This window comes from Scyliorhinus torazame, chromosome 5 (genome assembly GCF_047496885.1).
Source record: "Scyliorhinus torazame isolate Kashiwa2021f chromosome 5, sScyTor2.1, whole genome shotgun sequence".
Classification (NCBI taxonomy): domain Eukaryota; kingdom Metazoa; phylum Chordata; class Chondrichthyes; order Carcharhiniformes; family Scyliorhinidae; genus Scyliorhinus; species Scyliorhinus torazame.
The window spans coordinates 131,644,586-131,785,699 of NC_092711.1; the positions used below are offsets into that span (position 1 = coordinate 131,644,586).

The following is a 141,114-nucleotide window of genomic DNA, read 5'->3' on the forward strand; positions in this document are numbered from 1 at the left end:
GAAGCAAACAAATGCCCCTGAAGCTGCAAACTCGGGACCTGAGGGTTCTTACTGGGTGGTCTTGGGGGCCTCCAGCGGTTTTCTCCCCGCCCACCTGTCAGGGTTTCCTTCCTTCCCAGAAATCAGAGTCCTCATTGATTTGAGTGCAAAGTGTAAGCTCTTATTTCTTGTGCCCCTCCATCCTCTGATGTGAACCATCCTCCAGTGTCTGAAGCAGGATGGTGCCCGTTAACCTGGGCCTGTTCCCGGGAGGGAGGGAGAAGCCCCGCAGCTGCAAACCAGGGAGCTGACAATGATGGTGAAGGGTTTGCTCCAGCTCACAATGCCCGGGGACTGATTGACGGCGGTTTCGGAACAGGAAGAGGGGCGGATCTGGAGGACCGAACAAGAGCGGCTGGTCCTCCAACCAATCAGAGAGAATGGGAGGCGGAGCAGAGCCTGAGGCTTTCTCTGAGCATGCGCCCGGCCGCATACTGCTCTTAACCGGGCCTGTCTCGGGGAAAAGTCCGAGCAGCGTTCGCCGGTTCAAATGCCGTATCTCAGCTTCGCATTCGTGGCTTGGGGCCTACACGGGGTGCTTATGAAGCCTCCCAACCCACCCGCTAGCTCCTTCCCTTACTCCTGATCGACCCGGTGGTATCTCACCGGTTGAGAATTTCTACACAACCGCCTCAAGCATTTACACTGCGCATGCCCCAGCTCACAATGACGGATATCCGGGCTCTACCCCGCCCCTCCTCCACTCCGATTGGTTGGAGGACCAGCAGATCCCGCTCGGTCCTCCAGACGCGCACCGCTCTTCCTATTGGTCTAGAGCGGCCGTCAATCACCCCCGGGCATTGTGAGGTGGAGCATGCGCAGTGCCGATGCTGGACTCGGCCCAGAGGTCTCAGTGAAATCCGGTGTAGGCCTCAAATCCCAGCAAGAAGTTTCCGGGCCCGGGTTTGCATGGAGAGGCGGGGCCGCTGCGGTCTGCTCCCGGTGACAGGCCTGAGTTACCGGCCGCCGTCTTTATAGAGGCTGCAAACCCGCAGGGGGCAAAACATCAGAGAGAGAGTTTGTTGTGAAACCAATGGGATTTTGTAAAACAGGAGGTCAGGGTTACAGTCAACAACAACAACTTCTATTTATATAACACCTTTAACATCAGAAATCATCCCAGTCAACTTCACAGGAACATTATAAAACAAAGTGAGACGCCCAGACACAAAAGGAGATATTAGGGCAGGTGACCAAAAACTTGGTCAAAGAGGTGAGTTTTAAAGAGAGTCTTAAAGGACAAAGGTGAGGTGGAGGCGGGGAATTCAGTCTTGGAAATGGAAAATATGGCCTCCAGTCGTGGAGTAAATAAAATTGACAATGTGTGTATAATAAATCACTTACAATGGCAAAATGACAAGATTGCAATTGTTTCCGGTTGAAAATCTGTGCACTCGTAACAATGCACAAGACATCAGAATTTGAGCAACACTGGTATCTTGGAGGGGTGTGGGCTACACGAGATTGCAGTGATAGGGTGGGACGAGGTTATGGAGGGATTTGGAAACATGGGCGAGAAGTTTAAAATCAAGACAGTCCTTGACCGGCAGCCAGACATAAGTGGCAGAATTTTGGATGGCCTCAAGGTAGGAGGGTAGAATGTGGGAGGCCAGCCAGGAGTGTATTGGAACAGAGAAACCACCTTCAAGATTGTTCATTAGCGGGGTGGCATGGTGACGCAGTGGTTAGCACTGCTGCCTCACGGCGCCCAGGACCTGGGTTTGATCTCGGCCCCGGGTCACTGTGTGGAGTTTGCACATTCTCCCTGTGTCTCACCCCCACAACCCAAAAATGTGCAGGTAGATGGATTAGCTATGCTAAATTGCCTCTTAATTGGAAAAAAAGAATTGGGTACTCTTAAATGTATTTTAAAAAACAATTGCTCATTAAATCACACAAGTTTTGGACAAAAGGTCTGTTATTCTGTATCAAAAACAGAAAACGCTGTACCATCTCAGCAGGTCTAGCAATATCTGTGGAGAGGGAATGAAGCTAACATTTCGCGTCTGGATGGCTCTTTGTCAAATTTTTGATAGAGAGCCATCCAGACTCGAAACATTAGCTCTGTTCTTTCTCCATAGATGCTGCAGAGCCTGCTGAGATGGTCCAGCATTTTTTGTTTTTGTTTCAGATTCCAACATCTGCAGTAATTTGCTTTCATCTTACTATTGTTCTGTATGGTTGTTTCAGATTAATGCTTATTTACAGGAGTCATGAATGAAGTGAATTAGCAAATATTGTTACCTCTAGTTATATAAATTTGTTAAAAGGATACAGAAAGAATTACCCAACACTTTATTAGGATTTCAGACCAGGGAGGAGTGTGTGGGAAGACAATTTACAACTTTGGGAGAACAGGAGAGAAAAGAATGTTCCAGATAAACTAGAATTGCCCATTCTGAATTTCTATCCTGGACTGTAGTGATGACTTCTGCAAATTCCTTTTACAGGATATTGGAAGGAGAAAATTTGGAAACTCGTGACTTGAACCAAACATTACATCAAGATTTTACAGTCACTTGATTCATCAGGACCTGAATATCATCAGCCCTTGAATGTGGAAGGAGAAATGTTTGTCTGTTGGAAAAGATTGCAAGCATCAATGTGACTGGAAAAGCACCGAAACACACAGACACCCAAGTGAGTGTGTTCCAGTGAACTGACTGGAAAAAGCTTTAACCAGTTACAGCCTGAATAAGACATTGCATCATTCACAGTGGGGAGGAACTGTTCTGTATGTGGATAAGGCTTCAGCTTATCAAATGCAGAAACCATGGGAATGTGGGGACTGTGGCCAGGCATTCACTTCCCCCTCCAAGCTAGAAACTCATTGGCGCACTCACACTGGGGAGAGACCATTCACCTGCTCTACGTGTGGGAAGGGATTCACTCAGTCATACAGCCTAGCATTACACCAGCGAGGTCACACCGGGGAGAGGCCATTCACATGCTCCACCTGTGGGAAGAAGTTCATTAATTCATCCAATCTTTTGAGACATCAGCACACTCACAGTGAAGAAAAACCATTCATTTGCTCCTATTGCGGAAAGAGCTTCAGCCTTTCAACTATCCTCATCTCACACCAGCGAGTTCACACCGGGGAGAGGCCATTCACCTGCTCCGTGTGTGGGAAGGGATTCACTGAGTCAGCCAACCTAGCATTGCACAAACGAGTTCACACTGGGGAGAGGCCATTCATCTGCCCCGTGTGTGGGAAGGGATTCATTAATTCATCCAACCTAGTGTCACACCAGCGAGTTCATACCGGGGAGAAACCATTCAGCTGCACCTCCTGTGGAAAGACTTTCAGGCATTCAGGCAACCTCAGTGTACACCTGCGGGTTCACACTGGGGAGAGGCCATTCACCTGCTCCCAGTGTGGGAAGGGATTCACTTGTTCATCTCACCTGGTGAGACACCAGCGAATTCACAAGCGATTGCAGGGAGTGGATTCTGCTGTTACTGCTGCTCTTAATCACATCCAAGGCTGAACAACATTCATTCTGACAGTTTTGGTTAGTTTCTTCTGATGTTAGATGTTATATATGTGGATTGATATTGTTGTTCTGTTGCATGGTCCCTTTAACAGTTGAGTCACATGATAGTCCGTGATGTCATCGGCTACTTCACGGGCTTAGAGTCAGTCCAGACCAAACCTTAGTACATCTAACAACCATCAAATAAGTTGATAATGTTCAACCCTTGTGCTTCTGCATTTCCATTCTTCTATCCTGAAAGTACGATACACAACAGGATCAATTAAACTGGCGACGAGGAACGGATTAGAAAAAAATCTTTCTTGAAGTGAAAAGGAAATCCAAGATTGTCGATGTTGAGGCAAATGAACAGTGGGTCAGCGATCACACCTGGCATCGGAACCGCTCAGGTTTTTTTGCACAAATTCCAAGGGAAAGCCCATTCCAAATTTAATCCACCACTCTGGAGAGTTCAGGCTGAAGAGCCTGCCACGTTCTGTAGAGTAAAAGATATGGAGGTAGAGGGGGCAAATAGGAAAAAATAAATTGGGTACGTTAGCTGATATAATTGGCTTATTCACCATATTTAAAATAGACCATTGATATCAGGGAAGTTGCGAGAGGATTCCAATATCGCTGAAAAATGGCGAGAAACTTTGGTGCCATGGACCCATTTGAGGAATACTCAGAATACGTGAAATCGAAAATGGAAATCAAATGCAGAAAGATTCCACTATTGTCCTGGCCAATAAAATTTCTGAACTTGTTCAGGTCCCTGCTTTTCTAGGTACAATTGGATGCAACATTTTTAATTTACTCAGAAGTTGGGTCCAACCTGAGAAACTTGGTGACAAAACGTATCACAAATTGGTTAAAATATTGGAAGACAATTATGGACCAAAGCCATTTATTATCGCGGAGAAGTTTCAATTTCACCGAAGGAATCAGCTAGAGGGAGGGGAAAAACATTGTGCAGTTCGTCACGACCCTCAAGTGCCCCACGGAGCTTTGTGAACTTGGTGACCTGCTTGATGATACCATTATAGATGGCTCAGTTTGTGGGTCAAAATGAGGCCATTCAGAGAAGATTATTGATGGATTGAAATTTAGATTTGAAAACAGCATTAGGTATTGCCATTTCAATGGAACCAACTGCTAAAGAGGCTTCTCAACTCGGAGCAGACACAAAGATCCATAAACTGGTTGAAGCCCAGAAAAGTCTATCCAGCCTTATACTGTCGACTCGGGTTTCCTGGAAATATGTGGCTTTGGGCCATTCAGAGGCTGATTGCTGTAGCAAAGATAGCCAATGCAAAAATTGTGGCAGAATTGGCCGCACATCAAAAGCTTGCTGGGATAAAACCATCTCTCCAGAGGGGAGGCAGTGGCGTAGTGGTATTGTCACTGGACTAGTAGTCCAGAGACCCAGGGTAATGCTCTGGGGACCTGGGTTCAAATCCCACCAGGGCAGTTGGTGAAATTTGAATTGAATAAAAATCTGTAATTAAAAGTCGAAAGGTGACCATGAAACCATTGTCGATTGTCGCAAAAACCAATCTGGTTCACTAATGAAGGAAATCTGCTGCCCTTACCTGGTCTGGCCTGCATGTGACGCCAGACCCACAACAATGTGGTTGACTCTTAAAATGCCCTTAGGGATGGGCAATAAATGCTGGCCCAGCAACGCCCAGATCCTATGAACGATTAAAAATAAAGTTCAAGGAAATATGCAGATCATTTATAAAAGAAGAAACAAACAATTTCAACCAATAAAGTAAGAATGACAACAAAGAAAATACAACACATGGTTCTGATGACCTGAAGTTGAATGTACTATTTGTACAAAGTGAATCACACCGGTTCTGGGTTAATCCAAACTGAATGGACAACCTGTAAAATTGGAGGTTGATACGGGGGCTGCCGTCTCATTAATTCCTGAGACCATCTATGAACAGAAACTGAATCATCTACAACTGAAGCTAACACTGAGGAAATAATGCCCTCTAAATAATGCATCAAGACATAGGTGTTTTTCCAGCTCTTTTTCTTGGCTGGAAAAGATCATATTAAACTGGAGTGCAGTAAATAGCTTAGTTGATTCAAAGTTGGATTTACAGACCATTGTATTTGGGGACATACTGGGATCCATGAAAGTGTTGTTAAAGATCAAGCTAGATAGCCAGCCAAAGTGCATCAAGGCTGGAGCAATACCCTGCACTATACGTCCAAAGGTAGAATCTGAACTAATGAGACTTGATGATACAGGAGTCTTAGAACCCTTTGCTACAAGTGACTGGGCAACCCCTATTGTGCCTGTAATGAAGCAAGATGGAACAATTTGCACCGTTAGAGATTTTAAAACTACCATCAATCTGGTTGTGTGCATAGATCAACACCCGCTACCATTGATTGAGGATTTGTTTGCCGGCCTAGCAGGAGGACACGGGTTCAGCAAGGTCGACCTATCGCAAGCCTACCTGTAAATTAATGTTGCAGCTGAATCTCAGTACCTGCTCACCATTATCTCACATAAAGGCCTTTTCTGTTATAAGAGTTTACCTTTTGAAATAACGTCAGCAACTGCTTTATTTCAATGGTCCATGGACCAGATCCTCTGTGGCTCACAGGGGATACAGTGTTACCTTGATGATATGTTAATTACTGTGACCAATGAATATACACAATTAAGATCATGCCTACGGTTAATTAACTACTGCAAGAAACTCATCCCGAATATAGGAACCCTACTCAAACTGTTACATACTTTATTGAGTGTGAAACAAGCTTGGCAATGGTAACCAGAATGTAAAAAAGCATTCCATCAACTAAAGAAGCACTGTAGAAATCAGAAGTGCTGGTACATTTCAACTCAAAGTTACCATTGCGACTTGCTTGTGATGCTGAGTCGGAAAAGGGAGCACTGAGTATTTTTGATATGAGAAAGTGTTACCAATACCTATATGTCATCACTTTACGCTGTTGACAGATCACAGGCCCTCAGCAGCTATTTTCGGACCTCATAAAGGTATTATTTCAATGGCAGCAAATAGACTCCAACAGTGGTCTTTGATTCTATCTGCACATTCATATGAGATCAAATACCGACAGTCAGAGAGCCGTGCCAATGTTGATGTGTTGTCACGTTTGCCTCTGCCCAATGGTCCAATAACACCCAGTAATGGAAATGTCTTCCATTGTGCGCAGATAGAACCTGTTCCAGTGATTGCAGCTCTAGTCCCAATGACTTACCAGAAATGATCCCGTGATGGGAAGGTACTGGACATGGTGTTAAAGGGGAGGATGAATTAAAGCTGCATATTTCCAGGAAACACGAGTTGACAGTACAACTGGCGGATGCTGTTGTGGGGGATAAGAGTAATAATTCCTCTAAATTTGCAACAAAGAGTATTGGAATAATTGGATAAAGGACACCCAGTTTTAGATCGAATGAAGGAATCGATGCTCAGATAGCGGAAAAAGCTGGACTGTGCCAGTCATGTGCATGGGTAAGGAACAAATCACCAATGCCCCATTGCATCCATGGGAGTGGTCTAAAATGCCTTGGCAACATCTAGACATTGACTTTGCTGGTCCATACAAGGGGCACATGTTCATGGTCGTAGTAGGCACACATTTCAAATGGCCTGAGATGGTCCTTAGGAAATCAACGACTGCAGAACAAACCATTGACAAACTTAATGAGATTTCCGCCAGATTTGGAAAACCCCGACAAATCGTGAGCGACAGCAGTCCACAATTTATTGGTCAGGAGCCGAGGAGAACTTCAAGATGAGTGGTATTCAACGTATAAAATCAGCACCTTACCACCCATCCACGAATGGTTTAGTGAAGGGTTTGTTCAGTCTTTGAAGCATGCACTGAAATCAAAAGTTCATTACATCGCCAATTAAACAATTTCTTGGCGACATATTGCAACAACACAGTTATGACTACTCAGAGTTTCCCAACTTTAGAGAACTACCTTTTATCTATTCTTACCACAGGGGACGACTGACATAGTAGAACACAATCAGCAGTCGCATGTACAGGTAATGAGGAAAGAAGTTAATTCGAGAAGGCGCTTGTTTAAACAAAGAGAGCATGTGTTGGCGCGCAGCTATACCACTGGTGAGAAGTGGGTTCCTGTAACTATTGGCTCAAACTGGTCCAATATCTCATACAGTACAAAGTGGAGATGAGTTAGTGTGGAGATAACATGCAGATCAGCTGTTATCTACACGTGTGGATGTGCCAGTGACATGTATGACAGAACTACCTTAAGTGGAAACAATATCCAAAAAGCCTAATTATGTGACTGTGAGTTTTGGTCACCACTGAAGTAGAGATTGCTGAAGAACCCGGCTACTACTTGTCTCCCTTCTGCAAAAGAGACTGACACCTTCCAGGCTAGAGACATCACAGAAGAACCTAAGAATACATTTAAGGTCAAGAACAGTCAAATCCTTGAAGCCCGCAGGCAACCAGTGCAGAATAGATGCCACCAGATCATCTTTCCTATTGACGAATACTATTGTGTAATAAATGAATGCCTGCCCTTGTATATACAGTTGAGCAATCCTTATCCAAAATGCTTGGGGCCGAGTGTGTATCGGATTTTGGAATATAATGTGTATCTGCGGCGTGTTGGGAACTGCGCATATGCGCTGTATTGGGAACCGCTTCTGCGGCACGTTGAGACCTGCGCATCGCACGGGGATTTGCGGTGTCACGTTGGCTGGCACTCAAAAAAAAAAGTGTGGATTTCAGAATCTCTTCAGTTTTCTGTTAAGGGATGCTCAACCTGTACTTGTAAATGACAATATAAAAATACTAGTTATTCGTTGTGTTGGTCGTTAGAAGTAAACAGGGAGGGATGTTATATATGTGGGTTGATATTGTTGTGCTGTTGCATGGTCCTTTTAAGAGTTGAGTCACGTGATAGTCCGTGACATTATTGGTTACTTAGCGGGCTTAGAATCAGTCCAGACCAAGCCTTTATACATTTTTTTTAAATTTTAAAAATAAATTTAGTGTACCCAATTCATTTTTTTCAATTAAGGGGCAATTTAGCGTGCCAATCCACCTAGCCCGCACATCTTTGGGTTGTGCGGGCGAAACCCACACAAACACAGGGAGAATGTGCAAACTCCACACAGACAGTGACCCAGAGCCAGGATCGAACCTGGGACCCTGGCGCTGTTAGGCAGCAGGGCTAACCCACTGCGCCACCCTGCTGCCCTAGCCTTTATACAGTTAACAACCATCTAATAAACTTCAGTTGATTTATTGTGTTCAACCCACGTGATTCTGCATTTCTATTCTTTTATCTTGCAAGTACAACACAAAACATTAATAATTCCTGGATCTGGGCTGGAGTTTAATATTCTGGATCTATAACTGATAGTGTTGATTTTCGATACGAACTCTATAACTTCAGTGTCTGAAAGGCCCCACTGATGAACATCTCCAATTAGAAAGTGCTGATTATAGACTATAGTTGATTGCTGGGAAGGATGTTCCCCGGGATGTTTATGTGTTGTAACCTGTTTTGATACATGTTGGTAATAAAATACATTTGAAAAAAAAAGAAAGTGCTGATTAATCCTTGCTTACAATTCTGACCGACTTGCACATTACGCACAGTGACCACCTCTATTATCCAGCAGGAATTGGCAGAGAATAGAGAGTCTCCAAATGTTACCCCTCCCGTCTGGTACAGAAATCCCCTCACCACAGGAACGGAGACACGTTCAATCCAAGTAACAGATCGTAGGAAATCACCACCGAATAACCTTATAAAATCTTCAGAGATTTATGGGATAATTATTGAAATATCTGCCTTTCTTCTTCGGGAGAAAGCTTCGGTAGCATCTTGCTGGGTGACAAACACAGGACAGATCTGTTGGATTGGATTGGATTTGTTTATTGTCACGTGTACCGAGGTACAGTGAAAAGTATTTTTCTGCGAGCAGCTCAACAGATCATTAAGTACATGAGAAGAAAAGGGAATAAAAGAAAATACATAATAGGGCAACACAACATATACAATGTAACTACAAATGCACCGGCACCGGATGAAGCATACAGGATGTAGTGTTAAAGAAATCAGTCCATAAGAGGGTCATTTAGGAGTCTGGTGACAGTGGGGAAGAAGCTGTTTTTGAGTCTGTTCGTGCATGTTCTCAGACTTCTGTATCTCCTGCCCGATGGAAGAAGTTGGAAGAGTGAGTAAGCCGGGTGGGAGGGATCTTTGATTATACTGCCCGCTTTCCCCAGGCAGCGGGAGGTGTAGATGGAGTCAGTGGATGGGAGGCAGGTTCGTGTGATTGGCCATGCTAAATTGCCCTTAGTGTCCAAAATCCCGTACCAGCCTCCCTGAACAGGCGCCGGAATGTGGCGACTAGGGGCTTTTCACAGTAACGTCATTTGAAGCCTACTTGTGACAATAAGCGATTTTCATTTTCATTCATTTCAAAATTGCCCTTAGTGTTGGGTGGGGTTACTGGGTTATGGGGATAGGGTGGAGGTGTGGGCTTCGGTAGGGTGCTCTTTCCAAGAGCCGGTGCAGACTCGACGGGCCGAATAGCCTCCTGCACTGTACATTCTATGATTCTATGACATACTCCCACTCGTGGTTGGATAGGTGGCAATGGGCCTGCCCACAATGCGCCACCGTCCTCCAGGAATATGACCCTCACCCATCAGAAGGGCATTAGTGCACAGGTGCCACAAGCCCCACCGTTGGAGGTTGCAGTGCAGATCCGAGATGAAGCGCAGGCGCAGTGGGGTCTAGTGCGGCTCCCAGGCCACAAGTTGGGGGAGGGGGTGATTTAGACAGCGGTTAGAGGGAAGGAGCTCATTACATACTGAGGGAGCTTCGACACCTTAAAAAACTACCTCTTGCCTCATTAAGAGGTAGCTCGCAAACCCCGAATGAGAACTTACATTTCCTGCTTCTGCTGGTCCAGGGTGAATGTTCCCTCATAACAGATCCCCAGGTTGACAGCCACCATCTTATTTCTACGAGGGGGGGGGGGGTGCGCATGTGTGGCCATCTCGGGGACGTAACAGAGAGGGCGGGGCTTCGGGATCCCAGTGACCAGGAGAGAAAATGATTGATTGATTCATTCATTTTATTCTCCCTCTGCACACATCACACATCGACTGAAGAACTCAATCCAGTCAGGACTGGAGAGAGGGTGAAAAATGGGTGTGGAGGTGGAGGAGATGTTGTCATGGGTTTCAGAAGAGGGAGCATGTGGGGCAGGGATTTACAGCATCGCGACAAGTAGAAAATAAGGGCGGCACGGTAACACAGTGGTTAGCACAGTTACTTCACAGCTCCAGGGTCCCAGGTTCGATTCCCGGCTTGGGTCACTGTGTGGAGCGTACACGTTCTCCCCTTGCGTGTGTGGGTTTCCTCCGGGTGCTCCGGTTTCCTCCCACAGTCCAAAGATGTGCAGGTTAGGTGGGATTGACCATGATAAATTGTCCTTAGTGTCCAAAAAGGTTGGGTGGGGTTACTGGGTTACAGAGAGGGTGGAGGAGTGGGCTTGGGTGGTCTGCTCTTTCCAAGGGCCGATGCAGACTCGATGGGCCAAATGGTCTCCTTCTGCACTGTCGATTCTATGATTCTGTCCCATAGAAATTAGAATAATCTGTTATGAATTTCTACACTGCATCCATTGAAAAGATACTTTTAAGGCTAATTAGAAGGGGAGGATTAACAAGCGGGAAGCGCAAATCAAAAATTATCTCAACATCTTCATTGATTTATCTGTTCAGATCTGATAAAGCATCATTGTCCCTTAAACGTGGAAGGAGAAATGTTTGTTCTCTCTGTGCGAGAAATTTCAAACTTCGGTGTGACTGGATAAACATTAGAGTGAGAGTGTTCCAGTGAACTGGCTGGAAAGAGCTTGAACCAGTTACACAGCCTGAAAAATCATCAGACCATTTACAGTGAGGAGAAACCTCATATGTTTTCTGTCAGTGGGCGGGACTTCAACAGATCATCGAAACCCAAGAACGGCACGGTAGCACAGTGGTTAGCACTATTGCTTCACAGTGCCAGGGCCTCAGGTTCGATTCCCGGCTTGGGTCACTGTCTGTGCAGAGTCTGCACATTCTCCCCGTGTCTGTGTGGGTTTCCTCCGGGTTCTCCGGTTTCCTCCCACAAGTCCCGAAAGACGTGCTGTTGGGTGAATTGGACATTCTGAATTCTCCCTCTGTGACCCGGACAGGCTCCGGAACGTGGCGACTGGGGGATTTTCACAGTAACTTCACTGCAGTGTTAATGTAAGCCTACTCGTGACAATAAAGATTATATTGTTATGAACTCCCATATCGGGGGCTGCCGCGGTTCCACGGAGTCGGGGCTTTTTCAGTGGGCCTCCGGATTTAAAGTTTTTTTTTTCGAGTTTCCCGCGAGATCGGGAGCAGGGGAACTGGGCCCCCAGGAGAGGAGACATCCGGCGGCACCCCCCCACCCCCACCCCCCACGCACGGCGGCAGAGCACAGGGCAGGACAAGCGGTGGCCAGGACCGAGGCGGGGGCCGAACCTGCAGGGAGGAAGGAACGGAGGAGCGACCGACAACCCCCCCCCCCCACAGCAGGAGAGCGCAGCGTGCGACGAGCGGCAGCCCGGGCCGAGCAGTGGGGACAGCGGTGGGGAACGAAGCGGGGACTGACCAACCCCCGACCCCCCCCCCCCGACGGCGATCACCACGAGGCAGGAACAAAGAGGGGCTCCGGACCAGAAGCCACTCTCTCTCTCTCTCTCTGTCGACCTGGGCGAGTGAGGGAAAAGGAAGGAAAAAAGAACTTTTGCAAAAACAAAACTCTGAAAAGAAAACTTTTAAAACTTCTTAAAAAATTATTTTTGCACTTTTTTTGTTCTCACCCAAAACAAGTTCACCTGAGAAGAATTTTATAAAAGAGGAAAAATAATGTGGTAAAGGAGAGAAGGGAGGGGAGAAGAAAAAGGGAAGGGGGGGGGGAGAAAATAAATAAATAAATAAAGGGGGGGGGTGGGAATGGAAAAAAGTGCCAGAAGGGAGCCAAAGCAGAGGGAGAAGGGGCACCAAAGGCAGACGGGGCAATGGGCGAGCCAATCAGCGAACAAAGTGGCAGAATGGAAGTATCGCCGCATCAAAAAGAGCTGGGCAGACAGGTATAGTCTCCCCCGGGGCCAGGGGGGAGCTGGAACTGGAAGGCAGCCTTTGCCGATGCGCTGAGGGAACATCAGCAGGTAAACAAGGCAGAGGCTAGGGCAGACATAGAGGCCGCAGTGCAGGCAGCAATGGCCAAGGCCCTGACGGAGGTGCAGCTAGCCCTGGGCAGAGCAGAGGAGAAATTGGACGCCCAAGGGAAGGAACTGGAAGCCCAAGAGGTGACCATTAAGGAGCTGGAGAAAGGAGCGACTGACGTGAGCGACCGAATCACGGCCCTGGAGAGGGAGGTGGCGAGACTGGGCACAACACAGGGGAGCCTGAAGGGCAGAGTGGGCGACCAGGAAAACCGCTCGAGGAGGCAAAATGTCAGGATAGTGGGCTTGCCAGAGGGGATCGAGGGTAGAAACCCCACGGAATACGGCATACGTGGCCGAGATGCTGGACAACTTAGTGGGGAAGAAAACCTTTCCCAGCCCACCAGAAATGGACAGAGCACACCGGTTGCTGCGCCCGAAGCCCAAAGCAAGGGGAACACCCGAGAGCAGTTATAGCTAAACTGCACCGGTACCAAGATCGGGAAACAATCTTGTACTGGGCCAGGAAAAACAGAACCTGCAAATGGGAAAGACATGCCATTAGAATTTACGAGGACATTGGGGCAGACCTAGCCAGGAGACGGGCTGAGTTTACTAGAGCGAAAGCAGCTCTTCACAAGAGTGACGTGCGTTTTGGTATGCTGTACCCAGCGAAACTCTGGGTCACATATCAAGAAAGAGAATACTCCGTTACAGCCCCTGCCCAAGCCAACAAGTTTGTTGAGGAACACGGGCTGGAAAACCACCAGCGAAGGTAGAAATGAGGGACCCCTGGCAAGGGGCAACAACACGCCAACGGGGGGGGGAGGGGAAGGGTGAGGCAACGCCAGGCCCCCCCACCCCCACCATGGCGAGCGCACCCTGAACAAAGAATAAACCACTGCCCGAGGGACCGCTTCAGGTGGGAGGCCAGGCCCCAGCACGAGGGAACGAGAGTAGCGGAGAAGGGAGAGCAAGCAAGAGGAGTGCAGGGTAGGATAGGGGAAGAGTGGGCAGAAAACCGTAGAGTTGAGGCCGGGCAGAGGAGAAGCGAGACAGTAACTCCCGAGAGGGGGGTCACCATACTAGCAGGAAAGCTAGCGCCGGGGGCATGCAACAAAGCAGGGCCGCAGCGCGCCCCCGAACAGGGGGTAAGGCGCCAGGCTGGAGGTGGGGGGGACCACTCAACAGAGATGGGAGAGCAAACTGGGATAGGAACAGGGGAAAAAGGGACAAAGGAGGGGTACAAGGAAGAGGGGGGAAAGGGGAGAGACCGGGAGGGGGGGGACACAGGGAGGGAGAGACCGGGGAGCGGCGACACAGGGAAGGAGGGACAAACAAGGCTAGAAAAGGAATAGGGCTACAAAGTGCCACAACCAAGGGCTCGAAACAAGGAATCGCTGCAAGCACCCACCCAGTACGGTCTCTGGGCGAAGGGAGACCCCAGAGTGCAGGGGATTACCCGCATGGTGGACGCACAGTGGGCGGCCATGTCGGGTGCCCCCGGGACAAAGGGAAAACCTGGAGCGCAGAGACCCGACCGCATGGAGAGAGCAGTGACAGCGGCCATCCTGAACGGCCCCCTAACAAAGGGAAACCCCGGAGGGCAGGGGCGCGTCCACCAGGTAAGTATGGTTAATCCCACAGGAGCGAGGGGGCAGAAGCCCCCCACCAGGATAGTCACCTGAAACTTAAGGGGACTCAACGGCCCAGTGAAGAGATCCAGAGTCCTCACCCACCTAAGAAATATGAGGGCCGAGATAGTCTTCTTCCAAGATACACACCTGAGAGAGCAGGACCGACTGCGGGTAAGAAAGAGCTGTGTGGGACAAACCTACCATTCCTGCTATGGGGCGAGGGCCAGGGGGGTGGCGATATTGATCGGCAAGAGGACGATGTTTAGGGCGACAAAGATGGTCACGGACCCAGGGGGATGGTATGTCATGGTCAGCGGGGCCCTGGATAGGGCACCGGTAGTACTAGTTAACGTGTATGCACCCAACTGGGATGACACGAGCTTCATCAAGAAGACCATGGCAGGAATCCCTGACATAGCGACGCACCGACTAATCATGGTTGGGGGGGGTTCAACTGTGTACAGGACCCAAAGACAGATCAAACCCCAAAATGGGGAAAACCTCAAGCATGGCAAGGGAACTCAGTCACTTTATGGAGCAGATGGGAGCGGTGGACCCCTGGAGGAGAAGGAATTCTCCTTCTTCTCCCCAGTACACAACGTATACACCAGAATTGACTTCTTTATGGTAGGGAAAACGGTGCTTCCGGGGATAGACAAGGTGGAATACTCCGCAATTGTGATATCAGACCACGCTCCACACTACATGGACGTGAGGCTGGAGACGGGCAGGGCCCAACGCCCCACATGGCGGTTGGACATTGCCCTACTAGCGGACAAGGCCTTCAACAAAAGGTTATCACGGGCCATTGCAGAGTACACAGAGAACAACCAGAATGGGGAGGTCTTACCCTCCACGTTCTGGGAAGCACTAAAGGCCGTACTAAGAGGGGAAATCATTGCTTTCAAAGCGCGAAGAGATTGGGAGGAAAGGGTGGCGAGGCAGCAGCTGGTCGGCTCCATACTGGAGGTAGACCGTAAATACTCCGAGGCCCCGACCGTAGAGCTGGCGGAGAGGAAAGAGCTACAAAGGAACTTTGACCTGCTCTCCACCAGGAAAGCAGTGCACCAACTCCGCCAGGCACGTGGGACCCTATACGAACACAGAGGCAAAGCCAGCCACCTGTTGGCACACCAGCTGAGAAAGCAGGCAGCCACCAGAGAAATTGCACAAATCAGGGATACCAGAGGCACGCTAGAAACAGAACCAGAAAAGATCAACAAAACCTTCAAGGGCTTCTACCAAGGGCTGTACACCTCAGAGCCCCCAATGGGGGAGTCTGGGATGAAATGGTTCCTTGATGGACTGGACATTCCAGTCGTAGGGGAGGGCAAAAAACAGGGCTTGGAAGCACCACTAGCACTGGGAGAGATCATGGACAGCATTAGCTCCATGCAGGCGGGGAAGGCGCCGGGACCCAACGGGTTCCCGGCGGACTTCTACAAAACATTTGCGACAGCACTGGCCCCGCACCTGCGGGAGATGTTCACAGACTCGCTGGCTAGGGGCACACTGCCACCCATGCTAGCACAGGCCTCAATCTCGCTGATACCTAAGAAAGACAAAGACCCAACGGAATGTGGGTCATACAGACCCATCTCACTGCTGAACGCAGATGCCAAAATACTGGCCAAAATCCTAGCCAAAAGGTTAGAAGACTGTGTACCAGAGGTGGTCGCAGAGGACCAGACGTGCTTTGTCAAAGGTAGTTAGCTTACCTCGAACATCAGGCGCCTGCTGGACGTGATAATGACCCCCTCCGGGGAGAGAACACCAGAAGTGATCGTCTCCCTAGACGCAGAAAAGGCCTTCGACAGAGTCAAATGGAAATACCTCATAGAGGCACTGGAGCGGTTCGGGCTTGGAACAGGGTTCACCTCCTGGGTAAAGCTCCTATACAACGCTCCCATGGCAAGCGATCGGACCAACAATACCAACTCCCGATACTTCCAACTGCACAGGGGCACCAGACAAGGATGCCCACTGCCCCCGCTGCTGTTCGCTCTAGCGATCGAACCACTAGCAATCGCGCTCAGAGCAGCAAAAAGCTGGAGGGGGATCCGAAGGGGAGGCAGAGAGCACAAGAGTCTCACTCTATGCAGATGACCTGCTCCTCTACATTTCGGATCCACAGAGCAGCATGACGGAATCATCGCGCTCCTGAAAGAGTTTGGCGCCTTCTCAGGCTACAAACTCAACATGAGCAAAAGCGAGATCTTCCCGGTACACCCACAAGTAGGTGGGGCAGCCCTAACGGGACTGCCGCTTAAACAGGCCCGACACAAATTCCGCTACCTGGGTATCCAAATAGCCCATGACTGGAAAGGGATCCACAAATGGAACCTCACCAGTTTGACAGAGGAAGTAAAAAAGGACCTGCAAAGATGGAACACACTGCGGGGGAGAGTCCAGACGATCAAAATGAACGTGCTGCCCAGGTACCTCTTCCTACTTGGATCCATCCCGATCTACATCCCCAAGGCCTTTTTCAAAGCATTAGACAAACTAATCATGGCGTTCGTATGGGGGGGGGGCTAGCCCTCCCAAACCTACAACTTTACCACTGGGCGGCGACGGCCGAGCGAATAAGGGGATGGATCAAGGAGCCAGAAGCCGAATGATGCGCGCAAAAGAGGCCTCCTGCATGGGGACCTCCCTCCAGGCCCTCGCCACGGTGGCACTCCCATCCCCACCCAAAAAACACTCCAGCAGCCCGTGGCGATAACCTCTTTCCAGTCCTGGAACTAACTACGGCAACAATTTGGCCTGACCAAAATGTCGGGTAATCTCCCATCTGCAACAACCACAGGTTCACACCAGCACTGACTGACGCCACCTTCAAAAGGTGGAGACAGGACAGAAGGACATTGACAGTCAGGGACCTATACACGGACGGCAGGATCGCAACACTGGGCGAACTGACAGAGAAATTCCAGCTAGCCAGGGGGAACGAGCTAAGGTACCTGCAACTAAAAAACGCCCTATGAAAAGAGACAGGGACATACCCACAACCACCACGACAGACATTAGTGGAAGAGTTACTGGACACAAGCATACTAGATAAAGGAAACTGTAGTGACATGTATGACCGACTGGTAGAAGGAGCCGACACCGTATTGGACGCAACAAGAATGAAGTGGGAGGAGGACCTGGGGATCGAAATAGGGTGGGGACTCTGGAGCGAAGCACTGTATAGGGTCAACTCCACCTCCACGTGCGCAAGGCTCAGCCTGACACAACTAAAAGTGGTACATAGAGCCCACTTAACAAGAACCCGTATGAGTAGGTTCTTCCCGGAGGTGGAGGACAGATGTGAGCGGTGCCAGGGAGGCCCGGCCAACCATACCCACATGTTCTGGTCCTGCCCCAGACTTGTGGAGCACTGGACAGCCTTCTTCGAGGCAATGTCCAAGGTGGTGGGGGTGAGGGTGGAGCCATGCCCGAAAGTGGCGGTCTTCGGGGTTTCAGACCAGCCAGATCTATTCTGGGGAGGAGGGCGGACGCCCTTTCCTTTGCCTCCCTGATCGGCCGCCGTAGAATCCTGTTCGGCTGGCGGTCAGCAGCACCACCCAAAGCTGCAGACTGGCTGTCCGACCTCTCGGAATCTCTCCAAATGGAGAAAATCAAATTCGCCATCCGAGGGTCAGACGACGGCTTCCACAGAACGTGGGAGCCATTTACCTAATTGTTCCAGGACCTGTTTGTGGCCAACAAACAAGCAGAAGAATAGCCAGGTAGCCAAGAAACAGGGGAGAGCAACCAAAGCATGAGAGGGAGAGATAGACCGGGAGAGGGCGGGGGGAGACAGCTAAATCTAAGAGGAAGGAAAGGCGAGCCATGGGAGGGGGGGGGTGCAGAAGCAGGGGGAGGGGGGTTGAGACATAACAATAGAGGAGAGTCAGGGAGGGGGAGAGGGGAGGCAGGGAAACGTTAACAAACTTAACGTCCACAGGAACAGAGTAAACAGGGAAGATGGGAGGGCCGCCGAAGCGGAAGTGCACAGAAGCGGAACGAGACGACAATGGCAGCGAACTCCGTCTGGGAGAAGCACGGGACGACAACACCACAAACAGATGCCTACTTATGTGTGTAAATAATTTTGCCAAGTGTACAGAGCTGCTGCTGTTGAGCGGGGGCACAATACCGTCCGATGGCTTCTCAGGGAAAATTAAAATGCCAGCAGCAGCAGCGACCCGTAGGGGAGTGGGGGTGAGTGCTCCGTTGGGAGGGTGTGGGAAGACTGAGGCGCGTGGGGTCACGTCTAGTCAATTGCTATTGTATATTCTCTTTTTGCACTATGTTAATGTTCACTCTATTTTGCTGTTAGGATTATTACTATTTATTAAGAAAAACTTTGCAAAACTTTAATTTAAAATTTTTTTTATTTTTTAAAAAGAACTCCCATATCATGGAGAAACCTTGGAAATGTGGGGACTGTGGGAAGGCATTCAGATCCCCCTCCCAGTTGGAGACTCATTAGCGAGTTCACACTGGGGAGAAGCCGTTCACCTGCTCTGTGTGTGGGAAGGGATTCAACCAGTCAACCAATCTGTGGAGATACCAGTGGGTTCACGCTGAGGAGAGACTATTCATCTGTTGTGTGTGGGAAGGGATTCAAACAGTTATTCAATCTGCTGATGCACCAGCGAATTCAGAATGGGGAGAGACCGTTCACCTGCTCCAAGTATGGGAAGGGATTCACTCGCTCATCCCACCTGCTGACACACCAGCGAATTCACACTGAGGAGGGCCCTTAATTTGCTCTGTTTGTGGGAAGGGATTTACTCAGTCATCCAACCTCATAGTACACTAGCGAATGGTGGAAAGAGGTTCAAGTCTGTCTGATCTTAGTGCACGCAAGTGAGTTCACACTTAAGAGAGATACATGGATAAAAGTCTCCTCTATGTCGGAGAGACCAAACGCAGACTGGGTGATCGTTTTGCTGAGCATCTTCGGTCTGGGCGCATTCAGGACTCTGACCTTCCCGCTCCATGCCATTTTAACAAAAGACCCTGCTCCCATGCCCACATGTCTGTTCTTGGCCTGCTGCAATGTTCCAGTGAAGCGCAACGCAAACTGGAGGAACAACATCTCATCTTCCGGTTAGGCACACTACAGCCTTCCGACCTGAACATCAAATTCAACAACTTCAGATGATCAGCTCTACCCCACCTCGACCCATTTGTTTTCATTTCATTTTAACTGTCTTTTACCATTTCTTTCTTTCTTAATATACATTTAATCCCCCCCCCCCCCCAACACACACACACAATCTTATCCACCTTTCCTGCACCTTTCTCCTCTTTGCTTCCCCCTTCCCCTTCCCCCACACCGACAGTTCACCCTTTGGTTAGTTTCCCTGCTGTTTGACCTTTCACATCTTTTGTCCTCTCTGGGGACTGCCAGACTCCCCTTGGTTTCTGTGGCCGGTTTCCCTGAGTTTCTGTGGCTGTGACTCATCTTTCATTCTCACTCCACAGTATAAATATTTCCCACTTTCTCTATCTGTTAGCTTTGACAAAGAGTCATCGGACTCGAAACGTTAGCTCTTTTCTCTCCCTACAGATGCTGCCAGACTTGCTGAGATTTTCCAGCATTTTCTCTTTTGAGAGATACATGGAAACATACATAGAAAATAGAAGCAGGAGGAGAGCCTGCTCCGCCAATCATTATCATCATGGCTGATCAAATTGCACAGATTCACCACTCTCTGGCTGAAGACATTTCACCTCAGTCCTAAAAGGTTTACCCCCTTATCCTCAAAGTATGACCCCCCTAGTTATGGACTCCCCCACCATCTGGAACATTCTTTCTGAATCTACCCTGTTGAATCCTATTGGAATATTGTACGTTTCTATGAGATAGGGAAAGGCCTTTGGTGCTCCGCCAGCTGGCGCGGAAATGACTTTGCCGTGCGGCGCATGCGCGGGAGCGTCAGCGGCCGCTCACGGCATCCCCGCGCATGCGCAGTGGAGGGGGTCTCTTCTGCCTCCGCCATAGTGGAGACCATGGCGAAGGCGGAAGGAAAAGAGTGCCCCCACGGCACAGGCCCGCCCGCGGATCGGTGGGCCCCGATCGCGGGCCAGGCCACCGTGGGGGCACTCTTTTCCTTCCGCCTTCGCCATGGTCCAGATCGCCCCCCCCCCCCCCCCAGGACCCCGGAGCCCGGCTTGTCCCGCCGGTAAGAGAGGTGGTTTGATTCTCGCCGTCGGGACAGGCATTCCAGCAGCGGAATTTCGGCCCATCGTGGGCGGGAGAATCGCCGGGGGGGGGTGCCGCCAACCGGCACGGCGCGATTCCCACCCCCGACGAATATCCGGTTCCGGAGAACTCGGCAACCGGCAGGGGCGGGATTCACGCCAGCCCCCGGCAATTCTCCGACCCGGCGGGGGGGTCGGAGAATCCCGCCCCAGATTTATAAGCAAAGCATGAACAGGGCAGCACAGTGACACAATGGTTAGCACTGCTGCCTCATGGCGCCATGGTCCTAGGTTCGATCCTGGCTCTGGGTCACTGTCCGTGTGGAGTTTGCACATTCTCCCCGTGTCTGCGTGGGTTTCATCCCCACAACCCAAAGATGTGCAGGGTAGGTGGATTGGCCACGCTAAATTGCCCCTTAATTGGAAAAAATGAATTGAGTACTCTAAATTTAAAAAACAAAATAAGTAAAGCATGAACAAACTGTGTATTTGTAACAAGAATAAAAAATGAACATATAGAAATAATTGAACGATGGTTGGTATGTTTAGGGAGCAGGTGGAAAAGGGGGAGTTGCCGGCTACGTTAGCGCAGGCATCGATTTTATTGATCCTGAAAAAGAGGAAGGACACACTGGACTGTGGGTCCCCCAGGCCCATTTTGTTGCTAAACAAGGATGGCAAAGATGTTGGCATGTAGGTTGGAGGGGTGCAACCCGGAGGTGGTGTCTGAAAACCAAACGGGCTTTGTGAAGGGGAAGCAACTCTCTAGTACCATTAGGCGATTGCTGAATGCAATTAGTACTGCGTCAGGGGGACGGGAGCCAGAGGTGATGGTATTCATGGATGCGGAGAAGGCATTTGACCAGGTAGACTGGAGGTACCCGTTTGAAGCTCCGGACCAGTAAACCATTCCAAAGAGACTGCCACCTCCAGCTACAAAAGAAGCATTGAGATCAGCAATTGAACCACATGCAAGGCTACGGACCAATTGCTGGAAAATTGGATTAGAATAGTTAGGTGCTTGATGGTTGATGTAGACACAAAGGCCCTCTTTCTATGCTGTAACACTCTACGACTATCAGAGTCCCCTGATCCAGGACCAATAAACTATTCCAAGGTGACTATCACCTCCAGCCATGGAGATGAGCATCCCCCTGAATCGGGAGCAGTAAACCATTCCGAGTATACTGTTACATCCAGTCCTGGAGATCAGCATTCTCCTGCTCCGGGACCAGTAAATCTTTCTGATGAGACTGCGATCTCCAGCTACAGAGATGCCCCCGTGATGAATCTCTGTGTCTATTCGGAACCCTGGATATCCGTTATCCCTTCTTAGTTCCCAAATAACAGAGGTCAAGTCTGTGCTTTTTGGCAAGTCCACTGGAGTTTATTAGTCAGCTGTAGTGCCCACTGGTAACTTTATTTTCTTTTTTTTAAATAACATTTTATTAAGGTATTTGAAAATTTTTATAACAGTAACATAAACAGTGACATCAACATGGTCAAATAAAAATGTCCATGTCAGCACGGTGGCACAGTGGTTAGCATTGCTGCCTCACGGCGCTGAAGACCCGGGTTTGAATCCCGGCCCTGGGTCACTGTCCGTGTGGAGTTTGCACATTCTCCCCGTGTCTGCGTGGGTTTCGCCCCCACAACCCAAAGATGTGCAGGGCAGGTGGATTGGCCACGCTAAATTGTCCCTTAATTGGTAAAAACAATTGGGTACTCTAAATTTAAAAAAAAAAAAATCCCCCCCCAGCCCAATCTTCACACACCTCAACCATACAACAACAATCCCCCCCCCCCGATTTGGAATACTGCATCTGCTGACATTTTAATTTTCCCCGAGAAAGTCGACGAACGGCTGCCACCTCCGAGAGAACCCCAGCGTAGACCCTCTTAAGGCAAAGTTTATTTTCTCGAGACTGAGAAACCCAGCCACGTCACTAACCCAGGACTCTGCACTCGGGCTTCGAGTCCCTCCACATTAACAAGATCCGTCTCCGGGCTACCAGGGAGGCAAAGGCCAAGGCGTCGGCCGCTTTCACCCCCTGAATTCCCGGATCTACTGACACTCCAAAGATCGCTACCTCTGAACTCGGCCCCATCCGTGTTTTTAGTACCGTGGACATTGCCTTAGCAAAATCCTGCCAAAACCCTCTAAGCTTCGGACATGCCCAAAACATGTGGACATGATTTGCTGGGCTTCCTGCACACCTCACACACCTATCCGCTACCTCGAAGAACTTACTCATCTTAGCCGCTGTCATGTGTGCCCGGTGGACTACCTTAAATTGTATCAGGCTAAGCCTGGCGCATGATGATGAGGTATTAACCCTGCTTAGGGCATCCGTGCATAGCCCCGCCTCTATCTCTCCTCCTAGCTCGTCCTCCCACTTGCCCTTAAGCTCCTCCACCGGAGTTTCCTCTGATGCCAAAAGTTCCTGGTAAATATCTGATACCTTCCCCTCTCCCACCCAGGTACCGGACACTACTCTATCCTGTATCCCCTGTGGCGGCAGCAGCGGAAAGGCGGCACTTCTTTTCTCAGGAAGTCTCGCACCTGCAAATACCTAAAACCATTCCCTGCCGGCAATTTAAATTTATCCTCCAAAACTTTCAAGCTGGGAAAGCTCCCGTCTATAAATAGATCCCCCATCCTTTCAATTCCTGCCCTCTGCCATCTCCGGAACCCGCCAACTAGCCTACGCGGTACAAACCTGTGGTTATTATAAATCGGGGTCTAAATCGATGCTCCCTCCACCCTCTTATAGCTCCTCCACTGCCCCCAGATCCTCAGAGCTGCCACTACCACCGGACTTGTGGAGTATCGGGCCGGCGAGAACGGCAGAGGTGCCGTTACCAATGCTCCCAGACTGGTGCCTTCACATGACGCTGTCTCCATCCACTCCATTGCCGACCCCTCCCCCACTACCCACTTCCTCATCATTTTTCTGTTAAATTTAGTGTATCCAATTCATTTTTCCCAATTAAGGGGCAATTTAGCGTGGCCAATCCGCCTACCCTGCACATTTTTGGGTTGTGGGGGCGAAACCCACGCAAACACGGGGAGAATGTGCAAACTCCACACGGACAGTGACCCAGAGCCGGGATCGAACCTGGGACCTCGGCGCTATGAGGCCGCAGCGCTAACCCACTGCGCCACTGTGCTGCCATCAATTCCTAATCATGGCTATATTAGCCGCCCAGTAGTAATTGCAGAAGTTCAGCAGCGCCAACCCACCCTCCCCTCGACTGTGCTCCAGCAACACTTTCTTCACTCTAGGGATTTTACTCGCCCACACAAAGCCCAAAATAATCTTATTCACCAGCTTGAAAAGGGCCTTAGGGATGAAGATGGGGAGGCACTGAAAGACAAACAGAAATCTGGGGAGGACCATCATTTTCACGGTCTGTACCCTCCCCGCCAGTGATAGCGGGAGCATGTCCCATGTCTTAAAGTCCCTTTTCATTTGTTCTACCAGCCGGGATAGGTGTAACTTGTGCAGTGCCTCCCATTCCCGGGCCACTTGGATTCCCAGATACCGAAAGCTCTTTCCTACCATTCTAAACGGCAGCTCTCCCAGTCTCTTCTCCCGTCCTCTTGCCTAGATCGCAAACATCTCGCTTTCCCCCCCCCCCCATGTTCAATATATACCCCAAAAAATTGCCAAATTCCCCCAGGATTTGCCAACGGGTCCGCAATGTACAAGAGCAGGTCACCTGCGTAGAGCGAGACCTGATGCTCCAACCCCCCAGAACCCACCCCTTTCCAGTTCCTAGAGGCTCTTAATGCCATGGCCAATGGTTCTATTGCCAGAGCAAACAGTAACGGTGAGAGGGGGCACCCTTGCCTCATCCCTCGGTGTAGTTTAAAATACCCCGACCTCAGCCGGTTCGTACCCACACTCGCTACTGGTGCCTGATAGAGCAACCACACCCAGTCAATAAAGTCCTCACCAAACCCAAACTTTCCCAGCGCCTCCCAAAGGTAATTCCACTCCACCCGATCAAAAGTCTTCTCCGCATCCACTCCACCCGATCAAAAGTCTTCTCCGCATCCATCGCTACCACCAGCTCCACCTCCTCTCCTTCTGAGGGCATCATAATAACATTTAGAAGCCTTCGAACATTGGCCTTGAGTTGCCTGCCCTTAACAAATCCTGTCTGGTCTTCCCCTATCACCCCCGGGACACAGTCCTCTATCCATGTGGCCAGTATCTTAGCCAGCAGTTTGGCTCCACATTCAGTAGAGAAATCGGCCTGTATGACCCGCATTGCTCCGGACCTTTCTCCCGTTTCAGGATCAATGAAATCGAGGCCTGCAACATTGTTGGGGGTAGGACTCCCTTCTCTCTTGCTTCGTTAAATGTCCTCACCAACAGTGGGCTCAATATCTCTGAAAACTTCTTATAGAATTCCACTGGGTAGCCTTCAGGCCCCGGGGCCTTGCCCGGCTGCATGTCCTCCAGCCCCTTGATTATTTCCTCAATCTCAATTGGGGCACCCAGCCCTTCCACCAGATCCTCATCTACCCTTGGGAACCTCAACTGATCCAGAAATTGCCTCATCCCCTCCATCCCAGACGGGGGTTCCGTCTCATATAATTTACTGCAAAAGTCCTTATACACCTCCTTCACCCCCACTGGGTCCAGGACAGTATTCCCATCTCTACTCTTTACTTTACCTATCTCCCTGGCCTCCTCTCTTTTCCTGAGCTGGTGCGCCAACATTCTGCTTGCCTTTTCCCCGTACTCATAGATCGCCCCCTTGCCTTCCTCAACTGTTCCACCGCTTTCCCTGTGGTCAATATCACAACCTCCACATGTAACCTCCGCCGCTCCCTCAGTAACCCCGCGTCCGGGGCCTCCGAGTATCTCCTGTCCACCTGGAGTATCTCCTCCACTAATCTATCCCTCTCAGCCCGTTCCACCTTTTCTCTGTGGGCCTGTATCGAGATTAATTCCCCTCTGACTGCTGCCTTCAAAGCTGCCCAAAACGTCGCTGCGGAGACTTCCCCGTATCATTTGTTTCCAGGTAGTTCTGGATGGACTTGTTCACCCGCCCACAGATCGCTTCGTCCGCTAGCAACCCCACATCCAGTCTCCACAGCAGGCATTGCCCTCTCTCCACACTAACCCGTAGATCCACCCAGTGCGGGGCATGATCCGACACTGCAATTGCTGAACACTCAGTATCCACCATCTTCGGTATTAGCGCCCTGCTCAGAACAATGACGTCGATGCGAGAGTATACCTTGTGGACATATGAAAAAAAGGAAAACTCCTTCCTCCTCGGCCGTGCAAACCTCCATGGGTCTACTCCCCCCAACTCTTCCATAAAACCCTTCAATTCCTTTGCTGCAGCCAGCCTTCTCCCTGTCCTGGATATTGACCGGTCCAATTCCGGATCAATGACTGTGTTGAAGTCCCCTCCCATGATCAGGTTATGTGACTCTAAGTCTGGGATCTTACTAACACCCACCACATAAATTCCACGTCGTCCCAATTTGGAGCATATATGTTCACAAGTACCACTCCAGCTTCCCACTCACCATTATGTCCCTACCCCCCTTGTCTGACACGATTCTCCCTGCCTCGAATGCCACTCGTTTGCTGATCAAGATCGCTACCCCCCCTGGTCTTTGAGTCCAGTCCTGAGTGGAACACTTGGCTAACCCACCCCTTCCTCAATCTCGTCTGGTCTGTCACCTTTAAGTATGTCTCTTATAGCATTGCCACGTCCACCTTCAGTCCCCTCAAATGCACGAGCACGCGAGCCCTCTTGACCGGCCCATTAAGTCCTCTCACGTTCCATGTGATCAGCCTGGACGGGGGGCTTCCAACCCCAACCTCCCTCCGACTAGCCATCACCCTTTTTAGGCCAGCCTTGAGCTCGCGCCCTCCGTTTCCTCGAGTCCCCCACTTGGGCTGTCGCCATTCCTGGCCTCCCATTTGTCCCCTAGTAACAGTTCCTCCCCTGTCAGCAAAGCAGCCCCCCCCCCAACTCCCTCCCCCCCCCTAGCAACAGCATGAGAAACCCAATCCCCCAAGTCAAGCTCCAGCTTAACACCTGCTCACCCCCCACTGCGCTTCCAAGAGTCAGCTGACCCATGCTGGCTCGATAGCTCCCACCCCTAGCACCAAGCAGTATGTTTCCCTATTGTACTCTCCTTTCTCTCTCCCCCCCCCACATGAATAAACATTTTTAAAAAGCACCACATTCCCAAGTAAACAAACAACAGAAAAAACAGTGAAGAAACAGTCACTTTAGAAAAAAAGTCACCCAAAAAGCAGAACTAAATTCAACCCCCCCCCTCCCCTCTTAACAAGGTCCCTGCAAGACAGATCAACCTTTAACCATCCACAAAGCCCATTATTTCACATAGAGCTACTTAAATTTTACAATCCAGCACCATGAATCGCTGCCACAGTACTTCTCCAAGCCTTAAGTGTCTTTTAATTCACCTCCAGCTTCATTTCTTTGATAAAGATCCATACTTTGTCTGGCGTTTCAAAGTAGAAGTCCCGTTCCTCATGTGTGACCCACAGACGGGCTGGGTACAGCATCCCGAACTTCACCCCCTTCTTAAAGGAGGGTCGTTTTTGCCCGATTGAACCCAGCTCGCCTCTTGGCCAAATCCGCGCCCAGGTCCTGAAAGATGCGCAACTCAGAGTTCTCCCACTTGCTGTTCTGTTCTTTCTTGGCCCACCGCAAAACGTGTTCCTTGTCCATGAAACGGTGAAAACGTACCACCATCGCCCTCGGCGGCTCGTTCGCTCTGGGCTTCCTCGCGAGGGCTCTGTGTGCTCTGTCCAATTCCAGGGGCCGAGGGAACGCCCCAGCCCCCATCAACTTCGCGAACATGTCTGTCACATAGGCCCTCGCATTCGATCCCTCAGTGCCTTCAGGGAGGCCAACAATTCTGAGATTCTGGACCCTGGCCTCCTGGACCTATTCTCCAGGTCCTCCAGCTTCTCCTTCATTCTTTTCTGGCGGCCGTTCATCATCCCCACCTTGCTTTCCAGCACGGTTATATACTCCTCGTGCTCGGACAACTTTTGTTCGGTCTCCTGGATCGCTCTCTCGTGAGTTTCCTGATTCTGAACCAGTTGATCAATCGAAGCCTTAATCGGGTCCAGCGTGTCCTCGTTCAGCTTGGCGAAGCAATCCTCGAAAAACTTCACCAGCTGCTCCGTCGACCACTGTGCCGTCTCCCCATGGACCTTGCTCTCCGAAATGCTGTCCTGTGTTACCAGTTCTGCTTGCGTCTCCCTTCTAGGACTTTGTCTTCTCACATGGCCACTTCTGGTCCAATTCGCCATATACCGGAGGGGGTTTTCTCCTCACTGTCTCACTCTTCACTGATTTATCCCATAAAATCCGAAAAAAATGGGGGAAAAAGGTCCAAAAGTCCGTTACAGGCGGGAGCCATCAAATGTGCGACCTATTCCACCATGGCCGCCACCGGAAGTCTCTGGTAACTTTATTTTCAATGCAGCATTCAGAGAATTCCAACTTGCCCTTTAGCAAGGTAGTCAGATTAATTGTCATTAGCGAACACAGTGGTTGAGTTTTAAAATACAGATCATGGTAATTCTTCAAACCATAATACACAGAATAACATAACTAAATAATTTAAACAAAAGAAAGATGGCGATAGCAAAAGCAAGCAGCAAAGAAATAGGTTTCAGAAATTTAGACAGGGTGATTCCGGAATGAGTTTTCCATCCCGGCTAAGTTATTCTTAAGGAGATAACTATCTTAAGGTCTCGCCTTCTTTTCACCCCTGATTGGCTTTAACTAATTTGTAATTCACTCAATTCGGCCAAACTGTCTATCAATTTTAAGAGATATATTTATTTAAATATCTTGTTACAAATTTTCCCATACCATCGCTTGCCAATTTTCGTTCAGAAAGTAAGTCTAGACTGGCTGTTTCCATAGAGACGGAACTACCAGTTCTTACTGAATAACAATGGGGTCTTTTAGCTAGTTGACGTCACTGTTCTTACAGTCTCAAGCAATTTGCAAAATGTTCCCAGCTATTCGGCTTCCCTTACTCTCATGGTTAATATGATTATAGTTAATTATTCTTAATGAGTTCTCATTTAAACCTCTTATATTGGACTAGAAAAGTCAATTTCTATCACCCCGCTTCTCCTTATCCATTTGTCCAATCTGGGACCAGTCATCTGCTTTTTGCTGTGTTACAATCACAGCTGATGTTATTCCACAGCTAACGTTATTCGCCGAGCAAGCCAAAATCCCAGACGGAAACTTGTCCAACCAATCATAACCCTTTTCATTGTGTTCTGAAAATGAGAGAAACCTACTGAACCCAGAAACATAGAATTCCAGTCACGCTTTGGAAATTTTGAAAAGTGAAGGATTTATTAACAAGATGTAAAGAAAACTGAAGCACAAAAGATTACAGATACACAGTAAAAAATACTCTTAACAAAACATTCCTCACCAAAAGAAACACTTGGTCAGACCCAAAAGTAAACATATTCCTGGCAACAGTTCAGTATATATTTGTAACTCTAAAAATTCTGCACATAGCAGATGATTTCTCACATTCTCCTACACTGCTCTGGAAATACAAGAATAGAAAGAAACAATAATGCTTTATACAACCAAGACTTTTCTGCCTCGACTGGATGGTCGATTCAAAATTTGTACCTTTTTGTAGCAGAGGACTTTTCCCAAAAGGTCTTCCCCACACAGCCAACACAACAATATTTCCTTAACTATCCCTTTTCTCTTTCATCTTCGATTGCATTGTCTTTAGTCCCGCTTTGAACTAAACATTTCCAAAATATAAATATCTCTTCTGTTTTTCCTATTGCCTCCCCATTTGGGTTAAATAAAAGTCTTCCCTTGTTTACTTTTGAAACCTTTGCAAACTGTAAGACTTTTACTCCCCTTTGAAATTGAGCAACAAAAAAGTCAAACCCCTGTCACTCTCCTACCGCAAAGTTCTAAACTCTACTTATTTACTTTTAACGCACTTTACTGCAGCTTCATTACAAATACATGCATTTACACCTACTACCTATTTTATCTCTCAACTCTCCCAGACAAGTTGTCTCCATTAATTATTCCCCAGTTTAATTAAATAATTTAGACACACACATATATATATATATATATATATATATATACAGCCTTCTTTTTAGAATAACACAATATTCCACCCCAATATAATAAAACATTAATCCTCACAACTGCTATGGTCATGGGCGTTAATCAATGAAAAAAGGTTAAAGTTCACTGTCGGGCGCTTTTGGTGGGGTGTTTCCCGATGGTGGCAGTGCTGAGAATAACCCTGCTATTCAATCGTATTTTGCTTTGGAGTTTCTCAACGTTGAGGCTACACTTAGGCAGGCATCCTGCACTGGCGAGCTGAACTCGCCAGCAGATCCGACTCCTTGAAGATCGCAGCACCATTTTGGAAGGCTGCCCCACGATCTCTAGACCCTCTCCTCCCCCCGCCCCTTTATCCCCCAACTTTCTTGAGGCCCTTGGAAACCTCCCCCACTAATGGGCAAGGTCATCCCTGGCCCGATCCTTGGCACCTGGACACTGACAGTGCTCCTGGCAATGCCACCCAGGCTGGCACAGCCAGGGTGCTTTGTTGGTGCGTCAGGTTGCTTGCGTCAAGGTGCCACCTGGGGTTCTCTAATGGCCTGCAAGTTTCTCCCGCCCCCCCACAACCCCAGGGTGCCATCACGCCTGGACCACGTTTGTAGAAACCAGTGTTAAACGGCCCCTTGGCAAGATCTCACCAGCATGGCCTTTGACTCCTGGGCGCTGGGTCTTGCCCAGCGAGGGAGTGATCCAGATCGCGTGGGGTGACTCGCAATCGGCCTGGCGCCAGGCACGGAGCCAAATTTGGGGCTCTCGCGGAATTCACCCGTCGCACCTGGAAGGTGCCCGGATCAGCGCTGGCCGTAAGGCAGTCGCTAAATCATGCCCTGTATGTCTTTTCTGCTTATTTAGCCCATGTTTCATATCAAAACTGTTCCTTCAGTCACCAATATCTTCAACCCTTTTTGGGTAATCTGTGACTGCCAGACTAAAACTTTACACTTGTCTATAAGAATAACGGAAGGTCTGAAAACTGAAATAATCCAGAGCAATGAGGTGTTAGTTGTGGCTCAGTGGTTACATTCTTATCTCTGAGTCAGGAGGTTGTGGGTTCAAATCCACCTCCAGAAACATGAGCATCAAATCCAGGTTGACATTCTGATGCAGTCCTGAGGGAGCACTGCACTGTCAGAGGTCCCGTCTTCCAGATCAGACTGTCAATTATGGCCACATCTACCCTCAGTTGGGGGTAAAGGTTCCCATGATGTTATTCCAAAGAGCAGGGGAGTTCTCCCAGGTTTACCGCTTAATATTTGTCCCTCAACAAACATCACTGAACAGATTCTCTGGTCACTATCACATTTCTGTTTGTGGGATCTTGCTGTGCACATTTGGTGACTGTATTTCCTACATTACAACAGTGACTACACTTCAAAAGAACCTCATTGTCTGTAAAATACTTTGGGACATCCTGAAGTTGTGAAAGGCGCTATATAAATACAAGTCTTCCATTAACAAAGGAAAAAAGACCCAACAATGGAACAGTCAGTAACAGGACATCAATCAGTCTCCTCTTATCTAACAGAAAATCAAGGACTCCAACACTGTGTGTTTCACACAAAGCTGATTTAATTCATCTATAATCAGGACATTAAACTCCAGTTACAGGGATTATCAACATCAACTGAAACAAACTGTAACTGTCAGAATGAACATGGTTCAGTCCTGGATGTGATTCACAGCAGCAAGAACAGCAGAATCCAACTCCTGTAACTTGTGACCTCGCTGGTGTGTCTGCAGGGTGGATGACCGAATGAATCCCTTCCCACATAGGGAACAAATGAACGGTCCCTCTCTGGTGTGGATGCGCTGGTGTTTCATCCGGAGACACTGCTGAATGAATCCCTTCCCACACACGGAGCAGGTGAACGGCCTCTCTCCAGTGTGACTGCGCTGGTGAATCAGCAGATCCATTTTGCCTTTGAAGCTTTTCCCGCAGTCGGAACATTTAAAAGGTCTTGTGTCTGAGTGAACACGCTGGTGTGAAGTGAGGTGGGCAGACTGAGTGAATCCCTTCCCACACTCAAGGCAGGTGAATGGTTTCACCCCACTGTGAATGCGCTTGTGTCTCAGCAGGGTGGATGACTGAGCGAATCCCTTCCCACACACAGAGCAGGTAAATGGTCTCTCCCCAGTGTGAACTCGCTGGTGATCCAAAAGGTTGCATAACTGAATGAATGCCATCCCACACTCAGGGCAGGTGAATGGTTTCTCCCCAGTGTGAACTCGCTGGTGGGTCAGCAGGCTGGATAACTGAGTGAATCTCTTCCCACACTGAGAGCAGGTGAACGGCCTCTCCCCAGTATGAACTCGCTGGTGTGCCAATAGATTTTTTTTGCTTTTAAAGCTCTTTTCGCAGTCGGAACATTTAAAAGGTCTCATGTCTGAGTGAACAAGTTGGTGTGCAGTGAGGTGTGTTAGTTGAGTGAATCCATTCCCACACTCGGAACAGGTGAAGAGTCTCACCCCAGTGTGAGTTGTCTGGTGTTTACGTAAGCTAGATGATTGTGTGAATCCCTTCCCACACTGAGAGCAGGTGAACGGCCTCTCCCCAGTGTGACTGCGTCGATGGGTTTCCAGCACAGACGGTGTTCTGAATCCCTTCCCACAGTCCCCACATTTCCACGGCTTCTCCATGGTACTGGTGTCCTCGTGTCTCTCCAGGTTGGACGATCAGTTGAAGCCTAGTCCACACACAGAACCCGTGCAGTTTCTCCCCGCTGTGAATGATGTGATGTTTTTTCAGGCTGTGTAACTGGTTAAAGCTCTTTCCACAGTCAGTTCACTGGAACACTCTCACTCGGGTGTGTGTTGTGTGGGTCTCGGTGCTTTTCCAGTCACACTGATGTTCCCACAGTCAGTTCACTGGAACTCTCTCACTCGGGTGTGCGTTGTGTGGGCCTCGGTGCTTTTCCAGTCACATTGATGTTTGAAATCTTTTCCCACAGACAGAACTAACAAACATTTCTCCTTCCGCTTTTAAAGGCCGATGATATTCAGGTCCTGATGAATCGAGTTTTGCAAATCCTAATTTAATACCTGTAAAAGCAGTTGACAGTGTTAGTGTCACATTCAATCCAGGACAGAAATTCAGAACAGGCGATTTCTAGTTTCCATGGGATATCATGCCTTCTCGTTTCCCCCAACATGTGATTCAAACAAATTACATTTAACAACAAGCTCCCAAAAAGAGTTAAGAGAACCGTTCCAACTCTATGACTCTATACCAAGTGGTGGTAAAAGGGATATGTATTAATTGGTATTTGATGGTCAGCATAGACATGGTGGGCCATGGTGGACTGATATGATCTCTTCACACATTTTCTCTACTGAGTAACACTACACTCCTGTATGCTTCACCCGATGCCTATGTATTTACATTCTGTATTTTATGTTTTCACTATATATTTTCTTTTCATGTACGGAATGATCTGTCTGAGCTGTACGCAGAATACTTTTCACCGTATCTCGGTACACGTAACAATAAGCCAATCCAAATGGCCTCTTTTTGGGCTGAATGACCAAATGACTCTAAAACAGAATGTTATTCCCAGCGTCAATGAAATACCCTGTACCCAGAGGTTCCCATCGGTTGTGGAAGGTATTGAGCATACCGGTAGACACGTATGCTGCTCTCCAGGGCCACTTGAGGGGAGGGCAAGACCACAGAAGAGAGGCCGCCAGCCAGAGCGACCCACAGCCCTCACTCATCGTGGAGATACAAATTGCTGTTTTGCCCAAGAGCAGCTCCAGGGGAAGATCGTCTCTGGCTTCAACAGCCTCCTCACACTGGGCAGCCAAAGATCAGCAGCTGAAGTGTAACCAAACATTGAGAAGCAGCTCCTTCAGAAAAGTGTACAGGAGCTATATCCTATCACACTGAATATATACACATAGCCCATATACTCATTGAGGCCGCAAATATCAGCAGCAGTATAAAGTATTGGCCGGTCACTAGGACCCGGCTGGAGGCAGAGACCACTGAGGCTCCGCCCATTGCACTACGTCATGAAACCGCTAGCGCATGCGCACCGCTACCCTCTGAACGAAGATGGCGGCCATTAGTCCGCGCCTGTCTCCGCAAAAAACACCCGGAGCTGCAAACGATAGACCCGCAGGTTCGTATTGGGATTTAAAGCCTTCACCAGCTGCTTAGAAAGCCTCCCCGACCAGCCGCCAGCTCCATCGCTCCTTCCGCGTTCCCTCATCCTCACCTGTTTGGAGATCCGATAGACAAGAGGCTCTCCATCGCTATCAGTGCGCATGCTCAAATACTGGGCGGTACTGCGCCTGCGCGCTGCTCTCCTGTGGTGTGAATAGAGGATAATCACCACCGCGCGGGATGATGGGTAACCTCCCCGCCATGGAACGTCGAAATCATGGAAAGTCTTTTGTTTGCTAAGGTCTGAAATGTGGGATGCGGTGCGGTGGAAATCAATAAAATTGCAAACGAAATGATTCAGAAATGCAAGTAAAACTCCCATTTCACCTTTTGTGCATAAACTAGCAGATTTTCCACAGGTGAGTATGCCCTGTCTCAACCAAAAGGCCGGTAATGTGCAGTGGGAAGGCACGGTCTCCCACTGTACAAATGTGTGGGTCTTCTTCAGCCTGCAAAATTTTAGCCAAAGAGGTTGCAGCACAAGACCATAAGATATAGGAGCAGCATTTGGCCCATCAAGTTTGCCCAGCCGTTCAATCATGGCTAATATGTTCCTCATCCCCATTTGCCTGCCTGCCTCCCCCCCCCCCCCATAAGGCCTGATATCCATATTAATTAAGAAATCCCCTTATTAATCAAGAACACCAGATTTGTGCTAGAGGTGCTGTTACCTACAAGGCTACAGACAAAGCTGTAATGTGATATCAGAAAGAATAGTTATTTCTTAGAACATCAGAGCCAGGAGCAGGTAATTTAGTCTCTTGAGCCTGCTCCACCGTTCAATACGATCATGGCTGATCTCATTATGGTCTCAACTCCACATTTAATCCCTCCTCATTAAACAATATTAAATCCAGAGTAGCCTGCTCCATGGTTGGTTCCACAACATATTTTCTTTCTTTTTATATCATATATTTTCTTTATATCATTTCATTTTATTATTTTATATCATATATCTTTGTAATCCCATAATCCATCTATTCTATCACATTGGGGACACTCCTTAAATTGACCCTGTACTTAATAATGTCACTGGGTGTGAAATGTGTAGAATTATTGGATCAAACTCTACCAGATACTCTGTGTGTTTAACTAACCAGTGAACACCTATCCGTTTTAGCAGACAGGTAGATCAATAGGAATGAATGTGTGTGAGAATTATTCATCCTGGGATTCTCAGTGTGAACAGGGTGGGATGTGTTTGGAGACAGGATGTCCCAGTTCCCCATCCTGGGATTCTCAGTGTGAACAGGGTGGGATGTGTTTGGAGACAGGATGTCCCAGTTCCCCATCCTGGGGGCTCCACCGTGGTCTGGCACGCGATCGGGGCCTACCGATCGGTGGGCGGGCTTCTCCTGGTGGGGGCCTATGTTCCTCCGCGCTGGGCCCCTGTATCTCTCTGCCATGTTGCGTCAGGGTCAGCGCGGAGAAGGCAACTCGCGCACATGCACGAGTTTGCGCCGGCCGTAGCGCGCATGCGCGAACTCGCGCCGGCAGGTCTGACAGCGGTATCAGCAGCTGGAGCTGCGTGAAGTGCTCCAGTGCCATGCTGGCCCCCTGTGCGGCGCAGGACCGCTGATCCGAGGGGCCTGTTGACGTCGTCGTAAAACGCGACGGCGTTTATGACGGCGTCAACACTTAGCCTCAGGATCAGAGAATCCCACCCAGGATGTCCCAGTTCCCCACCCTGGGATTCTGTGTGAACAAGGTGGGATGTGTTTGGAGACAGGATGTCCCAGTTCCCCACCCTGGGATTGTCAGTGTGAACAGGGTGGGATGTGTTTGGAAACAGGATGTCCCAGTTCCCCACCCTCGGATTGTCAGTGTGAACAGGGTGGGATGTGTTTGGTGATGCGATGTCCCAACTATTCACCTTTAAAGGGATAAGGAGAGAACCAGCTGGACTGAATGACACAGGAATGCGGTAAGCTGATTGGTTGGTGAGTAACTGATATTAGGGACCGTCTTTAAAATGCTGAAACCTAAATAACTAAATAAGATAACTGCTAGGGAACAAAGTGAGGAGAATAAAGGAGGAAAGAAAAAATGATTCTCAGAGCAGAACCAGGTGGTTAAAGGACTAGGAAACAGTGGAGTGCAAGTTTACATCTCCCAAGGAAACCTGAACAGCTGTTTGGGTGAGTTCAGTTGGGTAGGTACTTACGACTACTTTTGGTTATAATCGTTAAGACATCATTCTGTGATTCATTGTTTGTGAGAAGTATATTCAATAATAACAAAGAGCGGAAAAGAAGGGCCCTAGTTGGTAGAGTTTGATATTGTTACAACACCCTGGGCTAGTGCACGGTCAGTTCCAGCCCCACAGACCCCGGTGTCCCAACAAAAGTGAATTAACTAATAATTCATATGAAATTTGCATGATCCTTGGCCCCTTCACTTGCTAAAGAAGTTATAGCCACCAGGTTTGTAAGTTGAACAACATGCATTAATTATAAAGGAATAATGGCCAGCTAATCTACTATTCCCCCCCCCCCCATTTCTACCATCCCACCCTCTACCCAAACACACACAAGGCAGACACACATAAAGTGACGGGTAAAATAATAGGAATTAAAAAATGAAATGAAAGATGAGTGTCATTGCTTCAGATGTCAAGGTCATTGCAGCAGGCTGTCCTTCCAGGATGCTTCGGGATTGAAGCCACTGGTGGACTGCCAGACAGAATTCTTCAGTCAGTACTTCCAGGCTTTGGGATTCCCTCTGGGGAGTCAATTTAACTTTTATTAACCTGGGCCTTCACTCAAAAGGTCCACCTCAGGCCTGTTACATTCTTACTTGTTTCCAACTCCAAAAGTATGACCAACAGCCTCATTGAGATAAGAACAGAGTTCCCCACATGAGATTTGTAAAGGATCAAAACAAAAGTAAAAGAGTAAACACAGTCACAGAGGAAGGAGCGTTCCACAGAAAACCCCATCAATCGCCATGGGCCAATGATAAGGCCTGGCAATTTTGGGCATTCCACTGGCTGACAGCCAAGTCCACAATGTTTCAGCATTGATCCCCCTTGAACCTGCTGCTCCGAAATAAAAACAGCTCTTTGCAACCTGCCTTGCCTGAGGTCATAAGTCAGCCCTCAGTTTACCAGCCATTTGAATTAAAGGTTGAAGTCCATCTTAAATGCACAGGCACATTAATTCTCCATGTGTAAGAATTGAAATAGTAGAATAACAGAAATTAAAAGGGGCATACAGGAATTAACAGGAGGATCCTTACAATATCAAAAGGATTAATTTAACTTAAAGGGGTAATACATGGCAGGAGAGTGCCAAGCTGTGGTCTGCTCTTCTTGCTCCACTTGGAAGACCAGGAATGTTTCTAGTTCCCACGACCAGCATGTGTGCAGGATGTGTCTCCAGCTAAATCCCCTACAAGCCTGGGTTCTGGTGCTGGAGCAGCGTCTGGGGACACTGTCGAACATCTGCGAAGTGGAGAGTATCATGGATAGCATGTATTGAGAGGAGGTCACACCGCATTCAATCAACAGATGATTTTTCAGCAATAATAATAATCTTTATTATTGTCATAAGTAGGCTTACATTAACACTGCAATGAAGTTATTGTGAAAAGCCCCCAGTCACCACATTTCGGCGCCTGTTCGGGTCACAGAGGGAGAATTCAGAATGTCCAAATTACCTAACAGCGTGTTTTTGGGGCTTGTGGGAGGAAACCGGAGCACCCGGAGGAAACCCACACAGACACGGGGAGAACGTGCAGTCTCCACACAGACAGTTACCCAAGCTGGGAATCGAACCTGGGACCCTGGTGCTGTGAAGCAACAGTGCTATCCACTGTGCTATCGTGCCGCCTCAGACTCCTCTGGCAGGAAGGGAATGGGTGACCACCAGGCAGAGCAAGAGAGCTAGGTAGGCGGTGTAGGAATCTCCTGTAGCCATTCCCTGAAAAACAGATATACCATTTTGGATACTATTGAGGGTAATGACCTCTCCGGGGATAATAGCAGCAACCAAATTCGTAGCACCACGTTTGGCTCTGCTGAAATGAAATGAAATGAAAATCGCTTATTGTCACAAGTAGGCTTCAATTAAGTTACTGTGAAAAGCCCCTAGTCGGCACATTCCGGCGCCTGTTCGGGGAGGCCGGTACGGGAATTGAACCGTGCTGCTGGCCTGCCTTGGTCTGCTTTCAAAGCTACCGATTTAGCCCAGTGTGCTAAACCAGCCCCTGCTGCACAGGGGAGGCGCAAAAGGCGTAGAAACGCAATAGTCACAGGGCATTCAATTCAAAGAGGAATCGATGGGCGTTTCTGTGGCCCCATGGTATGTTGCCTCCTTGGTGTTAGGGTCAAGGATGTCTCAGAGCAGTTGCAGGACATTCTGAAGGGGGAGGGTGAACAGCTAGTTGTCAGGGTACACATTGTTACAAACGGATTAGGTTAAAAGAAGGGATGAGGTTCTATAAGCAGAATATAGGGAGTTAGGAAAAAGTAGGACCTCAATGGTAGTGATCTCAGGATAACTACCAGTGCAACGTGCTGGTCAAAGTAGAAACAGCAGGATATATCGGATGATTATGTGGCTGAAAGGATGGTGCGAGGGGGAAGATTTCAGATTCATGGGGCAATGGGACCAGTTCCGGAGGAGGTGGGCCAGTACAAACTGGACAGGTTACACCTGGGCAGGACCGGAACTGATGTCCTTGGGGTAGTACTTGCTACAGCAGTTGGGGAAGGTTTAAAACTAATGTGACAGGGCAGGGGGAATCAAGAAGAGAAAACGAAAACAAGGAGAATAAGAAAACTGAAAGGCAGAGAAATCAAGGGCCAGAATCTGATCAGGACACAGTGGGCGCGATCCAACAACCACGCTGCGCCCGAAAAGCAGCTCGCTACTGCGCAGCGTGGCCGTTGAAAGCCAGGAGAACCTGCTCCCGGGATTTACCCGGCTCACAACGCCTCACGAGATTCCACGCGATCTCGGGAGACTTTGCTGTGCAAACCCGCCCCTAATAGGCGGAATCACATTTTGGCAAATCTGCATATTAGAATGAGGCAGAAAGCCTCACCCTAATGTGCAGATTCCCAAACTCCCGAGGCTCAGAGACCTCGGGCGAGCACTGTTCAGCACTGGTTCCCATAAACGGGGACCAGACTGAACGGCATTCATGGGGGCTTGCCAAGGGACCAGAGGTCCCCAGCCGCATGCCCTTTTGGTAGGGTGGTGCCTTGGCACTGCCACCTGGCAGTGTCACTTAGTCACCCTATTCCCGTACCAGCCTCCCCGAACAGGCGCCGGAATGTGGCGACTAGGGGCTTTTCACAGTAACTTCATTTGAAGCCTATTTGTGACAATAAGCGATTTTCATTTCATTTCATAGAGGTGCCAGCCAGGCACCATGGCAGTGCCACCTGGGTGCACGCCTGGCACTACCAAGGGTATTGAACTTGATGATCAGCCATGATCATAATGGGCAGCACGGTAGCACAAGTGGCCAGCACTGTGGCTTCACAGCGCCAGGGTCCCAGGTTTGATTCCCCGCTGGGTCACTGTCTGTGTGGAGTCTGCACGGTCTCCCCGCGTCTGCGTGGGTTTCCTCCGGGTGCTCCGGTTTCCTCCCACAGTCCAAAGACGTGCAGGTTAGGTGGATTGGCCGTGATAAATTGCCCTTAGTGACCCAAAAGGTTAGGAGGGGTTATTGAATTACGGGGATAGGGTGGAAGTGAGGACTTAAGTGGGTCGGTGCAGACTCGATGGGCCGAATGGCCTTCTTCTGCACTGTATGTTCTATGATAATAATGAACAGCGGAGCAGGCTCGAAGGGCCAAATGGCCTCATCCTGCTTCTATTTTCTTTGTATATTTCTTTGTATTTTGGGATGGAGAATTTTAGTGCAAATTAGAAGCTCAAACAGGCGTTTCGCTGCAGACGGGTCGGTCCACCATGGCAACGCTGGTGAAACATTCCATTCTACACAATTGACTCATTGACCTTTCTCCTGATCTGATTGGAGTTTGCAGAGTTTGTCTCTTACTAATCTCTACAGAAACTGGAACTAGAGTCAGCAATAGAATAGATTAGATAGATTGTTGCATGTGATGTTTATGTGTTTAATTGTGAAATTATGTGAAATAGCAGAATTAACAGTCGGCATAGAAAACCGAAGAAAAGTAACTGCTGAGGACCGGTGAATGTGTCCTTGTAAATCACAAATTGGGGAAATTCCAGCTGTCTATTCTGCACCTCCTTCAAAAGCCCAGCAGAGAAGACAAAGAGTCCGGGGTCTGATTCAGATTCAGCTTCAGACAGTCACCAGGGAGAGGGGACGGAGTCGGTGCCTCGGAAGTGGAGTTTGTAGAGGGAACTGAAGACAAGGATTTCAGCCTTTCCAACATTTAAGTGCAGGAGATTTATGCGCAGCCATTACTGGGTGTCCGACAAGTCAGATCCTTTGACAAAGCTGGTCATCTGGACTCAAAACGTTAGTTCTTTTCTCTCCCGACAGATGCTGCCAGACCTGCTGAGATTTTCCAGCATTTTCTCTTTTGGTTTCACATTCCAGCACCCACGATAATTTGCTTTTATTAAGTCAGGCCGGTGTGTGAGTTGGAGGGAACTTGGGAGAGGAAGGTGTCTCACACACTGCCCTAGATCTTCCAGGTAGCAGAGGTTGAAGAGTTTCTGTCAAATTTGAGTTGTAGACATATATAAAAAGCACTCCCCTTCACATCCTGCCTCTCACAATCGTCCCCTTCTCTCTCTCTCTCCTCTCATAGACACCAGTGTCTTGTGTACGCCCAGACCGGGAGGCAGGTTTCCTTCCCTGAAGGACATTAATGAACCAGTTGGGTTTTTGTGACAATCCAGCAGTTTTCATGGTCACTTTTTCCCAGTGCCGGCCCCACAAATGAACAGATTCATTCAGCTTATTTTCAAAACCTGCCTTTGTGTTTTTGATGATTATCTCATTACTTTTTTTTCTGTTTTAAATAAATCTCACAGGATATTAGCAGGGAAGGATTTGCAATCGTGAAATTCAAACCAAAGATGACATCAGGATTTGATGGGAGTTGCTCAATTTATCGTAATCCAGATATCGTCGTATTTTGAAGATGGAGGGAAAAGACTCCGTTCACAGTGGAAATAAACCATACACGTGTTCTGAGTGCGGGCGGGGTTTCAGCCGTTCAAACGGCCTGTCGAGACACGCGAACATTCACAACAGGAAGAAGCCGTGGAAATGTGAGGACTGCGGGAAGATATTCATTTCCCCTTCGAAGCTGGAAACTCATTGTCGCAGACACACTGGGGAGAGGCCTTTCGCCTGCTCGGCGTGTGGGGAAGGATTCACGCAGTCATCCCACCTTCTGAGACACCAGCGCGTTCACACCGACGAGAGACCGTTCAGGTGCTCCCACTGCGGGACTGGGTTCAGGCAATCATCTCAACTCACTGTCCACCAGCGAGTTCACACCGGGAGGAGGCCGTTCACCTGCTCCGAGTGTGGGAAGGGATTCACTACCTCATCCCACCTGCTGAGACACCAGCGGGTTCACACTGGAGAGAAGCCATTCACCTGCCCTGAGTGTGGGAAGGGATTCACTCAGTCATCAAACCTGCTGACACACCAGCGGGTTCACAATGGGGAGAAGCCGTTCACCTGCGCAGAGTGTGGGAAGGGATTCACTCAGTTTTCTAACCTGTTGGCACACCAACGGGTTCACACTGGGAGCGGACATTCACCTGCTCTGGGTGTTGGAAAGGATTAGTTGCTTTATCACACTGCTGCAACATCAGGAGGTTCACACTCGGAGAGCTTTTGAATGCCAGGCTTTGGGAAGTGCTGTAATAGTGCCTGAGAACCTTTGCTCATGTTCACACTGATAAGAGATCATTCAGGTGCTTTCACTGAGGGACTGAGTTCAGGAAATGATCTCAATTCACTGTACACCAGTCAGTTCATTGTGGGGAGACGCCATTCACCTGCTCTGAATGTGGGAAAGTATTTGCCGAGACACAGCGCATTCACAAGTAACTGCAGTGATGGGATTTTGGTGCTGGTTTAGCACAGCGCTAAAGAGCTGGTTTTTAAAGCAGACCAAGGCAGGCCAGAGGCACGGTTCAATTCCCGTACCAGCCTCCCCGAACAGGCGCCGGAATGTGGCGACTCGGGGCTTTTCACAGTAACTTCATTTGAAGCCTAGTTGTGACAATAAGCGATTTATTTCATTTCATTTCATCGAGGTCTCATTGGGGTCGGTTTCTGCTGATGTTAATAAACTCCAGCCCAGTTTTAGAAATTAATATTGTGATCAAACATCTCATAAATCAGCTTTATTTTAAATACAGTGCGTTGATCCTTTTTAATAGCTCCATTTGAAGGGCTCGCCCTCTCCCCCATCCTCACCTCCAACACATGTGAGAAACTCAAGGAGTTTTTTTGTTACTAAGATCCGATCAATATCCTCTGCCGCTTCTCCCCCTTCTACTAGCCCACCGTGCCAAACTGTCTCCAAAGTGTCTTTAGTTTTTCTCCTGCCTCATCTCTTTCCCTCTCAGGGTTGACGTTGTCCATAAGAATCACCTTCTGCTCCATCGACCCTGTTCCCATTAAACTGCTAATCACCATTGTTAACAGTTTTCTCTTGTCAGGTCCTATCCCTCGGTCTTTCAAATCCGTAATCATCACCCTATGACCCCACTGTCCTGACAAACCCCTGCTCCGTCTCTAGTCACCCTTTCCTCTCAAAAAGGATTCTCCAAAGTCCTTATCGACTCCCAAATCCATGGCCATCTTGCGCGGAACACAGGATGACCAGGACTGGGAACTGCATATTCAGGGATATTCGTCACTTAGCAAGGATGGGCAGAGGGGGGAAGGAGGTGGGGTTGCTCTGTCAATAAAGCGGAAAAAAATAAAAGCAAAATACCACAGGTGCTGAAAATCTGAAATAAAAACAGAACATATTGGAAAAACATAGCAGGTCTGGCAGCATCTGTGGAAAAACAGTCCATGTCGGACTGCAAATGTTAATTCTGTTTCTCGCTCCACAGATGCTGCCAGACATGCTGATTTTTTTCCAGCATTTTGTTTTTATTTGTCAATTTTTTCCAATTAAGGGGCAATTTAGCGTGGCCAATCCACCCACCCTGCACATCTTTGGGTTGTGGGGGTAAAACCCACGCAGACACGGGGAGAATGTGCAAACTCCACACGGACAGTGACCCGGGGCTGGCATTGAACCCGGGTCCTCGGAGCCGTGAGGCAGCAGTGCCACCCCTGTTTTTATTTGTTAATAAGAGATGAGATTAGTACACTAGTGCGAGGGGAAATGGCCGTGCATCCGTGGTTTGAATTTTTTTACATTGGTCAGGCCCTGGTGCCTCTATTTCTGAATTACATTTTCAAAGAATTCCTACAGTGCAGGAGGACATCATAGAATTTATAGTGCAGGAGGCCATTTGGCCCATCGAGTCTGCACCGGCTCTTGGAAAGAGCACCCTACCCAAGGTCCATACCTCCACCCTATCCCCATAACCCAGTAACCCCATCCAACACTAAGGGCAATTTTGGACACTATGGGCAATTTAGCATGGCCAATCCACCTAACCCGCACATCTTTGGACTGCGGGAGGAAACCGGAGCACCCGGAGGAAACCCACGCAGACACGGGGAGAATGTGCAGACTCCGCACAGACAGTGACCCAAGCCGGGAATCGAACCTGGGATCCTGGAGCTGTGAAGCAATTGTGCTAACCGCTATGCTACCGTGCTGCCCTAATTTGACCCATCATTTGACCTATCAAGTCCCCAACGCCCCTCTGAAAGAGCACCCCAGCTAACCTACACATTTTTGGACAGTAAACGGCAAATTAGAATGGCTAATCCACCTAAACTGCACATCTTTGGACTGTGGGAGGAAACTCACACAGACACGAGGAGAATGTGCCAACACCACACAATCACCCAAGGCTGGAATTGAACCAGGGTCCCTGGCGTTGTGAGGTAGTAGTGCTAACCACTTTGCAACCGTGCTGCCCACACATCTTAGAACACTACATTCTACTTCCCCTCAATAGTTGTGGAAGACTTTGACCGGGTAAACAATAATAATAATAATAGCTTATTGTCACAAGTAGGCTTCAATGAAGTTACTATGAAAAGCCCCTAGTCGCCACATTCCGGCGTCAGGGAGGTCAGTACGGAAATTGAACCCACGCTGCTGGCCTTGTTCTGCATTACAAGCCAGCTGTTTAGCCCACTGTGCTAAACCAACCCCTAAATGATAACTTTAACTCCCTTTTTTTTGAATCATCAAAAACATTGTCATTAAAAGAACAAGAGGAATTTGCAGAGTCCAGGATGGATCATTCGCTGAAACAAAAGTTTGTAGCGATGCCTCTGGACACATTTTGGTTTTTTGAAGGACAAGAATATTCATCTCTTTCAGATTGTGCTATATCAGCACTCTTACTTTTTCCCACAACCTACCTGTGCGAGTTGATGTTCTCAACACTGGCTGATGTAAAGAAAACAAAAGGAGGGCGCGCCTGTCTGTGGAGTAAGACCTGTGAGTTGCCCTGTCATCAGCTTATCCCCAGATCAAGAGACTCAGATCTCAGAGACAGGCCCCGATGTCACATTAATGTTGTCGGGAAGATGCTACTCACAGTATTTCCTTCATTTACAAACTTTCACACTGAGAAATGTAAACTTTAGAAAAATTGAAAACATTTGAAATCTTAAAAAGTGCACATTTTCAATTAAAAATATTGGAGTTCGTGGTCACGAATGGACGGGGATCTGCATATTTTCGGCTCCATAGAGGGACAAGGCAGGGGTGCCCTCTGTCCCCATTATTGTTTGCACTGGCGATTGAGCCCCTGGCGATAGCGTTGAGGGGTTCCAAGAAGTGGAGGGGAGTACTTAGAGGAGGAGAAGAACACCGGGTATCTTTGTATGCGGACGATTTGTTACTATATGTGGCAGACCCGGCAGAGGGGATGCCAGAAATAATGCGGATACTTGGGGAGTTTGGGGATTTTTCAGGGTATAAATTGAACATGGGGAAAAGTGAGTTGTTTGTGGTGCATCCAGGGGAGCAGAGTAGAGAAATAGAGGACCTACCGTTGAGGAAGGTAACAAGGGACTTTCGTTACCTGGGGATCCAGATAGCCAAGAATTGGGGCACATTGCATAGGTTAAATTTAACGCGGTTGGTGGAACAAATGGAGGAGGATTTCAAGAGATGGGATATGGTATCCCTGTCACTGGCAGGGAGGGTGCAGGCGGTTAAGATGGTGGTCCTCCCGAGATTCCTCTTTGTGTTTCAGTGCCTCCCGGTGGTGATCACGAAGGCTTTTTTTAAAAGGATCGAAAAGAGCATCATGGGTTTTGTGTGGGCCGGGAAGACCCCGAGAGTGAGGAAGGGATTCTTACAGCGTAGCAGGGATAGGGGGGAGCTGGCACTACTGAGCCTAAGTGAGTATTATTGGGCCGCTAATATTTCAATGGTGAGTAAGTGGATGGGAGAGGAGGAGGGAGCGGCGTGGAAGAGATTAGAGAGGGCGTCCTGTAGGGGGACTAGCCTACAGGCTATGGTGACAGCCCCATTGCCGTTCTCACCGAGGAACTACACCACAAGCCCGGTGGTGGTGGCTACACTGAAGATTTGGGGACAGTGGAGACGGCATAGAGGAAAGACTGGAGCCTTGGGGGGGTCCCCGATAAGAAACAACCATAGGTTTGCCCCGGGGGGAATGGATGGGGGATATGGAATGTGGCAAAGAGCAGGAATAACGCAACTGAAAGATCTGTTTGTGGATAGGAAGTTTGCGAGTCTGGGAGCGCTGACCGAGAAATATGGGTTGCCCCAAGGGAATGCATTCAGGTATATGCAACTGAGGGCTTTTGCGAGGCAACAGGTGAGGGAATTCCCGCAGCTCCCGACGCAAGAGGTGCAGGACAGAGCGATCTCAAAGACATGGGTGGGGGATGGTATGGTGTCAGATATATATAGGGAAATGAGGGACGAAGGGGAGACTATGGTAGATGAACTAAAAGGGAAATGGGAGGAAGAGCTGGGGGAGGAGATCGAGGCGGGGCTGTGGGCAGATGCCCTAAGCAGGGTAAACTCGTCGTCCTCGTGTGACAGGCTAAGCCTGATTCAGTTTAAGGTATTACACAGGGCGCATATGACTGGAGCACGGCTCAGTAAATTTTTTGGGGTGGAGGATAGGTGTGCGAGGTGCTCGAGAAGCCCAGCGAATCATACCCATATGTTTTGGTCATGCCCGGCACTACAGGGGTTTTGGATGGGGGTGACAAAGGTGCTTTCAAAGGTAGTGGGGGTCCGGGTCGAACCAAGCTGGGGGTTGGCTATATTTGGGGTTGCACAAGAGCCGGGAGTGCAGGAGGCGAGAGAGGCCGATGTTTTGGCCTTTGCGTCCCTAGTAGCCCGGCGTAGGATATTGCTAATGTGGAAAGAAGCCAAGCCCCCGGGGGTGGAGACCTGGATAAATGACATGGCAGGGTTTATAAAGCTAGAGCGGATTAAGTTCGTCCTAAGGGGGTCGGCTCAAGGGTTCACCAGGCGGTGGCAACCGTTCGTCGAATACCTCGCAGAAAGATAGATGGAATGGAAAAAAGAAGGCAGCAGCAGCAGCCCAGGATCGGGGGGGGGGGGGTAGGAGGAACCAGAAGGACTCTCAGGGTTGTTAATATATACTGTATAATATGTATAGGTCGTTGCTACAGATAATTATATATTGGACTGTTAAATTATATTTTTGGAGAGTGTTACTTGTGATAAGGCAGTTGCCAATTAGGGATAGTTTTCATTTTTGTTATTTATTATTTATTCATTTTCTGTTTATAAAATAGGTCATTGTTATTTGTGTTGTTATAATATTGTGTAAAGGATGCACAATGTACTGTGTTGGTTGACCAAAAATTTTCAATAAAATATTTTTTTTAAAAAAATATTGGAGTTGACATGTGACTGGTGAGAAGGCTTTTATTGTAAACTTCTTAAGCCAATAAAAATTGCATTAGATGGTAACTTCACGTGATTTTAGGAGGTTTTAGGAATAAAATACCTTTTCTCAAGGATAGTTCAGTTGGAGAATATTACAGATATGCCTCAGTTTTCCATCGTGTACAAAGGTGGGCCTTTGGAGTTGGGGACCAAAGGCAATGTGTCCAAGTTTGCAGACGACACTAAGATGAGTGGAAAAGCAAAAAAGTGTAGAGGATACTGGAAGTCTGCAGAGGGATTTGGATAGGTTAAGTGAATGGGCTAGGATCTGACAGATGGAATACAATGTTGACAAATGTGAGGTTATCCATTTTGGGAGGAATAACAGCAAAAGGGATTATTATTTAAATGATAAAATATTAAAACATGCTGCTGTGCAGAGAGACCTGGGTGTGCTAGTGCATGAGTCGCAAAAAGTTGGTTTACAGGTGCAACAGGTGATTAAGAAGGCAAATGGAATTTTGTCCTTCATTGCTAGAGGGATGGAGTTTAAGACTAGGGAGGTTATGCTGCAATTGTATAAGGTGTTAGTGAGGCCACACCTGGAGCATTGTGTTCGGTTTTGGTCTCCTTACTTGAGAAAGGACGTACTGGCACTGGAGGGTGTGCAGAGGAGATTCACTAGGTTAATCCCAGAGCTGAATGGGTTGGATTACGAGGAGAGGTTGAGTAAACTGGGACTGTACTCGTTGGAAATTAGAAGGATGAGGGGGGATCTTATAGAAACATATAAAATTATGAAGGGAATAGATAGGATAGATGCGGGCAGGTTGTTTCCACTGGCGGGTGAAAGCAGAACTAGCGGGCATAGCCTCAAAATAAGGGGAAGTAGATTTAGGACTGAGTTTAGGAAGTTCTTCACCCAAAGGGTTGTGAATCTATGGAATTCCTTGCCCAGTGAAGCAGTAGAGGCTCCTTCAGTAAATGTTTTTAAGATAAAGATAGATAGTTTTTTGAAGAATAAAGGGATTAAGGGTTATGGTGTTCGGGTCGGAAAGTGGAGCTGAGTCCACAAAAGATCAGCCATGATCTCATTGAATGGCGGAGCAGGCTCGAGGGGCCAGATGGCCTATTCCTGCTCACTTGGTTAAATAGCTGATTTGTGATGAAGAGCGAGACCAGCGGCGCTGGTTCGATTCCCGTACCGGCTGAGGTTATTCATGAAGGCCCCCGCCTTCTCAACCTTGCCCCTCACCTGAGGTGTGGTGACCCTCAGGTTAAATCACCACCAGTCAGCTCTCCCTCTCAAAAGGGAAAGCAGCCTATGTCATCTGGGACTATGGCAACTTTACTTACAAAGGTGTACTGTGACATATGATAGGCACCTTATAAAGTATCAATATTTCCTTTGAAAGTTTCAGAGGAGCCGCATTGATTAAGTTGGTGGGTTTCGGAAATTAAAAGCTTGTGCTATTTGTCCTCCCTTTTCACTTCATGTTCAAGTCAAACACACTGGACGCCATTATTGTCTGAACAAGCCATCTGTGTTTTCACTGAACATGCTGTTCTTCGCACTCCCTCTCCTGCCCACCCGGGTTTCACCCTCATCAGGGAATCTTGTTTTCTGGTTGCTGTGTGGACTGTCACAATTAACTGATCCTGGAGTCTTTTTCCCATGGGATCAGCAAAATCCAGCACTTCTCACTCAGGGGATGAGGAATTAGATAAGAGTTAACCAGTTGTTTTTGCTGCATATTTCATTATAGTTCTTGGTGTACATAAACAGTAATCGTGTTTACATTTACAAACCTGGTGACTGTAATGATTGGGTGACCAAGGGCCAAACACTTCAGGTATTTTTCTAAAAATTATTGGTTAATTCACTTGTAATGTGACTCCAGGTTAAGTGGGGCTGGAATTGACTGCGCACTAGCCCAGGGTATCATAACAATGCATAAATTAGCACAGTCGGCTCACAGATGGCTATTATTATTAAGAACAAAGTTCTGATGAGGAAGTGGAGACATCTCTCGGGGCTGGTTTAGCACACTGGGCTAAATCGCTGGCTTTTAAAGCAGACCGAGGCAGGCCAGCAGCACGGGTTCAATTCCCGTACCAGCCTCCCCGAACAGGCGCCGGAATGTGGTGACTAGGGGCTTTTCACAGTAACTTCATTGAAGCCTACTTGTGACAATAAGCGATTTTCATTTCATTTCACATCCTCATCGCCCTGCAGATGAGGAACGGACGGTTGTTCATCAGATAGTGGTATCGCCCAAATATTGTAGGGAAGTACTGCGGATGGCAGATGAGATACCAATGGCAGGACATGTGGGAATTCGGAAAACTCAGGTATCAGTTAACAGGCATTTTTTCTGGCCAGGACTCCATAATGATGTAGTGCAATTCTGGAGATCCTGTCATATCTGCCAGGTAGTAGGTAAACAACAACATGTGATTCAGCCACACCTTTAATACCCATACCAGTGTTTGAAGAACCATTTAGTTGGATATTAGTAGATTGTGTAGGACCATTGCCTAAAACAAAGGCAGGGCATCAGTACATTCTCACTTAGTTATGGATATAACTACCCAATTTCCAGAAGCTATATCTTTGAGAGCAATTACAGCTAAGGTAGTCATGGAAAAGTTGATGCAGATTTTCACCCGCTATGGTCTACCCTTAGAAGTACAATCTGACCAGGGTTCAACTGCATGTCTAAACTTTTCCAGGACATAGTTTGTAGTTTGGCTATCAAACAGTTAAAATTAGCTGCTTATCATCTACAAATTCAGGGAGCTTTGGAGAAATATCATCAGACTCTCAAAACCATGATTCGATCCTTTTGCCATGGGTATCCAAGAGATTGGGAGAAGAGATTGGATTTCTTTTATTATTTGCCACCAGAGATTCTCTGAACGAATATCCTGGGTTTAGCGCCCATTAGAATTTGTTTGTGGTCATGAGATGGGGGTCCATTAAAATTGATGAAAGAGAAGTTTCCAGAACCAGAGGACAAATCCTCAATGTTGGATTACGTGTCCACTTTTCTGGAAACACTCACAGGAGCTTGTCAGGTAGTCCAAGAGAATTTAAAGGTTTCTGGAGCAAGAATGAAACTGTGGGCAGACAAACATGCCAGATCCAGAACTTTCCAGATCGGAGATGAGATATTAGTATTGTTGCCATTGCAGGGTGACCATCTGATAGCTAATTCCAGTGGCCCCTGTAAGGTGGTTAGGAGAGTAAGGTGACTTAGTTAATCAATACTCCCGACCGTAGGAAGAGGGACTGGTTGTGACATATAAACATGTTGAACAAATACTATTGTGGAGAGGATAGAAAGGGTCAAGCATATCAATGGGAGAAGACAGTGATAGGAAGAGTGAGGTAGGAGAAGAGATAGACAACCCATAGAATGACCCTCCAGTAGTTCGCCTGACAAATACAGACATCTTAGGACAATTAGAGGCCCAGTTTGTCTATTTATAAGAACAGCAGAAAGATGCAATAAAGATACTGAAAAATATAGACAGATTTCATGATGTAGACATAGGAAACTCTGAATCAATAAAGCAACACCAGTATCGGCTGACTCCATGAAAACTGGCTCAGTTACTGGTAGAGATCCAATATATATTGGCAAATCACTTAATTGAGCCCAGTAGAATTGGAGTTCACTGGTAGTGTTAGTGTCTAAGCCAGATGGAACAACCCAGTTCTGCATGGATTACCGGGAAATAAATGCTAAGACCAAAACAGATTCCCATCCAATTCCAAGGTTGGAGGATTGTATTGAGAATATGTAGCGCCTCCTTCCTGACAAAGATCGATCTGTGGATATTGGTAGGTTCCGTTTATCCTCGGTCCTTTGTAATGCCCCATGTGTTTCAGTGCAAGGTGATGCCGTTTGCACTCAAAAGTGCACCAGCAACATTCCAACAGTTCTGCACCAGGTAGTGACTGGAGTGCCTACTTCGACGATGTGGTTGTGTATCGCGAAAAGGGGAAAAGAGCATATGGGGCAATTGGAAGAGTTCTTCAAACTGCTGGAGTTGGCCAGGTTAGTAATCAATTTGACCGGAAGCGGGTTTGCCAAGGCAAAGGTCACCTATTCAGGCCATGTGGTGCATGTGGGCAAGTGGTGCCCAGAACGGCCAAAGTAAGGGCATTGATGGACATTCCTGTTCCCAAAACCAAACGGGAAATTAAGAAATTCCTGGGCATGTACGGATTCTGTCGGAAATTTGTCTCGAACTTCAGTACTATAGCGGTACCTTGAACTATTGTGCTGGGGAAGCAAATAAAAATGGTGTGGTCTGCAAACTGCCAAGCAGCGCTTGAGAAGCTGTGGGCCATATTAATAAGCAGACCAGTGCCGGCTACCCCAGGCTTTTCCAGACCATTCAAAATGGCCAAGGAGGCCAGTAACCTGGGGGTGGGTGCAGTGCTACTACAAGACGACAATGCAGGAATAGAGAGACCAGTGGGATACTTTTCAAAGAAACAAAGTCCGTGCCAAAGAGAGTATTCCACGATTGAAAAGGAAGCCTTAGCATTGCCACTACCCTTTCAGCACTTTGAAGTAGGTGTCGGGCATGACAACAGATAAAGCTTAGTTTGTACAGACCATAATCCACTTGCGTTTATAGGAAAGTTTAAAACCTTGAAAGCAAGATTATTCCATTGGAGTTTATTGTGACAACAATTCAATATTAAACACGAAGATAAAAGAAAATTACTGCGGATGCTGGAATCTGAAACAGAAATGGAAAATACTGGGCAATCGCAACAGGTCTAACAGCCTCCGTGGAGAGAGATGGCAGCTAACGTTTCGAGTCTGGATGACTCTTTGTCAAAGCTGGAGAGAAATCATAGAATTTACAATGCAGAAGGAGGCCATTCAGCCCATCGAGTCTGCACCCGCCCTTGGAAAGAGTACCCTACACAAGCCAGTGCCTCCACCCTGTCCTCGTAACTCAGTAACCCTATCTAACCTTTTTTTGACTCTAAGGGCAATTTATCATGGCCAATCCACCTAACCTGCACATCTTTGGACTGTGGGAGGAAACCGGAGCCCCCGGAGGAAACCCACGCAGACACGGGGAGAACGTGCAGACTCCGCACAGACAGTGGCCCAGCCGGGAATCGAACCTGGGACCCTGGAGCTGTGAGGCAATTATGCTAACCACTGTGCTACCGTGCCGCCCTTTAATGAGGGGGTCAGGAATTTGATAATAGTTATCCAATTATATTTACAGAATATTCAATTATAGTTATTGCTATTAATAAAATTAATTGTGTTTAAATCTACAAATCTGATGACTAGTTATTGGGCTGCCAAAGGCCAAAGACTTTTCCGGGTCAAGTGGGGCTGGAATTGACCGTGCACTAGCTCAGAGCGTCGTAACAATATTCACATCGGATGTAATTAGCAATTTTGGCAGAGCTGTTTCAATACTATGCAATGGATAGCCATTTCATTGGAGCGATTCAAACATGGAGTTCCAGGGCAAATGGGCAGATGTTTGGGAGATGACAAGAATTTTTGGAGAGGAAAGGGTGGTTAGAGATGGGCCAGGGGTTAAAAAGATGCAACACTGTGCGTTCAACACAAAGCTGATTTATTTGACCTTTAATCCATATTAGCACAACAGGGCTTCAGTTTATCAGCAGAAACAGTCCCCAATTAACACGGTTTATTCTTGAATGTGATTAGCGGCAAAAGCCAATCATTGTAGTTACTTGTGAACTCGCTGGTGCGTCAGCAGTACAGATAAATAAGCAAACCCCCTCCCACATTCAGAGCAGGTGAACGGCCTCTCCCCAGTGTGGACTCTCTGGTGTGTCAGCAGGTTGGATGACTGAGTAAATCCCCTCCCACATTCCGAGCAGGTGAACGGCCTCTCCCCGGTGTGAACTCGCTGGTGTCTCAGAAGGTTGGATGGGTGAGTGAATCCCTTCCCACACCCAGGACAGGTGAACGGCCTCTCTGCAGTGTGAATTTCCTGGTGCGCATCGAGTTGAGATGATTTCCTGAACCCAGTCCCACATTGAGAGCACCCGAACGATCCCTCATCGAGGTGAACGCGTTGATGGAGCATCAGGTCCTGGGATCCTTTGAAGCACTTTCCACAATCTAGGCATTTAAAAGGGGTCTCATCGGTGTGAACCTGCTGGTGTGTCTGCAGATGGGATTGCTGAGTGAATCCCTTCCCACACATGGAGCAGGTGAATGGCCTCTCATCGCTGTGACCATGCTGGTGTCTCAGCAAGTGGGATGACTGAGTGAATGCCTTCCCACACTCAGAACAAGTGTACGGCCTCTCCCCAGTGTGGCTGTGCTTGTGTGCAGTGAGTTGAGATGACCACCTGAACCCAATCCCGCAGTGAGAACACCTGAACGGTCTCTCGTCAGTGTGAACACGTCGATGGCGCATCAGTTCCATGGAACCTTTATAACACTTCCCGCAGTCTGAGCATTTAAAAGGCCTCTCCTCGGTGTGAATTCTCTGGTGGGTCAGCAGGTTGGATGACTGAATGAATCTCTTCCCACACGTGGAGCAGGTGAACGGCCTCTCCCCGGTGTGAAGTCGCTGGTGTATCAGCAGGTAGGATGAACGAGTGAATCCCTTCCCACACCGGAAGCAAGTGAATGGTTTCTCCCCGGTGTGGCTGCGCCGATGCGTTTCCAGGTCAGACGGGGATTTGAATCCCTTCCCACAATCCCTGCATTTCCACGGCTTCTCCCTGCTGTGATTGCACTTATGTTTCAACAGATTAGAAGACCCGCTGAAGCCTCGTCCACACTTAAAACACGTGTACGGTTTCTTCTCACTATGAACGGAGCCTTTTTCTTCCATGTTCAAAAACCTGATGATGTTCAGATTGCGATAAATTGGCAACTCTGTCAGATCCTGATGTGATGTTTGGTTTTCAGTTCCCCCAATGGAAAATCCTCCCGTTCTAGTGCCCTCTGAAATTGATTTAAAACAGAAAAAAGTGAGTGAGAGAGAACCCACAAAAACACAAAGGCAGGTTGTGAAATTGAGCTGAATGAATCTGGTCAGTTGTGGAGCCGGCACTGAGAACAAGTGATCCTGAAAACTGCTGGATTGTCATAAAAACCCAACTGGTTCATTAATGTCCTTGCGAGAAGGGAATCTGACACCCAGTCTAGACCTACATAAGACTCTGTCCACAAATTTCAAAATTGTCCCTGCACACCGAAGTCTGGGTCATTTGCGTCCATTTCGAAGAGCTGGAGGGCTGACACCGACTCCTGAGGAACTCCCAAAGATCCATTAACCAGGGAGGACTTTTACATTGAGCCAATGAATGTATGAGGTATTAAGCAGTGTTTAAGGTGAAGGAGATACACACATTGTCTCCACAGACACATACACATGCAAGCACACACGCTCATAGATATCGGACAGGCAACACCAAACAATTTTACTAACACTGGGGATAAGGTATTGAAGTCTGTGGGGACCACAATATTCAAGAAATTCAAATAAACATGGCCCTACAGTTTTTAACCATCCAACTGCACCAAATTCACAGAGAATAATGTCTGGGATAGCGGCAACAACAAAATCGTAACAGTAATTGGTTTCCTGCCACCTTGAGTAGGAGATAATGTAAAATACAGAACAACATTCCTGGATAATCACAGCCTCTACTTTTTCATAGAATTTACAGTGCAGAAGGAGGCCATTCGGCCCATCAAGTCTGCACCGGTTCTTGGAAAGAGCACCCTACCCAAGGTCAACACCTCCACCCTATCCCCATAACCCAGTAACCCCACCCAACACTAAGGGCACTTTTTGACACTAAGGGCAATTTATCACGGCCAATCCACCTAACCTTTAGGAATTTACTTAAGGAATTATTAAAAATTCTAATGACCCTGAGATTTATGGTCTGGTTGACAATGCGAATTCTAAGGCATGTTACAGGGAGAAAGAATATAGTCCTATCTTTGTTCATTGCTGCTCCAATGCCCTTGGGACGAAAACTGGTCAGCACGGTGGCACAGTGGTTAAAGCATTGCTGCCTCACAGCACCAGGGATCTGGGTTCAATTCTTTTTTTTAATTTAGAGTACCCAATTCATTTTTTCTAATTAAGGGGAAATTTAGTGTGTTCTAGCCACCTACACATCTTTATGTTGTGGGGACAAAACCCACACAAACACAGGGAGAATGTGCAAACTCCACACGGACAGTGACCCACAGAGCCGTGATTGAATCTGGGACCTCGGCGCCATGAATTCTGACCGTGGGTGACTTTTGCAACTTCTCTCTGCGTCTGCGTGGGTTTCCTCCCAGATGTGCAGGATAGGCGGATTGGCAATGCTAAAATTGCCAATTAATGTCTGGGGGTGGGGTTACGGAGTCAGGGTAGGGTGCTCTTTCAGTAAGTCGGTGCAGACCTGATGGGCCGAATGGCCTCCTTCTGCACTGCAGGGGTTCCGTGATTTCACTGATAATCCAGCTCACCAGGCTGCACCCTGGTACAGCAAAGGAAACCTTAAAAAGGCACGTGCCCTCTTCAGTGGCGGGCTTTGCACCCAGCATGCCTCGCAGCGCTGAATTCAGTACGCAGGCGCGGCTTTCGCAGCCCCGCCGACGGTGAGTGACATGCGCAGACGCCGCAACGAGAGAGCAGGTGATGCGCAGGCGCTTTGTTCGTCTCCTCTGCGAGACGGCGGAGTTATGTGCGTCACGGCTGGGATTGACGGATGCAATGGGTAGGAGGAAAGACCTCTTAAGCACCCCACTATGGAGCCCAAACCCCTGAACGTCGGTCCCCGCAGTTTACCCACCTGCTGCGGCTCTCCTCCTGATTACAGACCGTACTTCATGGCCGCCATCTTGTCCGGGGGCAATGTGCAGCAAAGCGCATGCGCAACTCATCAGGGCCGGGGATGGGAGGCGCTCAGACCCGCCTTCCATTCAGTCGGATTGGTTGGAGGACCAGCTGCTACCTTGCTCGGTCCTCCAGCTGCCTTCCCTGTTGTCCCGGAACTGTCGTCAAGGAGCCGAGCATTGTGAACAGGGGATGGCCAGAGACCAGAGTTTTCCAAACTCTTTATTTCCCAGGACCCACTTTTATCAACTGGCCAACCTTCACGACCCACTCTGGCCAACTTTTCCGACACGTGCAAAAGGGGAGCTTGCTTGGTCCAAATGATCTCACTCCAAGCAGGTGCACAGGGGGTGGGGCACTGAGGTAGTATCATTGCAGAATTCAGCCAGTTCCTTTGAGCTGTCTCCAGCGACATGAGAAGGGAAAATCCACCTCGCGGATGTAGGTCGACGTGAAGGGCTGCAGCAACAACATTCACGTTTCACTGAGCACTGGATGCTCCTGGAAGATGCTGCTCCAGAATGCTGACAGCCTCCTGGGCTTTTGGCATGTTTTCAATGTGCTGCTGCACGACAGGTGCAGCAGCTCAGTCTTTTCATTTGGAGACAGCTATCAGTTGATAACTGACGCTAGGGTCTCAATCTCAAACTGAATTTTTCACCCACCACTTCTCTTTCAAAATCTTCAAATTCTCCTTTCATTCGCCAGTACATCCCTGTATATAACACACCTTGGCTTTGCATCATGATTTGCAGTGACACAATTAACAAAATCATACATCAAGAAATCATCTTGATCCTGCTTTTTTCCCCAATTGAAGTTTCTTCTTTGTTGGCTGTTCACCAGAGGCTCTGTCCAGAGCTAACAAGAGCACTGATCTGTCCTGCCATGGATTCTCCTGAGCAGCTCTCTCCAGTGTTCATGCACAGTGCACTGACCTGCTCATTGCTGCCGCTTATGGCCAAACGACTGCACACAACCATTTTCATTTAAATGATGGTTGCGGACACCATTATTTAAATGCCGGTAGCTGCCGTTGGGCGCTGCTCCTGTAATTGGAATCACTGCGGAAACACTGCAACCAATTGTTCAACGGCCCCCCCCAAACACACACTTACAACCCACCTGCGGGTCATGACCTGCACTTCGAAAAACCCTGCCATAGACCATCAAACGTCGGAGCAGAAGTCGGCCACTCGGCTCTGCCATTCAATGAGGTCACGGCTTATTTGATATAATCCTCAATTCCACTTCCCCACCATATCATAAGTTCATAAGATATAGGAGCAGAATCAGGCCATTTGGCCCATCGAGTCTGCTCCGACATTCTATCTTGCCTGATATGTTCCTCATCTGCTACCTACAATGTTACAGGCCAAGAGCTGGATTGTGAAATCAACCAGAGCATCTCCTCCCAAGAACACATGACCTAGGAGCGGGAGTAGGCAATTTAGCCTCTCGAACCTAACACCCTCAATGTGATCATGGCTGTTCCCATCCTGGCCTCAACTCCACCGTCCTGCCCGTTCTCCATAACCCTTCAACCAATTACCAATTAAAAATCTGTCTTAACGCCTTACATTTACTCACTTCCCTGCATCCACCGCACTCTGGGGTAGCAAATTCCACAGATTCGCAACCCTTTGGGAGAAGTAGTTTCTCCTCAAATCTGTTTTAAATTTTCTACCTCTTAGAGTAGGGAAGTTTCCTGGCCGGTCATGCTTGATGTGGAACGGTGCCCCGCAAGCTGTAGCCTCTGGCGACAGGTCTGTAACCAGTTTGAGGAAAGATAGCTGTGAAAACAGATGTCAGCGCTTGATTTGTCTCCTAGCCAAGAGATGTGGTATGAGAAAAGAAGGAAAGGACTTAGTGATGACCTTCGTGACCCTTTTTTTCACAGAAGACTAGAAGGGAAGGAATTGCAGACGTGAAACTCAGAACTGAATGTCATGCCAAGTTCCGGTTGAGTCACTTGATTCATCAGGACCTGAATATCATTAATCTTTGAAGGTGGAAAGAGGGCTATTTGTTCTGTCTGTGGAAGAATATTTCGAACACCGTTGTGACTGAAAAGGCAACGTGACACACATTGAAGTGAGAGTGTCACAGTGCACTGATTGTGGAAAGAGCGTTAACCATTTACACACCTTGAAAATCTTTGCAGCAGACACTTTGGTGAGTAACCATATAAATGTTCTGTGTGCGAGTGAGGCTTCCACTGATCATCCAAACTGGAGGGACACCAGGCCACCAACACTGTGGAAGTGTGTGGACTGTGGGAAAGGATTGAATTACCCATCCCTGCTGCAAATTCATCGACGCAGTCACATTGGGGAGAGGCCGTTCATCTGCTCCGACTGTGGGAAGGGATTCACTCAGTCCTCTCACCTGCTGACGCACCAGTGGGTTCACACTGGGGAGAGGCCGTTCATCTGCTCCGAGTGCGGGAAGGGATTCACTCTGTCCAACCTCCTGCTGACACACCGGCGAATTCACACACAAGAGAAGCCGTTCAGCTGCACCTCCTGCGGGAAGTGTTTCAGGCAGTCATCCAACCTCATTGTACACCAGCGGGTTCACGCTGGGGAGAGGCCGTTCACATGCTCCGTATGTGGGAAGGGATTCGCAAAGTCTTTCAATCTGCTGACTCACTAACGCACTCACACTGAATAGTTGCCATTTACCTGCTCTGTGTCTGGAAAGGAATTAACTCAAGCCACTGTCCCTTGAGACCATAAAATGTAGGAGCAGAAGTAGGCAATTCGGCCCATCGAGTCTGCTCTGCCATTCAATGAGATCATGGTTAATCTGATGTTACATCTCTGTACTTGTAGGGACGGTATTACCATCCCAGACCAGACCCCAAAAGTGGCTCGGATACTAGACAGAAACCCCAATCTTTTATTTTAAGTCAGTAAAACTGTGAGGAAAGGATGTCTCGCTACAGGAGTAATTTGTCGAAGAAATAAGGATATATATTAAAACAAACTTTATTCCTAACACAGTATCAAATAACTTACAATTACCCTTTGCAGAGAAATTTTTTCTGACAAAGAGATCTTGTGGCACTGCTTGAAAGAAAATACCTGAATCCTGCCAGACCGTGCAGAAACTCTGGCTGTATTTCTCCAGAAGATGCTTCTCAGCTTGTTTTAGCACACCTCCTAATCAGCCAAGTCTGAACTGCTTGGGAAGACTGCTAACCAGTCTACAGACATATCTCTAATTGAACTGCAGACAGAGCACATTGCTTGGCTTCTGCTCAAAGCTCCATCTAACTCAACTGAAACTCTGCTTTCCTGCAAAATTCCCGATTCCTTAGCTCCACCCAGTAACTACATCATCTTACCGAGCTGAAATCGACTTAACTCCACAGGGAATCTCCTTGATCCAAAAGTCATTTCATTCGCCCAAGCTTTTTAACAATGCTTTAACTGCAATGCTCCAAAACCTAGTTGTCTTTCAAACTAGGATTTCTTTGAAAAACATGACTGCAGCAGTCAAACACACACTAACCCAGGCGTTTAACCCTTACTGCACCAAATACATATAATACAATGTATCTGAAATTCCTACATTCATCACAGTAGGTGCCTTGGGAGGTTTATAAGTTCTATATCTATAATAAACGTATTGTAGAAAGGATCTGCCTCAAGTGTGCTCTCTATGACTGACATTCTGTTTTCACTGTCTGTAGATAAGTTGAAGTTGCTGCCGACTGTTTGCCTGTGTTTTTTCTCTCTTTGGAACGGTGGTTTGAAAATACAGATTTTGACGGGGTTTATATCAAACCCACTGATAGTCATTGTAGCCCACCATCAAATAAAGACGCTTTCTAATATTCAGAGTCAAATACTTTTTTTTTTTTTAATATATTTTATTGAAATTTTTTTCCCTGAGCAACACTTTTCCCGCTTACAAAACAAGCGAAACGATAACTAACAAAACAGAAATTTTTAAACTTTTTAACAATAATAATAATATACAAGTAACAAAACCTCGTACTCTATTGACCTATACTCAACTGCCTCCCTCCCCCCCCCCCCCCCCCCTCCCCCCTGGGTTGCTGCTGCTGGTCATCCGTCTTCCCTCTAACGTTCCCCTAGGTAGTCGAGAAATGGGTGCCACCGCCTGGTGAACCCTTGAGCCGATCCTCTCAGGGCAAACTTTATCTGCTCCAGTTTAATAAACCCCGCCATATCATTTACCCAGGCCTCCAGTCCGGGGGGTTTCGCCTCCTTCCACATGAGTAGGATCCTGCGCCGGGCTACTAGGGACGCAAAGGCCATGACATCGGCCTCTTTCGCCTCCTGCACTCCCGGCTCTTCCGCAACTCCAAATAGAGCTAACCCCCAGCCTGGTTTGACCCGGGCCTTCACCACCTTCGAAATCACTCCCGTCACTCCCTTCCAATACCCTTCCAGTGCCGGGCACGCCCAAAACATATGTGCGTGGTTTGCCGGGCTCCCGCCACACATCCCACATTTGTCCTCCACTCCAAAGAACCTGCTCAATCTTGCCCCCGTTATGTGTGCTCTATGTAGCACCTTAAATTGAATCAGGCTAAGCCTGGCGCATGAGGAAGAGGAATTTACCCTGCTTAGGGCATCAGCCCACATACCCTCCTCTATCTCCTCCCCTAATTCTTCTTCCCACTTTCTTTTTAGTTCGCCCACCGACTCCTCCCCCTGTTCCCTCATCTCACTATAAATCTCTGACACCTTGCCCTCTCCGACCCACACCCCTGAAAGCACCCTGTCCTGTATCCCCTGTTTCGGGAGCCGCGGAAATTCCCTCACCTGTTGTCTAGTAAACGCCCTCACCTGCATATATCTCAAGAAATTCCCCCGGGGTAACTTATACTTTTCCTCCAGTGCTCCCAAGCTCGCAAAAGTCCCATCTATGAATAAATCTCCCACCTTCCTAATTCCCAACTGGTACCAGCTTTGAAATCCTCCATCCATTCTTCCTGGGGCGAACCTATGGTTGTTCCTGATAGGGGACCCCACCAGGGCTCCCCGCACACCTCTCTGTCGCCTCCACTGTCCCCATATGTTCAGTGTTGCCGCCACCACCGGGTTCGTGGTGTACTTTTTCGGTGAGAACGGTAGCGGCGCCGTCACCAGCGCCTCTAGACTCGTCCCTTTACAGGACCTTCTCTCCAGCCTTTTCCACGCCGCTCCCTCACCCTCCATCATCCATCTACGTATCATTGCCACATTGGCGGCCCAATAATAATCTCCCAAGTTCGGTAGTGCCAGTCCTCCTCTGTCCCTACTGCGCTGAAGGAACCCCCTCCTTACTCTCGGAACTTTCCCTGCCCACACAAAGCTCGTAATGCTCCTATCTATTTTATTAAAAAAGGTCCTGGTGATTAAAATAGGGAGACATTGAAATACAAATAAGAACCTCGGGAGGACCATCATCTTAATTGCTTGCACCCTGCCCACCAGCGATAAAGGCTGCATGTCCCACCTCTTAAAGTCCTCCTCCATTTGTTCTACCAGCCGTGTCAGATTAAGTCTGTGCAAGGTTCCCCAGCTCCTAGCGATCTGAATCCCCAAGTATCGGAAGTTTCTTTCCACTTTCCTTAGCGGTAAGCCTTCTATCTCTCTACTCTGGTCCCCTGGATGTATCACATATAATTCACTCTTCCCCATGTTTAACCTATACCCCGAAAATTCCCCGAACCTCCTCAAGATTCGCATAACCTCTATCATCCCCCCCGCTGGGTCCGACACGTATAGCAATAGGTCATCCGCGTATAACGAAACTCGGTGTTCTTCTCCCCCTCTAGTCACCCCTCTCCATTTCCTGGAGTCTCTCAGCGCCATGGCCAGAGGTTCAATTGCCAGCGCAAACAAAAATGGAGACAGCGGGCATCCCTGTCTTGTTCCCCTATATAATCGGAAATACTCCGATCTATGTCGACCTGTAACTACGCTTGCCGTCGGTGCCCCATAAAGTAGTCTAACCCAGCGAATAAATCCGTTCCCAAACCCAAACCTCCTTAACACTTCCCATAAATACTCCCACTCCACCCTATCAAATGCCTTCTCTGCGTCCATTGCCGCCACTATCTCTGCCTCCCCCTCCACTGAGGGCATCATTATCACCCCTAATAGCCGTCGCACGTTAACATTCAATTGTCTCCCTTTTACGAACCCTGTCTGGTCTTCGTGCACCACCCCTGGGACACAGTCCTCTATCCTCGATGCCAGCACCTTTGCTAGCAGTTTGGCGTCCACGTTCAATAGTGAAATAGGTCTATAGGACCCACACTGCATCGGATCCTTGTCCCTCTTCAAAATTAGCGATATCGTCGCCTCCGACATTGTCGGGGGTAGTGTCCCCCCTTCCCTGGCCTCATTGAACGTCCTCGCCAACAACGGGGCCAACAAGTCCACATATTTTCTGTAGAATTCCACCGGAAACCCGTCTGGCCCAGGGGCCTTCCCTGCTTCCCAGTCCCTTAATAACCTCGTCCACCTCAATCGGCGCCCCCAGGCCTGCCACCGCCTGCTCCTCCACTTTCGGGAACCTCAACTGGTCCAGGAACTGCCGCATCCCCTCCTCTCCCTCTGGGGGCTGAGACCTATACAGTTCTTCATAAAAGGTCTTAAACACCTCATTTATCTTTCCTGCCCTTCGCACGGTGTCTCCCCTTTCATCCCTAATTCCTCCTATCTCCCTCGCTGCTGCCCTCTTTCGCAGTTGGTGCGCCAACAGGCGACTAGCCTTTTCCCCATATTCATACCTCCTCCCCTGTGCCTTCCTCCACAGTACCTCCGCCTTTCTGGTGGTCAGAAGGTCAAACTCGGTCTGGAGTCGTCTCCTCTCCCTGTACAGCTCCTCCTCCGGGGTCTCTGCAAATTCCCTGTCCACCCTTAAAATCTCCCCCAGTAATCTATCCCTTTCCTTGGCCTCTGTTTTCCTTTTGTGGGCCCAATAGAAATCAGCTCTCCTCTGACCACCGCTTTTAGTGCTTCCCAGACCACTCCCACAGGGACCTCGCCGTCGTCATTGACCTCCAGGTATCTCTCGATACACCCCCTCACTCTTGCACACACTCCCTCATCCGCCATCAGTCCCACATCTAATCGCCAGAGTGTTCTCTGCTCCCTGTCCTCTCCTACTTCCAGGTCCACCCAATGTGGGGCATGATCCGAAACTGCTATGGCTGAGTATTCAGCTTCTTCCACCCTAGAGATCAACGACCTTCCTAAAACAAAAAAATCTATCCGGGAGTACACTTTATGGACGTGGGAGAAGAAGGAATACTCCCTAGCCCTGGGTCTAAGAAATCGCCATGGATCCACTCCCCCCATTTGGTCCATAAACCCCTTAAGTACCTTGGCCGCTGCCGGCCTACTTCCAGTCCTTGAGCTGGATCTATCTAGCCCCGGGTCCAGCACCGTATTGAAGTCCCCTCCTAAAATCAAATTTCCTGCCTCCAGGTCCGGAATACGCCCCAGCATCCGTCTCATGAACCCGGCATCGTCCCAATTTGGGGCATACACATTAACCAACACGACCTCCATTCCCTCCAGCCTACCACTCACCATTACATATCTACCTCCACTATCTGCTACAATGTTCTTTGCTTCAAATGCTACCCGTTTCCCCACCAAAATGGCTACCCCTCTGTTCTTTGCGTCCAGTCCTGAGTGGAACACCTGTCCCACCCATCCTTTCCTTAGCCTAACTTGGTCCGCCACCTTTAGGTGCGTCTCTTGCAGCATAACCACGTCTGCCCTTAGTCCTTTCAAATGCGCGAGCGCTCGGGCCCTTTTTATCGGTCCATTCAGTCCTCTCACGTTCCACGTGATCAGCCTCACTGGGGGGCTACCTGCCGTGTCGACTAGCCATTACCTTCTCTAGGCCAGTCCCATATCCTGCCTCCACGCTCCCGCTCGCTCCCCCAGCGTCGCATTCCGCCCCCGAACACCCTCTCTTTAGCCATTTCCTTTTGGATTTCCGCAGCAGCAACCCAGTTGTCCCCCCCCCCCCCCCCCCCCCCCGCTAGATCCCTATCTAGCTTGATTGCTCCCCCCATATCACTTCCGTAAGTCAGCTGACTTCAACTGACCCCGGCTACTCCTGCTCGCTCCTCGGCCCCCCCGGTGTGAGGGAACTCCCATCCGCCTTGCGCCTGTTTTCCCGCCTTATTCTTTCTGGCGCGGGAACATCCCTTTACCTGTCCCGCCTCTTATGGCGCAGCTCCCTTTCCCCTCCCCCTCTCCTTCCCCATTCTCTGACTATGTCCCGCCTCTCCCCCCTCACCGGCGCCCACATTTCCCCAGTGTCCCCCCCCTTCCCTGTTTACTTCTCGATTAACTTCCACCATCCTATTAACAAAAACAATAATAACAACAATAACAGTTCCCTGCAGCATCAGTCCCTCAGTTCCGGTCCAGTTTCTCTTCATTGATGAAGGACCATGCTTCCTCCGCCGTCTCGAAATAATAGTGTCTCTCCTGATGCGTGACCCATAGTCTTGCCGGCTGCAGCATCCCAAACTTCACCTTCCTTTTGTGCAAAACCTCTTTGGCTCGGTTGAAGCTCGCCCTCCTTCTTGCCACCTCCGCACTCCAATCCTGGTAGATCCTTACCACCGCATTCTCCCATCTGCTACTCCGCACCTTTTTAGCCCATCTCAGGACCTCTTCTCTGTCCTTAAGGCGGTAGAATCGCACGATTATCGCCCTCGGTGGTTCTCCCGCTTTTGGTCTTCTCGCCGGGATCCGATTTGCCCACTCCACCTCCATGGGGCCCGCAGGGGCCTCAGCACCCATCAGTGAGCTCAGCATCTTACTTGCGTACGCTCCACAGTCCACTCCTTCCACACCCTCCGGGAGACCTAGTATCCTAAGGTTCTTCCTTCGCGCTCCATTTTCAAGGGCCTCAATCCTATCAGCACACTTTTTATGAAGTGCCTCGTGCGTCTGAGTCTTGACCGCCAGGCCCAGGACCTCGTCCTCAATACCTGATACCTTCTGCTCCACCATGCGAAGTTCAGTCTCCTGGGTCTTTAAAGTCTCCTTAAGCCCCTCAATTGCCTGTAACAACGGGGTCATTACCTCCTTCTTCAGCAGGTCCACGCACCGTCTCACCACCTCGTCCTGCTCAGGCCCCCATGTCACCTGTGGTTTCTCCGCCGCCATTTTGTTCCACTCCCTCTGACCTTCTGGCTGCAGATTCTTCGGGCTGCAGCCGCCGCCGCCGGTTTTTCCCTCCGTCTTTCGGGGGGGACTCCCTTCCCTCACGCCTCGCACCGGGTTTTACGGCCGTCCAAGTCCCCGTTGGGGCTCTTAAAAGAGCCCGAAGTTCCGTCGGAGCTGGAGCCGCCGAAACATGCGGCTAGCTCATCCCTGCCGCAACCGGAAGTCCAGAGTCAAATACTTTATCCTTCCTGCGTAAAATATGGGATCTGCTGCAATCAAAGTAGATTGAACACAATTTGTAGAAATCACATTAACAAAATGAGTGGCACAGTGGTTAGCACTGCTTCCGCACAGCGCCAGGGACCTGGGTTGGATTCCGGGTCTTGGGTGACTGTCTATGTGGAGTTTGCACGTTCTCCCCGTGTAGGTGTGGGTTTCCTCCGGGTGCTCCAGTTTCCTCCCACAGTCCACAGACGCGTGGGCTGGGTGGGGTTGTGGGGATCGGGCAGGGCAGTGGGCCTAGATAGCGGACTGACTCGATGGGCCGAATGGCCTCCTTCTGCACTGTAGGGATTCTATTGAAAACAAAGATGGTTGTGATCCTCGATTTTGAGTTTTACTAATTTTATTGCAAACTTAATTTCATCAAGTGCTTATATATTTGGTCGACAAATGGCAGATGACACTCAATGAACAGAAGTGTGGAGTGATTCATTTTGGCAGGAAGAATGTGGAGAGGCTATAACTTAAAAGAGAGAAACTCTAAAGGAGGTGCAGGAACAGAGCAACCTCGGTGTATGTGCACTTGAGTCATTGAAGGTCCCAGGCCATGTTGAGAGAGCAGTGAATAAAGCATATGATATCCGAGGTTTTATTAATAAGGTCATTGGGTAAGGTGGTCATGTTGAACTTGTATAAGGCACTAGTGAGGCCTCACCTGGAGCACTGCGTTCTGTTCTGGGCACCGTACTCAAGGAAGGATGTGAAGGTACAGAGGAAATTCACAAGAATGATTCCCGGGAGAAAGAACTGTAGCTATGAGGATGGATTGGAGAGATTGGGTCTGCTTTCCTTGGAGAAAAGAAGGCTGAGAGGACACCTGATGCTGGGATTCAAGATCCTGAGGGGTATGGACAGAGTAAATAGTGAGAAACCATTCTCTCTCTTGAGAATAAAGCAAGAATTAGAGGGGCACAGATTTAAAATAATTGGCAAAATGAGTGGAAGTGATGTGAAAAAAAGATTTTTTCATCCAGGGTGTGGTTGGAGTCTGGACTGAACCTCCATAGGGGGTGACTCTGAACTGCCCTCTGCAATAGCGTAGCGAGCCACTCACTTCAAGGGAAATTAGGGATGGGCAGCTCGGTAGCATGGTGGTTAGCACAATTGTTTCACAGTTCCAGGGTCCCAGGTTCGATTCCTGGCTTGGGTCACTGTCTGTGCGGAGTCTGCATATTCTCCCCGTGTGTGCGTGAGTTTCCTCCGGGTGCTCCGGTTTTCTCCCACAGTCCAAAGATGTGCAGGTTAGGTGGATTGGCTATGCTAAATTGCCCTTAGTGTCAAAAATTGCCCTTCGTGTTGGGTGGGGTTACTGGGTTATGGGGATAGGGTGGAGGTGTGGGCTTATGTAGGGTGCTCTTTCCAAGAGCCGGTGCAGACTCGATGGGCCGAATGGCCTCCTTCTGCACTGTAAATTCTATGATTCTAAATGCAGGGTTTGTCAGTGGTACCCACATACCATGAAATAATTTTAAAAATCAGATTGCCAGCAATTGGTTAGCACTGCTGCCTCAATGCCCTCGGGACCCATATTTAATTCTGGGCTTTGGGTGACTGTGTGGCGTTTGCTCGTTCTCCCCATGTCTGCCTGGGTTTTCCTCCGGGTGTTCCAGTTTCTTCCCACAGTCCAAAGATGTGCAGGTTAGGTGGATTGGCTGTGATCAATGAGCGGGACTACGGGGATAGGTCGGGGGATTGGGTGATCTAATATATACAACAGTGGTGATTACCACATTGGGCCAATGTAGAGTGCTCTTTCGGAGGGTTTGCTGCCCTTGTCCTTCAGGCAGTAGTTGTCTGGTATGAAAGGTGCTGGGGTTTTGGTGGAACCCTCATGTTGCCACATTTCAGTAGCAAATGATAAACTGTTTGCTCCACACCCACAGGGTTTCATCTGTTTAAAGCCACAAACAGAAAGGTCCAGTTTTCACCTGGAGTTTGAGACAAATCAGCTTTCAAAATGATGCAGAGTCTCAGCCAATGAGGATGAGCCAGGGGTCAGCCCCGCCCCTCATTCACTCCGATTGGTTGGAGGACCAGCCGCACCGCTCGGTCCTCCAAACCCGCCCCCTCTTCCCATTGGTCCGGAGCTGCCGTCAGTCACTCGCGCGGTGTCAGTGGCGTGAAGTTGGCTGCAGATTAGCAGCAGTTCAGATTCAAAGATCGCACGTGAGCGGGCAACGACAGCTGGTCTGGGAGGCTGCACTAAAAATCGGTATATGCTCGGTACTGCGAACAAGAAGCCACAGGCGTCCCGTTTGCAATAGGTGTGCCGCAGTTTCGGTTCTTCTCCGGTTGAAGGCCCGGATTATCTGCCGCCATCTTTGTAGCGGGCAAAATGCGACTTCGCGCATGCGCTCTGGCTGTCTTCGCCCAGGCCCATGTGCTGCAGTGCGCACGCGCAGCCATTGGGATGGTGGACAGGCTTTGGTGGGGGGAGTCAAGAGGTAAGTTACTCTCCGCAGGATTCCCAGCCTACTGTGTAGCCACAGTATTTGGATGGCTGGTCCGATTCAGTTTCTGGTCATTGGTAACCCACACCCCAGGATGTTGATTGGGCAATGGTTAGATTTTCTCTTGTTGGAGATGCTTGTTGTCTGGCACTTGTATGATGCAAATGTTACATGGAGAAGGGTGGCACGGTGGTCAGCACTGCTGACTCACAGCGCCAGGGACCCGGCCTCGGGTGAGTGACTGTGTGGAATTTGCACATTCTCCCCAGGCCTGCGTGGGTTTCCTCTGGGTGCTCCAGTTTCTTCCCATAGTCGAAAGATCATAGAATTTACAGTGCAGAAGGAGGCCATTCGGCCCACCGAGTCAGCACCAGCCCTTGGAAAGAGCACCCTACTCAAGACCACACCTCCACCCTATCCCGGTAACCCAACTCAACCTTTTCCGACTCTAAAGGCAATTTATCATGGCCAATCCACCCAACCTGCACATCTTTGGACTGTGGGAGGAAACCGGAGCACCCGGAGGAAACCCACGCAGACACGGGGAGGATGTGCAGACTCCACACAGACAGTGACCCAAGCCGGGAATCGAACCTGGGACCCTGGAGCTGTGAAGCCACTGTGCTAATCACTGTGCTGCCCGAATGTACAGATGTGTAGGTTAGGTGGGTTGGCTTTGATCAATGCATGGGGTTTGGGCAGGGGAATGGGCCTTGGTAGAGTGCTCGTTCGGATGGTCGATGCAGACTCGATGGGCCAAATGGCCTCATTGTGCACTGTAGGGATTCTATGGTCACTTATCATCCCAAACCTGTATATTGGCCACGTCTTGCATTTGGACATGGACTGCTTGAAATGAAAATCGCTTATTGTCACGAGTAGGCTTCAATGAAGTTACTGTGAAAAGCCCCTAGTCGCCACATTCCGGCGCCTGTTCGGGGAGGCTGGTACGGGAGGCTGGTTCAGTAAGGAGTCATGAATAGTGCTGAACTTTGTACAATCATCAGTGAACATCCCCCCCCCCCACGCCGAGTTTATTGAATAAGTAGCTGGAAATGGTTGGGCCTAGCACAGTACCCTGGGGAACTACTGCAATGATATCCTGGGACTGAGATTATGTTGGAACAAGCACAATCATCTTTCTTTTGCGAGGTGTGAGTGAACCAGTAAGAGTTTTCTCCCTGAATCCCATTGACTTCAATTTAGATAGGGTTCATAGAATCCTTATGAAGGCCGGAATTGAACCTGGGTCTGTGAGACAGCAGTGCTAATCACTGTGCCACCCAAACTTCATTCACATTAGTTGAGTAGTTTCACATTAGAATACTGCAGCTGTGCCGCCTTGGCTTGAGCTCTTTTTTCCATGTTCGGACCAAGTCTGTAATGGGTGTAGGGGCTGAGTAGCTCTGGAGGAGCCCACACTGAGCTCAGTACCATTTGATAGCACTGTTGACAAACCTGTCCATCACTTTGCTGATCATCAAAATCCTGTAAATCCCTTCCCAAAAGCACTGTGGGTGTACCTACACCATTTGGGCGGCACAGTGGTGAGAACTGCTGCCTCACAGCACCAGGGGACACGGGTTCAATTCTGGCCTTGGGTGACTGTGTGGAGTTTGTATGTTCTCCCCGTGTCTGCGTGGGGTTTTCTCCCGCCGCCCAAAGATGTGCAGGTTAGGTGGATTGGCCATGATAAATTGTCCCTTAGTGTCCAAAAGGTTAGGTTGGGTTACTGGGTTTATGGGGATAGGGTGGAGGCGTGGGCTTATGTTGGGTGCTGACTCGATGGGACGATGGCCTCCTGTACTGTAAATTCTATGATATGGGCTGCAGCGGTTCAAGAAGTCAGTTGACTACGTCTTCTCAAGGGCAATTATGGATGAGCAATAAAGCAAGTGGCCCAAATCTAAACATAGACCATAGAATCCCTGCAGTGCAGAAGGAGGCCATTCGGCTCGTCGAGTCTGCACTGACCCTCTGAAAGGGCACCCGAACCTAGGCCCACCCTATCCCCGCAGCCGCACCTAACCTTTGGACACTAAGGGGCAATTTTAACATGGTCAGGTTGGGGAAAAAGGTGCAGCAAGTTCTGGAGTACAATCCTCAGTACTATGTCAAGGCAAGAAATAATTAATGAGCTTCATTATGGTTCGGATGAGTGCAGCACTAGGCACATCTATGTTGTTACGAATCCCGTGGAGACCAATAACCTGAAAATAAACAAATTCCCAGACAACTCCAATGGAATAAACCGAAGGCCAATGTTTCACCTTTTTAAAACTTACTGTAACAATCAAAGTAAAATGAACATAAATGAATCATTGTATTGAGAGACAAACTGTTTGAATAGACAGGATAATTGGTCTTAAAATATTTCACACAATAAAAACAGGTTCCACAAAATAACTAGAATTGTCTGTTCTGAATTTCTACCCTGTACTGACAGTGATGATTTTCGTAAACTCATTTTACAGGATATTAGAAGGGGAGGATTTGCAGACAAACCTCAAAACAATCGTCACATCTGGCTCGACAGAGTCCCTCGATTCATCACGATGTGAGTAGAGGTCATGAAGCTATAAGGAGAAATGTTTGTCTGTTCCAGCTGCTTCAAAAGGTTTTCAACTTCAGTGTGACTGGAAAAGCACCGAGAGACACACACACAAACTCATGTGAGAGAGTTTCAGTGCACTGGCTGCGGAGAAAGCTGTAATCAGTTATACAGCTTGACAAACACATCAGACCATTCACAGTCTGTAGAAACTGTACGCCTGCCCTGTGCCTGGAGGAGCCTTCAATTGATCATTGAAACTGGAGAGACACAAGGGCACCCTCACTATGAAGGAGCCATGGAAATGCGGGTACTGTGGGAAGGGATTCCAGTCCCCTTCTGCACTCCGAACACATGACCGTAGTCACACCGGCGAGAGGCCGTTCACCTGCTCGGAGTGCGGGAAAGCGTTCACGCACTTATCCAACCTGCAGACACACCGGCGAGGCCACACCGGAGAGAAACCGTTCACCTGTTCAGACTGTGGGAAGAGATTCATTTGTTCGTCGGCCCTGCTGAGACACCAGCGAGTTCACACCAAAGAGAGGCCGTTCACCTGCTCTCAGTGCGGGAAGGGATACTCGCAGTTGTCCAACCTGCAGACGCACCAGCGAATTCACACCGGGGAGAGGCCATTCGTCTGCTCCGAGTGTGGGAAGGGATTCACTCAGTTATCCAGCCTGCTGAGGCATCAGCGAGTTCAAACGGGTGAGAGGCCTTTTACCTGCTCTGAGTGTGGGAAGGGATTCATTCATTCGTCCGCCCTGCAGACACACCAGCGAGTTCACACCGGGGAAAGGCCGTTCACCTGTTCTGAGTGTGGGAAGGGATTCACTCAGTTATCTGATCTGTTGAGACACCAGCGAGTTCACACAGGGGAGAGGCCATTCACCTGCTCTAACTGTGGGAAGGGATTCAGTGATTCGTCCAACCTGCTGACACACCAGCGCGTTCACACTGGGGAGAGACCGTTCATTTGCTGTGACTGTGGGAAGAGATTTAGACACTCATCCACCCTGCGGAGACACCAACAAGTCCATTCTGGGGAGAGGCCGTTCACCTGCTCCCGAGTGTGGCAAGGGATTCAGTAATTCATACAAATTGCTGACACACCAGTCAATTCACAGCGGAGAGAGGGCATCACCTGTTCTGAGTGTATGAAGGAATCCACTCATTTATCAAGGCTGCTGAGACACCAACATGTTCTCAAGGAATTGGGTTCTGCTGTTATTGCTGCTGTTAATCAAATCCAGGACTGAACCATGTTCATTCTGACACTTGGCGAAGTGGGAGGGTCAAAGTGTTTCTTTCTGTTGGACTGGCCGGTCTGACGACTTTGCTTCCAGTGGGATGATATTCATTGAGCCTGGGAAAGCACATTTCCATTGGAATGATCCACAAAAGCTGATGAAGGACATTTATTTTAAATAAGTGTTTTTCCTACCACTACAGGTAGATCTAACATGAATACATTTGTCTCTGTTCCTATGAGTCTACAGCACAGGGCCAGGCCAGTCGTCTCATTTGGTCTCTTGTCAGTATTTATGCTCCACATGATCCTCCACCCAGCCCTCTACATCTCACAGACGTAGGTTGAGATGCGGTAGATTTGATTTGATTTATTGTCACGTGTACTGAAGTACAGTGAAAAGTATTTTTCTGAGATGAGGAACTATTTCTCGCAGAGGGTGGTGAACTTGTGGAACTCGCTGTCCCATAGTGCAGTGGAGTTTGAATCGTTAAATGGTTGCAAGAGATATATTTCTGATTTAACAAAACAAGGTAAACAGATATGGAGAACGGGTGGGGAGGTGGATTTGAGACCAGGAAGAGATCAGCCATGATGTGATTGGCGGAGCAGGCTCGAAGGGCTGAATTGGCGACTCCTGCTCCTAATTCCTATGTTCCCACCATCAGCATCTCCTTCTATTCCTTTCTCCCTCATGTATGTTTCCAGCTTCCCCTTCAATGTATTCATGCTGCTCACCTCAACCACTCGCTGTGGTAGTGAGTTCCACATTCTCACCACTCGCTGGGTAAAGAGGTTGTTCATCAAATCCCTATTGGATTATTGAACCCCTTTATCATCTTAAAGACTTCCATCAGGTCACCCTTCAGTCTTCCCTTTTCTAGAGAAAAGCAGCCCCAGCCTTTCCTTAGAGTTAAATGCTGTCAGTTCTGTATATTATGAATCTTTGTTGCCCCTTATCCAGTGCCTCTATTTCCTTTTTCTAAATGGAGATCACAGATATTGGCAGTGCTCCCAGTGTAGTCGAACCCTGGTTCTAAACAAGTTGAACATTTCCTCCCTGCTGTTCAATTTTATCCCTCTAGAATGGAACCCTATATATGGGCCCCACACTTTAAGTAAGATGTGAAGTTCTCAGAGAGGGTGCGGCGGAGATTTGTGAGACTGGTACCAGGGAGAAGGGACTTGTCAGTTGGAGGGACTGGAGCGACTGAAATTGTTCCCTTAGGATAATAGAATCATTCTGGTAGGAATGGGACCATTTGGCCCATTGATTGCTTGCTAGCTCCGTCAAGCAATCCAGTTAGTTCCATTGCCCCGATCCATCCCCACATTGCTAGTTTATTTCCCACAAGTACCCAGCCAATCTCTTTTTTAAATAATTCCATCATCTCTGCTTCTACCACTCAGAGGATGTGGATTGCAGGCCATTACCACCCCCTTTAAATGCCCAGGCGGTCCATACAGCACAGAAGGAGGCCAATGGGCCCATTATTCCCATGCTGACTCTTCGAAAAACATCCCCATTAATCCAGTTGACCTGCAGTTTTCTTTCCCTTTCAAGGATCTGCCTAGTTCTCTGTGGAAGGATAGAATCAAATCTTTCTCACACCATTTTCAAGCAGTGAATTCCAAACCACATAAACTCACCGTGTTTTAAAACAAATAACCCCCCCCAACCAACCAGGACGTCCACGGCAGCCGCGGGCCTGAGCTTCCGCCGGGTGGTACCAGGTTTGAACCACGCCGGCAGGTCTCGGCGGGAGTTCAGCCCGTCGCCCACAGTGATTGGCACCGATTTTCTGGTCGCCGGAGAATCGGCGGCCCAGCGTCGGAGAGGCGTGGCGGGAATCGAGCGCGCCCCCCCCCCCCCCCCCGGCAATTCTCCGACCCGGCGCAGGCTCGGAGAATCCCGGCCCAAGTGTTTGGGTTTTCACATCATATTCAAAATGCTGTCAAAAGCCTGGTTATTACCCAAAATTAAAATGTAATCTTTACCAATGATTTTGATCAGGTCTTTGATTGCAATGTATCCAAATTTGTGGACATCTTGAAAAAAGGGCATTGTATGTTACCTCTCAGGACCACAGGACCTCTTAAAGTGTTTTACTGCCAACAAAATACTTTGAAAGTGTTGTCACTGTTGTAATGCCGGAAACTGCAGACATGGGTAATCAAATTAATTTTTAAAATCAATCACAATCAGACCGTATTCACTGTTATAAATAACAAGGTCAAGGGAGTCATTTTAAATTCAAACATGTGGCTTCTTGCAGCTTTTCCACATTCTGTAATGCATCTTTATTAACTATATATTGATCTTGTATTAAAAAACAGTCATGCAACAGTTTAGTAATAATCTTTATTATTGCCACAAGTAGGCATACATTAACACTGCAATGAAGTTACTGTGAAAATCCCCTAGTCGCCACATTCCGGCATCCGTTCGGATACACTGAGAGAGAATTCAGAATGTCCAATTCACCTAACAGCACGTCTTTCGGGACTTGTGGGAGGAAACCGGAGCACCCGGAGGAAACCCATACAGACACGGGGAGAAAGTGCGAACTCCACATAGACAGTGACCCAAGCTACGAATCGAACTTGGGACCCTGGTGCTGTGAAGCAACAGTGCTAACCACTGTGCTACCGTGCCATCCTTTGAACATTGATTAAGTTATCATCAGTGATTCAGTGCAATAGATAATTATATTTTTTTAAATAAATTTAGAGTACCCAATTCATTTTTTCCAATTAAGGGGTAATTTAGCATGGCCAGTTCACCTAACCCGTGCATCTTTGGGTTGTGGGGGTGAAACCCACGCAAACACGGGGAGAATGTGCAAACTCCACACGGACAGTGACCCAGAGCTGGGCTCGAACCTGGGACCTCGGCGCCGTGAGGCAGCAGTGCTAACCACTGTGCCGCCGTGCTGCCCGTAGATAATTAAATTCTAAAGGCTGGATCTTTATTTTTAAAATGAACACTGTGGAACTGAATCATTTCCTGAAACAGCAAAGCTGGCAGAAATTGTTTAAAAAAAGAAATTATTACCTAACGTTGATGAGCTACAGGATATCATATTCTTGCCAAAGTCCAGCCCACGAATAAGGCTCATTGTTCAATCAGGTTACTATTAGTAAGAAATAAAGCTATTGTCTTCCACAGTCATTTTGAACCTGTCGATCTTGTATTAAGCAAATGTATTAATTCAAGATTACTGTAATAATTAGCCAGCAGTCAGTAATAAATGATTGGATATGGCGTGAGCCTTAACTGAGTTACAATTCATGAATCGGTACTTATTGCAAAAGACCAAGTTGTATTTGCTGTGAAAATGTAAAATCTAATTGTTGTGTAGGTCAAGAAGGAAGATAAATGTACCGGCAAGAGAGACTTTCAAACACTGATTAGCCTCAACATTTGAAATTATCTGATTGTATAATATTAAAGGGAGATATGAGGGCAGCACAGTGGTTAGCACAGTTGCTTCACAGCTTCAAGGTCCCATGTTCAATTCCCGACTTATGTCACCATCTGTGCGGAGTCTGCACGTTCTTCCCATGTCTGCATGGGCTTACTCTGGGTGGTCCGGTTTCCTCCCACATTTCAAAGATGTGCAGGTTAGGTGGGTTGGCCATGATAAATTGCCCTTCGGTTAGGTTGGGTTGCTGGGTTATGCGGATAGGGTGGAGGTGTGGGCTTAAGTAGGGTGCTCTTTTCAAGAGCCGGTGCAGACTCGATGGGCCGAATGGCCTTCTTCTGCACTGTAAATTCTATGAAACATTGTAAATTAAGGGGTAATTCAGCGTGGCCAATCCACCTACCCTACACATTTTTGGGTTGTGGGGGTGAGAACCACGCAGACACGGGGAGAAGGTGCAAACTCCACACGGACAGTAACCAGGGGCTCGGATCGAACCCGGATCCTCGGCAATGTAAGGCAGCAGCGCTAACCAATGCGTCATCGTGCCACCCTGAAACATTGTAAATATGTCGTGCATTGCTGGCTAAGACAGTGAGAGAAGGTTGTGTAAGTATTTAGGGGTGCATTTACATCGATCAAGGCACCAAATTGATAAAGAAATGGAGAGCAAAATATGTATGTAAAAACATTTTAAAAAACGAGTGTAAAAATTTCTCTAGGTATGTAATAAGGAAATGTTTGGCTCAGACAAATGTGGGTCCATTACAGGCAGAGTAAGGGGCGGCACAGTGGTTAGCACTGCTGCCTCACAGCACCAGGGACCTAGGTTCAATTCTGGCCTTGGGTGACTGTGGAGTTTGCACGTTCTCCCCCCGTTGGTGTGGGTTTACTCCGGTTGCTGTGGTTTCCTCCCACTGTCCAAAGATGTGCAGATTAGATGGAGTTCTGGGAATAGGGCAAAGGAACGTGTCTGAGTAGGGTGATCTTTCAGAGGGTCAGTGCAGGCCCGATGGGCCGAATGGCCTCCTCACCGTACGGATTCCATGGGTTAAATTGAATGATGGAACAGACTCTGTGGGCTGAATGGTCTACTCCATTCTTTGCTCCAATTTGCATTCGAAACAGTTCAGAGAAGGTTCAATAGACTGATTGCTGGGATAATAGGGGTTGTCTTGCGAGGAATGGTTGAGCAGATCGAGCTTGCCTCATTGGAGAATTCTCCGGCTGTTGGGATCCCCTGTTCCCGCCGGCAGCGCTCCCTCGTCCACGGGTTTCCTGGTGGCTTCAATGGGAAATCCCAATGATAACAGGCGGGAATATAGAATCCCTCTGCTAGAAAACGACGTGACTCCAAGAAATACGTGGCTGGAGAACCGAAGAATCCAGCCCGCGATCTCATTGAAACGTGTAAGATTCTGAAGATGCTTGACAGGATGGGTACTGAGAGGGTGTTTCCCCTCTTGGGGGAATCAAGAACATGGGGAAACAGTTTCAAAATCAGGGATCTCCCATGGAAGAGGAATTTCTTCCCTCGCAGCGTCATTAGTCTTTGGAATTCTCTGCCCTAAAGAGCAGTGGAGGCTGGGTTTTGAAAATTTTCAAGGCTGAATTTGATCGACCAGGGACTCCAGGGTTATGGGGCACCTGCAAGAAAGCAGAGTTGGGACCTCAGTCAGATCATATTGACTGGTGGAGCAGGCTCGGTGGGGCCAAGTGAAAAAATGAAACAGAACATAGAACATTACACCGATGTACAGGCCCTTCGGCCCTCGATGTTGCGCCAACCTGTGAAACCACTCTAAAGCCCATCTACACTATTCCCTTATCGTCTATCCAATGACCATTTGAATGCCCTTAGTGTTGGCGAGTCCACTACTGTTGCAGGCAGGGCATTCCACGCCCTTACTACTCTCTGAGTAAAGAATCTACCTCTGACATCTGTCCTATATCTATCTCCCCTCAATTTAAAGCTATGTCCCCTCGTGCTAGACATCGCAATCCGAGGAAAAAGGCTCTCACTGTCCACCCTATCCAATCCTCTGATCATCTTGTATGCCTCAATTAAGTCACCTCTTAACCTTCTTCTCTCTAACGAAAACAGCCTCAAGTCCCTCAGCCTTTCCTCATAAGATCTTCCCTAAATGAAATGAAAAACTGCTTATTGGCACAAGTAGGCTTCAAATGAAGTTACTGTGAAAAGCCCATGGTCACCACATTCCAGCACCTGTTCGGGGAGGCTGATACAGGAATTGAACCCGCGCTGCTGGCCTGCCTTGGTCTGCTTTAAAAGCCAACGATTTAGCCCATTGTATTAAATCAGCTCCCAAGTGAACATCTCCTGCTCCTGTGTTCTTTTGTTCCCAGTGTCTGAGGAGAAAGAACCACAAACAATATCTGTGAACATGGCCAAGTTAAGTGATCAGCAGTTTAATGGGAATAGGATCGAGGGAGCAGGTGGGTCTCATGGACAAGGTGAGCTCTGGAAGCACGAGGATACATAGGGGAGGGGGGAAAGCGAAAGATGCGATTTCAGGGCTGGGGCAACTTCAGAGATAGTATGGCCGGGTGGAAGAGAGGGAGCTAGCGGTTCGGATTTGCTCAATCGCAGTGACAAAAAAGCTCCACGAGCTCCTCACGCTTGTTGGAGGGGCGAGGGAGAGCATTTCAAAAGGTACCAACTTGTTAACAGATATTAAGAAGCGTTGAAACACTGTATTAACACAAAACTGATTTATTTGACATTTACGCACCATATTTATTTATTTTTGTTCTTTAAAAATTTAGAGTACCCAACTCATTTTTTCCAATTAAGGGGCAATTTAGTGTGGCCAATCCATCCACCCTGCACATCTTTTGGTTGTGGGGCGAAATCCACGCAAACACGGGGAGAATGTGCAAACTCCACACAGACAGTGACCCAGAGCCGGGATCGAACCTGGGACCTCGGCGCCGTGAGGCAGCAGGATTTATGCAGAATATGAACCACCATAATTGGGCTGGAGTTTGACATGAGCAAATGTAGACACCATTGAAGATGGTTCTGTCCAGGCCTAGATTCACAGCAAAATCCAATCACTGCAGTTATTTGTGAATTCGCTGGTGTCTGAGCAGAGTGGATGAGCGACCGAATCTCTTTCCACACTCGGTGCAGGTGAACGGCCTCTCCCCAGTGTGAACTTGCTGGTGTCTCCGAAGGGTGCATGCGTGATTGAATCGCTTCCCACACACGGAGCATGAGAACGGCCTCTCCCCAGTGTGAGTGCGCTGGTGGACAGTGAGATGTGATGATTCCCTGAACCCAATTCCACAATGAGAGCACCTGAACGGCCTCTCCCCAGTGTGAACACGTTGATGGCACATCAGTTGACCAGAACCTTTATAGCACTTCCCGCAGTCCGGGCATTTAAAAGGTCTTTCATCAGTGTGAACTCTCTCATGCCTCAGCACGTGGGATGACTGAGCAAATACTTTCCCACACTTGGAGCAGGTGAACGGTCTCTCCCTGGTGTGGAATCGCTGGTGTATCAGCAGGTTGGATGAATCAGTGAATCCCTTCCCACACACAGAGCAGGTGAACGGCCTCTCCCCAGTGTGAGTGCGCTTGTGTGTCAGCAGGTGGGTCGACTGAGTGAATCCCTTCCCACACACGGAGCAGGTGAACGGTCTCTCCCCAGTGTGAACTCGCTGGTGTGTCAGTAGGTGGGATGAGGTTGTGAATCCCTTCCCACACACAAGGCAAGTGAATGGCCTCTCCCCAGTGTGAATACGCCAATGCACTTCCAGGTCAGAAGGGCAATTGAATCCCTTCCCACAATCCCCACATTTCCACGGTTTCTCACTGTTGTGACTGCACTTATGTTTCGACAGATCAGACGAGCGGTTGAACCCTCGCCCACACACAGAACACGTGTACGGTTTCTCTTCACTGTGAACGGTGATTTTTCCTTCCATCTTCAAAATCCAGTCATATTCAGGCTACGGTCATTTTTGCGACTCGATCAAGTCCTGATGTGGCGTTTGGTTTGAATGTCCTGACTGTAGGTCCTCCCCTTCTAATACCCTGTGAACATCAGTCAAAACAGAAAAAGGTGAGTGAGAGAGAACCCACAAAATCACAGGGGCAGGTTGTGGAAGTAAAGTTGACAGAAGTAACCACAAAATGTTAAACAGAGCCAACAAAATACACCCATTGTTAGAGACAGAGGGAGTTAGACAATGGCAGAGAGGTGATCAGGGAGGGCAGAGGTGGAACAGCAATGGATGGACACGGATTCAGATCCACAGTAAAGCCCTTAGTGTTGGGTGGGGTTACTGGGTTATGGGGATAGGGTGGAGGTGTTGTCCTTGGGTGGGGTGCTCTTTCCAGGAGCCGGTGCAGACTCGATGGGCCGAATAGCCTCCTTCTGCACTGTAAATTCTATGATAATCTATGATAAAGGAGTCAGACCATCCCCGAGACATGGAACCTCTCGCAGAGAACAGAGCACAACATTAAACACTCTAAATCCAGAGGCATGGTCAACAACACTCACCTTTGGAACTATTTCGCTGTTTTAAATTATAAAATCTCCAGCTGTAACCTGCAGCTGGAAAGATTTCAGCAGCTCTGGAGTCAAGAGAAAATGTCCCAGTTGAAGAAATCCCCGGGGAGCGGGGGTGATGTCACCTCGCAGTTGTCGGTGCGTGATGACATCACAGACGGAAGACAGAACATCTGGGTCGGTGCAAACCAGTGATCGCCACACATTTTGGAGGGTATGGAGGACAGGGCGGCACGGTAGCACAGCGGTTAGCACAATTGCTTCACAGCTCCAGCGTCCCAGGTTCGATTCCCAGCTTGGGTCACTGTCTGTGCGGAGTCTGTACGTTCTCCCCGTGACTGCGTGGGTTTCCTCCGGGTGCTCCGGTTTCCTCCCACAGTCCAAAGATGTGCAGGTTAGGTGGATTGGCCATGATAAATTGCCCTTAGTGTCCAAAAAGGTTAGATGGGGTTACTGGGTGATGGTGGAGTGGATTGAGGTAGGGCTGGCAGACACAATGGGCCGAATGGCCTCCTTCTGCACTGTAAATTCGATGATTCGATGATGTGAGGGTCCTTGAGAGGATGCAGAGATCTACCAGAATGGTTCAAGGATGAGGGATTATAGTTGCAAGTTTAGGTTGGAGAAACCGGGGTTGTTCTCCTTGGAGTATGAAAGAGATTTGACAGAGGTGGGCAAGTTTATAGTAGGTTTAGACAATGTCGATGATTCAGTTAGTTCATCGCAAAAGAATTATGGGACACGGATTCAAGTTGTTAGGTCGGATGTACAGGGGATTGTGAGGAAGAGATTTTACGCTGCAAGTGTTAGTGACTGGGAAATCAATGCTTACATTCAAAGGCTGATAATATCCAGGTCCTGCTGAATTGAATGATGAGGTCAGAACTTGGTGTGCTGTTTGGTTTGAGTTTCCCCATCTAAAAATCCTCTTTGAATGCCCTGTTAAAAACAGAGACAAAAGGCGTTACTGTCAATCCGGGACAGATATTCAGAAAAAATAAACAATTCTCTACGTTTGAGTTTTCTGTGTGTAAACCTCTCCTTCCAACCCCTGCAAAGGGAGTTTCCAAAATCCATCACTGCCAGTTCAGGATATAAATTCACAACATTGACTCCTCCTGCTCTCGAGCCTAGGGTGACCATGCATGCTCCCCGCTGTACATTTCACCCTCGTTGTCATCAGCAGTCCCTCGAATCCAGGACGATGTCCACTCAGGATTTTGAGTGTCTACCATGGGCCTTCATGTGACTGAACAGACCTGCAGATCTTTGGACACATGGGGCAGGATGTTGTCCCTTGTGGGTTGTGAGATCCAAAGAGCAGGATTTGGTTCCTTTTCCTTCCTTCTCTGTCTCATCAATAAGACATTGGACTCAAAGGGTGATGTAGTTTGATGGACAAGTTGTCTCCATTTTTTTTAAATAAATATTTTATTGAGGTATTTTTGGTATTATAACAACAGAATAAACAATGTACATTAAACTATAAACATAGTGCAAAAGCCGTCTCCCTCCCTTACAGATCCCACCTTTATTATCCCCCTACTTTAAGCTAAACTAACCCCCCCCATCTACTGACGATTAATTTTCCACGAAGAAGTCGCCGAACGGTTGCCACCTCCGGGCGAACCCTAACAGTGACCCTCTCAAGATGAACTTGATTTTCTCCAAACAGAGAAAGCTAACCATGTCTCCGACTTCGGGGGCTTTTAGTCCCTCCACGCTAATAGTATCCGTCTCCGGGCTACCGGGGAAGAAAAGGCCAGAACGTCTGCCTCTTTCTCCTCCTGGATTCCCGGGTCTTCCGACACCCCGAAAATCGCCAACTCTGGACTCAATGCCACCCTTGTTTTTAACACCGTGGTCATGACATCTGCAAACCCCTGCCAAAATCCCCTAAGCTTCGGACATCCCCAGAACATGTGGACATGGAACGCTGGTCCTCCCGCACATTTTGCGCACCTGTCTTCCACCCCAAAGAATCTGCTCATCCGGGCCACTGTCATGTGAGCGCGATGAACGACCTTGAATTGTATCAGGCTGAGCCTGACACATGTTGCGGACGCATTGACTCTACTCAACCCGTCCGCCCATAGACCATCCTCTATCTCACCTCCCAGCTCCTCCTTCCACTTGCGCTTCAGCTCCTCAGTCGGCGTCTCCTCTGACCCCATAAGTTCCTTGTAAATGTCAGAGACGCTCCCTTCTCCTTCCCACCCTCTGGAAACTACCCTGTCCTGAATCCCCCTTAGCGATAGGAGCGGGAAGGTTGGCACTTGTTTACGTAAGAAGTCCCGCACCTGCAGGTACCTGAATTTGTTTCCCCTCGCCAACCCAAACTTCTTCTCCAGCGCCCTCCTACTCGGAAAGCTCCCCTCTATAAACATATTCCCCATCCTCTCAATCCCTGCTCTCTGCCGTATCCGGAACCCCCCACCCATACTTCCCGGGGCAAACCGGCGATTATTACAGATTGGGGACCAGACCGATGCTCCCACGTCTCCTCCATTGCCCCCAGACTCTCAGGGCCGCCACCACCATGGGGCTGGTGGAGTACCATGCCGGTGGGAACGGCAGAGGTGCAGTTAAGTTGTCTCCATTTTGAACAATGGGGAACAAGTTCCTCCCAGTCATTCAATGACCGCGCATGCGTGCTGGTGCGCATGGCCCCTAATAAAGATGGCGGCCGCTCACCCGGGCCCCGCACGAGGAATGGAGTGGCGGGGCCGCTCGTTGCAAACGGGGTGGAGCTGGGGCGTCTGGGAAGGTTTAAAAAAGGTTTCACATTTAAACAACATGTCTTCGAAACCCTCCCGGTCCATTCGCCTGCTCCAGCGCACCCGTTTCGCTCAACTGATTGTGGATCCGAAAGAGAACTGTCTCTCCATCGCCATTACTCGCCGATGCGCAGCGCATGTGCATTGAGGCGCCAGGCTGAGCGCAGGCGCAGTGAGCGAGTGCGGCTCCGGGCGGGGCGCAGGCGCAGTGAGCGAGTGCGGCTCCCAGATGCTGAGGACGGCCGCGAGTGGTGGGACAATAGACCAGCGGCTGGAGGGAGGGAGTTTGTTAGACTGGGAGCTGAGGCATCCACTCTGTCTCTCTTTCCAACATTTCATCTTTATATTTCAGATTTCCCCACCCGCAGTTTTTTTGCCATTGTTTTATTGCAGGGATTACTCACTGAACCGAGGTCCAGAAACATAAATCCGGATTGTATTGGAGAGGAGGGTGGACGAGGAAGCCTCTCCCTGACCTCCTGTGTAGGCTTTACTTGTTTCAGTTTGAACTGGACCAGAGACAGAGGGAGAAACTGTTGGGTTTAACCTCGAGAACTGTTGAGAGTAACAAATCCCCACAATTTCCAATGTGGGGATTATCAGGGGAGGTGGATTCGAAGGGTGGTCGGGTTGTTCAATAGACATTGTTCAATCAATGTAATAGAGTTATCTTCACGACCAATTATTTCTGTGGCGGTTTTTAATCCTTTATTTGCATATGCAGATATTATAATTTATTTTGGGGCTGTGGGCAAGATAACATGTGTTATTAATCCCCAGTGGCTGATTGGGAAAATGTTGATGGACCTTCTTAAAGTACAGTGAAGATGATGCTCCCACAATGTTGTTAGGTAAGGAGTTACTGCATTTTCACTGGATGGTGAAGAAACAGTTAACCATTATGTTCAAGCTAACAGCAACTTGTATTTATATAACATCTTTGACGCAGTCTTTACATCAGCCAGCTTTTCAAAATTCATTATTGCCATAGAATCCCGAAAGTGCAGAAGGAGGCCATTCGGCCCATTGAGTCTGCACTGACATCTGAAAGAGTACCCTACCTCAGCCCAGTTCCCCACCCTATCCCTGTAACCCCATCGAACCTACAGATCTTTGGACATTAAATGGCAATTTAGCATGGCCAATCCACCTAACCTGCACATTTTGACTGTGGGAGGAAACCGAAGCATCCAGAGGAAACCCACGCAGACACAGAATGTGCAAACTCCACACACAGAGTCACTCAAGGCAGAAATTAAACTTGTGTCCCTAGCACTGTGAGGCAGAGGTGCTAACCACCTGTGCTGGACTAATCCCATTTGATTGCTTTATTCATTATTCCATGCAATTATTTTATGGTCGAAGGAACAGTACTGTATGCTCAAGTCAATGAACATGAACTTGTATTTATATAGCGTCTTTGACTGACACAGCCTTTAGGGATGGACAGATGAAATGCAACAGGGACAAGGTTGTGTGTTGCCACTGAAGTGGAAACAGAAGCCCTTTGTGATGCTGCACATATTTGGTCAGGAACACGGGTGAAATATGACACCATGATTGTGAGCAGCTATGTCTAATCTTGGATAGTTACCTGGGAATGAGATGGAGTGGGTGATTAGGGAGTGGAGTTTGTAGCAGGGATTGAGGACAATGACTTCAATGATTTAAATGGAGAAAAATTCTGCTCATCCATAACTGAACATCAGACAAATCAGGACAGTGTGTGACTTGAAAAGGAACCTGGAGGTGATGGTTCACATACACTTGCTACCATAGTCCTTCCAGGTGCTGGAGATTGAGGGTTTGAGATTCTATCAATTTCTGGTTTAATTGTGGAAATATGGATTCCCTCCCCTTCTCCCTTCCCTCTTTTCTTTATTTTCCTTCCAATAGCACCGGGATCTCGTTTGGGTCCAGACAGGGTGACAGGTTCCTTTCCCTGAAGGACATTAGTGAACTATTTGGGTTTTTACAACAATCCAGCAGTTTCCAGGATCACCTTTTCCTAGTGCCGGCCCCACAAATGACCAGATTCATTCAGCTCAATTTCACAACCTGCCTTTGTGTTTTTGTAGGTTCACTCACACCCCATTTTTTTTTGTCCAAAATCAATTTCACAGGGTATTAAAAGAGAAGGCTTTGCAACAAGGAAGCTCGAACATCTCATCAGGATCTGACAGAGTCACCGAATTGATCCCAGCCTGAAGACCATAGCATTTTGAACATGGAAGGAAAAAGCAGCACTCACGGTGGGGTGAAATCGTACAGGTGTCCTGTGTGCGGACGGGAATTCAGCCAGTCATCCAGCCTGTCGAGACACAAGCGCAGCCACACTGGGGAGAAACCGTACAAATGTGGCGACTGTGGGAAGAGATGTAATTATCCATTTGAGTTGGAAACTCATCGACGTAGTCACACTGGGGAGAGGCCTTTCACCTGCTCTGTGTGTGGGAAAGAATTTGCCAATTTGCCCAACTTGCTGCAACACCAGCGCAGTCACTCTGACGCGAGACCTTTTATATGTCCGGAGTGCGGAAAACGCTATAAAAGTTCTGGGGAACTAATGACGCACCAGCGTGCTCACACTGACGAGAGACCGTTCAGGTGCTCTCACTGCGGGACTGGGTTCAGACGATCATCTCAACTCACTGTCCACCAGCGAATTCACACTGGAGAGAGACCATTCACCTGCTCAGTGTGTGGGAAGGGATTCACTCGATCATCCTGTCTGGTGAGACACCAGAGAGTTCACACTAGGGAGAGACCATTCACCTGCGCCAGTTGTGGGGTGAGGTTTACTTTTTCATCCAACTTGTTGAGACACCAGCGAGTTCACCAATTATAAGTGATTGGATTTTGATCTTTCTCATATCCAGGACTGAACTATGTTCATTGAGACCTGTTTCTTTGATATAAATAAACTCCCACCCTTATAGTCTGCATATAGGTTAAAGAAAGGGTGGCACAGTAGCACAGTGGTTAGCAATTGCTTCACAGCACCAGGGTCTCAGGTTCGATTCCCGGCTTGAATCACTGTCTGTGCGGAATCTGCACGTTCTCCCTATGTCTGCGTGGGTTTCCTCCGGATGCCCCGGTTTCCTCCCACAAGTCCCGAAAGACTTGCTGTTAGGTAATTTGGACACTGAATTCTCCCTCTGTGTGCTTGAATATGGCAATGAGGGGCTTTTCACAGTAACTTCATCGCAGTGTTAATGTAAGCCTACTTGTGACAATAAAATTATTATTATTATTATTAAAGCAACTTTGTGTTTATGATCTCAAAAATAAATTTGAACTCCCAGTTATTAACTGAAAAAATTACACAAGGCTTCATGTTTTGAACAAAGATGTTTACTGTACAAGAATTAAACAAAGCAAGTGCGACTAACTTAAAACTACATTTCATAAATACTTAATTCTTTCAGCCCAAAAATTTCAATGGGTCACTCCCAGTTCTATTTATCCCTATACTTTCCAGGATCTTAACGGTTCATTCACTTCTCCTGGAACCAAACCAACTTGTGAGCAGCTCCAAAACAGGGCTGAAGCTTATCTTTCGAGAATTAAACATTTTGGTGCCTTTTCCAATTCTACAAGTAAATTGTAACACACAACAGTAATTAGAACATTTTATTTTTCTCAGCACAGGAGCTGGCAGCATTTTAGATTAAATATCAATTGTTCACTTCTCTTGTAGCTGGTGTGTGAAGATCATGTTCACTGTAGATCTGTCAGCACAGAAACCACACTGTGTTTCTGGATACACTCAATCTGCAAGTAGATGAATCTTTTAAACATGACCCGAGTAAAGGTCTTCCAAATGATGCTAAGGAGTAGATGTCCCTGTAGTTGTTGCAATCTCCTGTCATCGCTGTTTTTGTACATTCTGATCATTTTTGTGTCACACATTTCCTATGGAACAGATTCTACCTCCCAACAGAGGAGGAGGAGGTCAGGAAAGTGTGGCAGTCAATGAGACTCTCCGTGTTTGAGCAGTACTGCTGGAATTTCACCCTTGCCGGGTGCCTTTCTGCTTGCTCATTAATCAATCTGATATCAAGCGAGGATAATTCTCAGTCCAACTCAACCATGACAGAAAGCTGCGAGAGAAGCAGAGACTGGGAGATGTCCGTCTCACGGGAGGACAGCTCAGTCGTGTTCAATCCAGCGGGACATCATTTACTTCTGTCAGTGAGAACTTCATCTGCTAATTTCAGGGGGGGGGGGCAATTTTGGTGATGGTAGGATCAAGTGGCCTCTTCATCATACGTAACATGTAGATAATCATTATATCCGGCGGTTTCAATTTTCCAACATCGGCCGAAGCAGTGTTTATTTGCACAATAACTTTTGCAGACGGCATTGGTTAGTTTCAAGTTACAGTAAGAAGTCTTACAACACCAGGTTAAAATCCAACAGGTTTGTTTGGAAGCTCTCAGATGAGGTCAAGGCAGGCGGGCGGCCAGCCGGAAGTGTCACTCTTTGTTTCCGGGATCAGGATCTGCTCCAGCGATGGCGGCTCCGTTGGAAGACGGGGAGGTTCTGGACCCGAGTCGGATTCTGAGATGACAACCGGCGCCGAGCAGCAGAACCAGCAAGCTGCTATCCCCAATTTCTCTACTACACCCTTTAATACTCAAAATGAAAGGCAGGCTCATCCACCTGCATTTGACTTGAGCAGTCGTTACCGAACCACAGCACCTGACAACTCAAGTGAAGACAGTGATCATGATTCTGATGAAGAGAAAGACTCCTGGGGTGGATCTGATTCATAGGGTTGTGAAAACTGTTGGAAGGAAGAAAGCAATAGAACTACCCATTCAGACAGCTGAAGTAGAACAAAGCAGAGGACTCATGATTGTTGATGGCAGTCGCAGAAGAACACCTGGTGGAGATTATTTGCAATTATTGAAGAATACACCAAGCATCACCCAAGACCAGTTAAAGGAAATCTTTTATGATGAAAATCAGAGAGAATACAATTGAAAAAAGGCAGCAAAAAAAAAGGAGACGATACATCATTGGGAAAAAGATGAAACAGACTATTAAGGAGCTGAACCTGCAAGTGGATGATGATGCTTCACGGGAGACTTTTGCTAGTGACACAAATGATGCTTTGGCTTCTGTTGAGGATACAGAAGAAGTTCACATGGAGAAGCCAGCATTAGATCCAGAAGATGCAATTGAACTTGATAACAGTAACGATCTGGAAATCTTTTGAAAAGCTTGCCAAATTAAAACACTGTAATATTATAAAACAAACGGAATGAATATCCCTCTGTTGATCTTATTGAAATTTCTAGTTGAAAATTCTGAATTAAAAACACCCCCCCGTTTCATTTTAAACTATTTTTGGGTTATTGTATTGTGGTGTTAGTTAACTTGCAAACTCATGTTTTCCCTTTAATAAAACAACATAAATTACCAGGTTTGTTTGGAAGCGCTCCGAAAGCTAGTGATTCCAAATATACCTGTTGGACTTTACCCTGGTGTTGTAAGACTTCTTACTATGCCCACCCCAGTCCAACGGCGACATCTCCACATCATGACTTTCAAGTTATGCAGCATCTCTGCTGTTGGGTTTCTGTTGCACATCAGGTCGGCTTTGCTTTTTGCTTCAATGACAGATGTCATCTCTGCTGAGTGGCTCTCAAACCAGTCTTTGTTGTGGGTTCCACCTTTACCAAATGTTGCTGCTGCTGTGTCAGAAATGATTCAACTCAGCGACTTCCAAACTTCATCAATATCAATGTTGATTGATGAAGTTTTAATTCATATGTCTGTGAAATATTTGATTGTTTTATGTTCTTTAATAATTTAAATTCATTATCGAGGTGGCAAACCATGAAGAATGTGCAAAAAATGTCAACAAGGAATAATCAGCTTTATAATTGGAGGTGTTAATCAATGGAGCCTTCCTGACACTGAATTGTAGTTTTTTTCTCCAAAAGTTAATTTTAAATTAAAGTCCAACATTTTATTGTAAAAGAGTTTCTGTGGAGAGTTCTTGAACGTCGGGGAATCATCACAGATGGTTCTTTTGAAAAGGGACATTGCAGCTTTGAAAATCAGTGACAACTCCAGAATATTAAACTCCGGCCAGTTGCAGGGATTGTTAATATCAACGGAAGCAAACCAAATAGTGTCAGTTTATCAGTCCTGGATGTGACTGACCGCATCATAAACAACATAATCGAATCCCTGCATTCACTTGTGAACTTGCTGACGTCTTGGTACATATTGTAACTTAGTGAATCGCTTCTCACAGCGTGTAGATGATAGGTCTCTTCTCAGTGTGAATTTACTGCTATGCACTGAGGGTGGATGGCTTCCTATACCTCTTTCCACTGGAAGTGCAACTGAATGATTTCTCCTGTGTGTGGCCTCGCTGGTGTCTCAGCAGACTGGCTAACTGAGTGAATCCCCTCCCACAGATGGAGCAGGTGTACGGCCTCTCCCCAGTGTGAACTCGCTGGTGTAACATGAGGCTGGCTGACTGAGTGAATCCCTTCCCACATACAGAACAAGTGAACGGTCTCTCCTCAGTATGAACTCGGTGGTGTGTCAGCAGGTTGGATGACTGAGTGAATCCCTTCCCACATATGGAGCAGGTGAACGGTCTCTCCCCAGTGTGACCTCGCTTGTGTACAGTGAGACTAAATGAGGACTTGAACTTCTTTCCACAGGAAGTACAGCTGAATGGCTTCTCCTCAGTGTGAATTCTCTGGTGTAATATGAGGCCGGCAGATTGAGTGAATCCCTTCCCACACACCGAGCAGGTGAATGGCCTCTCTCCACTGTGAACTCGTTGATGTGATGTGAGGGTGGAAGAATGCCGGAACCTCTTTCCACAGTAAGTGCAACAGAACGGTCTGTCCTCAGTGTGAGTTCGCTGGTGTAACATGAGGCCGGCTGACTGAGTAAATCTCTTCCCACACTCAGAGCAGGTGAACGGTCTCTCTCCAGTGTGAATGCGTCGATGAGTTTCCAGCAGGCATGGATAGTTGAATCTCTTCCCACAGTCTCCACATTTCCACGGTTTCTCCATGGTGCGGGGCGTCCTTGTGTCTCTCCCAAAGTTGGACAATCAGTTAAAGTCTTGTCCACACACAAAACACGTGTATTATTTCTCCCTGCTGTGAATGGTGTGATGTTCTTTCAGGCTGTGTAATTGGTTAAAGACAGAACAGACCAACATATCTCCTTCCACATTCAAAGACTGATAAGATTCAGATTTTGATCAATCAAGTGACTCTGATTGACCTGTAAAATATATTGACACAAGTCAGTACAGGTGGAAAAAAATCAGATCAGACAATTCTAGTTGCTTTTGGACAGTTTTCTAGTCTTGTTTCCCCAAAGCTGTGAAACCTGTCTCTCTCTCACACACACACACACCCAAATCAAATCAATTGCACTGTCGCCACCATTTATTTTCTCCACTTCAAATTTACTCCCATCCTTCTACGTTTGCTGAGTTCGGTTCTCAAACGCCTGTAGGCGGAGTGGAGAATAAAATGAACAAATCAATCATTCCTCTCCTGGTCGCTTGAACCCAATAAAATGTGTTTACAAAAGTCATTACTCTAAGTACAGCGTAGCAATTCAGAACAGACAATTCTCGTGTCTATGATAAATTCTTCCCTCAAAACTGTAAATCCTCATCCCACACACCCTCCTTCTTTCCTGCAAGATTGAAATCCAAATTCATTGCACCATTTAGAATCATGACAGTGCAGGAGGCCATCAAGTCTGCAGCGACCCTGGGTGGGGGGGGGGGGGGGGGGTGGAGGGGACATCCTAGGGGGGGGGGGGGGGGGGCGGGAAAGGGGGGACTGCCTGGGAGGGTGGATGAGCAAGAGATAACATGAAGGGTTGGGGAAACTGGCACGTACGGGTGAGGGCCAGTGTACAAAGCTGTGTAAATATATCATTTTGCCATGTATATATCTTGCTCTGCGCGATTTCTCTTTTTTTTTTGTTACGGGGGGGGGGGGGGGTTATTGTTTGTAAGGGAGAAAAATTGTGTTAAAAAACTTTAATAAATATATATATTTTTTAAAAGTCTGCAGCGACCCTCCAAAAGAGCGCCCGACCACTTCCCCACCCTATCCGTGTAACCCCACCTAACCTTTGGACGCTAAGGGGCAATTTATCATGGCCAGTCCACCTAACCTGCACATCTTTGGACTTTGGGAGCATCCGGTGGGAACCCACGCAGACACGGGGAGAATGTGCAGACTCCGCACAGACTGTCACCCCAAGTCGGAATCGAACCCAGGTCCGTGGCACTGGTGCTACCGTACCGTTTCCTCCACTCCCAGTTTCTTTCCATCCCTCACTCGGATTGGGCTCAGTTCTCTAGCCCCAGCGTGCAGAGTATCAGATCAACAATGCAATAATTTTCCTTCCTAGTCACTGGGACCCTGAAGCCCCGCCCACTCTCTGTCGGGTCACCAGGAGGGTCAAGCATGCGCCCCTCAACAAGCATAAACAAGATGGCGGCCGTTAACTTGGGCCTGTTCCAGGGGGGAAATAAATCCCTGGGAACTACAAGGGCGGGAGTCCTTTCGGGATTTGCGGCTTCCAACTCGGAGTTAATGAACCCTCCACCTCCGCCGCGGCCTCTTACCAGCTGCTGAGCGACAGACATGTGCTGCGTCGCCCCAAAACCATCATTCCCCCTGCGCATGCTCTGCACACTGAAGAATAGCGCATGCGCGAGAGGCGAAACCAGTCTCCACAGCGGGGAATGCCGGGGTTCCGCTCGTCCCCGCTTGGCTTCCTGCACAATCGCGCATGCTCCCAGACAGGCTGATTCCGGCCGAGGGTACGCTTTCACACGCCTGCGCAATGCTGCCATTCTGGGCGTCGACTGCGCCGAGCATTCTGGGTAACATGAGCGCCATTGACGTCATTAATGGAGGGAAAACTCCTGTATCATAATCATTGAAAAATAAAGTGGAATAAAACAGTGAGCATCATCCACTCCCCCGACTCACCAGTCTCTCCACGCTCATATATTGATAGCAATAATTCATTTCATTTGTTTCAAATGGTTTTCTTTAAAATTATTGCATTAACCTAATTTTATTTCATAGAATCCCTACAATGCAGAAGGAGGTCATTCGACCCATCGTGTCCACCGAAAAGGACCCCACCTTGGTCCACTCTTCCCCCCCTCCCCCATATGCCCATAACCCCACCTAACTTGCACATCTTCTGACACCAAGGGGACATTTTAGTGCAGCCAATCCACCTAACCTGCACATCTTTGGACTGGGAGAAAACCGGAGCACGCGGTGGAATACACGCAGAGACGGGGAGAAAGTGTAAACTCCACACAGGCATTCACCCAATGCTGGAATTGATCCTGGCACTGCAAGGCAGCAGTGCTATCCACTGTGCCAGCTCAGCTTTATGGCTTGGATTTGTCTTCCATCCTTGCCTGAACTCCATACAACTGTTGGTCAGTTTTATCGTCCTGGGAGCCAGCAGGAAAAGAACTCAGAGGCCAGATATGAAGGGGGCAGCGAGTTCTGTAATGCAACACAGGACTGGCAGGCTGGAAGCCCAGTTAACCTGTCAAGTGAGTCGGTCCAAAGTCCTGGCAAACAACTTATCTTTTCAAAATTATCTTGAGGATTCTTTTATCTGTTGCACTGCTGCCTCACAGTGCCAGGGACCCGGGTTCAATTCCGGCCTTGGGTGGGGTTTGCACGTTCTCCCAGTGTCTCCCCGGGTTTCCTCTGGGTGCTCCAGTTTCCTCCCACGATCCAGGTTAGGTGGATCAACCATGATAAATTGCCCCTTAGTGTCAAAAGATGTGCAGATTAGGTGGAGTGACCATGCTCAATACGCAGGGATAGAGTGGGAGAATGGGCCTAGGCAGAGTGCTCTTTCGGAGGTAGGTGCAGACTTGATGGGACAAATGGCCTCCTTCTGCACTATACAGATTCTATGGATTCTAATCTGTTTAATATTAGTCAGTAACCTGTTTTTCTGTCATTCCTATAACGAGTGGCAGCCACTTCAGTGGCAAGTGGAATACATACATTAATTAAGGAAACATCTTTTCTGTAATCAATGAACCACATTGTCCACTGGGGGAGATTTCTGATGCTTTCAGCCTTTACAATTCTTGTCCTTTTGTTCAATTCCCTCTATGGTCTCACCCAACCGTATCTCTGTGAACTCCTTCAAGTCTTCAACCCTCTGAATAAGGAGAAACTTTTCAATGTCAGATGGTTTGATAAGCAGCCAACTCAAGCAAGTAATTAGCAGAATAACAAGGGCTGAAATTTGGGAAAACATTAAGCAGTGATTTCTTACGGTCTGGAATCCACTGTCTGAAAGAGTGATGGAAGCAAATTCAATGGTGACTTGTGATAAAGTCTTGAATTCAAACATTCGCATGAATACAGGGAAAGGGCAGGAAAGAGGAACCAGCAGAGACATGGTAGGCTGAATGGCCTGCTCACAAAGTGTATCCTCTCAGTGTGTGAACTAATTGTTTCTCCAATTCTGGTTTCTTACTCATGAAAAGACCTGTTCACTGATGCTCAATTTGGGCTCCACCAGGGCCAAACAGCTCCAGGTCTAATTACAGCCCTCATTCAAATTAGGAGGCAGTGGCCAAGTGATATTTTCACTGGACGAGTAATCCAGAGACGCACGTTCGAATCCCACCATGGCAGATGGTGAAATTTGAATTCAACAAAAATCTGGAATTAAAAGTAATGATGATAATGTCGATTGTCTTAAAACCCCATCTGGTTCACTAATGTCCTCAGGGATGGAAATCTGTTGTTCTTAGCTGGTGACTCCAGATAACTCTTAACATCCTTCTCAAGGGCAATTAGGAATGGGGACTAAATGCTGATGCCCATGTTAGCATAAATAAGATTGACAAGAGCTGAATTTCAGAGGTGGGATTGAGTGACTGCCCTTAACATCACACCAAAGCTGGCAACAATGAGCCACAATTACATTGAATTCAGTGGGAATCAGAATGTAAATTCTGCCTGGAATAATACCTAGCATGAAGAAAGATGACTGTGCTTTTCATCTTAATCCTTGTTCTTTGTAACCATCTCAACACCAAAACATCACTGTTGGAGTTCCTCAGGCTAATGCCTCAGCCAAAATATTCAGCTGCTTCATCAATAATATTTCTTCCACTATAAATGAGGCTTGCAATGATATTGCCGTTCATTCACTGACTTTTGTAAACTCCTTTTATGATTTATTTGAATGCGGGGCAGCACAGTGGAGCAGTGGTTAGCACTGCTGCCTCACAGCGTTGAGGACCCGGGTTCGATCCTGGCCCCGGGTCACTGTCCGTCTGGAGTTTGCACATTCTTTCCATGTCTGCGTGGGTCTCACCCCCACAACCCAAAGATGTGCAGGTTAGGTGGATTGACCACACTAAATTGCCCCTTTTTTTGGACAAAAAGAATTGGGTACTCTAAATTTATTTTTAAAATCCTAATAATTTATTTGGATTGGATTATTTGCAGTTGGAAAATGAAAAGTCAAAATCTTGACAGGTTAATTAAATACATCAGGAGCTGGATAAAACTGAGCCTTTCGCAGCGAAGGAGAAATATTTTAACCAAATGCAGAACCTGAAAAAGCATCACACCATTCACAGTGGGGGGAAACTGTGGGCAAGATTTGAACAGATCATCCAACCTGCAGGGACACCAGCACCATGGAGAAACCATGGAAATGTGGGAAGGAATTTCTTTCCCCTTGGAAGCTGGGAAGAGACTGTTCACCTGCTCAACCTATTGGAAGGGATTTACTTGATTCAACCTTTTTTTTTTCTTTTTTATAAATTTAGAGTACCCAATTCTTGGGAGAATGTGCAAACTCAACACGGACAGTGATCAGAGCTGGGACCAAACCTGGGACCTCGGCGCCGTGAGACAGCAGTGCGAACCACTGTGCCACTGTGCTGCCCTGACTCAACCTTCTAAGATGTGGAGATGCCGGCGTTGGACTGGGGTGAGCACAATAAGAAGTCTTACAACACCAGGTTAAAGTCCAACAGGTTTGTTTCGATGTCACTAGCTTTCGGAGCGCTGCTCCTTCCTCAGGTGAATGAAGAGGTATGTTCCAGAAACACATATATAGACAGATTCAAAGATGCCAGACAATGCTTGGAATGCGAGCATTAGCAGGTGATTAAATCTTTACAGATCCAGAGATGGGGTAACCCCAGGTTAAAGAGGTGTGAATTGTGTCAAGCCAAGACAGTTGGTAGGATTTTGCAGGCCAGATGGTGGGGGATGAATGTAATGCGACATGAATCCCAGGTCCCGGTTGAGGCCGCACTCATGTGTGCGGAACTTGGCTATAAACTTCTGTATTCATCCCCCACCATCTGGCCTACGAAATCCTACCAACTGTCCTGGCTTGACACAATTCACACCTCTTTAACCTGGGGTTACCCCATCTCTGGATCTGTAAAGATTTAATCACCTGCTAATGCTCGCATTCCAAGCATTGTCTGGCATCTTTGTATCTGTCGATATATATGTTTCTGGAACATACCTCTTTATTCACCTGAGGAAGGAGCAGCGCTCCGAAAACTAGTGACATCGAAACAAACCTGTTGGACTTTAACCTGGTGTCGTAAGACTTTGTACTGTGCTCAACCTTCTAAGACACCAGCACAATCACACAGAGCAGAGTTCAGACATCTGTTCCGTGTGTGGGAAGGCAAGCAATCATTCATCTAACTTTCTGAGATATCAGCAAACTCACAGTGGGGAGCGGCCACTCACCAGGGCTCTTTGCAGGAAGGGAGTTTTACCTACCTGCATTCACACTGTGGAGAGTCCGTTCATCTGCTCCTTGTCTGGGGAGGGATTAACTCAATAATCCAGGTTTCTGAAACACCAGTGCATTCACACTGGGGAGAGTCCATACACATGCTTTATCTCTGGGAAAGGATTTAATTCACCATCCAAACAGTGGACACACCAATGGGTTCACACTGTGGAGAGGCCAAACACCTGCTCCACGTGTGGGAAGAAATTCACTAATTCATCCGACCTTGTAACACATCAATTTGTTCACACCGATGAAAGACCTTTTAAAGGGCAGAGTATTTAAAAGTAAAAGTGATATACTGACACACCAGCGATTTCATTAGCGACGGTTGAGGTTGGATTCTGAAGTTAGTGTTGGTGCTAATCAGGTTCATGGTAGATACTTTTTCAACAGTTGGGGTTTGTTTCTGCTGATATTTTTCTTTCTTTATTTGTTGCCCATCCCGAATTCCCCTTGAGAATGTTGCAATCCAGGTGGTGTAGGTTGTCATAATATGCACCCATGCACATCATGAGGTAAAAGCAGGCAGTGACAGACACCCAGGTGAGCCAATCAACATACAGGACAGAACACAACCAATCACAAGTCAGAACAGCAGAGGGGGGCTTCCAACTATTAAACACACGAGGCATCAGCACTCCGCCTCTTTCCACTGGTGACAACTGTAGTGACAGTCAAGGTGTACATATCAGTCAGCACCTTCTACACGTGGCTCAGAGCTAGCCTGGTCTAGATAGTTAATGTTAGTTTACTTAGAGTAGTAGAGAGTCAACCCACAGGCAGCTGTGTGCATTGTTAGAGAAGTTCAATAAACCTTATTGAACCAACGCCTAAGTTTGGTGTCTGCTTCATTGTTTAACTGCATCGTGTTGCAGTCCGTGTTACCCCAGGGTGAATAACACGACAGAGGTAACACCCACAGTGCTGTTAGAAAGGAAGTTTCAGGATTTTGCCCCAGTGACAGTGAAGGAATGACGATATGTTTCCATGTAACTAGGCTGCTGTTTAATATTCTGGATGAGTGGCAAAGTTTAAAGCTGTGTTTTAAACACATTGTTGTTGTTGAGGTGCTCCGGAGAGTGAATGCCTCCACCTCGTGTGTGCGAGGTTGGGGCTGATACAGCTGAAGGTGGTGTCTCGAGCACACCTCACAAGGGCGAGGATGAGCCGGCTCTTTGAGGGGGTAGAAGATGTGTGTGAATGTTGCGGGGGGACCCCTGCAAACCACGTTCATATGTTTTGGTCCTGTCCAAAGCTGGAGGATTACTGGAAGGAGGTTTTTAGGATAATCTCTAAAGTGGTGCACGTGAAACTGGACCCAGGCCCTCGGGAGGCCATATTCGGGGTGTCGGACCAGCCGGGGTTGGAAACGGGCGCGGATGCAGATGTTGTAGCCTTCGTCTCGTTGATCGCCCGAAGGCGGATCCTGTTAGGGTTGAGATCAATCTCTCCACCCTGTGCCCTGGCGTGGCGGGGGGGACCTGCTGGAATTCTTGACGCTTGAAAAGGTCAAATTTGAACTGAGGGGAAGGATGGAGGGGTTCTACAATTCATGGGCCTTTTTCATTATGCACTTTCGAGAATTGGATCACATCGAACATGGGGAGGGTTGGGGGTTGGGAGGGTTGGGGGAGGGGGGCTGTGTGTGTTAATGGCGACTATGGGTGATTCCTGATTCCTTTTTGTCATTTGTTTATGTGAACATGCGGGCTGATGTTTGAGGTTTGGTGGGAGGATGGGATCGTTGTTATTGATATGGGGATTGACATTACATTCGTTACTGATTATTGTTTATTGTTGGGTGTAAATTTGGGAGAAAATGTGAAAAAGGAGAATAAAAAAATATTTTAAAAAAATAACACAGTGTTGTAGATTATGGTCTTTCCCACCTGAATGTTTAAAATCACCTGACTGGAGTTCAGAAAGGACAATCTGGGGAGAGGGCCACAACCTCAGCCTGGACACAGTCCTTCAGGGTCACCCTGAGAGGAACAAACAGCACCTTGGTCTTTCTCATTTCTCTTCACCGACAGCAAAGTCCCCAATGTGTCCCAGCCACTTCTGTGCAGTACAAACAGTCCAACGGTGATCAAGTTCAGGCTATGGAGTCCAAGGCCACATAGAAAAATGGATGGAAAAGTACATAACTCTAACCCTCAGGTTTCCATTTTGTAACCATCGTGTTACTGAGCTTCAAAACACAGAGCAGAAGGCTCCTTTATAACCGTGGTTCTACAACCTGAGCCAGGCAGACTGGAAATACACTGTGAACTCAGAGGTTGGTATCAAACCGTGTTCTGTTTTTGGCTGGAACTGAAATTGCAAGATTAAATCTCCAGTTTCAAAATGACTGAAGATTATTCCGTGATTATTTTGTGACAGTCCTGAGTCGATCACTCTAAGCTAACAATTCTTATAGCACTGTCAACTTGGTACAATGTACGCATGAGTGGGTTCTTCCCGGGGATGGAGGATAGATGCAAACGGTGTTCAAGGTGTAGCCATCTGGGATGGCCCCGTCCCGATTACAAGATGGACACTTGCAAAGAATGCAGGGAAAATTGGACAATACCGAAAAAGCAAGCAGGTGCAAGGTCTGTCTGTTGATTAGAGCTGTGGCTCTCAGACAGGACCGGTACTGTAGAACCATCTACATACTAATGAGCCATCCTCGGGAACAAAAGGCAACATTTAGGTAAACAACGCTAAGACAGACATCCCTGCGCCAGAGGAGACTAAAACAAAGCAAACCAACGGCCACCTAGGACACGCCCAGCAACCAGGGAACCCACCCCTCTATTGGAGGAAAATCGATAAGGACAATTGGGAAATGGCCCAATTAATTGGGGCCAAGTTCAAGGCCCGCCCAAAAGTGCGCGAAGCCCTTTTGGGTATAAAAAGGACTCCCCAAGAGAGGATCTCTCTCTTGGCCTTGGCTCTCAGCGAGGAGAGACCCGCCAAAGCTACACCAGACCAAGTAAGTTCCAAGTCAACGCACACTATGAGATAGACGCTCCTAGTTGCTACCCTGTAAACAGCTCAACCCAGCAGCCTCAGAACCGAGCAGCCGCCATTGTTCCTCTGACTGAGTGGGCACCTGAAGCTAAGTATAGGCTTTTAGTAATAGTGATAGTTTAGGTTGTAGAGTTTTATACATGAGTAGATTTAACTGTGTGTAAATAAATGAGCATTGCTTTTGAACTTACTAACTGGTGTATCGAGTCATTGATCAGTATTCAGTTTTGAACCTTTTGGCGGTGTCGAAAGATACCTGGCGACTCTTGAGCAAACGTAATTAACAGAGCCAAATTAAGAGACAACAGCAAGTTAGCAACAAAGGGGGCCAGCGAACCACTCGCAAATGTATTTGGGCAGTTCTGAGTATTCTTTTTCGAGATTATGTCGGAGATTCTGGGGGTAACGGTTACACTGTGCTCATGGGTGGTGATTGTTGTGGTATCAGATGAGCCAGAGCTGCAGGAGAGGAAAAAGGCTGATGTGTTGGCCTTTGCCTCCCTGACAGCCTGGAGGAGGATTCTGCTAGGGTGACAGGCACCAGAGCCCCTCAGGGCAATGACTGAGGTGGGGGAACCTATTGGAGTTTTTGCACCTGGAGGAAGTTAAGTTTGTTGTTCGTTGTGTATATAAATGATTTGGAAGAAAATGTAGCTGGTCTGATTAATAAATTTGCAGACGACACAAAAATTGGTGGAGTTGCGGATAGTGAAGAGGATTGTCAGAGGATACAGCAGGATATAAACAGGTTGGAGCCTTGGGCGGAGAAATGGCAGATGGAGTTTAATCCTGTCAAGTGTGAGGTAATGCACTTTGGAAGGTCCAATACATGTAGGAATTACACAGCATATACTCTTGTGAGTACTGACAAGCAGAGAGATCTGGGCGTGCATGTCCACCGATCACAGAAAGTAGCAATGCATGTGGATAAGGTGGTCAAGAAGGCATACGGCACGCTGGCCTTCATCGGTCGGGGCATTGAATATAAAAATTGGCAAGCCATGTTGTAGCTGTACAGGACCTTAGTTAGGCCTCATTTGGAATATTGTGTACAATTCTGGTCGCCATACTACCAGGAGGATGTGGAAGCTTTGGAGAGGGCACAGAAGCTGTTTACTAGGATATTGCCTGGTATGGAGGGCATTAGCTATGAGGAGAGGTTAGATAAACTCATGTCTGTTCTCACTGGAGCGACGGAGGTTGAGAGGCGACCTGATAGACGTCTACAAGATTATGAGAGCATGGGCAGAGTGGATAGTCAGATGCTCTCTCCTAGGATAGGATAGTCAAGTACTAGGGGACATGGGTTTAAAGTGCATGGGGAAAACTTTAGAATAGATGTGCGAGGCAAGTTTTTTTTTTGATAAACAATTTTATTAAGGCATTTTGACATAGTAAACAACAACAATACAAAACAGTGTGCAAACAACAATCAACAGAGTGCAAGAACCAGCTCCCCTCCTACAAGGACCTGCCTAACTACCCCACTAATCTACGTTACCCTAACCCCCCCCCTGCTGATGATTAATTTGCCACGAAGAAGTCGATAAATGGTTGCCACCTCCGGGCAAACCCTGACAGTGACCCTCTCAGAGCGAACTTAATTTTCTCCAGACCGAGAAAGCTCGCCATGTCCGATAGCCAGGCCTCCGACTTCGGGGGCTTTGAGTCTCTCCATGCCAGCAGAATTTGTTGCCGGGCTACCAGGGAAGCAACGGCCAAAACGTCGGCCTCTCTCTCCCCCTGGACTCCCAGGTCCTCCGAAACCCCCAAAATAGCCACCTCTGGACTCACCACCACACTTGTTTTCAGTATCCGGGACATAATGTCCGCGAATCCCTGCCAGTACCCCCTGAGTTTTGGACATGCCCAGAACATGTGGACATGGTTCGCTAGTCTTCCCGAACAACTGGCGCACCTGTACTCCAATCCAAAGAATTTACTCATCCGGGTCTCTGTCATGTGGGCCCGGTGGACGACCTTGAATTGAATCAGGCTGAGCCTAGCGCATGTTGCGGTTGCGTTTACCCTACTCAATGCCTCCGCCCATTAGCCCTCTTCTATCTCACCTCCGAGCTCCTCTTCTCACTTCAGCTTTAGCTCCTCGGCCTGCGTCTCCTCTGCCCCCATAAGTTCTTTATATATATCCGGGACCCACCCCTCCCCCACCCATCCACTGGACACAACCCTGTCCTGGGTCCCCTAAGTGGCATTGGGAAGGTGTGGGAAGGCTGCAATCTGTTGGCGTTGAAGGTCCCGCACCTGCAAGTACTGAAATCATTCCCTATCGCCAGCCCAAATTTCTCCTCTAGCGCTCTCATGCTTGGGAAGCTCCTTTCCAAGAACAGATCCCCCATCCTCACAATCCCAGTCCTCCACCATGCTCGGAACCCATCGTCCATATTCCCCGGGGCAAACCGGTGATTGTCGCAGATTGGGGAGCAAACCGATGCTCTCACTCCCCCATATGCCTTCTCCATTGGCCCCAGATCCGCAAAGTCGCCACCACTATGGGGCTGGTGGAGTACCCTGCCGGCGGGAGCGGCAGGGGCACCGTAACCAGGGCTGCCAAACTGGTGCCCCTGCACGAAGCGGCCTCCATTCACCCCCAAACTGACCCCACATTCACCATCCACTTCCTTATCATAGTTGGCTACCCAGTAGTAGTTACTAAAGTTTGGCAGCGCCAGCCCCCCTTCCCCTCGATTCCTCTCAAGCATCAATCTCCTCACCCTCGGGGCCTTTCCCGCCCACACAAACCCCATAATCGTTTTATTAACCTTCTTGAAAAAAGACCGCGGAATGAAAATGGGGAGACACTGGAAGAGGAACAGGAATCTCGGGAGGATTGTCATTTTAACCGTCTGCCCTCTCCCCGTTAGTGTAAGTGGGAGCGCATCCCACCTCCGGAACTCGACCCTCATCTGCTCCACCAACTGAGACAAGTTCAACTTGTGCAGACGGCCCCAGTCCCACGCCACCTGTATCCCTAAGTATCTAAAACTGTCCCCTACTAGCCTAAACGGCAGCCCCCTCAACCTACCCTCCTGGCCCCTTGCCTGGACTACAAACAACTCACTCTTTGCCATGTTCAGTTTATACCCTGAGAACCGGCCGAATTCCTTCAGAATTCCGATGAATTCATCCATCCCAGCCACTGGATCGGTGATGTACAAGAGCAGGTCGTCGGCGTACAACGAAACTCTATGTTTCCCCCCTTCCCGTACCAGCCCCTTCCAATCTCTAGACTCTCAAGGCGATTGCCAGCGGCTCTATTGCTAGCGCAAACAGCAGTGGGGAGAGGGGGCACCCCTGCCTTGTCCCACAGTACAGTCTAAAATAGTCAGATGTCGTCCTATTCGTCCTCACACTCGCCTCCGGAGCCTGGTACAACAGTCTGACCCAGTCTATAAAGCCCTCCCCGAACCCAAATCGTCCCAGCATCTCCCATAAATAGTCCCACTGAGGACTTCTGGTTGCGGCTATGCGGAGCTAAGCCGCACATTCGGCGGCTCCCGCTAAAACGGACTTTTGGGCTCTCCAGAGGAGCCCCAACGGCAATCCTTTCAACGACTTCCAGTGTGGGAAGGTGAGCAAGGTCCCCCCCCCTCCATAGTATATGGATTGGACCAGGAGTGGAGCGGTCAAAAAAGCGTTTTTGGAGCAGAGAAAAGTGCGAGGGAGAGAAAACAAGATGGCGGCGGGCGGAGATCACGCGGCATGGGTGCAGGAGCAGCTGGAGTTTCTCAGGCGCTGCTTTGAGGAGCTGAAGAAAGAGGTGCTGGTGCCAATGCTGACGGCGATCGAGGGGTTAGTGGAGACCCAGAAGGCCCAAGGGGCGGCAATCCAGGAGGTGCGGGCAAAAGCCTCAAAGAACTAGAATGAGATCTTGGGCCTGGCGGTGAAGGTGGAGGCGCACGAGGCGTTGCACAGGAGGTGGGCGGAAAGATTCGAGGACTTGGAGAACAGGCCGCGGAAGAATCTTCGGATTCTGGGTCTCCCTGAAGGAGTGGAGGGGGCCGCTGCCGGGGCATATGTGAGCACGATGCTCAACTCGCTGATGGGGGCGGGGGCCTCTCCGAGTCCCCTGGAGCTAGATGGGGCTCATCGGGTCCTGGCGAGGAGACCCAAGGCTAACGAGCCGCCAAGGGCGGTAGTGGTGAGGTTTCACCGTTTTGTGGATAGAGAGTGTGTCTTGAGATGGGCCAAGAAGGAGCGGAGCAGCAGGTGGGAGAATACGGAGATCCGAATCTATCATGACTGGAGTGCGGAGGTGGCAAAGAAGAGAGCTGGTTTTAATCGGGCCAAGGCGGTGCTCCATCGGAAGGGGGTGAGGTTTGGAATGCTGCAGCCAGCGCGATTGTGGGTCACATTTAAGGATCGACACCACTACTTCGAAACGCCTGAGGAGGCTTGGACCTTTATACAAACTGAAAAGTTGGACTCAAACTGAGGGTTTGTGGTTGGGGGGATGTCGGTTGTATACAGGCCGGCTCAGGAAAGCGCGGGCTTTTTCCCGCGCTAGAGAAGGACGGGGTGGTGGGGGGGGGGGTGGTGGAGGAGCGCACACTGATTGCTGGGGAGGAGGGGGAGGGGGGATTCCCACACGGGGGGGGGTCAATGGGATGGCGGAGGAGGCCGGGGTCAGCAGGCGTCAGCTGACTTATGGGGGGAGCAAAGCCCCCCAATCCGGCTGATAACTTGGAATGTGAGGGGCCTGAATGGGCCGGTTAAGAGGGCCCGAGTGTTCGCGCACTTAAAGGGACTGAAGGCAGACGTGGTCATGCTTCAGGAGACACATTTGAAGGCGGCAGACCAGGTCAGGTTGAGAAAGGGATGGGTAGGACAGGTATTCCATTCGGGGCTGGATGCAAAGAACAGAGGGGTGGCAATACTGGTGGGGAAGCGGGTGTCGTTTGAGGCCAAGAAGATTGTAGTGGACAATGGAGGTCGATACGTAATGGTGAGCGGTAGGTTGCAGGGGGCGTGGGTGGTATTGGTAAACGTATACGCCCCAAACTGGGATGATGCTGGATTTATGAAGCGCATGTTGGGGCAGATTCCGGATCTGGAGGCAGGAAGCTTGATAATGGGGGGGGGATTTCAACACGGTGCTGGACCCAGCATTAGATCGCTCCAGATCCAAGATGGGGAAGAGGCCGGCTGCGGCCAAGGTGCTTAGGGGGTTTATGGACCAAATGGGGGGAGTAGATCCGTGGAGATTTGCTAGGCCCCTGGCCAGGGAATTTTCTTTTTTTTCTCACGTACACAAAGCCTACTCCCGGATAGATTTTTTTGTTTTGAGTAGGGCGCTGATCCCGAAAGTGGAAGGAACGGAGTATTCGGCCATAGCCATCTCAGACCACGCCCCGCCCTGGGTGAAGCTGGAGTTAGGAGAGGAGAGGGACCAACGCCCGCTGTGGCGTCTGGATGTGGGATTACTGGCGGATGAAGAGGTGTGCGGGAGGGTGCGGGGGTGCATTGAAAGGTATTTGGAGGCCAACGACAATGGGGAGGTGCAGGTGGGGGTAGTATGGGAGGCGCTGAAGGCGGTGGTCAGGGGAGAGTTAATCTCCATCAGGGCTCACAGGGAGAAAAGAGAGGACAGGCAAAGGGAGAGGGTAGTGGGGGAGATCCGAAGGGTGGACAGGAGATATGCAGAGGCCCCTGAAGAGGGACTACTTAGGGAGAGGCGAAGTCTCCAGACGGAATTCGACCTGTTGACCACAGGGAAGGCAGAGGCAGAGTGGAGGAAAGCACAGGGGGCAACGTACGAGTATGGGGAGAAGGCGAGTCGGATGCTGGCACATCAGCTCCGTAAGAGGATGGCAGCGAGGGAGATAGGTGGAGTCAAGGATAGCAGGGGAACTACGGTGCAGAGTGCGGTGAAAGTAAATGAGGCATTTAAGGACTTTTATGAGGAGCTGTACAGATCTCAGCCCCCAGTGGGGGAAGAGGGGATGCGAGGATTTCTAGATCAACTGAGGTTCCCGAGGGTGGAGGAGCAGGAGGTGACTGGTTTGGGGGCGCCAATTGGGTTGGAGGAGCTGGTTAAAGGACTGGGGAGCATGCAGGTGGGGAAGGCCCCGGGGCCAGATGGGTTCCCGGTTGAGTTTTACAGGAAGTATGCGGACCTGTTAGCCCCGTTGCTAATGAGGACTTTCAATGAGGCAAGGGAGGGGGGGGGACGCTGCCCCGACAATGTCCGGGGCGCTGATTTCTCTGATCCTGAAGCGGGACAAGGACCCACTGCAGTGTGGGTCATATAGGCCGATTTCGCTCCTCAATGTGGATGCTAAGTTGCTGGCAAAAGTGCTGGCTACGAGAATTGAGGATTGTGTCCCGGGGGTGATTCATGAAGACCAGACGGGATTTGTAAAGGGCAGGCAGCTGAACACCAATGTGTGGAGGCTCCTAAACGTGATTATGATGCCATCGGTGGAGGGAGACGGAGATAGTGGCAGCTATGGACGCGGAGAAAGCCTTTGACCGGGTGGAGTGGGAGTATCTCTGGGAAGTGTTGCGGAGGTTTGGGTTTGGGGAGGGGTTTATCAGTTGGGTTAAGCTCCTTTATAGAGCCCCGGTGGCGAGTGTGGCTACGAATCGTCGGAGGTCGGAGTATTTTCGGCTGTATCGAGGGACGAGGCAGGGGTGCCCCCTGTTGTTTGCATTAGCAATTGAGCCTTTGGCCATGGCATTAAGGGAGTCCAGGAAATGGAGGGGGGTGGTTCGAGGGGGAGAGGAGCATCGGGTGTCGCTGTATGCGGACAACCTGTTGCTGTATGTGGCAGATCTAGTGGAGGGGATGGTGGAGGTCATGCGGATCCTAAGGGAGTTTGGGGACTTCTCGGGCTCAATGTCGGGAAAAGTGAGCTCTTTGTGGTGCATCCAGGGGATCAGGGAAGAGGGATAGACGACCTACCGTTGAGGAGGGCGGAAAGGAGCTTTCGGTACTTGGGGATCCAGGTAGCTAGGAGCTAGGGGGCCCTGCACAAACTTAATTTGACGCGGCTGGTGCGGGCGAGGGAAGACATCATCCCCCAACAGCTTCTGAAACATGTCTGCTACATACGCGGCGGCAACCTCTCCCTCAGCCCCCTCCGGGAGACCAACGATTCTCAAATTCTGCCGACGGGACCTATTTTCTAGGTCCTCCGCCTTTTCCAGGAGCCTTTTTTGTTGGTCCTTCAGCCTCTCTATCTCCACCTCTGCCATCGTTTGGTGATCCTCCTGCTCCTCCAGCGCCTTCTCCACTTCTGGACCGTCCGATCCTGGGCATCCAGCCTATGCTCCAGGCGCTCGATTGATTTCTGAATCGGGCCTAAACTGTCCCGTTTCAACACGGTAAAGCCCTCTTGGATGACCTTCAGCAGATGCTCCGTTGTTGGCTGGGCTGTCTGCACCAGGGTCCGGACATCAGCCATATTGTCCTCAGCAGCAGCTTCTACACTGCCCGTGTTTGTCCACTTCTTCAGCTGTTTGCGTTTCTTTCAACTTGTTAATTCCATACACCTATGTCTGGAGTCAGTACCTGGGTGCCTATGCCTTCCGATCCAGTGCTCAAAAGTACAGAAAAGTCGGGGGGAAAGGTCCAAAAGTCCGACCGGATCGAGAGCCACCAAATGTGCGGCTTACCCCTCCATAGCCACCACCGGAAGGCAAGTTTTTTTACACAGAGGGTGGTGAATATATTATTATGGGCCAGGGTTTAGAGAACCCCAAAGTGTATCATGGAGTTCACCTGACCCACAACTTTGAATAGATTGTGGTTATGGGGAGCACACGGGCCTACCTTACAGATGTGATGTAACAGAGATCCACAGTACTTTTAAATTAAAACAACGTTTATTTATGAAACCAGTTAACACTTTATAAACAGTAAACATGTTACCAACTATCAACACCAATAAATCCCCCAAAGAATGCAGTACTCTATACGTAACTCTTAATCTTTCCTTGCAACATCCATAAGACAAAAAAAAACTTTTTACAGAAAGACATCAGGTTTAACTTCTCTGCTGAGAGATGTGCCACTTTGAAATCCCCAAATGAGCTGAGGTCAGTCTGTAGCCTGCAGAGAGAGATCCTTACAGCTGCTTGCTTTGCCTGCAGCTATCCAGCGCTCAAAACAAAACTAAAACGCACCCTGTAGCTGCAAGTCCAAAGCGAAAGTAAAAGCAGACAGCCCAGCTCCACCCACTCTCTGCCATCACTGCAGGAATAAACACCCATTTCTTAAAGGTACACCCACTACAGCTATTCTATAAAAACACCCATTTCTTAAAGGTACTCTCACATGACAATACAGAATGCGCTGCCTGGGGTGGTGGTGGGAGCAGATACGATAGCGGTATTTAAGGGGCATCTAGACAAATATATGAATAGGGTGGGAATGGAAGGATGCGGTGTAAGTGCATACGGTTTTGGTTTAAGCAGGTACCATGGTCGGCGCAGGCTTGGAGGGCCGAAGGGCCTGTTCTTGTGCTGTATTGTTCTTTGTACACCATTAGGGGGTCAGAGGAAGGGTTCTATTTGAGGTGGAGGCTGTTTATCTCCTTTAAGAATTGGTAGTCATCAGTAAGTGGGGGGGGGGGGGGGGGGGGAGATGGGGGGAGGGAGAGGAATGGATGGTGAGGATTGTTCATGATATAAATTGTATTAACCTGAGTGTTCGTTGTGTATGTCGTAAAATGGAAAATGTCTTGAATAAAAATATTTATGTACAAACTTCGTAAAATGTAGTTAAAATAAATGGTTTAAGTCTTTATTAAAATAACACATTGAGGAGTTCACGGGATCCTTTTAACTGCAGGTTCATTATACAACAGTCATTGAATTCAAGATAGAGAAGGTTCCAGGATTTCTCTGTTTTAGTGACGTGCGCCTTTTAGATACCAGCATTTTGTTTAGATACCAGCATTTTGTTGTAGCCCTGGCAATGGCAATTTGAAGCGAGACTGGGGCCTTGGCCTGGAGAGATTGAGGTAGGGAGGAGCCAGCTGGAGCGAGAGTGGGGTGCCTGAGGTGAGAGTAGAGGGCCCAAGGCAACAGCAGAGTAACCAGGGCGAGAGCGGGCCTGGGGAGCGAGTGAATGGAAGACAACCTGATGTGAGTGAGTGAGGGGAGAGTGTGAAACATAGAAAGTAGAAGCAGGAAAAGGCCATTTGGTCCTTCGAGCCTGCTCTGCCATTCATTATGATCATGGCTGATCATCAAGTTCAATATCCTGATCCCGCCTCTCCCCCCCCCCCCCACCCCACCCCACCCCCAGATCCCTTTAGCCCCAAGAGCAAGATCTAATTCCTAAAGGAGGAGAGGAGAGTGTGAGTGTGTGTCGGGATCTCTACTGGGCTCAGAGTTCTGCTTCGCTCTCACTCCCAAGCACCGGCATGCACTCTCACAGAGGGTGAGGATGAGAGAGCATCCAGACACTGGGAATGAGCTTCACACACGCACACACTCTCACACACAAGCACACACACTGACACTCTCAGACACACACACACTCTCACACTCCAATGTTCATCATTGTTTAAAACTCTTTAATTTAATGATCAGTTTATTCCTTTGAAGTTGTATTTTTGCCCAGCATCTTACTTATTTTCATGCCTCAAATTTAATTCACATTAAAAAAAATGTAGAATACCCAATTCATTTTTTCCAATTAAGGGGCAATTTAGTGTGTTCAATCCACCTACCCTACACATCTTTGTGTTGTGGGGGCGAAACCCACGCAAACACGGGGAGAATGTGCCAACTCACGCAAACACGGAGAGAATGTGCCAACTCACGCGAACACGTAGAGAATGTGCAAACTCCATACGGACAGTGACCCAGAGCCGGGATCGAACCTGGCACCTCGGTGCCGTGAGGCAGCAGGGCTAACCCACTGCGCCACCGTTATGCCCAGCGCCATTTTTTCTGGCCACAGCGCCACTGTTCCCACGCCGGCATCAGCACTTAGTCTGGAAATCGGAGAACCAGCCCACAATGTTTGGCCTCAACTACTTCCTATGCGAACAAGTTCCACAGGCTGATCCCTCTCTGGGTGAAGAAATTTCTCACCTCTGCCATAAATGTTCTACCCTGTATTCTTAGACACCATATCATACAAGGCAACTAACCAAGTTCTGGACAATGGGGTTAGAATTGATTAGTGTTTCCGGACGGCATGTTGCGCAGTGGTTAGCACTGGGACTACGGCACTGAGGACCCGGGTTCGAATCCCGGCCCTGGGTCACTGTCGGTGTGGAGTTTACACAGTCTCCCCGTGTCTGCGTGGGTTTCACCTAAACAACCTGAAGATGTGCAGGTTAGGTAGATTGGCCACGCTAAATTAATAGTAATAATCTTTATTATTGTCACAAGTAGGCTTACATACACTGCAATGAAGTTACTGTGAAAAGCCCCCAGTCGCCACATTCCGGAGCCTGTCCGGGTCACAGAGGGAGAATTCAGAATGTCCAATTCACCCAACAGCACGTCTTTCGGGACTTGTGGGAGGAAACCGCAGCACCCGGAGGAAACCCACGCAGACCCTGGGAGAACGTGCAGACTCAACACAGGCAGTGACCCAAGCGGGAATCGAACCCGAGACCCTGATGCTGTGAAGCAACAGTGCTAACCACTGTGCTACCATGCTGCCTCGAAGGTGGATTGGAAAACAAAAATTGGTTTACAGGTGCAACAGGTGATTAAGAATGCAAATGGAGTTTTGTCCTTCATTGCTAGACGGATGGAGTTTAAGACTAGGGAGGTTGCAATTGTATAAGGCGTTAGTGAGGCCACACCTGGAGTATTGTGTTCAGTTTTGGTCTCCTTACCTGAGAAAGGACGTACTGGCACTGGAGGGTGTGCAGAGGAGATTCACTAGGTTAATCCCAGAGCTGAAGGGGTTGGATTATGAGGAGAGGTTGAGTAGACTGGGATTATACTTGTTGGAATTTAGAAGAATGCGGGGGGATCTTCTAGAAACATATAAAATTATGAAGGGGATAGATAGGATAGATGCGGGCAGGTTGCTTCTACTGGCGGGTGAAAGCAGAACTAGGGGGCATAGCCTCAAAATAAGGGGAAGTAGATTTAGGACTGAGTTTAGGAGGAACTTCTTCACCCAAAGGGTTGTGAATCTATGGAATTCCTTGCCCAGTGAAGCAGTTGAGGCTCCTTCATTAAATGTTTTTAAGATAAAGATAGATAGTTTTTTGAAGAATAAAGGGATTAAGGGTTATGGTGTTCGGGCTGGAAAGTGGAGCTGAGTCCACAAAAGATCAGCCACGATCTCATTGAATGGGGGAGCAGGCTCGAAGGGCCAGATGGCCTACTCCTGCTCCTAGTTCTTCTGTTCAATTTTTCAAAGAGTGTTTTGGCAGCACGGTGGCGCAGTGGATAGCACTGCTGCCTCATGGCGCCGAGGTTCCACATTCTCCCTGTGTTTGCGTGGGTTTCACCCCCACAACCCAAAGATGTGCAGGTTAGGTGGAATGGCCACGCTAAATTGCCCCTTAACTGGAAAAAAAAAATTGGGTACTCTATATTTATTTTTAAAAATTGATTAGTGTTTGATGGCTTGCACAGCCAAGACTGGCTGAATTGGCCACTTTCTCTGCTGTAAAAACTCTACCACTCTCACATGCGCAAGGCTCAGCTCCGCCCTCGATTCACTCCGATTGGTTGGAGGACCAGCTCCTTGCGTTCGGTCTGCCAGCCCCTCCTCCTTCTCCTATTGGTAGGGAACTGCCGTCAATCGCCCCTCCCGCCCCGCCCCCCCGCATGCTGAACGGGAGCATGCGCAGTTCGTGGTGACAGAAAACAGCCGCTCCAGCCGAGTGGTTCAAAATGGAGGCTTTACAAAGACCGAGCGCGGCTCCAGCACCTGCAGAATCAAACCGGCAACATAAATGGGAGTCGGCGGGTGGGTTTAGAGGTTTCGGAATGACCCGATGTCGGCCGCAAACAAACCCTGAATAACGAGCATTCGCACTGAGCCGAGCGGCTGCAGCGGACCCAGATTAATGGCCGCCATTTTCATAGATGGCAAGAAAGCGCATGCGCGGCCACCATTTTACAGGGCGCGGGCAAAGAAAGCGCACGCTCGACCGCCATCTTACAAGGAAGAACAAAGCGCATGCGTGATGTGGGGCGAAGCGACAAAGAAAGCGCATGCGCGACCGCCACCTTACAGGGAACAACAAAGCGCATGCGTGATGGGGGGGGGTGAACCGCCACAGAAACCGCATGCGCGACGCCATTTTACAGCGAGCAACAGCGCATGCGTGATGCGGGGGAAAGGTGCAAACCTGATGACTAACCTGCAGGGGCAGTAAATCAGAGATCGGGATTGTGAAACCAATGGGTTGTTACAGTCAACAACAACTTATATTTGTATAACTGCAGTTCTGAATCCATGATATCCCTACAGCGCAGAAAGGGGCAATTCGGCCATCGAGTCTGCACCGACCGTCTGAAAAAGCAACCTACCCAGGCCCAATCCATCACCCTATTCCTGCAACCCCATAACCTAAGCTATGCATCCATAGGATAAGTGGTTAGCACTGCTGCTTCACAGTGCCAGGGACCCACGTTTGATTCACAACCTTGGGTGACTATCTGGTGTAGTTTGCACATTCTCCCCATGTCTGCTTGGATTTCCATCAGGTTTCCTCCCAGTCACACACATGTGCAGGTTAAGTGGATTGGGTGTACTAAATTGTCCCATCGTGTTTCATGGAGGCACAGACATGGAAAATTCTGTGACTCTATAGCACGTTTAACACCATAAATCGTCCCATTGCACTTCATTTCTTTTCTTAAAATTTAGATTACCCAATTATTTTATTTCAATTAAGGGGCAATTTAGTGTGGACAATCCGCCTAGCCTGCACATCTTTTTGGGTTGTGGGGGTGAGACCCAAGCAGACACGGGGAGAAAGTGCAAACTCCACCCAGACAGTCACCCGAAACGAGATTTGAACCTGGGTCCCTTGCGCTGAGGCAGCAGTGCTAACCACTGCCACCGTGCACTTTGAGTGGGAATACCTTGGGAATGGAGATTGGAATAGGGACTGAGAACAGTGAAAAAAGAACATACAGTGCAGAAGGAGGCCATTCGGCCCATCAAGTCTGCACCGACCCACTTAAGACTTCACTTCCACCTTATCCCTGTAACCCAATAACCCCTCCTAACCTTTTTCGGTCACTAAGGGCAATTTATCATGGCCAATCCACCTAACCTGCACGTCTTTGGACTGTGAGAGGAAATGCAGACACGGGGAGAAGGTGCAGACTCTGCATAGACAGTGACCCAGCGGGGAATCGAACCTGGGACTCTGACGCTGTGAAGCCACAGTGCTATCCACTTGTGCTACCGTGCTGCCCAGTGGCCTCTCCATATTTAAGCAGAATTAATTGGTCAGCAGGGAGAGAACCAGAAATCAGAATAGGCCCTGAGATTGAAACATGTTTAACTTCGGGAGGGACAAAGGGCAGCACGGTGGCGCAGTGGGTTAGCACTGCGGCCTCACGGCGCCGCGGTCCCAGGTTTGATCCCGGCTCTGGGTCACTGTCCGTGTGGAGTTTGCACATTCTCCCCGTGTCTGTGTGGGTTTCGCCCCCAAAACCCAAAGATGTGCAGGGTAGGTGGGATGTCCACACTAAATTGCCCCTTAATTGGAAAAAAATGATTGCGTACTCTAAATTTATTTTTTAAAACTTAGAGAGGGACGGAAAGAAGGACGGGAACCCTGGGAGGTTTGGAGAAACCACCTTCACGATTTCTCATTAAATCTCCACACAGTCAGTTCTGGACACAACGTCTGTTATTCTGTCTTGTCAGTCAGGGTGGTTCAGATTAATGTTTTGTCACAAGTCATGAGTTGAATCGAATTATCCAATATACCGTTACCTCTCGCTGTATGAACTTGTTCAGAGGATAGCAAAATAATTATCCAACATTTTATTTGGATTTCAGCCCCGGGACGAGGGAGAGTGTGGGGGAACAGGGATTTACAGCTTTGGGAGAACAAGAGAAGAAAAAAATGTTCCAGAGAAACTAGAATTGTCTTCAGAATTTCTGTCCTGGACTGACAGTGATGACTTTTGTAAGCTCCTTTTACAGGAGGATTTGCAGATGGGAAACTCAAGGCAAATACCACATCAGAATGTGACAGAGACATTCTCTTCTTCTGCAACTGAATATCACTGGTGAAATGGTTGTCTGTTCTCTCTGTGGGAAAAGATGTCCAACGTTAGCGTGACTGGAAAAGCCCTGAGACACATACACACACACACACCCGAGTGAGAGTGTTCAAGTGAACTGACTGTGGAAGCAGCACGGTAGCATTGTGGATAGCACAATTGCTTCGCAGCTCCAGGGTCCCAGGTTCGATTCCGGCTTGGGTCACTGTCTGTGCGGAGTCTGCACATCCTCCCCATGTGTGCGTAGGTTTCCTCCGGGTGCTCCGGTTTCCTCCCACAGTCCAAAGGTGTGCAGGTTAGGTGGATTGGCCATGATAAATTACCCTTAGTGTCCAAAATTGCCCTTAGTGTTGGGTGGAGTTGTGGGGCTGGGGTGTGGAGCTGTTGACCTTGGTAGGGTGCTCTTTCCAGGAGCTGGTGCAGACTTTATGGGCCGAGTGGCCTCCTTCTGCACTGTAAATTCTATGATGTGGAGATGCCGGCGTTGGACTGGGGTGAGCACAGTAAGAAGTCTTACAACACCAGGTTAAAGTCCAACAGGTTTGTTTCGATGTCACTAGCTTTCGGAGCACTGCTCCTGCCTCAGGTGAATGAAGAGGTATGTTCCAGAAACATATATAGACAGATTCAAAGATGCCAGACAATGCTTGGAATGCGAGCATTAGCAGGTGATTAAATCTTTACAGATCCAGAGATGGGGTAACCCCAGGTTAAAGAGGTGTGAATTGTGTCAAGCCAGGACAGTTGGTAGGATTTCGCAGGCCAGATGGTGGGTGATGAATGTAATGTGACATGAATCCCAGGTCCCGGTTGAGGCCGCACTCATGTGTGCGGAACTTGGCTATAAACTTCTGCTCGGCGATTCTGCGTTGTCGCACGTCCTGAAGGCCGCCTTGGAGAACACTTACCCGGAGATCAGAGGCTGAATGCCCTTGACTGCTGAAGTGTTCCCCGACTGGAAGGGAACATTCCTGCCTGGTGATTGTCGCACGATGTCCGTTCATTCGTTGTCGCAGCGTCTGCATGGTCTCGCCAATGTACCACGCTTCGGGACATCCTTTCCTGCAGCGTAAGAGGTAGACAACGTTGGCCGAGTCGCATGAGTATCACAACGTCTTCACCTTCGACAACAAGTTCTTCATCCAGACACACGGAACAGCCATGGGGACCAAATTTGCACCCCAGTACGCCAACATCTTCATGCACAAGTTTGAACAAGACCTACTCACTGCACAGGACCTTCAACTGACGTTATACACCAGATACATCGATGACATTTTTTTCCTTTGGACCCACGGCGAAGAATCACTGAAACGACTACACAATGACATCAATAAGTTCCATCCAACCATCAGACTCATCATGGACTACTCTCCAAAATCTGTTGCATTCTTGGACACACTCGTCTCCATCAAGGACGGTCACCTCAGCACTTCGCTTTACCGCAAACCCACGGATAACCTCACGATGCTCCACTTCTCCAGCTTCCACCCTAAACACATTAAAGAAGCCATCCCCTATGGACAAGCGCTCCGTATACACAGGATCTGCTCAGACGAGGAGGAGCGTAACAGACATCTACAGACGTTGAAAGATGCCCTCGTACGAACGGGATATGGCGCTCGACTCATCGATCGACAGTTCCAACGCGCCACAGCAAAAAAACACACTGACCTCCTCAGAAGACAAACATGGGACACAACCGACAGAGTACCCTTCGTCGTCCAGTACTTTCCCGGAGCGGAGAAACTACGACATCGTCTTCACAGCCTTCAACACGTCATCGATGAAGATGAACATCTTGCCAAGGTCATCCCCACACCCCCACTACTTGCCTTCAAACAACCGGGCAAATTCAAACAAACCATTGTTTGCAGCAAACTACTCAGCCTTCAGAACAGTGACCACGACACTACACAACCCTGCCATGGCAATCTCTGCAAGACTTGCCAGATCATCGACATGGATACCATCATTACACGTGAGAACACCACCCACCAGGTACGCGGTACATACTCGTGCGACTCGGCCAACGTTGTCTACCTCATACGCTGCAGGAAAGGATGTTCTGAAGCATGGTACATTGGCGAGACGCTGCGACAACGAATGAACGGACATCGTGCGACAATCACCAGGCAGGAATGTTCCCTTCCAGTCGGGGAACACTTCTGCAGTCAAGGGCATTCAGCCTCTGATCTCCGGGTAAGCGTTCTCCAAGGCGGCCTTCAGGACCCGCGACAACGCAGAATCGCCGAGCAGAAGCTTATAGCCAAGTTCCGCGCACACGAGTGCGGCCTCAACCGGGACCTGGGATTCATGTCGCATTACATTCATCCCCCACCATCTGGCCTGCAAAATCCTACCAACTGTCCTGGCTTGACACAATTCACACCTCTTTAACCTGGGGTTACCCCATCTCTGGATCTGTAAAGATTTAATCACCTGCTAATGCTCGCATTCCAAGCATTGTTTGGCATCTTTGAATTTGTCTATATATGTGTTTCTGGAACAGACCTCTTCATTCACCTGAGGAAGGAGCTGTGCTCCAAAAGCTCGTGACATCGAAACAAACATGTTGGACTTTAACCTGGTGTTGTAAAACTTCCTACTGTAAATTCTATGAAAGAGCTTTAACCAGTTACACAGTCTGAAAAAACATCGCACCATTCACAGTGAGGAGACACTGCGCACGTGTTCTGTGTGTGAACGAGGCTTCAACTGATCATCCAACCTGGAGAGACACGAGGGCACCGGCACCACGGAGAAACCGTGGAAATGTGGGGACTGTGGGAAGGGGTTTGGTTCCTCATCAAAGTTGGAAACCCATCGACGGACCCACACCGGGGAGAGGCCGTTCACCTGCTCGCTGTGCGGAAAGGGGTTCACACTGTTGTCCAGCCTCCAGAAACACCTGCTTATTCACGCCGAAGAGAGGCCGGTCAGCTGCACTCAGTGTGGAAAGAGCTTCAGGCAGTCATTCAGCCTCATTTCACACCAGTGGGTTCACACCAGTGAGAGGCCATTCACCTGCTCCGTGTGCGGGAAGGGATTCGCTCGGTCATCGAACCCGCTGAGACACCGGCGAGTTCACACTGGGGAGAGGCCGTTCGCCTGCTCAGAATGCGGGAAGGGATTTTCTCAGTCCAACAACCTGCTGATGCATAGAACGCACCCACACCGGGGAGACGCCATTCACCTGCTCTGCTTGTGGGGAGGGTTTCACTCACTCATTCACCCTGCTGACACACCAACAAATTCACACTGGGGAGAGATCTTTTACCTGCTCCGAGTGTGGGAAAGGATTCACTCAGTCAGTTAGTCTGCAGACACATAAGCGAGTTCACACCGGGGAGAGACCATTCACCTGTTTCGAGTGTGGGAAAGGATTCACTCGGTCATCCCAACTGATAACACACCAGTGGGTTCACACTGGAGAGAGACCGTTCACGTGCCCTGTGTGTGGGAAGGGATTCACTGGATCCTCTGATGTGCTGAAACACCAGCGGATTCATACTGAGGAGAAGCCGTTCAACTGTACTTCCTGCGGAAAGCGATTCAGGTCTTCCTCCAACCTGAGTGTACACCAGCGAGTTCACACCGGGAAGAAACCGTTCACCTGCTCCGAGTGTGGGAAGGGATTCACCCAGTTAGCCCACCTGCTGGCACACCAGCGAGTTCACACTGGGGAGAGGCCGTTCACCTGCTCTCAGTGTGGGAAGACATTCACTCGGTTATCCCACCAATGGACACACCAGCGAGTTCACGAGCGACTCCATCCACAACTGAACCATGTCCATTCTGACTGTTGGGGTTTAGTTCTGCTGATGTCAACAATCCCTGTAACTGGGCTGGAGTGTAATATTCTGCATCCATAGCTAATTGTGTTCTCGGGGCTGCAGTGGCCCTTTGAGAACACCTGTCAGCCGTCAATCCCGATAATTCAGGAACTCTCACCGGAAATCAGTTCACACAAGATTCTGAACTCCAACGTCAATTCCAAATTGGTCTTTGGTACAAACTCTACAATTCAGTGCCTGCGAGGTTCCACTGATGAACATCTCCAATTAGAAAGTGCTCACTAATCCTGGCTGACAATTCGTACCGACTTGCACATTACTCACCGTGACACCTCCATTATCCAGCAGCGAGAAGGGCAATGGGAATTGGTGGAGATTTGAGCGTTCCCAAATCTTGCCCCTCCCGCCTGGCACCGAGATCTCCGGATGGAAACTGGAGACAAGTTCAACCCCAGTAAGGGATTGTAAAAAATCACGGCCCAATGGAATCTTCAAAATGTATGGAACAATTTCTCTCCGATGGAGAAAGCGTCCATAGCAGCGTGCTGGCTGACAAACAGTCCAGGCCTGTCACCTCTACCAAGGACATGACTCTAGCACATGCCCTGAAACAAAGCTACATATTTTAAAATAATCTTTATTGTCACAAGCAGGCTGACATTAACGCTGCAATGAAGTTACTGTGAAAAGCCCCCAGTCGCCACATTCCGGAGCCTGTCCGGGTCACAGAGGGAGAATTCAGAATGTCCAATTCACCCCACAGCACGTCTTTCGGGACTTGTGGGAGGAAACCGGGGCACCCGGAGGAAACCCACGCAGACACGGGGAGAACGTGCAGACTCCGCACAGGCAGTGGCCCAAGCCGGGAATCGAACCTGGGATCCTGGCGCCGTGAAGCAGCAGTGCTAACCACTGTGCTACCGTGCTATTTCTAACACATGACCCATGCACAAAACAACTGTCTTGTGTAAAGGATTAAAAAAGGCTCTGGAGAGCAAAAAGATTTCAAAGTAACCGGCTTCCGCCGAGCACCCACACTCTGGCTCAGACCAGTTAGCTGTTCAGTGGAGAGTGTGGCCACCAGCTACAAAGACCAGCACTCTCTACGTTATCCAGCAGTGCGCCATCCAGCGATTTGTCCTACGGGACCGTTCTCACCTGTGTGTTTTCTGACTGTTCCATATGATTTTTAAATTATTGTTTCTTCATAAACTCATTTAAAATCGTGTATGAACTCGATCCCATTTTTTTTTGATAAACCTGTGACGCCCGGACATCTCACATCAGCTCCGTGTGCCGTTCTCAAAGATTATCATAGAATTTACAGAGCAGAAGGAGGCCATTCGGCCCATCGAGTCGGCACCAGCTCCTGGAAAGAGCACCCGACCCAAGGTCAACACCTCCACCCTATCCCCACAACCCAGCAACTCCACCCAACACTAAGGGCAATTTTGGACACTAAGGGCAGTTTATCACGGCCAATCCACCCAACGGGCACAGCTTTGGACTGTGGGAGGAAACCGGAGCCCCCGGAGGAAACCCACGCAGACACGGGGAGGATGTGCAGACTCCGCACAGACAGTGACCCAAGCCGGAATCGAACCTGGGACCCTGGAGCTGTGAAGCAATTGTGCTATCCACAATGCTGCCGTGCTGCCCATTCTGGTCACCACATTATTTACAAAATTGAGACACTGGAGAGGGAGCGGAGAAGATTTAGAATGATGATAGCAGGAATGTGTAGATTTCCATATCAGTAAAGGTTTGACAGGCTGGGTCTCTTCTTGGTAAAACAAGGCAAAGGGGTGAAAGGCAGCAAACAGATTCAGAAAGGAATAGTGAAGGCAAACGGAATGCTGGCTTTTATTTCAAGGGGGCTGGAATATAAAAGAGATGTTGCTGCACCTGCACAAGGAGCTAGTGAGGCCACTTATAGAATGGTGTGTACAGATGTGGTTCCCTTACTTAAAAAAAAATATTGTCTTTGGAGGGAATACACAGGAGATTTACTCGGATGATCCTGGGAATGGAGGGACTGCCACATGACAAAAGATTAAACAGGTCGGGTCTGTATTCCTTCGAGTTCAGAGGAATGAGAGGTGATATGATAAAACATAGGGGGCGAGATTCTCCACTCCCGCGCCGGTTGGGAGAATCGCCTGGGCCGCCAAAATTTCCCGGGACGCCGGTCCGACGCCCTCCCGCGAGGGCCCCGTCGAGTTCCGCAGGCCGGAGACACCCAAAATGGCGATTCTCCGGCGCCCCCGCTATTCTCAGGCCCGGATGGGCCGAGCGGCCAGGCCAAAACGGCGGGTTCCCCCCGGCGCCGTCCACACCTGGTCGCTGCCGTCGGGAACAGCGCGGGAATGCTGGGGGGGGGGGGAGGGGGGATCCTGCACCGGGGGGTACCTCAAATGTGGCATGGCCCGCGATTGGTGCCCACCGATCGTCGGGCCGTCCTCTCTTAAGGGAAACCTCCTTCCTTCCGCGGCCCCGCAAGATCCGTCCGCCATCTTCTTGCGGGGCGGACTCAGAGAGGACGGCAACCACGCATGCGCGGGTGACGCCAGTTATGCGGCGACAAGGCCTGGCACGTGTAGATGACGCGGCCCTGATCCTAGCCCATTGTCGGGGCCTGAATCGGTCGGGATAGGGGCCGCTTCGCGCCGTCGTGAGCCTCGACGGCGTGGGCACTTCGGCGCGGGAGTGGAGAATCCCGCCCATGATTCTTAGGGGATCAGACAGGGTAAATGTTGGGAGGATGTTTCCACTCATGGGAGAGCGCAGGACCAGAGGACATAGTGGCAGAATATGGGGCAGCTCATTTAAGATTGCAAACAGCCCGTAGCCTACTATTTGCATAAACAATGTGGGCAGTGGAGGTGAGGTCAGTGTGGGGCGGTTACAGGAGCCCTTGTGTAGGGGAACCAGTTTTAGGGCATTATTGCTGGCGCCTCTTCAGGGACTCCACGAGCCTTGTGATGGTGTCAGCGCTGAGGGTATGGAACCAGTGTCGGCAGCACTTAAAATTAGAGGGCATCTCTCTGTGGGCAATCGCAGGTTTGTCCCGGCAGGGCTAGAATCTACATTTAGGGAATGGGGCTGGGTGGAGATAAGAGTACTTCAGGGACCTGTTGGGGGAAGTTTGCGGAGTTGGAAGAATTGGAGGCAATTTCTCAGTTACCAATTGAGAATGGGTAACAGTACGTGCAAGTTAGGCACTTCATGAGAATGGAGCCGGCCTTGTTCCCGTAGTTGCCACCCCCAGCCTACAGGATAAGATTCTGTCCACGGAGAGATAGGAGAGGACAGGGTACCAGGCATATATGGGGAGTTGATGGAGAGAGAGAGAGTTTTGGTGGAGGATGTAAGGCACAGGTTGGAGGAGGAGCTAGGGGGGATATTTGAGGCTAGGGTATGGAGAGAGGTGTTGAGAGTGAATTCACCCTCGTCGTGTGCGAGAGTGAATCTCATCCAGCTCAAGGCGGTGCACAGGGCACACATAGAATCATGGGATTTACAGTGCAGAAGGATGCCATTCGGCCCATCGAGTCCACCAGACCTTGGAAAGAGCACCCTACTTAAGCCCACACCTCCATCCTATCATTGTAACCTAGTAGCCCCACCTAACCTTTTGGACACTAAGGGGCAATTTAGCATGGCCAATCCACCTAACCTGCACATCTTTGGACTGTGGGAGGAAACCAGAGCACCCGGAGGAAACCCACGCACACACGGGGAGAACGTGCAGACTCCGCAAGGGCAGTCAACTGAGGCCGGAATTGAACCTGGGACCCTGGAGCTGTGAGGCAGCAGTGCTAACCTCAATGCCACCGTGCCGCCCCACATGACGGTGTCCAGGATGAGCCGGCTCTTCAGAGGGGCGGAGGATAGGTGTGGGCGGAATGTAGGGGGCCGGTGAACCATGTTCATATGCTTTGGGAATGTCTGAAGCTGGCAGAGTTTTGGAAAGTGCTCGTGGATACAATGTCTAAGTTCTGGGAGTGAAGGTGGTTCCGAGACCGCGGGTGGCGATATTTGAAGTGTCGGAGGATCCGTGAGTGGGCAGAGAGGCCGATGTGTTGGCCTTTGTCGCCCTGATAGCCCGCAGGGGGCTATTGCTCGGGTGGCGGGGCTTAGATCCGCCCAGGACGGGGATATGAGTGAGTGATTTGGCAGTTTCTGCACATTGAGAAAATAAAATTTGTTATCGGGGGTTCAGACTCTTCTCAAGGTGGAGGCTGTTCATCGACTTCTTTAAGGAGTGGTAAACGTCAGCGGTGGGGGGGAGGGGTGTTCCTTTTGTTTGGGGTTCTGATTAAAGAAAATGGGGCGCGGGCTGGAGGGAGGAGGGGGGTCAGTTTGGTTACGGATATTGCATGTGTGTTAATGTTGCTGTTTCTCTGGTTTGAATATATGTGAAAGGAAATCTCTAATAAGAGATGATGGGAACAACCCTGTAGGATTTATGGATGTAGAGGGAGAAAGCCAGATATGCAATATAGCAGAGGGTGTTGAAGAAATGAATAGAACATAGAGTGCAGAAGGAGGCCATTCGGCCCATCGAGTCTGCACCGACCCACTTAAGCCCTCACTTCCACCCTATTCCCGTAACCCCTCCTAACCTTTTTGGTCACTAAGGGCAATTGATCACGGCCAATCCACCTAACCTGCACGTCTTTGGACTGTGGGAGGAAACCGGAGCACCCGGAGGAAACCCACGCAGACACGGGGAGAACGTGCAGACTCTGCACAGACAGTGACCCAGCGGGGAATCAAAGCTGGGACCCTGGTGCTGTGAAGCCACAGTGCTAGCCACTTGTGCTACCGTGCTGCCCTAATAGAGTGAGAAAGGAGCCATTGGAAGGAGTCGATGTGACCCTCTACGTGGATGGGTCTCGTAGGATAGTCGGAGGGAATCCCCAAATAGAATGGGCTGTGGTAAATGATGAGGGACGTATTCTGGGCAGAGGGAAGCTGGCAAGCAATTTGTCAGCTCAGGTGGCAAAATTAATATTAAAAGAAGCCATCCATCTCACAGGAGGTAAAAGGACTAACATACTGACAGTAGATATTCGCCTTTGGGGTTGTGCAGGTTTATATGGTTACTTGGTGTCATCGGGGATACACTGTATCAGGAGGGGGACAGGTACAACCTGAAGCAATAGTCAAGAGAACTTGTGGAGGCTGCTAAGTTACCCTTGGAAGTGGCATGATAAAGATCCAGGCACATTAGCAAGTGATTGAGCCCGTTGAGTTAGGTAACTGACACGCAGACGAGGCAGCTAGAGATGCTGCGGCAACTGGCTGGAAGTATCGGGTAGCCACAGCTATGAAGGGATTAGAGGAAGGGATTGCACCAAGACGTTCAGAGTGAGGAAAAAGAGTAAGTGAGCGAGGCAGGGTGCGGCCAAAGGGGAAGACGGAATTTGGCGAAAGGAAGGAAAAGTAGCAGCAACCCAACAAAGCCTGTTGCAGAGCTTCACAACTATTCAACTATTGTTCTTTCAGGAAGTGTAGAAGATTGTAGTTTAGTCGGGCAGCATGGTCGGCACGGGCTTGGAGGGCCGAAGGGCCTGTTCCTGTGCTGTACTTTTCTTTGTTCTTTGTTCAACTACAGTGCCCTCACTGTCCAACTGACCAGACGACACTTGGAGTTAGGGTTTCACTTCTGAATTTCTTTATTCAATTTATAGCAGGGAAACAAAGCATTCTCTAGGTGGCTGACCAGCTCCCCGATCACAGAAAATACAGAGTCATTAGATTTTTTCTTATCTTTCAGGTAATTAACATACACCAAACAAAAGAATACATTTGTTTAGAAATGATCTATGTCCATTCACAACAAATCATTAGGGTTACATAATTCATTACATACGAGTATAATTATCAATCATAATCGAGGCACATACATATATCGGCAAGCACGTAATCACCCTACTTATCTACAAGCTTCGATACATATATTAGGTTAAATGTACGCATGAGCTGTGGTTCCCCTACTTCCACCCCATTGTTCAGTGTTCTGTGAGAATCACCTGGGCAGCAGCTGTATGATCAATGGACGTTTTGTGTGCAAGCTTGTCTGTCTACATCCTTGCTGAAGTTAAAAATCATTGAATGCTAATATGTGGCAACTGGTTTCTACTATCTGTGGAAATTCACTAGCTATAGGAAGCAGAAGCCCGTGTGGAAAATTAGGTTTTTAAATAAAACATTTAGAGTGCCCAATTCATTTTTTCCAATTAAGGGGCAATTTAGCGTGGCCAATCCACCTACCCTGCACATCTTTGGGTTGTGGGGGTCAAACCCACACAAACACGGGGAGAATGTGCAAACTCCACACAGACAGTGACCCAGAGCCGGGATCGAACCTGGGACCACGGCGCCGTGAGACAGCAGGGTTAACCCACTGCCCCACCCTGCTGCCCAGGACACTTAGGTTTTATTTAAACCTGTATAGGCTTTATACACAAACCTATGTTATTTGATTTATTGACCCTTTCAAAGCCTTTTGAATATAAATTGTGGGCAGCACGGTAGCATAGTGGTTAGCACAATTGCTTCACAGCTCCAGGGTCCCAGGTTCAATTCCAGCCTCAGTTGACTGCCCGTGCGGAGTCTGCACGTTCTCCCCGTGTGTGCTTGGGTTTCCTCCGGGTGCTCCGGTTTCCTCCCACAGTCCAAAGATGTGCAGGTTAGGTGGATTGGCTATGCTAAAATTGCCCTTAGTGTCCAAAATTGCCCTGAATGTTGGGTGGGGTTACTGGGTTATGGGGATAGGGTGGAGGTGTGGGCGGGATAGGGTGGAGGTGTGGGCTTGGGTAGGGTGTTCTTTCCAAGAGCCAGTGTAGACTCGATGGGCCGAATGGCCTCCTTCTGCACTGCAAATTCTATAAAAAAGGAACCCTCACCACAGGAGGGAAGCTATACTGGGATGAATGGGTAGGTGCTGGTGGTGGCCATGCATGGGAAGGGATGTAGCCAAACACTATTGGCAGTGCTTGATGCGTTCACAGCATAATCCAGGCAGACCCATTAAAGTTTGAATGTCACATCAATCTAGACCAAGAGGACCTGGGAGCTAATCCCAAATCCATTTCACAGGACCCCTCCCACCTAGTTGGGGAAAACATTATCTCCTGGTAATCATTGATCAATTCACCAGATGAATACACCTTTCCCACACGGGACTGCTCAGCCTACACCATCGCTTGAATAATGTTGGAGGAAGTAACTCCCTGGCGGGGCATACCATTGCAGATAGGTTCAGATCAGGGCACACATTTCACTGGGTGAGAGCTGAAGGAAATATGTAAACGGTTCGGGATGAAACAAAAATTCCATATCCCTATCGTCCATAAAGTTCAGATATGGGTGAAAAAATGAATCAAACGTTAAAGAACGCACTAGCTAGGGGCGGCACAGTGGTTAGCACTGCTGCCTCACAGCGGCGAGGTCCCAGGTTCGAATCCCGGCCCCGGGTCACTGTCCGTGTGGAGTTTGCACATTCCCCCCATGTCTGCGTGGGTCTCACCCCCACAACCCAAAGATGTGCAGCGTAGGTGGATTGGCCATGCTAAATTGCCCCTTAATTGAAAAAAACAAATAGGGTACTCTAAATTTTTTTTTTAAATGAATGCACTAGTTAAGGCCATTCAGGGTACCGGGTGAGGTTGGGCAGATTTATTACCCATTATCTTCATGGGAACTCAAACAGCACCTAGCATGATGACATTACTAACTCCGTATGAGCTAATGACCGGGAGAGCTATGAGACTGCCAGGGGCTGTGTTAATAGGTGGAGAAAAGATAGGATCGATGAGAGAGGAAGGCAGTTTGCAAGTGAACTGTGCAAACAGTTGCATGGATTTAGACAGGTGAGAGATCAGCAGATTATACATGACATAGAGAGGAATGCCTCTATGAACAAGCTAAGGTACCCGGAATTGGGGAAAAGGTGATGGTTAAAATCGCACCTGACAAACCTTTGATTTGCATCCAAACAGACAAGGCCATATGAGACTGTTATGACCAGTGTGTAAGGGTCCTTCCTGTTTATTCCATTATTTCCCCTTTCTTTTATTTTGCCATTATCATTTTTGTTCCATGGATGATTAATGGACATGGCTTTAAGCCAAGCAGCAGAGAGGAGTGAGGAATTCAGAAGTTACAGGAGAGAACACTCAGTTAGTTTTTGAACAGGAGACCTCAGACATTTTGGCATCAGAGGTTGATGGGATAGGTTCAATTGATTGGCTGGTGGCCAATGAATTGGCCAAAAGGCTAATTGAATCCTGCCCCAGTGGTATCATTCTGAGACCTCGGGGAGCAGTTGAATCCGAGACACAAAGAGACAAGGACCTGCTCACTCTCTCTCCTCCATGTTTTCTCCAGGATATCTGTATAACTGGTGTATTTCTGAAGCTGCAGAGAACCTGAATAAATGAATCTACAGGGAAGACCATGCCAGGCTGCAAACAGAGACTTTGACCTACACGTTTACTGTGAAGTAAGATGTGCTAGAAACCACCATCTAAACAAAGACTTTTTTTCCTTTTACTTATTATTTTACCCCTTTGTCCCCTCTATGTTTGTTTGCCGTGTGTATGTATAGAGAGAGTGGGGGCAAGTTAAAGTGGGGAATTAGGAATTAGCTAAGAGTTAACCAGTTGTATTTGCTGCATATATCATTACAGTTCTTGTTATTAATAAAAAGTGATTGTGTTTATATTTACAAACCTGGTGACTATAATTATTGGGCAGCCAAGGGCTAAACACTTTGGCTATTTATCTAAGAATTATTGACTGCACCCTAGTCCAGGGTGTTGTGACAAGTGATACATGCACCTGGTTGAATATCAAAGGTAGGGGGTATTGGAAGCGCTGGTCACAGTTCAAATGTTTCACAAATTGGTTGTTTTACAGAACTAACATCATCTGACTGGTGGCGAATGGGGCGGTTGTCTGCTTAATTTACAGACTGTCCAATTCCATATTAACCCTTGAGGGACTGATGCTCCTGGCCATAGGAGTGCTGAGTGGCACCAATACTTCAGCACCACCAAAGGGGCTCTGATACCTGAACAACGCTGAATGCAACACATCACATGGAACACCGAGTGTGATAGTAAGACAGCGAGTAACCTTAAACTGCAGTCTGGGTCTACTACAGCTGGGACGTGGAAGTATCGGGGATCTGATAGACGCTACCGGGTGGTATGGAGATGTTGGGGACGTCAGCTCAGTTATTATATTTTATGACTTAAACACCAGGTGATTCAAACCCACAGATTGGAAGAAGAAGTTTGAATTTGTTTGTGAAAAGGAGAGACACATTTATGTAACATGCTTAACAGTATATGCCCAGATTGGCGCCACATGTATGCCAAGTAATGACCATCTCCTACAAGAGACAATCTAACCAGCATTACCATCGCTGAATTCCCCACAATTAACATCCTGGGGGTTACCATTGATCAGAAACTGAGCTGGACTAGCCATATTAATACTGTGGCTCCCAGGGCAGGTCAAAGGCTAGGGATCCTATGGCGAGTAACTCACCTCCTGACCCCCCAAAGCCTGTCCACCATCTACAAGGCCCAAGTCAGGAGTGTGATGGGATACTCTCCATCTGGGTGGCACGGTAGCACAGTGGTTAGCACTGTTTCTTCACAGCACCAGGGAGTCGGGTTCGATTCTCGGCTTGGGTCACTGTCTGTGCGGAGTCTGCACGTTCTCCCCATGTCCGTGTGGGTTTCCTCCGGACGCTCAGGTTTCCTCCCACAAGTCCCGAAAGACGTGCTTGTTAGGTGAATTGGACATTCTGAATTCTCCCTGTGTACCCGAACAGGCGCCGGAGTGTGGCGACTAGGGGATTTTCACAGTAACTTCATTGCAGTGTTAATGTAACACTAATAAAGATGATGATGATGATTATTATTATTGCCTGGATGGGTGCAGCTCCAAAAACACACAAGAGGCTTGACACCATCCAGGACAAAGCAGCCCCGCTTGATTGCTCCCCTTTCCATAAATATTCAAACCATCCATCAAGGTCCACCATCAAGGAATAGTGGCAGGCATGTGTACCATCTACAAGATGCACTGCAGGAACTCACCAAGGTTCCTTTGACAGCACCTTCCAAACCCACCACTGTTACCATCTAGAAGGACAAGAGCAGCAGAGACCTGGGAACCCCACCACTTGGACACATGGAGGTTCTCCTCCAAGTCACTCACCACCGGACTTGGAAATATATCGTCGTTCCTTCACTATCGCTGTGGAAAAATCTTGAAACTCCCTAACAGCACAGTGGATGTACCTACACCTGAGTGACTGCAGTGGTTCAAGAAGGTATCTCACCACCACCTTATGAAGGGCAACTAGGGATGGGCAATAAATGCTGGCCTAACCAGCGACACCCACATCCCTTAAATGAATAATAAAACAAATTCCGAATTTGCATCGGAAGAATTTCTGGGTGGCACATTTGTAGCTTGCTCGATTACTCCCTATCTGTTATGGGGGAACAGTGATAGTCGATGGATGTGGAAAGTACACCCTGAAGAAAATATCTTTATGACAACTCCATCACTTCAACAAAACAAAAATTCCCAGCCGAAGCTATCAAAGTTTGCCCCTCATGCCAACTGACCCATCGTGTCCAAGCATGAGTCCCGAACTGGCAAATGGTCTTGAATCAATCAATGGCAATAAAGTATTGTATGACGATTCACACCATGAACTGTACCCGTAGTCCTAAACATTTCCAGTATAACCCTGCCCCAGTAGTGTATCATCTCATGCTTAGAAGCTGTATATCGGCCAACTGGTGATTGAAGCAGCCCAGTTTAATGGAGAGCCATGCCCCGCCCCAGCAAAGCAGAGCTGGTCGAATAGTGGTTTGATAAATGATGCTGTTACCCCCTATAATTCACGGATGTCCATAGTTCACTCCATTGATCTGGCAGCCGGTGGACCAGAAGATCTGGAAATAAGCTCACAACTTAAGGCAATTCCAGCAAAGGGACAGAGAATTCACATTAAACATGGACTGAGACTTGATGCAAATTGATTCAGAATTTGGCTGCCATGTTAGAAAGCCATGCAGGGACCATTAATAAACTGATTAAGAAAGGGCAGCACGGTGATGAAGTGGTTAGCACTACTGCCTCATGGTACCAAGGTTCCAGGTTCGATCCCGGCCCGCGCCACAGTCCGTGTGGCGGTTGCACATTCTCCCCGTGTTTGTGTGGATTTCGCCCCCACAACCCAAAGATGTGCAGGGTAGGTGGATTGACCACGCTAAATTGCCCCTTAATTGGAAAAAATGAATCGGGTACTCTAAATTTCTTTTAAAAAATAGGGAAGAACATTTTGGACGACGCCAGCAAGAATTATGGGTGCTTGAACAGGCACGGGGAAATTTAAATGTTTTTTTTAGAGTACCAAATTCATTTTTTTTTTCAAATTAAGGGGCAATTTCGCGTGGCCAATCCACCTACCCTGCACATCTTTGGGTTGTGGGGGCGAAACCCACGCAGAGACAGAGAGAAGGTGCAAACTCCACACTGACAGTGACACAGACCCGGGATCGAACCTGGGACCTCGGTGCCGTGAGGCAGCAGGGCTAACCCACTGTGCCACCGTGCTGCCCCGACGCGGAGAAATTTGAGGCAAATTAATGAAGGGGTGGTTCCCTTATGGGTAACAAACAAACATCAATTTAATCTTTCACAACACAATTATCTAATAATAATCTTTCATCACAGTTGTCACAAGTAGGCTGACATTAACACTGCAATGAAGTTACTGTGAAAATCCCCTAGTCACCACATTCTGGCGCCTGTTCGGGTCACAGAGGGAGAATTCAGAATGTCCAATTCACCCAACAGCACGTCTTTCGGGACTTGTGGGAGGAAACCGGAGCACCCGGAGGAAACCCACGCAGACACGGGGAGAAGTGCAGAGTCTGCACAGACAGTGACCCAAGCGGGAATCGAACCCGGGACCCTGGGCTGTGAAGCAACAGTGCTAACCACCATGCACTAACCAGATGCCAGCTCAGGAATCTAATACATGTATATAGAACTAAGGCTGAATGTATTATGGATGGTGTAATAACTTGAAAGGAGAATAACTACAGAACTATTCATTAACAAAAGAATAATAATGCAACCGATGACTTTGGCTCCAGTTTCCAGTCAGACCAGGACTCCCACTAACCTCTGTGTGAAAAGGTTTTTCCTCACATCTTCTTTAAACCACCTGCCCCTTACCTTAAATTGTGCCCCCTAGTCATTGATCCCTCCACCAAGGGAAAAGTTTTGTCCTGCCTACTCTATCCATGCTTCTCATAATTTTATACATCTCAATCGTGTGTCCCCCATCAGTCTCCTCCGCTCCAAGGAAAACAAACCCAGTCGATCCAATCTTTCTTCATAGCTAAAACTCTCCAGCGCAGGCAACATTCTAAATCATTTAAGTAAACCCCAAATAGCACGGGCCCCAATACTGATCCCTGGGAGACACCACTGGACATAGGCTTCCAGTCAGAAAAACACCCCTCGATCATAACCTTCTACTTTCTGCCGCTCAGCTAATTCTGGATCCAAGCTGCCAAATTTCCATGGATCCCATGGGCTCTTACCTTCGCTATCAGTCTCCCATGTGGGATCTTATCAAAAGCCTTGCTGAAGTCCAAGTAGACTACGTCAAATGCATTGCCCTCATCTACACAGCTGGTCACCTCTTTGAAAAACTCAATCAAGTTGGTCAGACATGACCTCCCCCGAACAAAACTCTGCTGACTTTAAAAAAATAAATTTAGAGTACCCAATTATTTTTTTTCCCAATTAAAGGGCAATTTAATGTGGCCAATTCACCAACATGCACATCTTTTTGGATTGTGGGGGTGAGACCCACGCCGACACGGGGATAATGTGCAAACTCCACAGTCAATGGCCTGGGGCCAGGTCAACAGCCGGGGATACATTTCATTTGGACCTGAAGTCACAAAACACGAAACGTTAGCTTCCTTCTCTCTCTCCATGGATGCCGTCAGACCTGCTGAGAGAATTAAAGATAGTTGGGCAGACTGCAGCCGGTAACTGACAAGTCCTGTAGTTGTTCCCAAAATCTGTCGTCTCCCCCAAATATTTTGCCTGCCTGGATACGGTGTAATCTCAGAGGCTGGGCCTCTCCCTATAGTTATCAAGAAGCTTGTTCTCCCTCTACTGAAATGAAAAATGAAAATCGCTTATTGTCACAAGTAGGCTTCAATGAAGTTACTGTGAAAAGCCCCTAGTCGCCACATTCTGGCGCCTGTTCGGGGAGGCTGTTACGGGAATTGAACCGTGCTGCTGGCCTGCCTTGGTCTGCTTTCAAAGCCAGCGATTTAGCCCTGTGCTAAACATCCCCTGAAGCAGAGGCACCTGTGTCGACCTCCATTTTGAGCGGATAACTGTTAACCATCAATATGATCATGATTGGGAACCACTTTGCCTATCTTAATATTATTTATTGATATTATTTAACCTGTATACATCTGACCCTTCTTCTGAATTCCTCTACGCTTTGCATGGGGGCTGGGATTTATTTTGTTCCTAGTGCCAGACAGGTCCTGTTTAGTCTTGCACTTGCTTCTTATATGCCCCTTTCTGTCGTAGGCATATCACACAGCTTCCCTGAACCTACACTTCTCCTGTGGTGGGCTCCCCCATGCCAAAATCATTCTTCACCATTCTTGGTTTGTAGACTGAATCTCCTATGCTTCTGCACTCCTTCTGGCTCTGTACTTCTTGGTTTGTAAACACATCCCTGGCAGTACTGCCATTAGCAGTGTCCCTCCAAATTCGGTAGATTTTGCCAGATTACATGCTTTGAAGTTCCATTGCGCCTTTTTCTTCATTTTCCATAGCAAGGGCAATTTCTAACGCCTTCCTTGGTTATTTCTGTTTCTGCCAAGTTTCTTCTGTACTACAGTATTATTCACCCCACACACTAGCCAGTCTCTTAGCATCTCATTAAGAATGGACCCAAATTCATAGAATTTACAGTGCAGAAGGAGGCCATTCGGCCCATCGAGTCTGCACCGGCTCTTGGCAAGAGCACCCTACCCAAGGTCCACACTTCCACCCTATCCCCATAACCCAGTAACCCCACCCAACACGAAGGGCAATTGTGGACACTAAGGGCAATTTATCACGGCCAATCCACCTAACCTGCACATCTGTGGACTGTGTGAGGAAACCGGAGCACCCGGAGGAAACCCACGCAGACACGGGGAGGATGTGCAGACTCCGCACAGACAGTGACCCAAGCCGGAATCGAACCTGGGAGCTGTGAAGCAATTGTGCTATCCACAATGCTACTGTGCTGCATATTCACAATGTTCTATCATTTGCTTCAACCTCGCCACAAAGCTGCTGTCACCTCCCGGAGGGGCTCTTGCCATTGTATTAAATTTATATCTTTACATAATCACCAAGGGCTTTGGGCTATTTCCTTGATTTCTTCACAAATTTTAGTGTTGGGGCATCCAGATAAGTCAAACTTATGTTTGGGCGCCACAGGCTGTTAACAGTATTACTCTCTGCTTCTCTTCCCTCCTATTTTGTTTGCTTTAAAGAAATATTGCAGATATTCAACATGTTGAACGTAATCCTCTGCATTAGGGTCAAGTGGTTCAAGCTTTCCGAAAAGAGGCATTACAACATCTCACTGACTACTGAATAGATGAACTTGTAACGTTGCTGGTTAGGTGGATTGGCTATGCTAAATTGTCCCTTAATGTCCAAATATGTGCAGATTAGATGAGGTTGTGGGGATAAGGTGGGCAGTAGGCCTAGGTGGGGTGCACTTTCGGGCGGTCGGTGCAGACTCGATGGGCCAAATGGCTTCCTTCTGCATAGTAGGGATTCTACGATTCTGAGGTCTGATCATAAACCTGACTTGCCTCATTTTCCATACTAGAAAGGCGCACAAGAAATGGCAATGGGGATTTAGATTCAGCAATTGGCGTAATAAGGTAAAGGGATCATACGCTTGTAATAAAGGATTGGTTAATACAGATGGCCTGACTGCTTCCCTTTACAAACCTAAGCTGGCCAGCATCAATTGTGGCAGAGAATGAAGGAAACAGTCAGCATCTCAGAATTGGCTACCTTGGGCTAGGCCAAGGGCCAAAATAGGGGCTGTAAGAGGGAAATAATGAATATGGTTTATTACAACAGTATATTGGGCAAGATAATGATTGTGGTTATTAAGGGATCTTGATACGGATTCAATGATTACATCAAAAGAGATTGGGGAATCTATGTAATTTACTAAAGGACCTTTAGAGGAATTTGAAATTATATAAGGTGGAGATAGACAGATTTTAAATTGGTAATGCCTTGAGGGGTTATAGAGAACGAGCAGGAACGTGGAGTTGAAGCCGAGAGATCAGCCATGATCGTATTGAATGGTGGAGTGGGCTCGAGGGGCTGAATTGCCTACTCCTCCTCCTAATTCTTATTTGTCTCAGGAAAGGTTAAGTAAAATTCCGCACTCAAGTTAACATGCGTCAATGGCACGCAGGCAACGCTAGCTGGATGCTTACGTGGTTAAACAGTGAGCTAGTATTAATAAACCCTAGATGTCTTCAGGGTCCATATCTGTAGCTTGAATGCCTGATGACATCTGTATTCCTCAAAGTCCTAACTTATCAGTACAAGACCAAGCCTGGTAGCAAGAGGCACCAGGGAGTGATTAGGAGCCTCCGAGAGATAAGGAAGACAGATAATACTTGGGGTAGCAGACACTCTGCCTCTTGAAAATCTACAAACAGAAGTATTTGTTTAATGTAAACATAAAACAGGCAATGTTGTAATTTAAGCAATGTAGTGCCTACATGCTTCTCAAGATTTAAATGCCAATGATTTCTCAGTTGGGGAGGATCTTGCTTGAGAGACAGCCTTTAAGGTAGTGCTCTCCCAATGCGTGGCAAATAAACAATACTTCTGTACCTGAGACGCCCGAGATTACTTTGTATAATAATCTGCTCCACAACTGTCCAATTGCCTGTTTCTGTGTCATGTCCCCAGTGTAATTTCACTCCTAAAGGTCTGGTAAACCATGCCTGGACTATCAAATTAGCGGAAATAATTTATATTTACCCACTTTTCCTCTTAATGTGTTGTATTCTGCTGTTACTGCCACTGTTAATCACATCCAGAACGGAACCATGTTCATTCTGACAATTGGGGTATATTTCTACTGATGTTAATAATCCCTGTAACTGGACTGGAGTTTAATATCTTGATGTCCATTAAATAAATCAGCTTTATTTTGAACAGTTAATTTCTCCAGGATAAGAGGAGATTAATTGATGTCCTGTTACTGACTGCTCTATTTTAAACATTGTTTCTCCTTTCTAACTTCAGATTATTTCAATTCTCATTCCTTCGGTTATTCTCAGATGATCATTCTCAGATGATTCGGTTATTCTTAAAGATGATCAGAGGATTGGATAGGGTGGACAGTGAGAGCCTTTTTCCTCGGATGGTGATGTCTAGCACGAGGGGACATAGCTTTAAATTGAGGGGAGATAGATATAAGACATGTCAGAGGTAGGTTCTTTACTCAGAGAGTAGTAAGGGCGTGGAATGCCCTGACTGCAACAGTAGTGGACTCGCTAACACTAAGGGCATTCAAATGGTCATTGGATAGACATATCGACGATAAGGGAATAGTGTAGATGAGCTTTAGAGTGGTTTCACAGGTCGGCGCAACATCGAGGGCCAAAGGGCCTGTACTGCGCTGTAATGTTCTATGTTCTCATGGACAAGTCCTAGCATCTAGGAGTATCTCTCCCAGCCTTGAGATCCAGGGAAGTTTTCAGTATTAAAATCAGAAAACGTTGGAAATAATAATCTAAACGCCAGTTGATTTTGTCCCGGATTATTGGTTTCATTTTTCTCCACCACTGATGTTAAACTGATTGTTCTGTGTTTGTGAACAGGGGTGTAACATTTACAATCACTCAGTCCTTTGGCACCGAGACTATATAAGGACTGGCCAGAGTCTCCACAAGGACACAGTGTCTCACAGTGCAGCAGTCCCTCAATGTTACACTGGAGTGTCAGCCTAGATAACGTGCTCTGGTTGATGACCATTTCCTGTTGTGACTGATGTGGGTAATTCACAAACAATGGACTCTGATGATGTCATCCAGTCCTATGACGTCATGAAGACTATGAAATAACAGCGGAGCCTTAGTGGTGAAAACAGTTTTGTTTGCGATGGCAGCAAGTCCATTACGTATGGATCTGAAAATGCAATTAATTTGCAAGAAAGCATCTCAAGGTATTTCAGAGAGAATTTTTTTTCATGAAGAAAAAAATAACACAGAGCCATAGGAACATAGGAATTAGGAGCCGAAGTAGGCAATTCAGTCCATCGAGTCTGCTCCGCCATTCAATCAGATCATGGTTGATTTCGTCCTGGTCTCAAATCCAACACCCCCCCCCGACCTATTCCCCATATCCCTTTAACCCTCAATCACAAAACTCCCACTTTATAACTCAATGCAGCCCATAATCAGCACTGCAGTGGCCATATTAGGGTAGATACCCCAAAGCTTAATCAGTGAGGCAGATTATAACACATATCTTTAATCAGGAGAGAAATGGAGAGTTTAGGGAGGTAATTTCAGAGTTTCGTGCCTAGGCCCTGCCACTAATGGTGGAGTAATCAGAGATGCTGAAGAGGCCAAGTTGAGAAGGGTGCAGACATTTCAAGAGAATTGTGAAAATGGAGGTGACCATGATTGAGAAGGATAAGGTCATGGAGGAATTCAAAAATGAGGAAGCAAATTTTAAAATGCAGACATTGTTTGAACAGGATCCAATTTAGGTCAGCGACCACAGGGCTGATGGGTGAACAGGGCTTGAGGTGAGAAAGCTCACAGGCAGCAGAGTTTTGGATGATCTGTGGGATGGGGTGAATGGGAGAGGCTGGACAGGAATGTATTGGAATTGTCAAATCTAAAGATAACATAGACATGAATGAGGGTTTTAGCAGATGAGCTGGGGTGGAGGTGGAGACAAGCGACATTATGGAGATTGAAATATCTGGTATTAGTGACGGTGTGGATATGGGGTCAGAAACCCATCTTGGGGTCAAATCTGACACGGAGATTGTGCAGAGTGTGGTTCAGCCTCAGACAGTTCCCAAGGAGAGGGATGGACTCGGGAGTTAGGGAATTTGTTGTGGCGACTGAAGACAGTGGCTAGAATTCTCCGGTGATTGCTGTTCAATTTTTCGGCCAGCCCCGCCAGCGGAAAATCCCATTGACAATTGGTGGGAAGATAGAATCCCGCCACCAGAGAATGGCGCGCGACAGAGAAACACACGGCTGGCGGACCAGAGAATCCCGCCCATTGGCTTTGCTCTTTCCAATTTTTAATTGGAGGAAATTTCTTCTCATCCAGTACCGGATGTGGGATAAGCAGTTTGATAATTTAGTAACAGTGGAGGAATAGGGCAGCATGGTGGCGCAGTGGTTAGCACTGCTGCCTCATGGCACCAAGGTCCCAGGTTCCATCCCGGCTCTGGGTCGCTGTCCGTGTGGAGTTTGCACATTCTGCCCGTGTTTGCGTGGGTTTCGCCTCCACAACCCAAAGATGTGCAGGGTGGGTGGATTGGCCACGCGAAATTGCCCCTCAATTGGAAAAAATGAATTGGGTACTCTAAAATGTATTAAAAAGCAAATTAAAAACAAACAGTGGAGGATTGGAGAGGGATGGTGGTGAGGTAGAGCTGGATGTTGTCAGTGTACATGTGAAAACTAACACGGTGTTATTGGATGATGTCAACTGGTGGTAGCTTGTTGATGGGAAATGGGAGGGACCGAGGATAGATCCTTAGGGGACACCAAGTACAAGGACATTGGAGAGGAAAGGGAAGATGGAGATTGGACAGTAGTTTGCAAAGAAGGTGGGGGTCAAGTGTTTTGTGTCAGGATGCTGGGGACAGAAGCACGAGAGAACCACTAATAATATCAGCCAACATGGAGAAGTTGGACAATCAGCTGCTGAGTGAGATTAAGGTCAAAGGAGCAGGAGGCAGGTCTCATGGACAAGGTGAGGTTTGAGAGAGATAGATGATAGGAGGGAAACTAGAGCAAGGTGAGAGTTTAGGGCTTGGAAAGGAAGAACTTTGTAGACAGCTTGGACTAGTAGAAGGGAGGGAAACAACAGAGGCAGCTGATTGGATTGTGTCGATCTTAGTGACAAAGGAGCTCCATGTGGTCCTCACACTTGATGTTGGAGGTGAGGATGGAGGAAACAGGGGAGAGGGAGGTCACTTCAAAAAACTTATGTCAGAGATACCGAAAAGATACAACACATTACGTTCAACACAAAGGTAATTTATTTGAATTTTATCTAGAATAATAACTGCCATAACTGGGCTGGAATTTAACATCAACAGAAACAGAGCCAAATGAACAGGGGTCAGCCCTGGATGTGAACAACAGCAAACTACAAACTACAACACTGGAATTATTTGTGAACTTTCTGGTGACTCATCAAGCTGGATGACCGAGTGAATCTTTTCCCACACACCGAGCATGAAAATGGTCTTTCCTCACTGTGAATTCGCCGGTGCTTCTGCAGGGTGGATGACTGGGTGAATCTCTTCCCACATGTCGAGCAGGTGAAGGGCCTCTCCCCAGTGTGAATTCTCTGGTGTGCAGTGAGTTGGGATGATTTCCTGAATCCACTCCCACAGTGAGAGCACCTGAATGGCCTCTCGTCAGTGTGGACACGTTGATGGGATTTCAGTTCTCCAGAACTTTTATAGCACTTCTCGCAGTCTGGACATTTAAAAGGTCTCTCCCCGGTGTGAACACGTTGATGGCGTATCAATTCTCCAGAACTTTTGAAGCACTTTCCACAGTCTGAGCACTTGAATGGTCTCTTGTCAGTGTGAACTCGCTGGTGTCTCAGCAGGTTGGCCGACTGAGTGAATGTCTTCCCACACTCGGAGCAGAGGAATGGTTTCTCCCCAGTGTGAATTCGCTGGTGTACAGTGAGTTCACATGTCTGCCTGAACCCAGATCCACAGTGAGGGCACTTGAATGGTCTCTCGTCAGTGTGAATACGTTGATGGGAAATCAGGTCCCCATAACTTTTGTAGCCCTTCTCACAGTCTGTGCATTTGAAAGGTTTCTTGTCAATGTGAACTTGCCGGTGTCTCATCAGGTTGGACGAGCAAGTGAATCCTTTCCCACACTGGGTGCAGTTAAATGGCTTCTCCCCAGTGTGAACCCGCTGGTGTATCAGCAGGGTGGATGACTGAGCGAATCCCTTCCCACACTTGGGGCAGATGAACGGCCTCTCCCCGGTGTGAACCCGCTGGTGGGTCAGCAGGTCCGATGAATTAATGAATCCCTTCGCACACTCAGAGCAAGCGAACGGCCTCTCCTCAGTGTGGACACGCTGGTGTTTCAGCAGGTTGTTTAACTTTGTGAATCCCTTCCCACACTTGGGGCAGATGAACGGCCTCTCCTCGGTGTGAGCTTGCTGGTGTGCGAGCAGGTCAGATGAATTATTGAGCCCCTTCCCACACTGGGAGCAGATGAATGTCGTCTCCCCAGTGTGCACTTGCTGGTGTGTCAGCAGGTCAGATGGATTAATGAATCCCTCCCCACAATCGGAGCAGGTGAACAGCATCTCCTCAGGCATTGCCTCAGTGTGAACCTGCCGATGAATTTCCAGCTCCGATGGGCAATTGAATCCATTCCCACGGTCCCCACATTGCTGCGGTTTCTCCCCAAAATGAGCGGTGCTGCTTGCTTCCATGTTCAAAGACTGATGATAGTTAGGTCCTGATGCATTCACAGCCTCTTGTCAGATCCTGATATGATCTTCAATTTCAGTTCCCGATTGCAAATCTTCCCTTTACCCTGTGAAATTAAACTGAAACAGACAAAGTGGGTGAGAGAACACCCACAAAAACACAAAAGGCAGGTTGTGAAATTGAGCTGAATGAATCTGGGAAAAGGTGACCATGAAAACTGCTGGATTGTCATAAAAATACAACTGGTTCACTAAAGTCCTTCAGGGGAAGAGAACCTGCCACAGGGTCTGGGCCTACACAAGACACTTACCTCTCCGGGGTGAAAGACAGTGAGAGGTGGGAGAGAAAGGTGGTGAACTGGAGAGGTTTTAAGTGCCTGCAACCCAACCATAACATTGACAAAGAAACCCCCATCCCACAACTCCCACCACCGAGGAGGATCAGGGTAGCAGGTGTGTGGATAGCATCACCTTCAAGTTTCCCTCCAACTCACACACTGTCCTGACCTGCCTGACACCCAGTACTGAGTGAACAGAAATTTCCTCCAGTTAAATATTGCGAAGACTGAAGCCATTGCCTGTGGTCCCTGCTGCAAAGTCCACTCCTGAGCCTCGGACCGACTCCATCCCTCACTCTGGTGACTGAATCAGACTGTTCACGGTTTTAATGCTTTATTTAACCCCGGGATGAACTTACAACCACATATCCCAAGTTATCACAAGACCGCCCATTTCCTCCTCACCTGGCTCCACCCCAGTCTCATCCCATCTACTTGTTACGGTCCCCCGCCCAGACCCCAATTTATATTAGGAAACCGGACGACAACCCCAACAATTTTTAAATTTGTAAACTGCGAGGAGAGGACACTTCGCTCCAGGAGTGGTTCCACTGACACCCTCGGGATCTTTTATATTCAAACAAACTTTATTATTAACACAGGATTAACATCCAAGGGAAAAACAGAGATTTTCAATTAACAGTTGAACAGTTCTAAAAAAAAAAAAGAAAGGTCTTTGAGCTTACTTTCCCATCCCATTGTAATAGACTCTTATAGCACAAAGACCCTTTCGGCCCATCACATCAGCGCCGGTCAAAAACAGCCACCCAACCATTCTAGTCCCATTTTCCAGCACTTGGACCATAGCCTTGTATGCCCTGGGATCACAAGTGTATATCTAAATACTTAAATGTTTTGAGGGTCTCTACCTCCATCCCCCCTTTCAGGCAGCGAGTTCCAGACTCCCACCACCCTCTGTGTGAAAGGGTTTTTCCTCACATCCCCTCTAAACCTCCTGCCCCCTACCGTAAATCTATGCCCCCTGGGAAAGGTTTCTTCATGTCTCCTAGATCAAATGTCACTTATTAATACAGTTAACACTCAGTGGCTTACAGGTTTAATCATAAAGTCCTTGGGAGAGAGGCTTTCAGAAGTCAGACTGAGAAACACAACCTCCTTTCCTCAAGTTGCCAGAGCAGAACTCTGAAACTGAAACTAAAAAGAGGCACAGGGCCAGGGCTGAAAACAAAACTAAAAAAAGACCCAAAAAGAAAATGATGGAAAATCTCAGCAGGTCTGGCAACATCTGTAGGGAGAGAAAAGAGCGGACGTTTCGAGTCTAGACGACCCTTTGGCAAAGCTCAACTTTGACAAAGCTTTGACAAAGGGTCATCTAGACTAGAAACGTGAGCTCTTTTCTCTCCCTACAGATGCTGCCGGACCTGCTGAGATTTTCCAGCCTTTTCTTTTTGGTTTCAGATTCCAGCATCCGCAGTCATTTGCTTTTAAAAAAAGACCCAGCCCCTCTCATGTGTGACATCACAGCCGATCGAGCTGTTAACCCCTAATCACAGCTTTAGCATACGTATAATCTGGATACCTTCTTTCAATAGCATCACTGAAACAGACACATAATACAATATGTATGAAATTTACTACCATCACACACTGCTGAAACCTACATCCATTCCTTTGTTACCTCTGGACTTAACTGTCCCAACACAAACCCAGCCAGTCTCCACATTCAACCTCCCAATCTTGAGATCATCAAATCTCTGTTGCCCGTGTGTTTACGCCCACCCAGTCTTGTTCACCCATCACCCCTTTGCTCACTGACTGCTCAAGAAGCACCAACATTATAAAATTCCAATCTTTAGTTTCAAATTGCTCCCTATCTCTGCAATCTCCTGCCTCACAGCCCTCCCGGGATATCTGGGTTCATCTCGGAGAGGCAATGGCACAGTGGTATTGTCGCTGGACTGGAAATCCAGAGACGCAGGGTAATGCTCTGGGTTCCTGGATTTGAATCCCACCATGTCAGATGGTAGAATTGGAATTCAATAAAAATCTGGAATTAGAAGTCTAACGGTGACCGTGAAACCATTGACATGAAAAACCCATCTGGTTCACTGAGAAGGAAAGCTGTCGTCCTTACCATGTCGGGTCCTTACCACGTCGGGTCACTAAAGAGCTGGTCTTGACTTCAGGAAGCAAAGTACTGTACGCACCCCTGTCAGCATCAATGGGGCCGAGGTGGAGATGGTTAGAAGTTTCAAATTCCTAGGGGTGCACATCTCCAAAAATCTGTCCTGGTCCACCCACGTCGACGCTACCACCAAGAAAGCACAACAGCGCCTATACTTCCTCAGGAAACTAAGGAAATTCGGCATGTCCACATTAACCCGTACCAACTTTTACAGATGCACCATAGAAAGCATCCTATCAGGCTGCATCACAGCCTGGTATGGCAACTGCTCGGCCCAGGACCGCAAGAAACTTCAGAGAGTCGTGAACACCGCCCAGTCCATCACACAAACCTGCCTCCCATCCATTGACTCAATCTACACCTCCCGCTGCCTGGGGAAAGCGGGCAGCCTAATCAAAGATCCCTCCCACCCGGCTTACTCACTCTTCCAACTTCTTCCATCGGGCAGGAGATACAGAAGTCTGAGAACACGCACGAACAGACTCAAAAACAGCTTCTTCCCCACTGTCACCAGACTCCTAAATGACCCTCTTATGGACTGACCTCATTAACACTACACCCTTTGTGCTTCAACCAATGCCAGTGCTTATGTAGTTACATTGTATACCTTGTGTTGCCCTATTATGTATTTTCTTTTATTCCCTTTTCTTCCCATGTACTTAATGATCTGTTGAGCTGCTCGCAGAAAAATACTTTTCACTGTACCTCGGTACACGTGACAATAAACAAATCCAATCCTATCCAAACCCAATTCACACGTGACTCCAGACCCACAGCAATGTGGTTGACTCTTACAATGCCCCTCTAATTGGCCTTGCAAGCAATTCAGTTCTAGGGTAAGTAGGAATGGACAATAAATGCAGAGATACCCATTCATTCCCATGAATGAAGAAAAAGATTGCTGACTTCCTGAGCATTTCTGATTTTAACTGTTCCCACACCTTCAGCTTCCAAGGCCATAAGCAATGGAATTTCCTCCCTAAAACTCTCTGCCTCTCGAGCTCACTTTTCGACTTTAAGATGCTTCTGAAAATTTTACCAAATTTTTGATCAGCTGCCCTAATGCCCTTGGGTCTTGGTGTAAAATATCACTTTGTTTCTGTGAAATACTTTGGAACATTCCAGTATGTAAAAGGCACTTAATTCAAATTGCCTTTGTTGATTTGGGACAGATATCACTGTTCCTTCACTGGGTGAAGAACCTGCAACTCCTTACCTAACAGCATTGTGGGTAATGCTCTGGGGACCCAGGTTCCAATCCCACCTTGGCAGATGGTGAAATTTGAATTGAATAAAAATCTGGAATTAAAAGTCAGATGATGGCCATGAAAAAAAAATTGTCGATTGTCATAAAAAACGCCCTACAGAGAAGGAAATCTGCAGTCCTTACCTGGTCTGGCCTACATGTGACTCCAGATCCACAGCAATGTGGGTGACTATTAAATGCCCCCTCATGAGCAATTAGGGATGGGCAATAAATGCTGGCACAGCCTGCGACACCCACCATCCCATTAAAGAATATCTTAAAAAAGAGCACCATCACCACACAGACTGCAGTGGTTCCGGAAGGTCAAACATCATCTTCTCCACAGGTAACTGGGGATGAGGAATATTTGCTGCTGGTCTTGTTAATGATGCCAAATCTCCAGAATAAAGAAAAACAATACGAATATGTAAAATAGATCTAAAGTATTTGCGGAAATATTTGTTCCTGAAACAATTTCCTCTTCTATTGTACAGACAGC

At 48.3% G+C, this 141,114-nt stretch overlaps 7 protein-coding genes and 5 long non-coding RNA genes across 17 annotated transcripts in view; 7 read left to right on the plus strand and 5 right to left on the minus strand.

Moving 5' to 3' along the window:
- The first annotated feature begins 289 nt into the window (after positions 1-289).
- On the plus strand, positions 290-73,442 carry LOC140417918 (uncharacterized). Its single transcript, XM_072501350.1, is given in 6 exon segments — positions 290-1,252; positions 2,490-3,527; positions 5,633-5,830; positions 7,520-7,643; positions 70,445-71,259; positions 71,261-73,442. Coding segments are annotated over 5 exon segments (1,956 nt in total). The 5' UTR covers positions 290-1,252; positions 2,490-2,801; the 3' UTR covers positions 71,354-73,442.
- Positions 31,306-34,027, minus strand: LOC140419780 (uncharacterized). Its single transcript, XM_072503776.1, has 2 exons — positions 33,969-34,027; positions 31,306-32,793 (listed from the first exon to the last, which is right to left on the minus strand). Exon 2 carries the CDS (start codon positions 32,389-32,391, stop codon positions 31,414-31,416), a length of 978 nt encoding a protein of 325 aa, XP_072359877.1. The 5' UTR covers positions 32,392-32,793; positions 33,969-34,027; the 3' UTR covers positions 31,306-31,413.
- Positions 33,694-44,956, plus strand: LOC140419787 (uncharacterized). The gene is made up of 2 exons (XM_072503794.1): positions 33,694-33,872; positions 40,897-44,956. Exon 2 carries the CDS (start codon positions 41,007-41,009, stop codon positions 41,661-41,663), a length of 657 nt encoding a protein of 218 aa, XP_072359895.1. The 5' UTR covers positions 33,694-33,872; positions 40,897-41,006; the 3' UTR covers positions 41,664-44,956.
- LOC140419776 (uncharacterized) lies at positions 52,480-55,775 on the minus strand. The gene is made up of 2 exons (XM_072503771.1): positions 55,702-55,775; positions 52,480-53,848 (listed from the first exon to the last, which is right to left on the minus strand). The coding sequence occupies exon 2, from the start codon at positions 53,733-53,735 to the stop codon at positions 52,614-52,616; it is 1,122 nt and encodes a 373-aa protein (XP_072359872.1). The 5' UTR covers positions 53,736-53,848; positions 55,702-55,775; the 3' UTR covers positions 52,480-52,613.
- LOC140419793 (uncharacterized) lies at positions 55,531-59,586 on the plus strand. Its single transcript, XR_011946028.1, has 2 exons — positions 55,531-55,626; positions 57,646-59,586. It is a non-coding gene; the product is annotated as an uncharacterized lncRNA (long non-coding RNA).
- A 1,421-nt stretch (positions 73,443-74,863) lies between the features above and the next one.
- Positions 74,864-82,331, minus strand: LOC140419782 (uncharacterized). 6 transcript variants are annotated; one of them, XM_072503779.1, is made up of 3 exons: positions 82,251-82,331; positions 80,243-80,349; positions 74,864-78,929 (listed from the first exon to the last, which is right to left on the minus strand). In XM_072503779.1, exon 3 carries the CDS (start codon positions 78,818-78,820, stop codon positions 77,951-77,953), a length of 870 nt encoding a protein of 289 aa, XP_072359880.1. In that variant the 5' UTR covers positions 78,821-78,929; positions 80,243-80,349; positions 82,251-82,331; the 3' UTR covers positions 74,864-77,950. The 6 variants fall into 6 exon arrangements, with proteins under 6 accessions (XP_072359880.1, XP_072359885.1, XP_072359883.1 ...); XM_072503784.1 differs by having other exon boundaries at positions 82,265-82,298; XM_072503782.1 differs by having other exon boundaries at positions 82,196-82,292.
- LOC140419788 (uncharacterized) lies at positions 82,304-86,773 on the plus strand. Its single transcript, XR_011946025.1, has 2 exons — positions 82,304-83,038; positions 84,311-86,773. It is a non-coding gene; the product is annotated as an uncharacterized lncRNA (long non-coding RNA).
- LOC140419790 (uncharacterized) lies at positions 85,526-90,917 on the minus strand. Its single transcript, XR_011946027.1, has 2 exons — positions 90,823-90,917; positions 85,526-89,453 (listed from the first exon to the last, which is right to left on the minus strand). It is a non-coding gene; the product is annotated as an uncharacterized lncRNA (long non-coding RNA).
- An 18,981-nt stretch (positions 90,918-109,898) lies between these two features.
- Positions 109,899-124,779, plus strand: LOC140419811 (uncharacterized). Its single transcript, XR_011946032.1, has 2 exons — positions 109,899-109,959; positions 124,436-124,779. It is a non-coding gene; the product is annotated as an uncharacterized lncRNA (long non-coding RNA).
- LOC140421369 (uncharacterized) lies at positions 114,967-116,116 on the plus strand (the record flags this gene model as incomplete). Its single annotated transcript, XM_072506034.1, has 2 exons — positions 114,967-115,402; positions 115,572-116,116. Coding segments are annotated over 2 exons (981 nt in total), but the record flags the coding sequence as incomplete, so codon positions are not given.
- An 8,367-nt stretch (positions 124,780-133,146) lies between the features above and the next one.
- Positions 133,147-141,114, plus strand: part of LOC140419810 (uncharacterized) — an 8,339-nt gene continuing 371 nt past the window's right edge. Inside the window, exons 1-2 of the long non-coding RNA XR_011946031.1 lie at positions 133,147-133,388; positions 141,110-141,114. The exon at positions 141,110-141,114 is cut by the window's right edge and continues 371 nt beyond it. This is a non-coding gene — a long non-coding RNA (uncharacterized lncRNA). The remainder of the gene's footprint in view (positions 133,389-141,109) is intronic.
- Positions 135,438-141,114, minus strand: part of LOC140419795 (uncharacterized) — a 12,213-nt gene continuing 6,536 nt past the window's right edge. Inside the window, exon 2 of the mRNA XM_072503796.1 lies at positions 135,438-137,005. Coding sequence (XP_072359897.1) covers positions 135,587-136,888 — 1,302 coding nt within the window. The 5' untranslated portion in view covers positions 136,889-137,005 and the 3' untranslated portion in view covers positions 135,438-135,586. The remainder of the gene's footprint in view (positions 137,006-141,114) is intronic.

Bases quoted from the DNA above. Each gene is read 5' to 3' on its own strand.
- LOC140419780 (XM_072503776.1), bottom strand. From the start codon at position 32,391: ATGGAGAAGCCGTGGAAATGTGGGGACTGTGGGAAGGGATTCAGAACA.
- LOC140419787 (XM_072503794.1), top strand. From the start codon at position 41,007: ATGGAGGGAAAAGACTCCGTTCACAGTGGAAATAAACCATACACGTGT.
- LOC140419776 (XM_072503771.1), bottom strand. From the start codon at position 53,735: ATGGAAGAAAAAGGCTCCGTTCATAGTGAGAAGAAACCGTACACGTGT.
- LOC140419782 (XM_072503779.1), bottom strand. From the start codon at position 78,820: ATGGAAGGAAAAATCACCGTTCACAGTGAAGAGAAACCGTACACGTGT.